General features: G+C 41.5%; 10 protein-coding genes and 2 non-coding genes across 18 annotated transcripts; 5 read left to right on the top strand and 7 right to left on the bottom strand.

Annotated features, from left to right (window-relative positions):
- Positions 1 to 13,483: 13,483 nt before the first annotated feature.
- On the bottom strand, positions 13,484 to 17,425 carry rpl3 (ribosomal protein L3). The gene is made up of 9 exons (XM_006803061.3): positions 17,364 to 17,425; positions 16,641 to 16,833; positions 15,710 to 15,878; positions 15,217 to 15,352; positions 14,826 to 15,012; positions 14,477 to 14,739; positions 14,300 to 14,395; positions 14,046 to 14,165; positions 13,484 to 13,621 (listed from the first exon to the last, which is right to left on the bottom strand). Exons 1-9 carry the CDS (start codon positions 17,364 to 17,366, stop codon positions 13,577 to 13,579), a joined length of 1,212 nt encoding a protein of 403 aa, XP_006803124.1. The 5' UTR covers positions 17,367 to 17,425; the 3' UTR covers positions 13,484 to 13,576.
- Positions 13,693 to 13,825, bottom strand: LOC118455126 (small nucleolar RNA SNORA54). Its single transcript, XR_004844030.1, has one exon. It is a non-coding gene; the product is annotated as a small nucleolar RNA SNORA54 (small nucleolar RNA).
- On the bottom strand, positions 15,085 to 15,176 carry LOC118455128 (small nucleolar RNA U83B). Its single transcript, XR_004844032.1, has one exon. It is a non-coding gene; the product is annotated as a small nucleolar RNA U83B (small nucleolar RNA).
- A 1,124-nt stretch (positions 17,426 to 18,549) lies between the features above and the next one.
- On the bottom strand, positions 18,550 to 27,234 carry slc25a39 (solute carrier family 25 member 39). Of its 2 annotated transcripts, XM_006803059.3 has the most exons (12): positions 26,988 to 27,234; positions 24,864 to 24,969; positions 24,690 to 24,749; positions 24,510 to 24,560; positions 23,956 to 24,065; positions 23,799 to 23,866; positions 22,937 to 23,061; positions 22,667 to 22,840; positions 20,836 to 20,945; positions 20,018 to 20,099; positions 19,855 to 19,935; positions 18,550 to 19,774 (listed from the first exon to the last, which is right to left on the bottom strand). In XM_006803059.3, the coding sequence occupies exons 2-12, from the start codon at positions 24,958 to 24,960 to the stop codon at positions 19,656 to 19,658; spliced, it is 1,077 nt and encodes a 358-aa protein (XP_006803122.1). In that variant the 5' UTR covers positions 24,961 to 24,969; positions 26,988 to 27,234; the 3' UTR covers positions 18,550 to 19,655. The 2 variants fall into 2 exon arrangements, with proteins under 2 accessions (XP_006803122.1, XP_006803123.1); XM_006803060.3 differs by lacking the exon at positions 24,510 to 24,560.
- A 967-nt stretch (positions 27,235 to 28,201) lies between these two features.
- grna (granulin a) lies at positions 28,202 to 48,827 on the top strand. 2 transcript variants are annotated; one of them, XM_087840051.1, is made up of 24 exons: positions 28,202 to 28,280; positions 28,914 to 29,054; positions 29,902 to 30,039; positions 30,148 to 30,276; positions 32,302 to 32,383; positions 32,476 to 32,582; positions 32,715 to 32,868; positions 32,991 to 33,071; positions 35,751 to 35,848; positions 36,039 to 36,275; positions 36,529 to 36,765; positions 36,963 to 37,199; positions 37,398 to 37,634; positions 37,887 to 38,123; positions 39,294 to 39,530; positions 39,783 to 40,019; positions 41,207 to 41,443; positions 41,696 to 41,932; positions 43,472 to 43,708; positions 43,961 to 44,197; positions 44,991 to 45,296; positions 46,572 to 46,808; positions 46,912 to 47,169; positions 48,089 to 48,827. In XM_087840051.1, exons 2-24 carry the CDS (start codon positions 28,914 to 28,916, stop codon positions 48,230 to 48,232), a joined length of 4,482 nt encoding a protein of 1,493 aa, XP_087696177.1. In that variant the 5' UTR covers positions 28,202 to 28,280; the 3' UTR covers positions 48,233 to 48,827. The 2 variants fall into 2 exon arrangements, with proteins under 2 accessions (XP_087696177.1, XP_087696176.1); XM_087840050.1 differs by having other exon boundaries at positions 32,988 to 33,071.
- Positions 48,828 to 49,867: 1,040 nt separating this feature from the next.
- On the top strand, positions 49,868 to 56,040 carry rundc1 (RUN domain containing 1). Its single transcript, XM_087840049.1, has 5 exons — positions 49,868 to 50,398; positions 51,283 to 51,441; positions 52,652 to 52,850; positions 52,941 to 53,033; positions 53,175 to 56,040. The coding sequence occupies exons 1-5, from the start codon at positions 50,003 to 50,005 to the stop codon at positions 54,035 to 54,037; spliced, it is 1,710 nt and encodes a 569-aa protein (XP_087696175.1). The 5' UTR covers positions 49,868 to 50,002; the 3' UTR covers positions 54,038 to 56,040.
- A 2,454-nt stretch (positions 56,041 to 58,494) lies between these two features.
- Positions 58,495 to 62,122, top strand: rpl27 (ribosomal protein L27). Its single transcript, XM_087840048.1, has 5 exons — positions 58,495 to 58,576; positions 59,080 to 59,162; positions 60,064 to 60,233; positions 61,622 to 61,732; positions 62,037 to 62,122. The coding sequence occupies exons 2-5, from the start codon at positions 59,082 to 59,084 to the stop codon at positions 62,083 to 62,085; spliced, it is 411 nt and encodes a 136-aa protein (XP_087696174.1). The 5' UTR covers positions 58,495 to 58,576; positions 59,080 to 59,081; the 3' UTR covers positions 62,086 to 62,122.
- A 1,373-nt stretch (positions 62,123 to 63,495) lies between these two features.
- Positions 63,496 to 69,803, top strand: ifi35 (interferon-induced protein 35). Its single transcript, XM_087840369.1, has 10 exons — positions 63,496 to 63,610; positions 63,940 to 63,966; positions 64,146 to 64,220; positions 65,385 to 65,543; positions 66,689 to 66,805; positions 66,891 to 67,035; positions 68,273 to 68,382; positions 68,467 to 68,650; positions 68,831 to 68,937; positions 69,055 to 69,803. The coding sequence occupies exons 2-10, from the start codon at positions 63,952 to 63,954 to the stop codon at positions 69,265 to 69,267; spliced, it is 1,125 nt and encodes a 374-aa protein (XP_087696495.1). The 5' UTR covers positions 63,496 to 63,610; positions 63,940 to 63,951; the 3' UTR covers positions 69,268 to 69,803.
- Positions 69,804 to 77,904: 8,101 nt separating this feature from the next.
- On the bottom strand, positions 77,905 to 80,372 carry LOC148103018 (uncharacterized). The gene has a single exon (XM_087840368.1). The coding sequence runs from the start codon at positions 80,186 to 80,188 to the stop codon at positions 78,161 to 78,163; it is 2,028 nt and encodes a 675-aa protein (XP_087696494.1). The 5' UTR covers positions 80,189 to 80,372; the 3' UTR covers positions 77,905 to 78,160.
- A 6,852-nt stretch (positions 80,373 to 87,224) lies between these two features.
- bcat2 (branched chain amino acid transaminase 2) lies at positions 87,225 to 99,284 on the bottom strand. 2 transcript variants are annotated; one of them, XM_087840039.1, is made up of 11 exons: positions 99,156 to 99,284; positions 96,993 to 97,064; positions 96,350 to 96,550; positions 95,955 to 96,065; positions 93,629 to 93,748; positions 93,336 to 93,499; positions 90,444 to 90,586; positions 90,251 to 90,336; positions 89,725 to 89,865; positions 89,412 to 89,486; positions 87,225 to 88,501 (listed from the first exon to the last, which is right to left on the bottom strand). In XM_087840039.1, the coding sequence occupies exons 1-11, from the start codon at positions 99,171 to 99,173 to the stop codon at positions 88,460 to 88,462; spliced, it is 1,173 nt and encodes a 390-aa protein (XP_087696165.1). In that variant the 5' UTR covers positions 99,174 to 99,284; the 3' UTR covers positions 87,225 to 88,459. The 2 variants fall into 2 exon arrangements, with proteins under 2 accessions (XP_087696165.1, XP_087696166.1); XM_087840040.1 differs by having other exon boundaries at positions 96,350 to 96,759; positions 99,156 to 99,192.
- A 526-nt stretch (positions 99,285 to 99,810) lies between these two features.
- Positions 99,811 to 104,973, bottom strand: hsd17b14 (hydroxysteroid (17-beta) dehydrogenase 14). Of its 4 annotated transcripts, none has more exons than XM_087840041.1 (9): positions 104,749 to 104,973; positions 104,605 to 104,647; positions 104,385 to 104,514; positions 104,146 to 104,233; positions 103,958 to 104,049; positions 103,432 to 103,536; positions 103,284 to 103,351; positions 101,551 to 101,647; positions 99,811 to 99,957 (listed from the first exon to the last, which is right to left on the bottom strand). In XM_087840041.1, exons 1-9 carry the CDS (start codon positions 104,828 to 104,830, stop codon positions 99,811 to 99,813), a joined length of 852 nt encoding a protein of 283 aa, XP_087696167.1. In that variant the 5' UTR covers positions 104,831 to 104,973. The 4 variants fall into 4 exon arrangements, with proteins under 4 accessions (XP_087696167.1, XP_087696168.1, XP_087696169.1 ...); XM_087840042.1 differs by having other exon boundaries at positions 104,167 to 104,233; XM_087840043.1 differs by having other exon boundaries at positions 104,385 to 104,482; positions 104,609 to 104,647.
- Positions 104,974 to 107,796: 2,823 nt separating this feature from the next.
- kcna7 (potassium voltage-gated channel, shaker-related subfamily, member 7) lies at positions 107,797 to 114,352 on the top strand. Its single transcript, XM_006803055.3, has 2 exons — positions 107,797 to 108,521; positions 112,360 to 114,352. The coding sequence occupies exons 1-2, from the start codon at positions 107,850 to 107,852 to the stop codon at positions 113,284 to 113,286; spliced, it is 1,599 nt and encodes a 532-aa protein (XP_006803118.1). The 5' UTR covers positions 107,797 to 107,849; the 3' UTR covers positions 113,287 to 114,352.
- The last annotated feature ends 5,799 nt before the right edge of the window (positions 114,353 to 120,151 follow it).

Here is a 120,151-nt window from a genome sequence, read left to right as displayed (position 1 = left end):
CAGATAGTTGGTGTCGTAAACCACCGCCTCTGTTCAAAGATGGTCGCTCACAGTGGACATAGATGGCTTCTTTCACTCCTCTTTCAAACCATCTGTCCTCTCTGTCCAAAATGTGAACATTGGCATCCTCGAAAGAGTGACCTTTATCCTTAAGTTGCAAATGGACTGCTGAGTCTTGTCATGGGGTCCTTTTGTCCCTCTGTGGGTCAAATCTGGGAGGTTTAAATCTGGGACTCTCCACCATTTGACCTTAGAACTGAAGAAGCTTCTCGGATGAGAGGTGAAATGTCTTCAAGCAACTTAAAGAAGTCCAGACGCTTTTCTTTGCAAGCTCCTTTGACTCTACGAACTTCAAGTCTGCAGTCTTTTTGGGGAGAAAGATCTTGGATCTGGATTTACAGGAAGCCAATATTTAAGAAAAGAGACATATAATCACTCTGTGGTTGCTCACTGTGTTATTGGAGCCCAAGGTCTAATACTGATTAGACGTTATGATTCAGAGATTTTTAGGACAGCATATAATGATTTCAGTTTTGTCAGTATTTAGAATAGTTTAACTAATTTATTTGTGTTGTCTGGCTTCGTAGAGTACTACAAGTGCACATTTAATGTATGCAGTGGTTTTTGTTTTCTTTTGTTTGTTTGTTTTTTCAATAATATCAGCTAAAGCTTTAATATATATAACGAGAGAGGAATCAGTCCTTGTGCAGAACCCTGGTGAACTCTAACTCTGACTAACTTTTAGGGACTTTTGAAGAGTCCTGATTTATTGGAAGAAACTGGAATGTATCAGATTTATTATTATTATTTATTACTGTGGTGGACTGAAGTCTCTGTAGTAAAATGCTTCCAAGAAAAATGTCAAATAGGGGAGGACAAGCGCAGAGGTGAGTAACATCCACATAGTTATTTTCTCATATTTTTTTTATTTGAAGGTTTACTTATTTAAGAGTTTGGCAAATCCAGTATTTCACAAGGAAAGAGGAAAACTACAATAGATGCAGATGCTATAATTACAAAACAAGATTAGGTGAAATGTAAAAAATATTGTGAAATTATGGGGAATAATGTAGGCTACTCCTTTTCAACACGCAAGGCTGTAAAAAGAAGGCCATGTAGTAAAAGGTTGAAATCTGTTTTTTAAACCAATCAGCATTTACAAGATCTCACATCTGCCTGTAGCCAAAGACACAAACAGGTCCAGGATCAGAAATCCTGTCAAACTTGTGGTCTGAAGCTTGAGCTGTCAGAGAGAGATTATATTTGTCTGCATTTTTGGAAGGTACACTGAACAAACTATAAACTGTTTCTGTTTACTGTTAGCCATCAGATACACTGATGACGAAATTCAGAAAAAATGATTAAGTCCACTTTAAGCACCCACTGCTTACAACAAAAGTCACTCGGATTAAATAGGTAACTGGATCATTTCTGGAGTGATTAATGTGCTTAGGATGGCAACAGGATATTTAACACTTCTCAATCATGACTCCTATCTACCATACGCTAATCTCAGGTTTCTTCAGCTGATCGGGTCTCGCTTCAGCAGCGTTATGTGGTGAAAAAATTAGGTCACCTGACCACCTAGATATACTAAATGACCAGGCTTTTCCATCAATCGATTTTTTTTTTTCTTCCCTGATGGCACAGGCGTATTCTAAGATGGCAATGCCAGGATTCATCAGGCTCAAATTGGGACCGTGTGGTTCAGGGAGCATGGGGCATCATTTTTCACACAAGGATCGGCCACCACAGAGTGTAGACCGTAAGTCCAATGAGAATATTGAAAATCTAGCATCAATACAAGATTTTGGTAAATAAATAAATAAAGCAACATTGGACAGAAATAAATGTTTTAACTCGGTATACAGACATTTTTCCCATCTTTTCTTTACAGAACCATTTTGGTGTTAACCTTATATAGTATATGGAATAAAGAAATGCCAGGAGTTTGATAGAGGGCTATTTTTCAGACACTGAATATCTATACAAAATATTTGCTATTTGGCATCTTCCTTCTAAAAAATATTGGCATCAGCCTTCATACACCCATAAAAATAAAAGCTGAGCTGTCAGACATAAAACCTTGTGTGCTCTGCTAAAATCAGGGCCTCAGCCTGCTGTTGTAAAATTGTGATAACACGCTGTAATCGACCACTGGGAGCCGCAATCCAAAAAATATCACCATCGGCCATCAAATGTCTGACTTTACCGCGTTTAAAGCATATCAATATCTCTGTTTAACAAAAAGCAGCTCGAACCATAAATTTACAAAACAGGCTGTCTGGGAGTTTTATCTCTTGTGCTTTACAAACACAGCTCTTTTATACAGTAGTGAGCACATTTGTTCCTTTCTTTCTAAAAAGCTTCAGAGAAGCCAGCATGTTCGACGCAAACAGCAGCGGCATCTTTCTGCATCGAGGCATCCCCAAGAAAGAAACACGGGTTTGCAATAACACAGTTCTACCAGAGGTTTGCCTGCAAAAAGAACATCCAAAACCTTTCTACACCACCTGCCTAAAAGCATTGCTTTCAGAGCCTAAAACACTGCTGCAAGTGTGTATAAGCATGTGAAGTGCTAACTGTACGCTGTTGAAGCAGGTGTACAAAACAAATCTATTTGTGAGACAAAAGGCAGATTGTTCTTCAGCATGTGTTTCTTGTGCAGAGACAAGTCAAACCACTGAAATAAATATAAATCAAAGGATTTGCAGACTTCTCTGTGAAATTATGCTCTTAGATATTCTCTAAGCTCTGGACACTTTCAGATTCATCAAATAAGAGGGCAGAGAAAAGTTTCTCTTTAAAAATGTGCTGAGATCCTAATAAGCCATTATCTGAGTTCATGGACACGAGCTGCTCCCCATAAATTTGAGGGGGAAATATGTCAACGTAGCAGTCTAAATGAATAGGGCTTCTTTATGTATAGCCTCCTTTATTCAGAATTCATAAGCAGAAGCCATTTTACAAGCCTGGATTACATTAAAGAGAAAGTAAGTGTGTGTGTGTGTGTGTGTGTGTGTGTGTGTGTGTGTGTGTGTGTGTGTGTGTGTGTGTGTGTGTGTGTGTGTGTGTGTGTGCGTCCTGGGGAGGAGGTACAGCTTCCTCACAAAGCAGCACCTGGCCTCGGTGCAGCTGTCTGAATGTCACATTTTTAATATGTTTTAGGAATGAATAAGTCTTTTCTTTTTTTTTACTTTCCCCTCTCAGCTTTGCCCGAGTATATCATCTTCATTTTGTCGTGCTGTCTTCTCTGACTTCTTTCTCATAACTTTTTCCAAATCAGTGTCTTGGCTTGTCACGCTATGCAGTGATTTGGACCTGCCAGACAGTAGGCAGACACAGGGCCATAAATGTCCATGAAACAATACATCAACTGTGGCATCGCAGATTGGAAGGGCAAGGACAAGTTCAGCCCTTATTTCTAATTTGGAGAGAGTTTAAGTTGTCACCTTTTAAATCATTGTTATTCAGGAAAGGTGTCCTCAGGCTTCGCTCTTGGTTTCAGTCTTATTTTACACAAATGCTGGCAGTCCCTGCTAGTTCTAATACATAAATTGCGGTTGGAAACCAAAGACTGTTAACACTCATTGGCCACGTTATTAGGTAAACTTCTTCAGCTACTTGTTAAAGCAAATAATAATCAATCACAAGTGAGCAAGATAGCAGGATGATGTTCATGGCATGGTTAGTAGACACGCCGGAGGAGTTTTGTCAGAGAAAAATGGTCCGACTGCTTTAAGCTGACAGGAACTCAAATAACCACTTGTTACAACTAAAGTATGCAGAAGAGCATTTCTGAATGCATAAAACGGTCTTGAAGCAGCAGAAGACTACGCCAAGTGGAAAAGACCACATTCACCAGATCTCAGTCCAACAGAGCACCGTCAGGATGTGGTGCAACAGGAGATTCACATCCTCTGTAGCTCACGGATCTGTAGCAGCTGTGTGATGCTATCGTGTCAACATGGACAACAGTGCCCTTGCCCATAGACAACCCATATAGAAGCAAGAATTCCCAGAGTCCATGTAGGATAAACATAACTTTGCCCCATCCACATAGCTCCACAGTTCACCTACAGCTACACGCTGTGGGCCCACAGAGGCAATTTTATTCATATAGCGCCATAATCTCAACAACAGTTGCCTCAAGGCGCTGTATATTGTAAGGTTAAGACCATACAATGATACAAAGAAAATCCCAACAATCATATGACTCCCTATGTGCAAGTGCTTTGGTGACAGTGGAAAGGAAAAACTCACTTTTAACAGGAAGAAACCTCCAGTAGAACCAGGCTCAATTCTGGATTTTACAGGTCCAACGAAAAGAAATCAATATAGGAGAAATCTGCTCTCTATTTCTAGTCCCTGTAAGTACTCTTGCTGCAGCATTTTGGATTAACTGAAGGTTTTTTTGGACATATTGTGTAGTTCTACATATTTAATAAATACGCATTGGAGGACATATCCTGATCAAAAATTACTTCAAGATTCCTCACAGTGTTACTAGAGGCCAGTGTAAAGACGAAACATCTGGCTAGACCCTGCATTTCTAAGATTTTTAGGACCAAGTACAATAACCTCAGTTTTATCTGAATTTAGAAGCAGAACATTAGATGTCATTCAGGTCTTTATGTCTTTAAAGCATTCCTGCAGTTTAACTAATAGGTGTGTGTTATCTGGCTCCATGGATAGATAGAGTTGGGTGTCATCTGCATAGCAGTGGAAATGTATGCTATGCCTTCTAATTATAGTGCCTAAGGGAAGCATGTATAATGTAAACAGAATTGGTCCTAGCACTGAACCCTGTGGAACTCCATAATTAACCTTTGTGTTTGAAGAGGACTCTCCATTTACATGAACAAACTGGAGTCTGTTACATAGATATGATTCAAACCACTGCAGCGCAATACCTTTAATACCTACTGCATACTCTAAATGCTGCAATAAAATGTGTTACTAGTATCGAATGCTACAGTATCTAAAGTTGTACGCACTGAAGAAGTAAAGATCTTAACAAGATATTCACATCTGTAGGAGTAGCAGTTCTGCTCTGTGTTGGTGGTGAAGATGATAACAGCGGGTGAATTATATTGTTAAACTTAGTTACATCACTTTCAGAAAGACATCTACTGTGATGAAATCCATTTCAATGCTGTGTAATCCATTATTGTAAATTAAAATTTTATTAGGAAATGATCAGACGAAAAAGTGTTTTCAGCAAATACTGTTAAATGTTCAGTTTCTATGCTATTGGTCAGAACAAGCTGTAGAGTGTGATTAAAGTGGTGGGCGGGTTCTTTTACATCTTGAAAGAAGCCACTTGAGTCTAATAATAAATTAAATGCCGTGTTGAGGCTGTCGTTTTTAGCGTCTACACGGATGTTAAAGTCACCCACAATAATTATTTTATTTAAAAGAACAATCCTGAGATTCAGGCAGAAGCTCTGAGTAAGACCCAGGTGGACAACAGAACAACAACAAATAAAACTTTTGGGGCGGGGGAGTTTTCTGGCTAGGGTGGTCAAAGCTAAGCATTGGGCTTTCAAATGAATTAAAACTCTGTCTGGGTCTTTAGTTGATTAACAAGCTAAACAAATCACTGCTGGTACAGCTGGGGAGGGAACCAGAGAAAAGAGTCTGACATTGTTTAGGTAAAGTTACACAACGACTCAGTATTAATTTTAGTGACCTCCAATTGACGTAACCGGCTGTCATTACTGCCAACGTGAATTATAATTTTATGGAATTTATGTTTACTCTTAGCCAGCAGTTTTAAATTTCCCTCAGTGTCGCCTGTTCTGGCCCCTGGACAACAGTTGACTATTAGAGGAAGTGCAGTTTTCCACTTGCTGAATGACAACTGTAAAGTAGAACAATTGGGAAGACTTTCAATGTTTACATATTTGTTAAAACGTCCTCCTCTTTTCTTCAGTTTCATACAGAGAGTAACTAGATGAGTACACAGTTTTGTTTTCTTTGTATAGCAGGAGTTATGCAGAGGGCCTGTATTGAGCGCTTTAGCACCAAAACTAATGACAGCTTCACCCTGCAGATGCACTAAATCATCACTAAAGTTTGTCCATGCTTTAACAATTAAGACAGAGAGTACAGTCTGTGTCTAAGAAAGCAAATAAATAATCCTGAAAGTCAGTGAAAAGTCCTCAGATTTGACATCCAGGTAAACTGGAGTGCAAATTAGTTGACATCGCCAGGGTCCCCTGCATTTAACCCTCTGCTCTCCTTCATTTTCCCCTAAGCTTCCTCTTCTCCCCTCCCTCTCTTTCTTTTGTTCCTGCTGTGGCGATCAAAGTGTCTCTGCGGAGCTGCACGATCAAAGACGTGGAGGGAGGGTCTCCGGAGGAGGTGAAGAGGCCTCACCCTGCCTGGGTTGGCAATATTAACATCGAACACACTGGTTTTGTCTTTTTGCCAGAGCTTGGCTCTATGTCTCTGGCAAGTTGCAAGGTTACCTAACCATCAAACCCACTGGTGACCTTTGTGTGACTTTACTGGACAATATTCTGGACCTGAGGAGCAAGCTCCCACTGGAGCTGTTCCTCCCAAGACGCCACCAACGTTATACTGCTGAGAAGCTCACAGTAGAAGTCCCACATTTACTCTCTGAGAATTAAATGTGTGTGCAGATATCCATGCATGGGAATGTTTGTATTTTTTTCCCATTTCATGCAAACAGTGGATCTGCACGAGCAAGCATGTGCGCGGGTACATGTGTGTGTTGTTTGTTGTGCTGACCATGGAGGAGTTGCTGACAGCGCTCACCTCGGGTTATTTTTGGGTCATGTAGAGTTGAATAGCAATGGAGAGCTTTAAGCAACCAGCTGAAAAGAAAAAAAAAATCAGTGGAGCAAACATAGTCTGAAATGACACATTCACATCACCCCCACTGCTGATACGTACAAGCAGCAAGAAGCTTCATCATATGGACCAAAGAGCAGTCTAGGCTGTGTCACTGCTGTCTCACCAACCATCTAACGCTTTTAAATCCAACTCTGAATAGAGGAAATTTTTTTTTTTAAAGAGGGGGATATAAAGAGGAAGAACCTAAGTAGGCTACAGCACACAAAGTGCTCTGGGACGCGTGAAGAAAATGCAGTGTTATGCTCTGCCCTCTGGTGGTACAATGGGAGAAGGAGTGCAGAGCTGCTGCCTGCTCCATCAGCTCAGGGAACGCCGTGTCCATGAACGGGCCTGGAATACTGATGCCACAGTGCAGGGGTGCAGGAGCTGCAGTCTGGCAGGCCCCAGAGAAGCACTCAGATTCATTGTCCTCTACAGAGACACAGACAAAAGAAGACCACTGACTTGTCTGTGAGGCCTTATGGTCCTAATCAACGCTGAACGCGATATGGTTGAAGAGTTTTAAGTGTCAAAAAAGCCAAAAATGTCTACATCATTTGATGCCTCGGAGGAAGAAGAGAAAATGCTCTCTGCTTGTTTATGCCTTTTTTTCACACTTTGAATTTAGGCTGAAGGACCCCCCAAAAATACTGTAAAATAAACTTCATAACAGTAAAATAAAAGTCCCAACAGCTGTGACGAGGCTCACAGTTAAACTGTAACACTGTAGCAGCACACTTGTCTGACGTCTGCATACCAGTTCAACTGACTGGAGGAATAAATACTGGAAAAATAAAGACATCACCTCATATTGTCTAATATCATATAACCTTACAAAATAGAGGTCCCTCCACATTGTATGTTAAGGTAGGAGAAAGATGCTAAGACACATTCGGGCACGTCAAGGAGGGAACGATATTGAAAAAAATACTTTAAGGTTTTTCATAACTCAAATAATAAAGTAACTGAACATTGTCACTGATGAACAATGTGTGGGGATGTCTTTGATTTCATTGGGATTGTCCTGTGGTTTCTTCTAGCTGGTTGGATGGGGTACTGAAGATGATCAATTATCAGTTACAGGTTTATTTTGATTTTAGTCTTATTTATTTGGAGCATGAACTGAAGACAGCCACTTATAGCCTTCAACTAAGAAGGCTTCAGACACATAAAAACACTCTAGTTAATACTAGTTAATTACTAGTTAATCTGTGAAATGGAGCAACCGACCTTCTCCCTGAAACTTGGTTTGGAACGCACTGGGAAAAAAGGAAATTCTACCAGACTGTGAAATAAATCATTTGAAAGTTTTGCCTGTTTGTTGTGTCAACCATTACCTTCTTATGCTTTTGAGGAACTGGGTCTTTGGTTATGAGTGAATATCAAGTTGCTCCACTTTCTGGAGAGGCCGTCCCACATATGTGACTCATGAGGACCTTTTGAGTATAAAAAAAAACAACGAGCACAAATGAACTGCGGACCTTTTTGCATAATGATGTGATCCATTTCTTAACTGTTTTTCTTTTTTGGTTTCTGATGGCAGATGAATTTTGTAGTGTGACTCGTGTCCTGCCTGTTGCTGTGTGATGGTTCAGATGTTCATAACACAATGAAGTTAAAAAGTGTAAAATGTGATTGAGAGCATCAGGATAATCGCATACTGATGATAATACAGAATGATTTATCGATACCGTGTCAAAATTGAAATAACTGCTTTATCACAACTGTGCTACATCCATGCATGTGCATTTTAATGTAAGTTTTACCACACAAGAAATGGAAAAGATGAGGTCCTGACTGATTCTGTGTCTGTGTCAGAAATAATTAGGAGTTGGGGTTTAGGGTTCTTAGTGAATATACAGTATATCTGGGCTTTGGAGTTCAGGATGTCCTCCTGCAACCGACAGCTTGATCCTCACCCTTTATCTCCACACACTGTGACATTACTGCTGTTTGTCACATGCCAGGAGAGGAGCCACAAAAACACATCCTTAGGCCCTGTGAAAGCTACACAGCCAAGGAACATGCTGCTACAAAATACTCTTTTTATTTATTTGTGTTGTATTTTTGATTGGAGGTTAAAAAACATTGGAAAAGGCTCTCAATAACTTTATAATGGAGAGATAAAAAACATAAAAGTATAAAAGCAAAAACTGGAAATTTTAAATGTTCGGTCATTTTGGTGATAATTCTTTAGAAGTTTAAACATTAATAGTCAAAAGTAGAGTTTGGTAGAGAGAATTTGTTTTGTAAAAGTGCTTCGTGGCTTTATTTAGATTTGATCATTACTGATGAAACAATCTACATGGCGTCCATCAGGTTAGCTTTCACACATTACAAAATCCTGATCACTGAAGTGAGATGCATCGCCTTTACCTTTCATCTGTATGCAGATACAACAAAACAAATGCAGAAAGCCCTGATTAAGATGATTAAGATTTTCCAAAGTTGGCAAAAAATATTTGTGTAGGAGCTGAAAGTAAGAAAAGGACGAACGTAACAGGTTTTAAAGGCTTTCACGAGATTAATAAATACAAAAAACTGTTGATCATGTATCTGTTGAAAAGGGGTCTTAGAGGGGTAAAGCAGTGTGAGAGTCACTGTTGGACCAGTTGTTGCCTGTGGCCTCCTCCGTGTGTAATAATGGTCCTGAGCGTGTGGTCGTCCCCTCCGACAGTCTGTCCTCCTGTCAGACGCCACGCCACGGCGCCACCCAGCCACTTCCCCGACGCTGCAGGACGGCCTGCCTCTGACTCTCTGCCAGCCGGACGTTGACGATGCCAGCAGGCACAACAACACACAGTTGCACACACCTACTTATATGTGCAAGCAACTGCGCACACTCTCACACACTCACATAAATCAAATGCTTGGCCCTCCTCTCCGCTGTCCCAGCATGCACCCTGGTTACCTGGCTGCTGTCCCACTAAGAACAGCTGCTACCACAAGACTGGACTGGAGGTTCCACTGCATGGTAGCTCACACACACATGCATACACACAAAGAATCACATAAAAGTACTGGCTTCATTCATCCCCAGCTCTGATGCAAGCTCATTTCAGGTGATGGAAGACTAAACCAGAAGGTAATAACTTTTTATGGGAAGATAATCAACAAAAACAGCCACAACAAACAAACATAAGCAGAAAAAGATGATTATACAGATACAAAAAACCAACAACAAAAAAAAAAGCAAAAAACAACAAACAGAGGAAAAAGAGACAGAAATTGATACAAAATAACCAGATTTTTTATGATAATAATGTATGCAGAATGAATGTAAAAGACACAAAACACACACAATTGCTAAAACATTGATACAGAGTGTCCACATAGGCAATAAAATGACAATGAAATAACATAAAATTACTGAGACACAAACAGGCACAGATGTATAATTACCATTAAAGGATGCAAAGCAATCAAAGACCGCACAGATAGAAAATAAACCCAGCTTGATGCAAAACGACTAAGAAGAGATACAAAAATTACCACAAAACACACACAGTTATAACAAATAGGCAAAAATCACCACAGAGATGCAAAACAGAGGCCAACTGATTCCAATAGCGAGTAAAAAGTGAAACAGAATAACAATATGATAGAACCTGGAAACAAAACGAGAAAGTGGTGCAAAGTAACCAAAAACTGATCCCAAATTATAAGGAAAATATGCCTTTTTTTTTGCAAAGGACCGAATCATAACCATAACATTTTGCAAGACAACTGAGACATAAAGTAAGAGAGAAGAAGAACAAGCACAAACTAACAAACATGGCACAAAAGCAACGTCCATAATGTGACCTGACCACAAACAACTGCAAGTACGACAAATATGTGTTTATTTCTTTCAGTCTGCTGTGTTGCTCGTCTGTAGGAGGGTCGAGGCCTTTTCCGTGTCACAGTGCAGCCGTGTCTGCTTTCTTAAATCCTTTCCTACCTGCTTTCTTCATCCTCAGCTCTAAAGAGAGCTCGTTTGAGATGATGTAGGACTGGACTAATAGAGTGAAATGGTGCAGGGAGGGCTTTATGAAAAGTGCACAGAGATGCTGTTTGAGCAGATGCACGGGGTCATAAAGTTAGTGCCTGCTGGGACACCTGGACTCATCTGAATGGGATACAGGGAGCAATTAACGGCATTATAATTCTGGCCCTTTCAGCGTCACATTTAGCGGGGAGGCTGTGGGGGGGGGGCGGGGTTACGTAAAGCCGAGCTCCGGCACTGCTTTGATCTGCAGCTCTGCTTGTGCTGCAGCAGGGCAGAGGTCAGAGCCCCTGGAGGTGATTATGTAAGAGCGGGCCCATCTCCATGACTGTCCTCTGGCCACAGTGACACGGGGCTTCACCATGCTTCCTCCTCCTGCTGCTTCTACATCTACATCAGAAACACTTCGTCACAAGTGTCCTTTGGAGGATGTGGAACTGCTTTGGTAGAGAAAATGTCAAATTCTTGAAATGCGGCTGAACAGAGAACGATCGTACGTCAACTCTTTGGGCTTTCAGGTTAATAGGACATGGGAGGGACCTTGAAAGTCTTCACAGTAGATCCACATTTTTGCTAAAAGTGCATAATATTATGCAGGGATGTCTCAGAGAGGCGTTTTCCGTCTAAATGGCCTGTAGAACCCTCTCAGGGTCTTCCTCATTACCTGCCGAAGAGGTTTTTTCCGTTTTTTGGCAGTGGTGAGTCGGACTGGATGATGCCGGGGCTTAATTACCGTACAGCGACTGCTCGAGTTCTGATGTCAGCTGAATGCAAGCATTACAGCTCAAGGACACATATAGCCTGTTAAAACATGCTATGTTAGCGAAACTGTGTCTTTCCGTCCATCAGTTCTGCATAGGTGGCTGCTCTCATCACAGCTGACGCCGACCTTTTCAGCTGCAGAGACGGGACGCACTTAACAAGCTCAGCGGGCACATTAAACTGTACGTAACTCACTGTATGTGTATTCACTCATTCCCTGCAGTGTAATCATGTATACTCTGTTCATTTTCATTCTGCTTTATGAGAATTTTTGCACTTTCAGGCTTCTTCACCTTGAAGTTAAGAGGTTTTTTTGTTTGCTTTGCTTTGAATAAGGTCTATTCCTAACACAAGCTTTAGAAATGTTCACGTTTTGTTCTACAACACGAGGTGTGGAAGTAAATACTTCACCTGTGAATTGTGAAACTATTCCAAAGCTGTGCCAGAGAAGGAGTTTCATAACAAGACAATGACACTAAAAAAGTTTTCAGGGACATTCAGCGTCATCACACCATGGAGATGGTGACCTTGAAGTCAGCGATCATTGTGTCGTTTATTTCTAACCCTAGTTTATCATTTTTCTTCTTGCCATTGCATTTATGTGTCAAAAAAAATCATATTATCAGATTATCTTGTTGAATAAAATAAGTATCATAACATCTTTTTTCCTCACTGCTTATTTTTGTGATCAGCTTGTGTAGTGATGGAACCAGAGCTACACTAATGTCTGTGTTGGCCTTGCAGTACTCTCTCTGTACCCACCAAACTACTGAGTCTGGTGAATATTTGTACACATCATTATTAGTGGGGATGCCAGTGTTCTTTTTCCTGTTCATCACTGTGTCAGGCTGCTTTAATCCTTCACTCACTGGCCACTTTATTAGGTTCAACTGCTCATTAATGCAATTAATGTGTTTTATTGACCAATCACATGGCAGTAACTTGGTGCATTTAGACATGAACACATGGTCAAGATCACCTGCTCAAGTTCAAATCAAGTGTGGGGAAGAAAGGTGATTTAAATGTGGCACAGTTGTTGGTGCCAGACTGCCTGCTCTGATTTAGAAACTGCAAATCTTCTGGGATTTTCTTGCACAACCATCTCCAGGGTTTACAGAGAATGGTCTGAAAACCAGAACATATGTGGGTGAATATACTTTGTTAATGTCAGCGCTCAAAGATGACATCTCATACACCTCGTATAAGCAGTTCAGGCTGCTGCTGGATTGATGTTGGGTGCATTTTCAGCCCTTAGTAGCAACTGAACATCACAGGCTGCTTTTAGGTCAGTGTACCTCATGTTCCAGTAGTTTCCAAAATGATTTCTTGGACCTGAAAATGAGTTCACTGCACTGTTATGGCCTCCAGTCGCCACATCTCAATCCAATGGGAGGTGGTGCAACATGAGATTTGCATCCTGAATCTGCAGTAAGTGATATCTTATCAGGACCATCTCATTTCTTTGTTCCAATTATTTTAAAGCACTTCTGATAGAAAATGCACAACTCAGTACAAGTATACTCAAAGTGACCAGTTAGTAAATGTGCAAGGTCAACTTCATTCACCTGCACATCTCAACCATCATTTGAATTTAAATTGAGGCAACTTGCTGCGAGATGCAGCCCGTTTAGTTTTCCTTAAGCCTTTGACATAACACCTGTTAGCTGAACCCTGTCAGCTCTTCCTTCATGTCAAAAAAAGGCAGGTCTGGCTGCAAACGTGGCAACTGATAAAGTGCAAATTTCAGGCCTCGAAATAGAATTTCAGCACCAGTTGATATCAAAATAGCAACATAATAGTTGAATAAAGAGTTCCTACTTGTAATACAAGCTCTTTTTGTAGCTTAATGTTTGTTAATTAAAAAAGACAAGACTGTTATTTGATCTTTTGTTTTTATTGAACAACTCTGCAGAACAGTGAAGATGGTGACAGTCAAAGTAGCAGAGACATTGTTTGTAGTCCGGGACTTTAAGCAGTCTCTTCCTTGGCAATGCGGTCTTTCTTGAGGGGTCCCTGTGGAAGAGAGAAACAGAACCATCAATCATGTGACAATACTTAGTGGTCTTCCTGTTGGCTCGAAGCAGACGTGTTCCCAGAGAGTGAACAGGGAGCCAGCACAGAGAGGCACTGCTCCCCTGCCTCACTGGAGCTCACTGTGGCACTGGAATGGAACCCAGAGTTCATACTGAAGACTGAACCAGGTTACGAACAGTGCAGGACAACTCAAAACTAATAACTGCCGTGTTACGAAGCTTTTACTTTCAGGGGTCACAGCCTTTAAAGGGGAACTTATTGGGCTCATTTCCAGCTTCACTACTTTATTCATAATTCTAGAGTAGCTTTGCATGGCTCAGATCAAAATCATCCTCACGTCTTATCCTGGGCCTGTCGTCTGCTTAACCCGTCTGAAACTAGCCATTTTAGAACAAAGTCTTACCATGAAAATTTTCTTTTCCTCCATGGTCTGGAAGCGACCATGACCGAACTTGGAGGTGGTGTCGATAAACTTGAGGTCGATCTTCTCCAGGGCACGACGGCTTGTCTGCACCAGCAGAGACTGGAGGGAGAGAGAACAAGAATCAAGTCTTTATATCCCAGATGTTGCTTACCTGACTTTGTCTAAGAAAAGAAAAATCATTCCAGTATGAAACTGGCCAATTACCACAACTAATTGCTTCACTTTAGTCTCACCTTGCGCAGAGTCAGCACCCTCTTCTTGGTCCCCACAACGCAGCCCTTCAACATGACAAAGTCATTCCTCACTTCTCCGTAATGGACAAATCCACCCTGTAATTAAAACACAAGGTCAATCACAGCTTCCAGGCTGGAGTGCTGACACACAAAGTACAGATGTGTCAAAGATCCTACCATGGGGTTGATGCTCTTGTTGGACAGATCGTACTCTGTGGAGGCGTTGTTCTTCACCACCTTTCCGTCCTTCTGGTGGTAGCCCTGACCAATCTTGTAGATCTTCTTGTTGATCTCTGTGCGGTGGTGGTAGCCCTTCTGACCAGCACGGGCCACGGAGAAGGCCACACGGGCAGGATGCCAGGCACCGATACAGGCCACCTTACGTAGACCACGATGGGTTTTGCGAGGCAGCTTCTTTGTGTGCCAACGGCTGGTGACACCTAAGAGTCGAGACATTCAGTCAGAGTCACGATAAATTCAGGTTCAACCAGCAGCTGATGCTGTGAAAGACGCTCGAGTATCTTACCCTTGTATCCGTGACCCTTAGTGACACCAATGATGTCGATCATCTCGTCCTGGGTGAAGACTGTGTTGACAACCACAGCCTGCTCCAGCTTCTCACGGGCCCAGTCCACCTTATCAGAGATGGTGCCTCCGTTCACCTGCACCTCCATGAGATGAGCTTTCTTCTGCCTCAGGGGCAGCATACGCATCTGCAAAGAACAAAGCCTGGTTAGGACAGAAAATATCGGTGTGCTTTTTGAGCACTGCATAATTTTAGCTATGTAGTCTCAGAAGGAAGGCAGCATGGAAGATATCCTCATAGGTTTCGGGCGCCATGCCTGACGCGAGTTCCGTGGTCTCTTCACTGACAGACATTCAAGAAAATCAACTGAAAATCGAGGGAACAAACCAACCTGTGTGTGGCAAATGACACGGATGACCTGGCAGTATTTCTTCATGGCAGCAAAGTCTTTCTCCAGCTGCTTCTTGCCCTCCTCATCCTGCCATTTCTTGCAGTATTTAGTGAAAGCCTTCTTCTTGGACTTGTACCTGAGAGCATGAAGCAACACATAGGTTGGCACAGGTCCTTCATAACCCCAATGAGGGGCAGCGGAAGAACGCAGTGCATAGCTGCTTGCCCTCCCTCCGTGTGGACAGAAGGGCTGTATCAGCTAGTGAGGATTTCGGCTCATGGCGCAGTTTCTAAGAAGCACTTTCCACTGGCCAGAGGAGCCCGGAGCTCATCAGGGCACGGGGCACCTGAGCGGAGCTGCCACAGAGGGCCACCGTGATGTTAGACTCGCTCAGTGAAAATGCAGTTCCTAACATTTCCACCAGCAACTAACATCTGCTTCAAGCACTTTTTCATTGCAACGGGATGAGTTTCATTTTGTCCCCAAGACTCACCAGTTCTTGTAGAAGCGACGCTTGCACTCATCACTCATGTGCTCAGCGAAGACTGTCTTGAAGGAGCGCAGACCACGGGGTGTGTTGACGTAGCCCACGACACCAACCACGATCATGGGAGGAGTCTCCACAATGGTCACTGCCTCAACCACTTCCTTCTTGTTCACCTCTGTAAGAGAAAGCGTCGATTAATTTTGACTAATAATTGATATAACCAGTAACTTCAACTCATTAGATTTGTTTACTCATGGTAGAAACTGCGCTCAGTGCTCGACATTCAGCAAGGGGCTATAGACCCATTCTGTCCGCCCGTCGAGGGACTCATCACAGGCAGAACACCATAACCCTAGACCTTTTTCACTGCAGACGAGGCTTGTTTTACAAAAAAATAAAAATTAAATTAAAATGAGAATGACGGCCGAATAAACTTATTCAGGCTTTTAGTTTGAAAGTCATCTGTATATTGCAAGATCCCCTAGAAAGGTATTAAATACTCACTTCCCCATAGATATAAATGACCATCTACGCAATTACTATCATTGACTACATTTTCTTTGTTAAAAGTATTATTACAGTGACATTTCAACAGAACCTGCCAAATAGTGCTTACTCTGCCATTAATTGCAGTCACTTATTTTTTTTCTCTGGCTGTCAAACTTTCAGGAAATAATTAAAATCTGTGTTTTTCTTTTTAATTCCAAACTTTAACACTAATGCTGAAAAAGTAGGCAATTGGTAGCTTTCATTAACTTTACCACCATCAGCAACAATGATCAAGTTAAGATGCATCGTCATGCATTTATTACACTTGCTTCTCTTGCAGACAGAAGCTAAAGTTGCTGCTGTGAAAAAGGTCCGATCACCAACTATGACTTCTCTTTTTAAAATCGAGGATTTTGCTGTATTAAATTTACAGTCCAGTTGCACTTACTTGAGCCAGGTCTGTCCACCTCCCGGACGATGTGAGTCATGCCGGCTTTGTAGCCCAGGAAGGCAGTCAGGTGAACGGGCTTGCTGGGGTCATCCTTAGGGAAGCTCTTGACCTTACCGCGGTGACGACGGCTCCTCTTGCGGGGCAGAAAGCCCAGGGATCCGTGTCGCGGAGCCGAAAACTTACGGTGGGACTGCCAAGAGTGAAGGAGAAAAAAAAATTAATCTTGTGTATCCAAGAAGTGTCTGTTATACACACGGTTCCTAGCACCTGTAAGATAAATTTTCCACCTAAACCAGCGTGGACTCTCATTTACCACGCTAGATTCGACGTGCTAGCTTAGCTAACCGCCTTTAGCACTTCGCAGCGTGCGGCTGTCAAAACTGAGTCCACACAATAGGAACCCTAGCTTTAAGACAATCCATTTTATCCACAACTTTAATAAAATAGGTTACTGGAGACTGAGGCGGTAATAGGCAAAATAAGTACTTTAAAACGTGGAGAGCGGCCTAATTAACGCAGCCATTTTGGCCCCAGAGTCGCTCAACACGCATACCGAAATCCTATATTTGGGATGAAAATAGCAGTGAAATCTACACAAGACTGTCATAAAATATACACTAAAATCAAACTGCGTTTCTTATACATGTCAAATAGGTGTGATTCATCAGATAGAAAATGGATTGGTGCTCAGAGTACAAGCAGCAAAAGAGGATTGCTCACCATTTCGTCTCCGATCCGATTGAAAGAGGCCCGGTGACGGGCAAAACGCCTCTATATAGCAGAGCAAATATCGCGAGAGTCAGCGTGAAAATCCTCCAAGAAGCTCCACCCCTGATTGGTAACGAGTATCTGTAGTAAAATAAATAAACCACTAGATGCCGCTGTTTGCTTTCACAAATTTTGCGTTACGCTCATACACAGTATGAACAATCTTTTATGTTATACTGGTCATTATTCCGCTATTTACCAGCATTAGGACTTATTAATATTTATACAAGTAGAAATAAGCATTTAGTCCTTATGTTTGCTGCTAATGTGGTGAGGTAAAATTTGTGATTTAATGAGGAAGTACAAGTAAATATTCTAAGGCGGATAGTAAAATGCAGAAAGTAAACAGGAGTACTGGGAGGCTAGTTGCATACAAATAGAGAGAGGCGGCAGAGGAAAAAGCTAGTTGGATGTGAGGGTGGAAACTAAGGAAGATTAAAAGGACTTCTACTGACTGGCTAAGAGAAAACAGGAAGGTGGACAGGAAAGCTCAAGTTGGGAAAGCTGCACGGCAGCATAGGCTAAGGAGATGGAAATGCACTAAAAAGTGAGGAGTGTCTTGAAAGATGGAAAGAGTATTTTGGAGGAGCTGATGAATGAAGAAAATGAGAGAAAGAAGACAGACGGAGGTGCCTGAGGAATGGAGATGAATGGTACCATTGCTGGAGTGGGTGGAGCAGTCAAACAAAAGTGTAAGCAAAGGTTTACTAGATGGTTGTGAGAGCTTCTGTGATGGTTTGGAGATGGTGGCACTAATAAAATGTCAGGCAGCAGAGCAGAAGACTTTATGATTTTCATCAGCAGTGACCAGAATGAAGATTAGAAACGAGTACATCAGAGGGAAAGCTCAGGTCAAATGGTTTGAGGTGCTTTGGACATTTACAGAGGAGGGATAGTAGATACTGGACAAAGGATCCTGAAAATGGAGCTGCCAGGAAAAGAGCAAAACCTTGGAGGTTCATGGAAATATGAGGACATGCAGAGGACTGGTGTAACAGATGCTAGGGACAGGACGAGAGCATCCAGATAATCAGCCAAAGATTTCAAACTTTCTGTTTGGTGATTTAAAAGGAAAATTACTTTTATCCCAAATCAATGTGTGTGCCCATTGGGTAATCTAATAAATAGTGAGCCAACATAACTTAACGCATAAGTGAAATTTTATTAAATAGTAGTCATTTACCACTAGTCATAGGAAATAAGTCACTCATTGCATAAAGATGAAGCCACCTTCAGATTTCGCACATACAAAAAAGAAAACGCACAAAGGACACACAATCACATTTAGCTTGCAATTTAAGGCAGAAATATTTTGTTTCATGACCCAGTGTTTTTGCTCGTTGCAGATAAGAAGTCCAAAACTTTTATGACCAGAAGAGATTTTCTCCTTTTTGTTATTGCTTTTTGTAACAAGTCTCCCAACATTTCTTGGAGACATCTGTGACTTTTGAAAAGTTTGCTGCAGTGGTTTTCACAGAAGATTGTGTCACGTAATTGGAATAATTGTATTATTTATTCCAATAAGGCTTGCTTCAATCTAGCCAAACTAATGTAAGGTTATCCTTGAGAACTCAAAGTATGGCTTTCCTCATTTACAAACATTTTTTTTTAAAAAGCTTAAGTTGCTTTTTTTATGATTTCATTTCACAGCACTTGTTTTGCAAACGTAAGAGTGCTCCGAATCTATCCAGCATACGAACCATATCATTTACTCATCTACACAGCAGATAAATGTCAAAATTGTCATGCTTTACATTGACAGGAAGTCTTCAGGCCTGGAGACACCATGCAGTCTGTCACACAATCCAAAGTGCAGGAAAAGGAATATTTTTCTTTCACCCGATAATGATGCAGTTAATAAGGTTTCCCTCCCCCACTGTCCTGGATAGCAGGTGAGCAGGTTCAGGGTCTTCACTGAGATTTACTCCCCATTTCCTTCGTTTCATTGGAAAAATGAGAGCACAATAAAACTACAATGATTTGGTGCATGTTCCTTTACATAACCACTAAACAACATTTCTATCTTTAAACTTTACTCCATTAATCACACAAAGTTTGTGGTCCCAGAAAATCTCTGCCTGGGATTCAGGCTCCTTATTGTGTCCAGGGATGCGGGGTAAGTGGTGAGGTGGGTGGATCTGCGAAAAAAGAAATCTCCACAAATGGGCTGACTCTTCAAACCTGTCCTGGATTATTCTCTGCATGTTTTGCTGTGACAAACAACCAGCGGCACAGTGACAGCCTTCACAATGCCAGCTGCTCTCGATCAAGGTTCATCTTTTGGAAGAAGGCCTTTCCAAACTCATAGCTGCTTATCATAATAGCGCAGGCTGGGGCCACTTTGATCACCCTGGGCATGAAACCTGGGGAAAATAAACATGTTATTTTTAAGCAAAGCACACATTGTACGTTTCAATTGGCATACAATCGGATAAATATGTACCTGCAAAAAGGCCCCTGTAGCCCAACTTGGCCCGTATTTCCTTCATGATGTGCCAGGTGGATGACGTTCTCTTCACAGAAACTAGAGGGCATAAGAAGAACATCAGTATGTAAATTTCACACAACATAAGTGCCTACATCATGAATGTATGTCATGCGCAGACCTCCCAAAGTGTCCATCTCTCCCAACTGGATCTGTCTGCGAGTCTTCACAACATCGAAGGGCAGCGTCAGGATTGCAGCGATCTAAACACAGCAGACGGAAAGAGTCATAAACTGTGCTATATGCAATATGACTAAGTGCCAGTTTAGTTCAGGGCTACACAGGAAACATGTACTCAGCAATGATTGGTTTACTGGGCAGTAAGAGCCATCACAAAAGGAGTTATTGAAGTTAGATACACATCTGCATGAATGTTTTACAGGCAGCAAAGTTCGACTTTTAGTTTTATTCCCTTAAACAATGGATCTGTAGAGTTTCAGACTCTTAATGTTTCTGCACAAAGATCAGTCCATAAAGAAAAAACAACAGTGCAGTATTGCAGACATTAGTGTATGTTACGTGGATTTCCACCATGATTAAAAGTTCTTTTTTCATGAATTGCAGTAGATGTTAGCTGCACTTGAAAGGAAACTATTTACATCACAAGTTGGGTAATTATTGCTCGAGTAACATCATGGTGTGAATGTGTGACCGACACTGGCCTGATTCCCCCAAGTTATCCAATGCAGTCTCTCAGACTTTGGTATCAGGTGCTTTAGTGTTATAAAGTCATTCACATACATTTATGAGCACGGTAATCGCAGTAGGCGAGCAAAAGAAAGCACTGTTTTCCATAGCGGCACATTTTTTAGAGTTTATTATCATTTGGGTTCAAGCAGAAACTAACTCTGCTTCAGTGATATCAGTACAGGTGTCAGATATCCTAACATTTAACATGCTTAACAACTGTAACAAAGGGCAGGTGTGCAGAGTACTCACTGCTCCAGAAACAGCTCCTGCAGTAAAGCTGATAGAGAAGTTGGCCTGAGGAACTTCAGACTGTTCACAAAGCCGGGCCTTCACCATTTCATAGTTAAACCAGTACAAAGCTGCAAACACAGAGATTGGTAATTTGTTACTTTGGTCCACATTAGAGTCAAACTACTGTCTTTTCAGCTGCTCTTCTGTGGATTTATACATTTAGCAATTCTCTGAAATTAACCAACACTTAACTTTGACCAGTACGAGCTCCTCTTGGCTGCAAACTCAAAAGAAAGAACTCCAAACATCAGCAGCAAGCTAGAGAATTTATGGGAGACAATCGCTCTCCGTGTCCCAATTACCAGGACAAAGAGCAGCATAAATTGACGTTTTACTTCCTCCTTATCAAAATAGTTAAATGAAGTGGAAATGGAAGCCTTACAGTCAATAAATACAGGTAAAGATCAAATCTATTCTGCAACTCAAATGCAGTGCAGTAAAAATTAAGCACAATGCTACACCTATTTTGTTACCAGGGGGCCTCGATAAGATTTTCAAGGCGAAAAGGGTCAGAGGTTATTATGGGAGACTAACTAAATCGAGCGTCTAGGATAAATTTTGTCCTTGTCAAATCCGTGGAGCTAATTTATGATTTATGGCAGTGAGCTTCATAAGCTTATGGTTATGAGGCTTCTGGAAGAGTTTCGTGGATGACAACAAGGAAAGAGTCCTATTTTAACAAAAAGACGTCTGTTTAGAACAGACGGAAGGTATCAAATAACAATGCTGCAGGAGTGGTTAGACAAATTTCTGTGGCGCACTGGTAGGGATGGGTACCGAAAACCAGTTCTTGTTGAGAACCGGTTCCCATTGTTTCAATACCTTGGAATTGTTTGCCATTTTGGCAAACGATTCCCTCATCGATTCCAGTCGCCCTGAATGACGTCACCACGTTGCGGAGCGTCATTTACCTGGCAGGAAACATGGCGGCTCAAACGCTCAAAAGTTTGGTCATACTTTACGAGAACGGATGACAACAGGGCAACTTGCAATACTTGCAAAGTAGATATTTCATTTAAGGGAGGAAACACTACGAATATGCAAAAGCATTTGCTCACAAAACACACGATGACCTTAAACGAATGTCGTGTTTTTAATTCCGCTCCGGACTCGTGAATCTCAACCCAGCAGCAGCGGTAACAGGTAAGGTAGCAGGTAAATAATCAACTAACAGTGCATATTATGTTAGCGCGACCTGCCATTACTGTGCATTTAGGTGACCGTGATGAGAGAGTCAGACTTAGTCTGGCTCAGATGCTGGCAGTTCTCGCTGCAGTCTACCGGTAGCGTCTCCTTTCAGGCCAGGACAGACGAATGTCACCGAGCAGTGACTTAGTTTGTGGTCCAAGGCTTGCACTCATTTGCCACAGCAGATGCCCCCGATTTTCGGTAAGTGAATGTGTTTAATTGTAGGCAGGGACATTACTGGATATTCTTGTGTAATTGCTACAGAATAATTGATGTTATACTTTGTTATTGCTACAGAAGAATATTTATTTTACATTTACAATTTTTTTCCTGGGGACCCTGTGACACCCCATTGAAGAGCTGTAGGCTGTGGATCTCTTAAGATCTCACTGTTGGGTTTGTAAGACCATGTTACTCCTAAATTTCTATCTTGTTCAAAGAGAAGATATAAAACAAAGTTCTAAGCTAATCGACCTTAGTGTTCTCCTTTTTAAAAAAGAATCAATAAGAGAATCGATAAAGAATCGGAATCGTGAAAATCTTATCAATACCCATCTCTACGCACTGGCATGATAAGTGTAATCAACATGATGTGTCTCACCTGAAAAGGGTACATCTCTGAGAACAGTGGGTCCCCAGCCCCTCCACAGGGACAGAAGTCCATTCTGGGCCACAGCAGAGCGGATACATGTCCGCAGCTCGCTGTAGGACAGCTGACGGGACTGCATCTTGGTCCTGACCAGTTCCAGTGGGCAAATCACTGTCACGGCTCCCACTGCAAAACAGACACAAAGGTTTCACTTAAAGACCACTGTCAGTACTTTGCTGTGATATCTGTGTGGGGAGTTTTTGTTTTATTCCATGCACTTACATCTGGCAAGACCCCCAGCAACAAGAGGGACATGACTGCCCTGAAGACCCACACCGAATCTCAGGAAGTCCCGCAACTGGTCGTAGCAGGTGAAGTAAATGACAGTGGCAGGTACTGCCATCACCCTGTTAACATAAACAAACAAAGGTTTCAAACAGAGGAACTGTACAATTTGTGCCATATCAATGGAAAGTTCTCATAATTGGGGGCGACCGTGGCTCAGGGGGCTGGGAAGCGCATCTGTAACCGGAAGGTCGCCGGTTCGATCCCCGGGCTCTCTGTCCTGGTCGTTGTGTCCCTGGGCAAGACACTTTACCCTACTGCCAGAGGGGCCGATGGCGCAATATGGCAGCCTCGCTTCTGTCAGTCTGCCCCAGGGCAGCTGTGGCTACAACCGTAGCTGCCTCCACCAGTGTGTGAATGCGAGAGTGAATGAATAGTGGAATTGTAAAGCGCTTTGGGTGCCCTGAAAAGCGCTATATAAATCCAATCCATTATTATTATAAGATTATAATAATATGCAAATTTTTTACTAGAATGAGACTGATGTGTCAGAGGTACTAAAATGCAGCTTTGGCGCAAGGAAGTACTTTATTAGACCAAGTTCTGCTATTTATTTTTTGTTTTTTAATTTCTTCTCTTTTCTCCAAGACACTCCCGGTTTCCTTTTCTCTAAAACTCAGTGATATTTAATTCAGTTGAAGCTATGCACATTCAGTGCAATGCTCCAAATACTACACTCTTTCAAAATAAAACTGTACTTACTTAAAGTTTAAGAAATTTAATTCTGAATTTAGGTCTCCTTACACTTCAGTTCTGTGTCTATTCTACGAGTACTGAAACTTTACCAGATGTTACTCACAAAGTTGGTGGTAGCCCGCTCCACAGAGAGCGAAGACCTTCATGGCGAGTGATTTTCACAAATGCATCCTGTCGCACAAACAAAAAAGAGAGCTTATATGATGTTAATTGTAAACCAATTGTAGGAAAATCAAAGCCACTAATGCATGACTACTCACAAGAGTCCCGCTGAACTGAGTCGGCTTTTTGTACCAGCTGGTGCAACTGGTTCTATTCTGACAGACATAGATGTGATCCATCAGCCCATTACAATACAGGAAACACTTCCCTGTGAGGAGGAACATGAGGTGGTCAGAGGAAGAGAAAACCACACTCAGATTATTAGCTATTAAAAAGACAAACAAACAAAAAACAACTATGATTAAAAAACAAAATTAGCACATCTCACAATAGCAATGTGAAGCTACAAGTGTTTCCTAAACTGAGTCACACAAGCCTTCACACAGGAGAGAAATGTCATTAATAATACAGGCAAGAGCAATGACCGCACAGCTGCTCTGTAAACAACATAGTCCGGTCCTTGCCTCTGCCTGTTTATTTAGTGCCGATTACCGAGAAACCTTTCAAATAAAGTCTAAAAGAAAAACATGAATGTATTTACAAGGGGAACTTTCTGTTTTCACTACCAGAAGACATTTGTTTTTAAAGCACAAAACCAGGTATGCTAAGCTACATCCGATCGAGTGTTAGCAACGGCGGGGCAAATACTTACACTTGGAATGACGTGAGACACCGTCCCACGGAGCAGAAAAAGACGCTGAAGCTATGAAACGAAGGACAGAGCACACACACAGGAGGTCAGGTTTAGTGGGGTTAATGTTAAGAGCAAAGCATCACAGTAAAACATGTTAAAAGCAAACTCAGTAAACCACAAAAGAACAAGAGGTCCTACCTTGGTGGAACGGTGTCTGCTGAGCCTGCAGCCTGATCTTCACAACGTCTAGTGGCGTGACTGCAAACACAAGAATGAATTTAGTTATCACAACCACACAAGAGCTGATAAACAATTAACTGAGTGCCAATGCTAAGACACAGAGAACAACTCCAGCCTTTGTTTCTTTCTCACCAAACAGAGATGTGATGAGGGCTCCAGTGCCAGAGGCCAGCATCTGCTGCACTGGAGAGATCGCAGCCACGGGGCCACTGACGCCTCGCTCGCCCATCCTGCCAACCTGTCAAGACCAAGAGAAACAGCGTGTCACACCAAGGTTTCAATCACATTAATATTTAAAACCATAGCTTTAAAAAAAATGCTCTCCACCCTTAAAAAATTTGTAGTGGTTCAAACATGGTCTTGCACTCAAACTAATTGATCAATTATCAGCAGCAGTTTGAGATTAATTTAATAGTTGTTATTCAATAACCTGTCTAATCCTTGCAGTTCTGGAGTCAAGAATAGTGTAGTTATGTTGTAATACCCATCTTGAAAAATAAACTACAACTAAAAGTTTTCAAACAATAAAAACTTGGGTCAAAAAGCTAAAAAAGCAAATCTAAATGTGAAATTTAAAAGTATAATTACACATGTGTGAGAATGTAAACTGAGATAACACGAGGTGTATATTAACTAAACTTGACAGAGCTGCCTTACCATTTTACACAACACTATCTCCCTGTTATGTAAAACTGTAAGGAAGGAGTGTCAGTGACTCAAAGGATCAGTAACCACACAATGAGTTTGCAGTTGGATCAGTATCCGGTTAGATCACAATTCCTATTGTGTGACTCCTGCTCCTGAGAGCCTTCAAATTAGTGTCACTAAAACCCTTTTTAAAAGTCTTTTCAAGTTTTACATGGGGCGATCGTGGCTCAAGAGTTGGGAGTTCGAGCCCCGACTCGGACAGTCTCGGTCGTTGTGACCGAGCCCCGACTCGGACAGTCTCGGTCGTTGTGTCCTTGGGCAAGACACTTCACCTACCGCCTACTGGTGTTGGCCAGGAGGGCCGATGGCGCAATATGGCAGCCTCGCTTCTGTCAGTCTGCCCCAGGGCAGCTGTGGCTACAACTGTAGCTTGCCTCCACCAGTGTGTGAATGTGAGAGTGAATGGGTAGATGACTGGACGTGTAAAGCGCTTTGGGGTCCCTAGGCGGGACTAGTAAAAGCGCTATACAAATACAGGCCATTTACCATTTACCATTTACCATTTACAGAATTTGTATTCGTCTTCATGCATTGCAAAGAGTTAAACTGTCATAAAATGCTCAGAATTCACTCTGAGAAGCTTGAATTTAAGGAAATTAAGAAATATAAACCAGACAAAACTGGAAGCCAGGTTTTTTTTTTTTGGCTTATTTATATGATGATAAAAAGAAACAACTTAAAGGAAGTGGAACATCTGGAGGAGGAAAAGCACTATTATTGACAGTATTTCAGTTCATTGTTAAGACCCAGTTCATCATTTCTATTTGACACACATTTAAGTGCAAAAAGAGTAGGAAGGGTGAGTCTACAGTAGGTGGAGTTGTTAAAGCATTATGATAACTTATCTATAACACGCATGCCTCGCCTTCTTGCCCACTCCTAAATGATGGAGCATGTTGCAGAAAAAAAAAAAACCCAGACAACTTTGTTTAAACAAAATAAAGTTAAAGAAAACATGCACTGCATTGTGAAAACTTCCTTACTGTGTAGTTGACCTCTGCTTCCTTGGCTGAACTTTATTATAGTTTAGAGTGACAAGAATAGCCCTCAGTCTTGGTCTTCCCAATAAGCTTCTTTGTCTGGCCAAGTCTCCTTCCACCAAGTGTCCACAACACACATGCAGCTCAACAGCTCCTTCTCCCTCTTTAATCTCTCTTACACAATGCTGCATGTATAATTCTCACGTCTGACGCCAGATAAACATTTCACATGTGCTGACAGAACATGAGAAACTGCAGATTACATGCTTCTCTGCAAACAAAACAAAACAAAAAAAACTGCTGCACAACACAGCGGATGCACGAAGACATCGCGTGCTGGGACATTGTGTTCTTTTCCTCACTTAAGTTAGCTGACTTTGGTTGTAATAAAATTAAAACATCTGAAGTCCAGATAGATAAGAGGAGGAACAGCTGCCTTTCATGATGATTAAATGTGATCACATTCACTGAAGCAAACCTTTCTGAAATGTGCTGTCAGCCACCTGCGTTTCACTGCACATTATCTGAGTCACTAGCTAGCTAGCTGTTTACAAGCGACGTTTCTCACCTCTGCTTTAGCTATGAGCGTTGCCGGGAAACACACAGGTGTCTTCACCCATATCAGTTAAGAGCTACACCATTCTGCCGTGCTTCCTCTGATTATTCGGGTGCTCCGCCGTGGATAACCCGTAAACATCTTATTGGAGGCAGCTTAGCTCGCTTTAGAGTGCAGGTTACAAGCTGTGCACGTCGACTTCATAATCATGAACGCGCAGTCATGGGCGTATCATAACCGCAGGAGGCTTGTGCGCATGATTTGTAGATCCAGACTGATCAGGAATGGACTCGCTTGGCCCCGCCCCCCACTGTCGCTACCGTTGCTTTGGCGCCACCTGGAGGACCCATTGCACTTCGCTGACACATGGAAACCGGTTTTTCCGGTAGTCGGGCGTATCCTGAACAACGAAGCATCACACTTTACACAAGAAAAACAGGGACATCCATTCATTACACTGTAATTAAAGTGCCGCGTTTAAATCCTCCGAGACGTTTACATTGATAAATAAACTGTAGTCAACATGATTTATGAAAGGGTTACAAAATAAAGACATGATCTATTTAGCATGACTTTGCTTTATTGTGTCTCCATTCTAATTAACCCGCTACTTTTTCTTCAGTTACAATATCTTGATAGAAGTGTTATGTTATAAGTTATGTTGTGTGCCTGCTGCCCTCTTGGCCAAATGTCTCTTGAAAAGTAGACAGACAGACAGACAGATAGATAGATAGATAGATAGATAGATAGATAGATAGATAGATAGACAGATAGATAGATAGATAGATAGATAGATAGATAGATAGATAGACTAAGAGTCACTTTTGCAAAAACCGAAATTGCAAATATTATTTTTGTTATTATTATTTTTGACAGATTATAGACAAAAAACTCTTGCACAACAGTCTGAATATGGCCGATCATTTTCGGGCAAATACCGGAAACTTTTTAGCAGCCAAACACTGTACCACACAAACAGCGTGATATCGTTAGCAATCCGTATTTTCTTATTAGTCACAGGCTCCTATTGCATTTTTAATGGCTGCAAATCCTTAGTAAATAAATATGCTTCTTTGAAATTCTCAACTGTGCCTGTACTACGTTGTTTTATAAATATTAAAAAACGGATTCATTGAAGAGACAGCGCTGGCGTTAAAAGGTGTACAGCAACATTAAGGCACCTCCTCTCCCTCCTCTTTCGGGGTGTGTTCAAGACTGCAGGCTATCACTTGTGTCATTTTGTGGCGAGACTCTTGTGAAACACCTGCTCACAACAGCCCTTCTGTTCATTTTTTTTCAATAAAGGTAAGAGCATCAAAAACTTTATTTCGTCTATCATTGCATTTATGCATGTATCGGTGCGGACCTTTTTAAAAGCTGTTTTAAGTTTCAGAGTCTGTGTATTTATCTTAGTGCAATATAAAGAGTTCAAATGTGTCGCTCAGAATTTTCCCTGAGAGGCTCGATTTTTAGGATATTTAAGGAATATAAACCAGACGAAAGTGAAAGTGAATTTATTTCATTTTAGACTGTGCATTTGTTTTGCTTATTCATATGACGATAAAAGAAACATCTTCAATAAAGTTGAACATCTGGAGGAAGATGGAAACCACTGTTTTGTCAGAGACAACATTTGAGCTCAGTGTTTAGACCCGGTTCATCACTTTTATTTGACATTTTCCCTTTAAAACTCGAACCGAGCTGACCAGATAGCCGAGATTCAGTTTTTTGGAGACAGACATAAGGAATATAACGAGACACCACTGGCATGACTGCCCGAGCATGGTTATCAAACTCTTTGTGACCTGATAAGATCAAGAATGTGTGCAGAATTTTAACGTACAAATATAATTTATCGTGGTGGTCAGTGAAAGAGAAAGCCCCCCCTTCCGCCAGTTTCACTTTCCATTTGTGTGCCTTTTGCTTTTCCCCCTCCAGATGCAGAAGTGGGTTGTGATCTGCTGGGCCGTCCTGGCTGTGGCTGGTGCTGATGTGTGTCCAGATGGAGGGCTATGTAAAGAAGGGGAAACCTGCTGCAACAGCCCAGCAAACGGTTACGGGTGTTGCCGATATGAAAACGTAAGGCCAGCTGTTATTATACCATCATGCAACTTGAGTGTTCACGACAATGTTATTACATTTATTGTACTTGTTTTAATTGGCTTCCTTTTTGCAGTAAGAGTGGGGGGGGGGGGGGGGGACCCAACAGATATCCATTTGGGTTTATGTTCTGCTAGTAACTCATTTAAACCAAGTTTTGATCTATGGAAATCTCACAATCTCTAAAAACAAAACAAAAAAACAAATGTATAGAAACGTTTCTGAGAGACGCCAGACATCTACAATTATAATCAGAAGAAATGATTGCTGTTATTGATAAGTTGGTTTACTTAAAACCAGAATCAGACCTGTTGTAAATTATTTTGCTATACGACATTTGTTTAAATCAATAAAAATCTATTAGCTTTATATATTAGTATGAACCGTTTCATTCACACCAACTAAATGCATTCCTATAGACTAAAAACAGCTCAGCTTATTAGCCATCAAGTGTGTAAATATTAAAGAGTAAAGTGTGTTGTGTTCACGTCTTCATGGTAACTGGACAAAATCTTCTATAGATTTCTGTTTTAAAATAACTCCAAAAGTGCAAAAGGGAGGAATTCCATCCTAACCTAATGAGCAAAGCTGCAGTACGTCACCTTCAGTGTAGGTAAATTGTCCCTTTGTCTATAGTTAAATGTACATGTGAGATAACCCTTCACTTATACTTTAAAGTAAATATAATTATGCAGCGATACTATTCACCCTCAGCTGTGTTTTACTACTTTGAAATCCAGATAGAAGAACGTGCCGCTTTCCCTCAATGTGATAGCTGTTTCAAACTTTGGTAGTCAAAGTGTTTCTACTACTGCTGTCTCCTCAGGCTGAGTGCTGTGATGATCACATCCACTGCTGTCCAGCAGGCACAGTCTGTAATAAAGCCTTATCTGGCTGTATTAATACCACCCTGACCATCCCCTGGGTGAAAAGAACCCCTGCTGATCAGCCCAAAGTCTCTAAAGTAAGCGTCGTCACACGTTAGTTGTTTTCTGTCACAAAGTCAGATTAAATAATCCTGGTGGATTAAAAGAAGTAATACTGTCCCTTTTCCCACCGTCTGACCACTCAGTCCTTCAGGATGATCAAGACATACGAGAGTCAGGAAGACGACAACATCTGCCCCGACCTGTCACGATGCCCTGCTGAGTATTGCTGTCTGAAGGGTTTGACGAAGTTTGGCTGCTGTCCTCTAACTCAGGTAAGCTAACCACCGCAAATAAGACGCGCTTCACATACCTAAGTAGCACTGAGTGGAAAAACAAAGCGAGTGATCACACTGATCTTTTATTTGTGGTTCATTCCTGTGAAGGAATCTTGAATCTAGGAGGGGATTTCCATACATACACACGATCAACCACATGATTAAAACTCGTTATTCTAATATTGTGCAGCCAAAAGAGCTCTGATCAGAAGGGGTACTCACTCGGGGGTCTCTGAAAGTTTTCACTACCAGGAAATTGGTGGCAGAGTTAGTCTGCAAATTTTGGGGTGACTGGTACATATCAGATTAACTTGTATATGATTACCAAGTACATGGTAACAAGGTGGTCGTCTATTCACTTCACCTGTCAGTAGCTTTGTTGTTTTGGATAACAGGTTCACGTATTTTGTCCCCTTGTCATATTTAGTTATTGTCATATTCGGTGGCATATTTATTTCCAGCATCATCTCACTTCCTTTAAAGCTCCCTGGTTGTTACTGTACTTTGGGTACGGCATGTTTAAACATCTTTCACTTCTGTTTTGCATCTTGAATCACACCACTATAACATAGTACAGTTTGGTAAAACTACACCTGCCTTCTCTTTGCTTTTCTAAAGAGTCACTCTAAATAAATCTTAACTTTTTTTCCCTACACTTTACAAACTGCATTTAAGCTGTTAACAACTCCACCTGCTGTTACAGAACATCCATTAGGAAAGCTATGGATATTTCCCTTGCCCACCCCACAGGCTCTCGTGGGAAAAAGTAAAAAGATGTCTTCATGTCACTGGGTTACAGTAGGAAGTTGAATCTATTTAAACAACATGCACTTTAGAAGACTTTTGTTTATCATCTTGGGTCTTCTGTTTAAAGGGAAAGCTCTAACAGAAATTGGCTCAGATCTACAAATCCTTTTCTTATGTATGACCAATACTTCAGCACCAACGCAACAATTATTTATGTCTCGTCTCACTGTTTTTTTTCTGCTTGTATTTTATTTTAATTTCAATTTGGGCCTTTATCTTTTTTAATTTCCAAATTTATAGCTAACGGTCTTTCAAGTGATAAACAGCAAAGTCCCTAACCATTTAATCGATGCCGTGAAAAAGACACTTGCACAGTGATAGAGCTTACTTCCTCTCAAAAGAGGATCTTTCTTTGATGCTTTGTTTGCATAGCTGGTTGACCCACTAAGCTTCTACACTTTACCGAGGACATTCGGTGTCTTGGAATAGATTTTTGCTCTTGTTACAAGTTTAATGTAAACTTACCTGCCACTTAATTAGCTACACCTTCTAGCTTGGTCAAGCCCCTCATTTCAAAAAGTCAAACCTCCATGGCGCATAACATGCTTGTTGTATAATTGCAGTCTCCGCATATAACAAGCACCTTTAGTTACTAAATAAATATCTTTTTGCATCTTGAACTTTGCAAAGAGATGTTTCTCAGAGATTCTGGTACATTGACATGATAACATCAGATTGAGGTCCATGATGTGAACCTCCTGTTCCACCATATTCAAAAAGTGTTCTGTTGGACCCAGATTTATGACTGTGGAGATCTTTTGAGTGCATTGACCTCATTGTCATGTCAAGAAACTACGCTGAGCTTGTCTGAGCTTTGTGGTGTGGTGCATTAACCGGCTGGAGGCAGCCATCAGAAGTTAGGTATACTGCAGCCATACAAGGATGGACACGGTCAGCACACAGGCTGTGGAATTTAAAAGATATTCAGTTAGTACTAAATGCACCACGAAAACATCCTCCAAACATCACACCACCACCAGCTTGAACCGTTAATATATTAGTAGGATGGCAGCTGAAAAAGTGTCCCTAATAAACTGGCTGGAGATTGTAAAAGCGGTCTCTGCTTGCACTAAAACAGCAGCTGGTCGTTTGTTGCTCTTTATTTAACACTGAACCTTTTTTCCTCTTTGAAATCTTTCATTTACTGCATGAATAGATAAACGGTTCCAATGCTTTTGTTTAATTCATAATTCTTGATTTCCTCACTGCTATCAGGGAATCTCCTGCCCCGATGGCAAACACTGCTGCCCTGAGGGCCACGACTGCAGCTCAGACAGCCGCGCCTGCATCAAAAAAGGTTCAACTTCCCCGCCAAAGTATCATAATTCAGTCGTATCACTATTCCTTTTCCCTGTTTTGAATTTTGATGTTCATGTGATATTGTTGCAGAGCTCGTGGTTACAGTTCTATGCAGCGATGGCATTTCAGAGTGCCCAGATGGTACCACCTGCTGTGAAACAAATGAAGGGAAATGGGCATGCTGTCCACTATCAAAGGTACAAAATGCTACTCCATACCATGAGTGAGATCATGAATGACAAAAAAAGTCAAATTATGGATTTGCATGTCCTGCAGTGACGTCCAGTTATCGTGACTTAATGGTGTTTTATTATTTTCCATGTGAACAGGCCGTGTGCTGCGCTGACAAGATACACTGCTGCTCTGAAGGGACCACATGTGATGTCGAGCATTCCAAATGCATTGACTCTTCTACCAAGAAAGAGATGCCAATGTGGGCAAAGCTCCCTGCCAGAGTGAGAGCAGCTTGGGAAAACCAGAAAGGTCAGAAATTTTTCATTGACTGTTTTTCTGTGAACGTTAAGCTTAGTTCCTTGTTCTCACTAAGTATTTGAATGTGTGTGTGTGTGTTTATCTTGATCTTTGTGTTTTTCTGTTCCCAGAAGAAGTGCCAGTTGAAGCAGTGAATAACACGGGAACAGAAAACGCCCCCAAAGTCACCAGAGCCAATCTGCTTCCTCCATCTGGTAAGACAGTAAATGTGTCATCAGTTGCTAAGGCAGCTGCAGGTGAGACTATCCCCATGTAACAAATAATGTAGAACAATGAGAAATGAAAAAGCACATGATTTATCACAAGACACATAAAGGTGATTCCATCTCAAGTTTCAACATCTGAAATGACTGCTGAGAATTTTTAGCTTCGTATTCAAACGCTTTCCAAGATATTATTTTTTAAAAGTTGGTCCACTGAATCACTTTCGGGCCATTTTTTTGGCATTGTCGGTTTTAAGGTGTGCCAGTGCGTGCATGATTAATGGTTCAGATAAAAAAAGAAAATTCTCTTACCAGTTTCATTATTTCCTGGTAATGACAAGACAAATCTGGTGCTGATAGGCAGGTCTGTTCAGCTATAATTAAATGTTGCAACACCCCGTCTTCAAAGAATGTTTTTGATTGGTGGCAGTTTTTCCCTTACCAAGCCTGCTAACTATTACAACATATTTATAATGCTTGTTCAGAAACATCACTGTAACTCATGAAAAACATGTCAAAATATTACAATGCAGGCAGCCCAGTTTTAACTTTTAATATGATATTAAAGGTAAAAGGGGGAGCCGCCGCAACTTCAGACCCACTCTGAAATCAGTGGAAGCATTTTGGTGGGACAAGCCGGAATGCTAAGAACGCACAGATGCCTGCTAAGTAACATGCGAATAGAATTTTACACTTTTTGGATGCGCTGTTACTACAAATAACCACACAGAAAGCCACATTTTTTTATTTTTATGCGTCAATTACTGTGTGTATTAAAAGAAGAAAAACAACTTTGTATGGCAAGTATGGTCAAGAGGTCCAGTTCTGTGAATCAACAGTTTAGCAGTCCTGTCTGCATTCACCAGTCACTCAAATCAGCCACAGCCTAACTTTAAGTTTCAATAAACAATAAATAATCGAAACTCTTACCAGAAGAGCTGAAGCTGTTATAGCTGCAGATAGTGGGCCGACATCATATTAAACCCTTTGGGTTAAGAACAGGATGTCACTGAAGTTCATATGCGTGTGAAGAGAGATGAGTGAATACTTTTGGCAATATACATCATTGGTTCTGCCGTTAGTCCAATATGCATTTTCAATTCAAATATATATTTTTAATGTGATGATTTTTGTTGCAATGTCATGGAACAAAAAAACACAGAGGCTGAAGGGCAGAAACCTGATGCACCACATGGTTTGTTTGACAGAACAAACTTGACAGTCAACCTTTTAAAGTACTTGGAAAAAGAAGAAGTTTTGTTTTTAAAGAATGGCTTTTGTAGCGTGACATCTAAATTGTTCCAGTAACTGTGACTGTATTGGTAAATACTTCCTCATATAACACAGACTGCTCCAAACTGACTCTGATTTGGCTACAAGAGAAAGGAATAGTGGTGAATGCAGCTGTCTTAATACAACAGTGCTTTTGCCTGCATTACTTCTGACCAAAACAGCTCTGTTCCTCCTCAATTCCTGCCAACTATAAATGAGTTATATCTTTATTTAGACAGGAATTATTTATCTTTCCTCCGTGAGCCAATCAAATGTGTTTTGTGCAGCGAGCACGGCAGGACACACATCTCTGATTAGCTTTAACTATGGTGCATCCTCTTCATTCTCATATTTCCACTATTTGGTTTGAATTCAATGTCATCATTACATCTCTATCATGGTACAACACAAATGACCGTATTGGAGTCATTTGGACAGTTGCCCCTTGTGACTTAAAGCAGGCTTCTTTAGACCAAGGCAGTTATTCAATTCAGTTAAAGTTTTAGTGCAGTTTTATTTATATAGCACCGATTCAAAACAAAAGTCGCCTCACTGTTAGTGAGAAAACTCCAGTTATCAGACAATCCCCTGTGAGGAGCAGAAGAGCCACCTGAACCAGCTCGAACTATAAGCTTTATTAAAAGAAATGTTTTAACAGTAAATACGATGTCTGTCCCCTCAATCCAAACTGGGAGCCAGAATTTGCTGGTTCCCAGTCTACTTTGAAAAACTCTACGAACCACAAGTAAACCTGCAGTCCGAAAGTGAAATGCACTATTGGGATAATATGATTTTATGAGGTGTGGATAACATATGACAGGCCCTGATCATTCAGGACTTTGTATTTCAGGAGAAACGTTTTATATTTAATTTGCAGTCGTGTAATTGTTTTAGTCTTTTATTTAAAGAAAATTAAAATGTTTGCAGTTTCGAGTTTATGAATTCTTAGTCACAGAATGGATGTCTTTACTGACAGTTATTTAAGTAAAACAAAACTATTTAAAGACGTGTCCCTGGTCTGTGGTAAATTATACTGGGTTTTATGGTATATTCATTTTTTACAGTCGCAACTCAGAAATAATATTTAATTGATTGGAACGTCTTCATTTTCTTTAATTTTATTTGTGTTCAAACTCACTGACAACTGACATTGCTCCATAACACTGCGAGTGGACAAAGAATGCACCGGGTAATTTTAGTAATTATAACATGGAACTGTTATTGTCGTCAATTCCAAATTTGACAAAATCTCATGATTATCTCGTTGGTTGTTCTTATCACTTATCAAATGGTTCATGAGGATGATTATTACATTCAGTCAGTGGAAATGAGGGCTCACAACGATGGCAGTCATGAAACATTAGTGGATTAATTTTTTTCTCAATGTCTTTTCTCCAGCAAACGATGTTCCATGTGACGATACATCAGCCTGTCCTGATGGCACCACCTGCTGTAAAACCAAAGAAGGTAGCTGGGCCTGCTGTCCAATGCCAGAGGTACAGTATTACCATCTATACATCCATATTCTTAGCTGGCTTCCTTTGTTGGGAGAGGAGATTGGTGAGGGGATGGCAGGGCACAAGCATCAAAGCCTTGACTGCCATTTATTTAACAGTTTCTGTTTAACATTTCAGGTGTTTTTAGTATATTGACACCTTTCTGTCTGTGCTGTCATTTCATTTCCAGGCTGTTTGTTGTGAAGACTTCATACACTGTTGTCCCAAAGGGAAGAAATGTAACTTGGAGGCTCAAACCTGTGAAGACGGCCTGATCTCTGTGCCCTGGGCCAAGAAGGTTCCTGCAATCATAAAGCAGAAGGTAGAGGTGAAGGATGTTCCATGTGACGATACATCAGCCTGTCCTGATGGCACCACCTGCTGTAAAACCAAAGAAGGTGGCTGGGCCTGCTGTCCAATGCCAGAGGTACAGTATTACCATCTATACATCCATATTCTTAAACACTTGTCCACTTCATGGATGAGGGAATGGCTTGAACCTATCCTGGCTCTCATGGGATGGGATAAGGGGCAGATTACACCTTGGATAGGTCTCCTGTCTATTGCAGGGCTAACACATACCACACAGCCTCGTCTCACATGTATTTCAAAGTTCCTATTTATATGTGTAACTACTTGTAGTTTAAGGTGTTTTTTTTATCCTGTAATTTCATTTCCAGGCTGTTTGTTGTGAAGACTTCATACACTGTTGTCCCAAAGGGAAGAAATGTAACTTGGAGGCTCAAACCTGTGAAGACGGCCTGATCTCTGTGCCCTGGGCCAAGAAGGTTCCTGCAATCATAAAGCAGAAGGTAGAGGTGAAGGATGTTCCATGTGACGATACATCAGCCTGTCCTGATGGCACCACCTGCTGTAAAACTAAAGAAGGTGGCTGGGCCTGCTGTCCAATGCCAGAGGTACAGTATTACCATCTATCCGTCCATTTTCTTAACTGGCTTTCTTTGTCAGGCTTGGAGGGGCGAGGGGAGGACAGGGCAGGGCACAAGCAAACATCAAAGCCTCGCCTGATATTTATTTAACAGTTTCTATTTAACATTTCAGGTATTTTTAGTATATTGACACCTTTCTGTCTGTGCTGTCATTTTGTTCCCAGGCTGTTTGTTGTGAAGACTTCATACACTGTTGTCCAAAGGGGAAGAAATGTAACTTGGAGGCTCAAACCTGTGAAGACGGCCTGATCTCTGTGCCCTGGGCCAAGAAGGTTCCTGCAATCATAAAGCAGAAGGTAGAGGTAAAGGATGTTCCATGTGACGATACATCAGCCTGTCCTGATGGCACCACCTGCTGTAAAACCCAAGAAGGTGGCTGGGCCTGCTGTCCAATGCCAGAGGTACAGTATTACCATCTATACATCCATTTTCTTAAATGCTTGTCAATTTCAGGGTTGGCGGGGAGAGGGGAGGGCAGGATGAACACATTACACAACTCTGTCTGCCATTTATTTAGACATTTCTGTTTAAATGTATAATTACTTGCAGTTTAAGGTCATTTTAGTATATTTATGGTGTTCTGTTTGCCCTAATTCCAGGCTGTTTGTTGTGAAGACTTCATACACTGTTGTCCCAAAGGGAAGAAATGTAACTTGGAGGCTCAAACCTGTGAAGACGGCCTGATGTCTTTGCCCTGGGCCAAGAAGGTTCCTGCAATCATAAAGCAAAAGGTAGAGGTGAAGGATGTTCCATGTGACGATACATCAGCCTGTCCTGATGGCACCACCTGCTGTAAAACCAAAGAAGGTGGCTGGGCCTGCTGTCCATTGCCAGAGGTACAGTATTACCATCTATCCATCCATAGTCTTAAACACTTGTCCACTTCATGGATGAGGGAATGGCTTGAACCTATCCTGGCTCTCATGGGATGGGATAAGGGGCAGATTACACCTTGGATAGGTCTCCTGTCTATTGCAGGGCTAACACATACCACACAGCCTCGTCTCATATGTATTTCAAAGTTCCTATTTATATGTGTAACTACTTGTAGTTTAAGGTGTTTTTTTATCCTGTAATTTCATTTCCAGGCTGTTTGTTGTGAAGACTTCATACACTGTTGTCCCAAAGGGAAGAAATGTAACTTGGAGGCTCAAACCTGTGAAGACGGCCTGATCTCTGTGCCCTGGGCCAAGAAGGTTCCTGCAATCATGAAGCAAAAGGTAGAGGTGAAGGATGTTCCATGTGACGATACATCAGCCTGTCCTGACGGCACCACCTGCTGTAAAACCCAAGAAGGTGGCTGGGCCTGCTGTCCAATGCCAGAGGTACAGTATTACCATCTATTAATTTGTCTTGATGCATGCCTAATCATGCAGGTACCGTCAAGTGGTCTTAAAGGTACACCCTGTTGATGTATCTTCGGTACACTATACAGACTTGGTGTAGGTTCCCCGGGCATAGCCTGTGGCATGAGGTCCGATCAATAGTATTGCCTTGTTGTGACTGCTTCAGACAATCTATCACCCTCATAATGGGAAGGGGGCTAAGGAAAGCTCCAGCCAATCCAGGAGAGAAGGACAACTGGTTGCCTAAGCGAAAATCCTTAGTGATACCTTATGTGTCAGGAGGATTGTAACAGTTGAAACAAATTTTTTCTAAACGCCGCGTCTCTGTGGCTTTAAAACCCCAAAACACAGTGGACCAAAAATTGGCCCACCCCAAGGATCAGGTCCCCCGACACAAACAGAATACTTTAGTGTACGCTGTTAGGTGACAGGGGGATTGTCATGATTTATACCATGGGGGAACCCAAACAACCTATGGCGAAACCGATGGCACAACACAGAAGCGCTAACTCGTTAGGCCAGGACTCCGCAGTCTATTTACACCTATAGGTCAATGGACACTCTTTCAATGAGGAGGATGTACACATCCTGGACAGTGAGGAACACTCGTTTAAGCGGGGATTCAAGGAGGCTATTTGGGTGAAAAGGGAAAGACCATCTCTGAATCGAGGGGGAGGTCTAAGGGTACATCTTTCACCATCGTACAATGCTGTGATTACAGCCTTCCCCAACTCTCTGTGACTGGAGGGGTTGTTAATCAATAGTCATGACAATTCGTATAGTAATGATCAAGGAACTGACCTTAGAGCCCATTGTTCATTCAGTGGGCTAGTTTCAGACATTGTGCAAATGTACTGTTTATAAGGTTGGGGAAACCTGCAGTCAGCTGAGACCGATGAAGTCACTTGGATGAGTGACGAAATGTTTCTCCTACTGAAAACGCTACGTCCAGATGAGCAGAATCAAACTTTTGGGGCATCTATTAATTCATTTCCCAAACTGCTTTACTTTGTCAGGCTTGAAGGGGAAAAGGCAGAGGAGGCGAGGACAGGGCATAAGCATACACCACATTTATTTAACAGTTTCTGTTTAACATTTCAGGTGTTTTTAGTATATTGACACCTTTCTGTGCTGTCATTTTTTTTCCAGGCTGTTTGTTGTGAAGACTTCATACACTGTTGTCCCAAAGGGAAGAAATGTAACTTGGAGGCTCAAACCTGTGAAGACGGCCTGATCTCTGTGCCCTGGGCCAAGAAGGTTCCTGCAATCATAAAGCAGAAGGTAGAGGTAAAGGATGTTCCATGTGACGATACATCAGCCTGTCCTGATGGCACCACCTGCTGTAAAACCAAAGAAGGTGGCTGGGCCTGCTGTCCAATGCCAGAGGTACAGTATTACCATCTATACGTCCATATTCGTAAACACTTGTCCACTTCATGGATGAAGGAATGGCTTGAACCTATCCTGGCTCTCATGGGATGGGATAAGGGGCAGATTACACCTTGGATAGGTCTCCTGTCTATTGCAGGGCTAACACATACCACACAGCCTCGTCTCACATGTATTTCAAAGTTCCTATTTATAGGTGTAACTACTTGTAGTTTAAGGTGTTTTTTTATCCTGTAATTTCATTTCCAGGCTGTTTGTTGTGACGACTTCATACACTGTTGTCCCAAAGGGAAGAAATGTAACTTGGAGGCTCAAACCTGTGAAGATGGCCTGATGTCTGTGCCCTGGGCCAAGAAGGTTCCTGCAATCATAAAGCAAAAGGTAGAGGTGAAGGATGTTCCATGTGACGATACATCAGCCTGTCCTGATGGCACCACCTGCTGTAAAACCCAGGAAGGTGGCTGGGCCTGCTGTCCAATGCCAGAGGTACAATATTACCATCTATTAATTTGTCTTGATGCATGCCTAATCATGCAGGTACCGTCAAGTGGTCTTAAAGGTACACCCTGTTGATGTATCTTCGGTACACTATACAGACTTGGTGTAGGTTCCCCGGGCATAGCCTGTGGCATGAGGTCTGATCAATAGTATTGCCTTGTTGTGACTGCTTCAGACAATCTATCACCCTCGTAATGGGAAGGGGGCTAAGGAAAGCTCCAGCCAATCCAGGAGAGAAGGACAACTGGTTGCCTAAGCGAAAATCCTTAGTGATCCCTTATGTGTCAGGAGGATTGTAACAGTTGAAACAAATTTTTTCTAAATGCCGCGTCTCTGTGGCTTTAAAACTCCAAAACACGGTGGACCAAAAATTGGCCCACCCCAAGGATCAGGTCCGCCGACACAAACAGAATAATTTAGTGTACGCTGTTAGGTGACAGGGGGATTGTCATGATTTATACCATGGGGGAACCCAAACAACCTATGGCGAAACCAATGGCACAACACAGAAGCGCTAACTCGTTAGGCCAGGACTCTGCAGTCTATTTAATCCTATAGGTCAATGGACACTCTTTCAATGATGAGAATGTACACATCCTGGACAGTGAGGAACACTCGTTCAAGCGGGGATTCAAGGAGGCTATTTGGGTGAAAAGGGAAAGACCATCTCTGAATCAAGGGCGAGGTCTAAGGGTACATCTTTCACCATCGTACAATGCTGTGATTACAGCCTTCCCCAACTCTCTGTGACTGGAGGGGTTGTTAATCAATAGTCATGACAATTTGTATAGTAACAATCAAGGAACTGACCTTAGAGCCCATTGTTCATTCAGTGGGCTAGTTTCAGACATTGTGCAAATGTACTGTTTATAAGGTTGGGGAAACCTGCAGTCAGCTGAGGCCGAAGAAGTCACTTGGATGAGTGATGAAATGTTTCTCCCACTGAAAACGCTACGTCCAGATGAGCAGAATCAAACTTTTGGGGCATCTATTAATTCATTTGCCAAACTGCTTTACTTTGTCAGGCTTGAAGGGGAAAAGGCAGAGGAGGCGAGGACAGGGCATAAGCATACACCACAGCCTCGTCTGATATTTATTTAACAGTTTCTGTTTAACATTTCAGGTGTTTTTGGTATATTGACACCTTTCTGTCTGTGCTGTCATTTTGTTTCCAGGCTGTTTGTTGTGAAGACTTCATACACTGTTGTCCAAAGGGGAAGAAATGTAACTTGGAGGCTCAAACCTGTGAAGACGGCCTAATCTCTGTGCCCTGGGCCAAGAAGGTTCCTGCAATCATAAAGCAGAAGGTAGAGGTAAAGGATGTTCCATGTGACGATACATCAGCCTGTCCTGATGGCACCACCTGCTGTAAAACCAAAGAAGGTGGCTGGGCCTGCTGTCCAATGCCAGAGGTACAGTATTACCATCTATACGTCCATATTCGTAAACACTTGTCCACTTCATGGATGAAGGAATGGCTTGAACCTATCCTGGCTCTCATGGGATGGGATAAGGGGCAGATTACACCTTGGATAGGTCTCCTGTCTATTGCAGGGCTAACACATACCACACAGCCTCGTCTCACATGTATTTCAAAGTTCCTATTTATATGTGTAACTACTTGTAGTTTAAGGTGTTTTTTTATCCTGTAATTTCATTTCCAGGCTGTTTGTTGTGAAGACTTCATACACTGTTGTCCCAAAGGGAAGAAATGTAACTTGGAGGCTCAAACCTGTGAAGACGGCCTGATCTCTGTGCCCTGGGCCAAGAAGGTTCCTGCAATCATAAAGCAAAAGGTAGAGGTGAAGGATGTTCCATGTGACGATACATCAGCCTGTCCTGATGGCACCACCTGCTGTAAAACCCAGGAAGGTGGCTGGGCCTGCTGTCCATTGCCAGAGGTACAGTATTACCATCTATTAATTTGTCTTGATGCATGCCTAATCATGCAGGTACCGTCAAGTGGTCTTAAAGGTACACCCTGTTGATGTATCTTCGGTACACTATACAGACTTGGTGTAGGTTCCCCGGGCATAGCCTGTGGCATGAGGTCTGATCAATAGTATTGCCTTGTTGTGACTGCTTCAGACAATCTATCACCCTCGTAATGGGAAGGGGGCTAAGGAAAGCTCCAGCCAATCCAGGAGAGAAGGACAACTGGTTGCCTAAGAGAAAATCCTTAGTGATCCCTTATGTGTCAGGAGGATTGTAACAGTTGAAACAAATTTTTTCTAAATGCCGCGTCTCTGTGGCTTTAAAACTCCAAAACACAGTGGACCAAAAATTGGCCCACCCCAAGAATCAGGTCCGCCGACACAAACAGAATAATTTAGTGTACGCTGTTAGGTGACAGGGGGATTGTCATGATTTATACCATGGGGGAACCCAAACAACCTATGGCGAAACCAATGGCACAACACAGAAGAGCTAACTCGTTAGGCCAGGACTCCGCAGTCTATTTACACCTATAGGTCAATGGACACTCTTTCAATGAGGAGGATGTACACATCCTGGACAGTGAGGAACACTCGTTTAAGCGGGAATTCAAGGAGGCTATTTGGGTGAAAAGGGAAAGACCATCTCTGAATCGAGGGGGAGGTCTAAGGGTACATCTTTCACCATCGTACAATGCTGTGATTACAGCCTTCCCCAACTCTCTGTGACCGGAGTGGTTGTTAATCAATAGTCATGACAATTTGCATAGTAATAATCAAGGAACTGACCTCACAGCCCATTGTTCATTCAGTGGGCTAGTTTCAGACATTGTGCAAATGGTAAATGGTAAATGGCCTGTATTTGTATAGCGCTTTTACTAGTCCTGCCTAGGGACCCCAAAGCGCTTTACACGTCCAGTCATCCACCCATTCACTCTCACATTCACACACTGGTGGAGGTAAGCTACAGTTGTAGCCACAGCTGCCCTGGGGCAGACTGACAGAAGCGAGGCTGCCATATCGCGCCATCGGCCCTTCTGGCCAACACCAGTAGGCGGTAGGTGAAGTGTCTTGCCCAAGGACACAACGACCGAGACTGTCCGAGCTGGGGCTCGAACTGGCAACCTTCCGATTACAAGGCGAACTCCCAACTCTTGAGCCACGATCGCCCGTACTGTACTGTACTGTACGTAATGTACTGTTTATAAGGTTGGGGAAACCTGCAGTCAGCTGAGACCGAAGAAGTCACTTGGATGAGTGATGAAATGTTTCTCCCACTGAAAACGCTACGTCCAGATGAGCAGAATCAAACTTTTGGGGCATCTATTAATTCATTTGCCAAACTGCTTTACTTTGTCAGGCTTGAAGGGGAAAAGGCAGAGGAGGTGAGGACAGGGCATAAGCATACACCACAGCCTCGTCTGATATTTATTTGACAGTTTCTGTTTAACATTTCAGGTGTTTTTACTATATTGACACCTTTCTGTGCTGTCATTTTGTTTCCAGGCTGTTTGTTGTGAAGACTTCATACACTGTTGTCCCAAAGGGAAAAAATGTAACTTGGAGGCTCAAACCTGTGAAGACGGCCTGATCTCTGTGCCCTGGGCCAAGAAGGTTCCTGCAATCATAAAGCAGAAGGTAGAGGTAAAGGATGTTCCATGTGACGATACATCAGCCTGTCCTGATGGCACCACCTGCTGTAAAACCAAAGAAGGTAGCTGGGCCTGCTGTCCAATGCCAGAGGTACAGTATTACCATCTATACGTCCATATTCGTAAACACTTGTCCACTTCATGGATGAGGGAATGGCTTGAACCTATCCTGGCTCTCATGGGATGGGATAAGGGGCAGATTACACCTTGGATAGGTCTCCTGTCTATTGCAGGGCTAACACATACCACACAGCCTCGTCTCATATGTATTTCAAAGTTCCTATTTATATATGTAACTACTTGTAGTTTAAGGGGTTTTTTTATCCTGTAATTTCATTTCCAGGCTGTTTGCTGTGAAGACTTCATACACTGTTGTCCTAAAGGGAAGAAATGTAACTTGGAGGCTCAAACCTGTGAAGATGGCCTGATCTCTGTGCCCTGGGCCAAGAAGGTTCCTGCAATCATAAAGCAAAAGGCGGAGGAGAAGAAAGTTCCTTGTGATCACACAGCAGCCTGTCCTGATAACACCACCTGCTGTAAAACCAAAGAAGGTCGCTGGGCCTGCTGTCCAATGCCAGAGGTTAGCATTGGACTGAAATCGGTTTTTAGACCACATTTCTCAAAAGTACTTTATTAACACACACAGAATGTCAAATTTACACCAAACAGAAAACTGTTGGTAACCTAAAGTTCCCTCACCCTGGATGGCTGCATGCAGCTATCACCAGGAACCTGTTAGGAGCTTAAACTGCTGTACGTGCTGTATGTCCTGCATCTTTTACAAAAACTGGAGACCACTTAAGTATCATATTGATGAGGTAAAAGTTGACTTACAGTGACAAAGCTACCAATACATGCCTAAGCATGTTGCTAGCTAAGTTACAGCTATCTGGCTAACTGTTCCTGTATTGAGTATTCTTTACACCACCACGGTGACACAGTGGTTTCGTGGTTAACATTGTTGTCTCACAGCAAGAAGTGTACAGAAAATAAAGAGTCTGTGGTTAAAAATGTGACTTGTTAAGAGTGTAAAATTACTCTGAGGTCAGTAAGACTGGACAAGTGCATTGTAACGGTGCGTGTGTTACATAATTTACTGCTGCACCCACTTTACTTAAAAACAAAAGAAAGTTCTGTGACTGCACTAACCCTTGTAATTGCTAGCCTCTGCACAGACACAGTCAGTTTGTTTGTGTAGTGCCTGACAAAACATAAAAGCAGGTTGTTGTATTTCTAGAAATATCAAATAATATCTTTAATCTACATTGCATTTAACCTGTTTTATTTTTGTCAACATTGCTTTGCCAAGCATTGTCAGGCTTCTGTTTGTATTTGTCTTTGACTGACTGCACTTTTGTCTTTTTGCATAAAAGGCGGTCTGCTGCGACGATCACGAACACTGCTGCCCGAGCGGCACCACCTGTGACCCGACCTCCGTGTCTTGCAATGGCCCATCAGGCTCAACTCCCATGCTACAGAAGGTACCTGCGTTCACTACTGAAGCACCTACTACTGTGCAGCCTACAACTGAGAGTCCAGCAACAAGCTCTAAAGCAGAGGAGGAGGACAAAGAAGAAGAAGGCATGATTAACTGTGATGCCCACACCAGCTGCCCTCAGTCGACCACCTGCTGCTACATGAAGAATTTTGAAAAGTGGGGCTGCTGTCCGCTGCCTGAGGTGAGCTCTGCTTTTTCACAGCATCACTGACCTCCAGTGTCTCCTCCATCTGCTATTAAACATCAATATGCAGCAGCCCAGCGCATATTTGTCACAGTTTAATTTTATAATGACAGGAGGACAATCTTATCTTAATAAGGTCTTGTTCTCGTCCATCTTTTCTAAAATGGTTGCTTCTATTGGCAGCCATTGGAAAAGTCAAAGTTACACGTATGTGTCACATCTATGAGTCATACTCCCACTCCTGATATAAACGGCGGTTTTGGAAGAGAATGGAAATTTGTAATTTTTTTCACACAACACAATTGAGGCAGTTGATGTTTACTATGATTACCAGCCAGTCCACAAACACCAATCAAGCATATTGCTTGAATAAGTTGTGCAGTACAGCACAGTTTCATTTGCAAAGCTGTTGTCATTTAATCCTCCAATATGTAAAGAAATGCTGATCTTCAGTAACTCTACACTAACACACTGTCAGTTATTACACACCTTGGGCCGTCAGTAACATCTCCCATGTTTTGAAAAAAGCTTATTTTTACACCACAGTGGTTTTGTCTTTTGTGTAGCTGAAGATTATTTGTCCTTCTACAATACAAGAAAGAGAAAAATCCAGTACAAGAAAATAAGATAAGTTTAGATCATTTTAAAAGCCAACCTCTTTTAGGACCTGGCAAGATTCAAAACATCCTGAAGAAGTCGCAAGAGATCTTAAAAGAGGATTAGATCATTTATTTTAGACCATGTGGTGTGAGATATGTGTGTGAGTGTGTGTGTGGAGGGCGGGGGAACCACACAGATCACCAAGCAGTTTTTAGGCCGGCTGAGTTTTTTCATTTCTAAAACTTCCTTTGAAGCTTATGAAAGAAAAACCTGCCGCCCACACTGCAGTCACGGGAGATGTTAACTGTGACTGAATGTCACCTGTTCATCAAGCCCCAAAAAAGCACAACTAGATATCATCTTTAGCCCTAATTTGCATGGTGATATCATGTTTTTCTGTTTCACATCTTTTCTCATATTCTTGTTGAGAACTGCCGACTTTACCAGCTTACAGGCCACAGTCACTCCAATGAAGTCGAATGAACTTTCTTTTGGTTGCCACTCTGAATTTATAATAGTCATTTATAAACTGATGTGTCTTTAGGTTTCTAGAATAGAATTTCAGCATCTTCTTCAAACTCTCTATAACCTTATATATATCAATGAAAAAAGAAGTGAAACAGCAGAATTGATGAAGTGAAAGCCACCGCTCATGCTTTCACTTCTCCCCAGGCGGTGTGCTGTGAGGATGGGAGTCACTGCTGTCCTAACCAGTATAAATGTGACAATAGCCACACGTCCTGCATAAAAGGGGAAGTGGTGATTCCATGGTACACCAAGATTCCAGCCATTACCAGCGACGAGGCCGAGCCCTACTCTGTCCAGTGCGAAGGTGCAAGCCAGTGTCCTGAACAAACCAGCTGCTGCAAGCTGTTCACAGGCGAGTGGGGCTGCTGTCCACTCAAAAATGTGAGTGCATGAAAATATCATATACTCTGGTAGGCGTCTCATCAGGTCAGGCTTTGCCTATGCAAACTGGGGAGTATAATTTGCACCAACTATGTGTCTGCAGGCTGTTTGCTGTCCGGATAAGGAGCACTGTTGCCCGCAGGGTTACACCTGTGACATCTTATCCAGATCCTGCCAGAAGCTCATCATGATGCAGCTGGAGAGAGTCCCACTGACACCGGTGTATCTACTTGAGCCTCAACCCCAGCTCAGCCCAACAAAGCACAAAGACATCGAGTGCGATGAACAGACCAATTGCGGGCATGATGAAACTTGCTGCAGGACTTCTGCCACTTCCTGGGGCTGCTGTCCATCTTCTAACGTATGATTTACAGAAATTAGTCCTGCTTCCTTCCTCCTGCTTTATGTTAACTGTCAGGGAGAGCTGAGAACTGTCAGTAAGCCAAGGGCTCCAAATTTTTTCATATGCTTATCTCAGAAAAGGGAGGCTGCGCCTCTTGACTGCCTTCAGGCTCAGTGCTATTTTGAGATCACTCCTGGAAAGTCCCGTTTTAGGTCAGCAGATGAAAGTAATTTTATTTTACAGCCACAGTAGTATTTCCTCATTTTGTACTATATACAGCAGGAGTAGGCAACTCCAGGCCTCGAGTGCCAGTGTCCTGCAGGTTTTAGATTGCACCCTGGGTTAACACACCTGAAATGCTGAGGAGTCATTTAACCCTTTAAATCAGCTGGGATGGATCATGGACACATCTAAAACCTCCAGGACACCAGCACTCGAGGCCAGGAGTTGCCTACCCCTGATATACAGTAATTCCCCAGATTTCAGTTCCATCCTTCAGTGAAATTATAACTCTTTACACAGCTAGGTTAACTTTTACCAGACTGCAAACTCGACCATTTTACCCTCTAATTAGTTTGTAAACATATATTCCACTGCTCGAGATTCAACATGAGCTCCATTGTAAACAAATTAGTAGGTTAAACCACTGTTGACATGAATAGGTTTTAAACTAATATGTTGTATAAATATGTAGGCCTCTAAACAGCCATAAGGAGAACTTTGCTACTTAAAAAATTAGTGGTATTACTGTTGTGTTTTCATGTAATAATAAAAGGCAAATCTGTACTTACATTGCAGCATCTTTTTAAAAAAAATGCCTTATAAAGCATCACAACATCTGAATTGTGAGGTTTTGTGCCAATAAAAAGGGAGTATGTATGAGTTAAGTAAACCATTCAGTTTTTTACAGACTTTCCTCCCTCTGTCCTCCCTCTAGGCGGTGTGCTGCAGCAACATGAAGCACTGCTGCCCGACCGGGTACACCTGTACGGAAGAAGGCTCCTGCATCCAGAACTCCAAGCTTTACTGGCCCAACTGGCACGTGTTCCTCGCCAACAAAAAAAGAGCCCTAATTGTGTGAAAACACCACCTCTAAACTGTTATTTGTTTTAGTTTTTGCATATAACGCACTAATGGAGAAAGAATTCAACATTAATTTCAAAATGCTTTGTTTTTAAATGACACTTTGAAAAACGATTTGAACCTCAGTTGCTAAGATGTTTGCAATCTTGAAGTTGAACATTTTGGTCTGAATGCACCTAATTATATAGATGACCGTGTGACTAATGTATTTAAGGAGTTATCTTTGTTATTCCAAGCACACTCAGTTTGTCACTTGAAACTCTACTCCATCCACAATAGAAGACAATCGAAACACTCCACTTGTCAGTCATCTGTTTCTTTAAGACTTGCTGCAGCTGCCTTCTGTTGAAAAGTTTATTTCTTTATCAATAATAGTCAATCAGTCAAAACCTGATTCAATATCTTTCATCATTCTGAACATTCAGTCTGATCATTTAATGATTTTGTGGTGTAATTACTCATTAAATCTTGGGTTCATAATTTTGTGCATTGGATTAGTAATCTGTGTTAATGAGGCAAAGGTGAAGAAATTCATGCTTGGGTCATCTTACCCTGTCAAAGTGTCACATTATCCATTAAATCAATAAAAAAGAAGTGACATTATTAAAGGTTGTCCAGTCACTTATTGTGGTTTATTAGAAAGGGCTGTGAAAAAAGAAAATGCATTTTATGAATGCTGTTATATTTGGTTTTATATTTATTTTACAGTGCCGATGTCTGCTATAAATAACATTATAATATATATTTTTGTTCTTTAGTATAAGTAGAAATAATTGTTCTCCTTTGTCACATTTCAAAAAGGCCATGCAAATGATAAAAAGAAAACAGGTGTTACAATAAGGAAGTCCACTACAATTTCACGTAAAAGATTACCTGGCCTGTTTTCCCTTATCCTTACTTCCGGCACAGAATTTCACTTTTTAGGCTGACGTCGTACTGCTGGAGATTTTACCATTATTTTTTTCATTTTTAAAACCGTGATTTCAGGTTTTATGTGGGCTCGTGCTGCCACCTGTCTACCAGCAGTAAAAATTACAGCTTAAGTGGATTTCCAAACATCCGATTCTACGTTTCAAAATAATAGTCTAACCCGGAGAAGTAAGTTTCTTGATTAAATATCAAAACTGATTTTTTTAAAGAGTTAAAACAACAAATAAAAATAAAATATTAAAAAATAAATGATAAAATACGACACTTCAAATGAACTGTGAAATTATTTATTACATTAATCGAAAGCTTAAAGTTACATGTTGGCAGTAATGGTGTGTTTTATACATTGTATAAATATATAGAGGGACGTTAAAATGGGATTTGGCCGGTGGGGTAATTAATGAAAAGTAAGTCACAGAATTATTTCGTTTGTGAGGTCCAGTAGATTTTCCTTTGAGTGCAGAATGTGATCAGCTGATCTGCTCCTCCGGTACTCAGTGCAATTAAATTCAAGATATAATTAAATGTTTCATTTCCAACAGGGTCCCTTTAGCTCATTTAGCTCATCTTATGCATTTATGTATTTCTGATATTAAGTTAAACGTTTATTTAAGCTTTTATTTTGAAGACATGCGAGCCCAGTTTCCGGCAATTGACTCCGTTTACTTGACGTGCCTGCGTTTTGACGTATGAATCATCCTTCCTCCTAAGATGGCGTTGCACCTGTTCCGTCTGTGTTGATTCTACTTGTTTTCGGCTCAGCATTAGAAAATAAACGATCTTCCAAGCGTCGACATTAAAGCGGACACGGTTCCGAAGCGAGGTCGGCTGTTTAAAGATGTCCACAGACGAGCTGTCAGCCTCGGATAGCGAGGCTGTGCTAGCCGGAGCAGGGGAGCGGTGGGCTCCGGTGGGCGCTGTGGCTAGCCCCGAGGATGAGAGCGGGAGCTGCGGCAGCAGCGCTCATTCGAGGCAGAGATGCTCGACGTCGGCCAGCGAGGAGGAAATGACCTCCCGGCTGAGGAGGCTCGAGGAGGAGCAGGACTTACTAAACTCCTCTCTCCTCGCGCTCACCTCTCACTTCGCTCAGGTCCAGTTCAGACTGAAGCAGATCGTTCACGCACAGAGCGAGGAGAAGGAGAGGATGCTGGCAGACCTGGAGGAGTTCGCCTTCAGGGGATGCCCGCATGTGGTGGGCTGCAGGGCTCAGGACACCAAGCAGCTGGAGAACTCGGTGAGGACTCTGATTTTATACTTCCTCCAAACAGTGCGCAGACGAGAAGTGTCATAATTTTAAAATAAATATTTCCTTGTGTTGCTCTGTAATTGATCCCTATTATTACTCACATTCACTCCATATATTAGGATTGCTGTATATTATTGGTATTCTGTACCAAATGGCTGAAAAGCTGTGTCTATGTCAGCATTAAACATGCACACATTTACTCTCTAGCAGCCAGTTATTCTTAAAGTGTCTTTATTGCGTCACAGGATTGGCTGCTGCGCCCACCTGTGTGTTCCTGCAGAACTCTTATCTCTCATGGAAAAAATGTCTCCTTTTGTCTTTTGTCACAGGCGTGTGAGTCACAGCGGCGCAGGCTCAATAAAAATGCCTCGAGCAGATCTCAATCTGTTTAATAAAGGCTTGTGTTTGCACAGGGATATTGAAGCCACCTGCTTTGTTCCTTTTCTTCTTCTTTTTAACCCCTCTTCGGCCACAGCCTTGTGTCCTCATTAGCTGCTGTATGTGTGACTATAGATTTTCCTCATGTGTTTGACCTAAAAGCCCTTTTTCTTTGTCTCCCCTGTTGCATGCTTTGCTTGCAGGGCGATCTGGTGAGTATGAAGCGATACCCGATGTCTCGTTGAGAGTTTGGTTTGTGTAAAAGTCCTGTTCAGTGTTTGTCAGACCTTGAAGTGGCCCAAATATTCTGTTTTTTTGTGTGTTTTCATCTTAACTGGAAAATGCTGGGAACAAACTTTCCGTTTATTGATGCTGGCAAAGCGTCCGCACTGGTGTCTGTTTGTTACATGCTGTTTCAGTGTTGTGATGCTCACACTGTCAGCTCCTCCTGTCTGTAAAATCTAGAGTGACTGTTTGTGTTTTTCTCCTGTCAGAGTGAGAGGGAGAAGAGGGAACGTCTGGAAGCGCAGAGGGAAAAACAGAAGGATCTCATTTTTCAGCTGAAGACGCAGCTGGATGATCTTGAGCGCTTCGCCTACCAGGAGGGAAGCTACGACTCGCTGCCGCAGTCCGTCGTCATGGAGAGACAGAAGGTGGGTTTGTGTCAATGCAAACATCACAGCACTTAAAGGCTGTTTACAGGTTTTCCTGACAGCCTTCAATCCTTGTTTCTCTTTTAATCTTTACAACCACCAAAGTGAAAATAAAAACTTCAAACTTCCACCGTCTGAAGTGTCCTCGGGTACTTTCATAAACATTACATTATGCTGAGCAATATAATGTGATGTTTGCATGTTTTAGCTCAGGTGGAACAAGTCAAATATCTGACCTCAGCGTGCCCCGGGTTTTGTAAGGATATAGCTGTTTCTCTCACATACCTATTAATACTTATGTCTTTTAAAAAGTACAGAGGTTATCCTGTAATCGCAAAGCTGTGATGGTAGTTATATTTATATTTGAGTTATTTTTGTGCCATTTCTTTGTTAGCATATCTGAAGGTTATATAACAGGAAATCAAAGTTGGTTTGATCTGGAAGGGTGAGGAACTTGAGACTAAAGCGAAAGATTTCGCTGTCAGGAAGATGGCTCTTTTATCTAGGGGAGATCACTGTTAGATAACCTGCTCGAGATCACGTTATGTTCAGACGGGGGTTTTTTTAAAGTACAACATTTCCACAGATTCATTCGCGACTATAAGCTCTAAGAGCAAAATAGTTTCTCAGCTAAGCCAATCCATTATTCATTAGACTTTTGAACTGTGTGTTAGTGATGCCACTGAATGAAGCCATGCAAACATGAGAAAGTCGAAGTGATCTCCATGATGTCATCGGCCAAATTTGGAGCATTCGTGGCTCAAGAGTTGGGAGTTCGCCTTGTAATCGGAAGGTTGCTGGTTTGAGCCCCGGCTTGGACAGTCTCGGTCGTTGTGTCCTTGGGCAAGACACTTCACCCGTTGCCTACTGGTGGTGGTCAGAGGGCCCGGTGGCGCCAGTGTCCGGCAGCCTCGCCTCTGTCAGTGCGCCCCAGACTGGCTGTGGCTACAATGTAGCTGCCATCACCAGTGTGTGAATGTGTGTGTGAAAGGGTGGATGACTGGATGTGTAAAGCGCTTTGGGGTCCTTAGGGACTAGAAAAGCGCTATACAGGCCGTTTATCTGTTGGGTGTGCAAATAAGCAACTTTCAACAGCAACATATTTACACAGCCATCAAGTTTAAATTTAAGAATGCCCTTAACATTCAAAAGCTCCTTCTCCCTCTTGGAGGCAGTGACATTACGCAAAAGCCTGTCTTGTGCTTTCCAGGTCATCATTGACGAGTTGATCAAAAAGTTGGATGTAAACCTGAACGAGGACATCGGGAACTTGTCACCTGAGGAGCTGAGGCAGAGAGTGGACGCTGCCATCGCTCAGATAGTGAACCCAGCCAGAGTCAAAGAGCAGCTGGTGGAGCAGCTCAAAACGCAAATCAGGGATCTGGAGATGTTCATCAACTTCATCCAGGGTACACAGCCTTCTGAGCCGTGGTTTTACTAGCAATGCGATTCATTTTTAATTTCATTCACATGATAACTTTGACATTTTCTTCCACAAGATGAGGTGGGGAACCCTCTTTTGTCAGATGGACGCAGCCAGCAGCCACGCGCAGCAGGGACCAATACCAGATCTCCAGGAGCAAAGAAGAAAGGTCGGACACTCTGTTTGTTGTATACAGAGATTTCTTAACTGTAGCTTTGATAACACAGGGTACAGTTTTTTTGCTTTGTAGCGTCTGTAAAATAAAGTCTTTAAAATGTGTGCGTTCCTAATATGGTTCTTCCTGCTGCAGTGGACCCAGAGCAGGCCCAGAAGATGCGAGAGACCGGCCTGCAGCTGATCCAGAAGGCCCTGGCCGTGCTGCAAATCTTCGCTGCCAGCCAATTTGGCTGCGCGACCGGACACGTCCCCCAGAGCATGTGGCCTCAGGATCCGTGCGGGCAGGACTACGGACCCCTGCTGCAGCGTCTGGAGGCAGCTGTGGAGAAGGTGCGAGTTCTGGGATCGCATAGGCACCCATCTGTGGAACACGTGGTCAATTACACCAGCAGCTCCACACTGGGGGCCCGAGACGAGCTGACGACGTCTGTGAGGAAGGAGCTGGCCTTTGCTCTGAAAGACTTGTTGGCTCACGGCCTCTTTTCACCCTCTCAGACCATGAGCGTAGTGCTGGCACCCATCTCCTGCCTTCTGCCTCACAGACCAGTCGCACAAACCATGCACCCATGGGAACTCTTTGTGAAGTACTACCACTCCAAAAACGGGAAGGCCTTCGTAGAGTCACCGGCCCGCCAGCTCTCTCAGTCCTTCGGCCTGCACGTTGGGAGCGGCCCGGTAACCGTCACGCCTAAGCAGTCTCTGCTGTGGGCCATTCACACTGTGCTGAAGGAGCATGGACGTTACAAGCGAGGACCGGACTCGGAGTTCAAAGCTCTGGTGTGCATGGCTCTGAACGAGCAGCGGCTCGTATCGTGGCTCAACCTGCTGTGCAAGTCGGGCACTCTGATACACCCGCACTATCACGCCTGGAGTTACATGGCGCAGACCGGCTTCGAAGGAGCCCTGCGCATCCTGGGTCGCATCAGCCACCTCAGGTTCAACCTCCCTGTGGATCTGGCTGTTCGACAGCTGAAGAACATTAAAGATGCTTTCTGAGGATGAGAGTGTTTGTTTTATCAGCTGAACTAAACTGCTCTTACCAAACATTCAGGACCAAAAGCATGACTTTGCTTTAAGTATGTAGCCTTTTAGAGGTTATCTAAGCAGCAACCCTTCTAAAGTTAAGTGCAAGTATGTGATGTCTACACAACATGCATGGGTGATAATGTCGTGTTAGTCTGCATTCCTGCTATATTAAAATATCAAAGACTCAGCTGCTTGTACTGTAAAAATGCCTTATTGTGGAGATGGAGATTACCTCATCTTTAGCCTTCCTGACCTTAGCGACCTGTGCTGCTCATCATACTGTATCATTCCCCTGTCGTACCTGTTAGTGGCCTGAGCTATGCAGCAAACATTGTGTGAGAGTTTTACAGTAATCACTACTGTAATTTCCAGTCTGACAATCCAGGAAGTAAATGAATGAGCGGGAAGTTTGCTCTACCGTGGCCTCTCCATGGTAAACAAGAGCTGTCACGGGTGCTTGTTCTTAGTGGAAAGTGCAGTGGCTTCTGTTTGCGAATGAATAATTCAGCTGGTAAATCATGTGTAGCAAACTGGCTAAACGGCAGCACTTAGGTCAGCCCGTAAAGGGAAACGTGCGTTACGGTTTCCTCCGCTGAGGAAAACCCAGATGTGGGTGGTGTTATGTAAGAAATATGCAGCTGTAGCAGATGAAGCTGGTGTCACTTCTGGTGTTTCAGGTTTGAAAAAGCATTTTGACCCTGTATAAACTGCTGCTTTCCTCCTCCTTTCAGGTGTAGTTCAATCCAGCTCATATAGATGAGAATATCCCAAAACTGACATAATTGTAGGATGTAAACTTTTGTTTTTTTCCATCATCCTGAGACCAGCTCAGTTGCACGTCCTATATAACTGAATGTATAAACCGTAGATGCTATTAAGTCAGAGTTCACCCCAAAATTGAGTTTCTATATGCTATCGTTTGGCTGTTAGTGCTGCTTGTTATGATTTGAAGCCAAAACATCGTGAGATTCATTGGGAATTCCCCCACCCTGTGACCCTGTGACATGCTAACTTCAAGAGGAGGGCCAGACTGCACAGTTCCTGCACCCACCTCCTGCCTGGTAGTTAGCACAGATGGTAAAAAAGATGGACGTAGCCACAGTGACCCGTTGGTTTGTGCAGTGTTGTCATAAAGCCTCGAGCACCATCTTCATCTCCGTCTTTTGGAACTGGGAATTGACTGTCAATCACAGGTTAAATGCATTACCGCCACCTTCTGGCGTTTTGCTGATTAAAGATATTTTACCAAGAATTTTTGGCAAGAACTAGTTTAGTGGAAGGTAAAAGGTTCCTACACAAAGGATAAATAGTAGGGAAGGTCATGATCTTCAAACATTTGAATAGTAATTCATATATATTGTAAAAATCCATTTATGGGACCAACTGTGTCATTTAGTTTCTATTCAACATAAGCAGATATTTCTACAGCTGAGCAGGGATCTCTGTTAAACCGCTGCAAACCAAAACCACTTAGAAGGACAAATCGCACTAAACACCAGAGGACTGTTGTGTAAATTTGATTTTGGGGTGAACTGCACCTGCAAACTGAGTGTAGTTTAAGTCTTGTTTCCAGGACTAAAGCTTCAGTGTTCCTGTGACCACATGTATGTATCAAACCTCTGAGTTTGTTTCCTGCACGAGACCATGTGTGCACCATGTGTTACGTGAATAGCAAAGTGTGTTTGGGATAGGTTTGTTATGTTTTTCTCATTCTTTCCCCTGTTTTTGCTTTTTGTTCAGCTTTTGTGTTATTTATTTATTCAATAGCTTAGCTCAACAGTTGAAGGGTTAAAGTAGCAGCTGTACTGTAACTGTAGCAGTTCAGTCTGGTAACAGTAGAAACACTGCGTCATCTGTTTATGTTTTATTATATATTGGGATATGAACGATGTTTATCTTTTAGTTTTTAATCTTATTTAATGCAACCTTGTCTGTAAATGAATTAAATGTAATAAATAAACTGCTGAGCTTCTCACGAGGCTTTATCTCCTCTGTTACTAAAAGCCTAATGGTAATGCCTGTTGGGAGATGGCTTAATCTGGGTTATTTATTTATAGCTACAGTCTATAGATTAGACTCTAATGCCAATGTTTTGAAGAGAGACTGGCTATGAGAATGCATCCAATCTTTATGTCCTGCTGTGCACAACAGATCGAGCAGACTGTGGGTTGCAGCTGTCTGAAAACAGCTCATCCAAATGAGAGTGACTGAAGAAGAGGAAAAAGTAAGCCGAATAAAAACAGTTTCAGTTTCAAGCCACCAGAGTGCGTACATTTAAGACTTAAAATTGTGATCGTGAATGCATTAATATGAGTGAAAGGTATTCAAAGACAGGAGGGAGCAGTCACTCTAGTGGACACTGTGATAGCAGGATACCTTTAAACCAAAGGACTGCACTCACACAGGTACCCATCAGCAATGCAGAGCAGTGGATTGGTTGAACAGTTGGGTTAGGTTTCTGATTCACTGAATTAACAGATTTTACTGAAATTACTTTAAGAATTTCGAGATAAATTAAATCAGATCTACAGCTTCATGTGTCTGTGCAGTTAATGGTACAGTTTCCCTTCAAACTCCTACAATAAACCACCATGGATGCATTCAGTTCTGCCTACTGATTGAGGATTTCTTCACCAGTAAGTGAAACTGCATCCAAACTGAACGCAGTCTCACCCAAACTGAGGCTGAATATGGTTTGGGTAACCAGCCAGCAGAGTTGGTTAGGTTTATTTGGTTTGTTTGCTTGTTTTTACCCTTGTGTAGTGTGCAGGTTTGTTGGACCGGTTTTCAATGTTTGCCCAAAGAGAGATTATGCAGCTCAATATTTCCACCTCAGACTCTGTTTTGCATCATTTTCTGTGAAGAAAATATCAAATAACACATTTTCAATGACTTCACATTGTAGCCCTTCCCCCCATATGTTTATATCACACACGGTGTTTGGATCCACTCGACTTGGGGATCATATACAATGAGTGTGGAGGTGTTGTGCCCCTTCCCCCTGTCCTCCTCATATGTGGCTTCCTGTTTCAGTGTGTGCGTGCTTTGCCTCTCTGCTCCTGTTTTTTTTTTCCACACTACGTTCAAACAAAGTGACATTTCAAGCAACTGTCACAGGAAAAAGAAAACACAAATATTTTGGAAAACTATCAAAAACTTTAAAACTGATGTTCTTGTTTATGAGGAAAATAGACTAATTGTATGTTTTTATACACAAATTTGAACCAAGTATGAATGGAAGAGGATTAGGGCCAGTGGGGGAAAAAGTGAGGACTTCTTTTTTTTTTTTTTCCCCAGAATTCTAAGAAAAAAAGTCAAAATTCTTGCTATTTCCTTCTTTTTTTGTAAAGCAGTAAATTTCAAAATTCATGGATAACAACAATAATTGTAATGCACATTTTACCCCTCTGTCTTATGGAAAGGATCTATAGCAGGGGTCCCCAATCCCAGTCCACAAGGGCGGGTGTCCCTGCAGGTTTTAGATCTCACCCTGGTTCAACACACCTGAATCACACGATTAATTCATTACCAGGCCTCTGGAGAACTTCAAGACATGTTGAGAAGGTAATCTATCCATTTAAATCAGCTGTGATGGATCAAGGACACATCTGCAGGGACACCGGCCCTCATGGACTGGGATTGGGGACCCCTGATCTATAGTTTCTCATACGGTCCCAGCTGCAAATCAAGGGTGATGCACAACCTAAGATTGTCTGCTCAGAGAGCTTCAGTGACTTTACAAGGCAATATGATGAAGTTTTTAGAACATGGTTGCTTTCATCTTTATTAGATAAGACAGATAAGAAAGAAAACGAAATAGTTCTCTTCATAAAAGGAGAGAAGTAAACACCAAATAATAACCATGTATGTGATCTGTATTGCTTGGAATTGGAATAAGTACAAATCTGTTAGGTATTTGTACATAAATTGCTATGGGTGGATTGATTTAATAGCTCAGCAATGTCTTGGGTCCACCAGACCCACCAACATTATCTGAGGAACAAACATTTGAACACTACAAAAGGTTTAATGGAGCAAAGCATGTGGATGACTGTCGGGGGACTGAATGCTGCTGCAGATGGTGCAAATAATAAAATAATAATAAATCTACCTGATTTTTCTTGTTACCCTAATTACACTAATTTCTTTCATTTAGATTTCATAACTGAGTCTCTATGCCACCGACTGAAACGTTTCTGTGTCCCACGTCTTTTTTTTTACTCTGAAATAACTTGAAAATTGTTCAATACGATGAAAATCTAAAGAAACGTAATAATCCGCCTCTGGTGTCTTTTTTTTTAGGTTCCTATTTTTTTTTAAAGTGCTAAAATAATAACTTTTATTTAATGATCGAGTTCTGTTGAATTTTTGTTTAATAAAAATTAATAAACAAAAAAAACATTCGCTTGCTGATACTTACGGATGTGACGTAGTCAGACCGATGGGTCAAAGTTCAGCTAAACCTTGCGGACTTCCTTTCCTGTTAGCGGTGGCCATAGAACAGCATCAGTGAGTGCGATTTCCCTTCAAACAATCTTCATCCATCGCTCCAAATGCGCCTAATTTTATTATTTTTTTCATGATACATAGACGGCACCGACTCTGTTAGTTCAGATGTGGCCGTTAGTTTGTAGATTTTGTTTGCTAAAGAAAGAAAATTAGCAGATTTATCGCAGCGCTTCGTCCCCAGCTGTGCTCTTTTCAACATGGCAGCTTCCTTGATGTGTAGCTGCTCAGAGTCCCATTGAACCACTTGTGAAATAAGACTGTTTATGTGTGTAGGCATCTTATTGAGCTGTATTAGTTTTGCTATAAGTAAAGGGGCTTATGCGGTGCACTTAATGTGTCTGAGCAAAATAATTAATATGAAAACAGCTTGAAAGTTGTTAGCCTAGCTGAAAGCTAATGCTAATGTAGCATAAACGAGAGGCCGACTTGGAGACGTGTTGGCGGATTGACGGGTTTGATTTGATATTGAGACTGAGTTCAAATGTGCCCTCTCTTTCTGGCAGAAATGGGCAAGTTCATGAAGCCTGGGAAGGTGGTGATGGTCCTAGCTGGACGCTACGCTGGGCGCAAAGCTGTCATCGTCAAGGTAAGACCGAAGAGCTTCTGGGAGTTTTTTTTGTAAGGCGGTTAAAAGAGTTTGCTGATTGTATGGCACATGTGCCTGAATATGTACACACCAAGCTCTTACCAGAGTTGTCCATCTGAAAGCCAAATTGCCATTTGTCTGCATGTTGAATTTCCAAGAATACAGTTTTCAGGCCATGTGATGAGGGATAGAAAATAAGTCCTATTACAGTCCGTGTATTCAGTGTCTCCCATGTGTTTCAGTAAGACAGCCTACAAACGTTTTGTTATAACTACAGTTGGGCTTTGTGCTCAGAGCTCATCACTTCATGTATTTATATTGGATGTAAAACTAGAAAGTGGTGAGTAAATATCTCTGTGGAGCCTACAGGTGGATGCTGGGGAGCATGTTACCTGTTGAGCACAGCTCAAGCTCCTTGCTTAAACGAACTTTGCTTTAGTAGTGTTTGGAACTGTACACACCGGTGTGTGCTGTGTGAAAGGAGGCATCTCTTTTTCAGAAGATATTCTAAGACGGTCAAGTTGGCAGAAGTCCATAGTTAAGGTGGCTGAATGATAACTGGAATGCTACGACATACCTGACCAGCTGGAAGGGAAAACATGAGATGGGAAGAAACTGAGTTTACATAATTTCCTTTGGGATTAAAAAAGTATAGAGACTCTGATAACAATACCAGATGGTGTCATTCCCTCAGGTGGAAAGAAAAATAAAAGGCTGGGTAACTCACCCGAAATAACTGTCTTTACTTGGGTGGGCAGCACATTAAAGGAAAACTGATACGTGGGGAAACACTGATACATTTCTTTGCCTTCAAATACATACTGCAGTGGTAATTCAGCTTTTCGTCTTGTAAGTGTTTCGTGTCTCTGATGTCACATCCTCCTGCTAATGTCTGCTGCAGAACATTGATGATGGCACCGCTGACCGTCCCTACAGCCACGCTCTGGTCGCCGGCATCGACCGCTATCCCCGTAAGGTGACCACATCCATGGGCAAGAAGAAGATCGCCAAAAGGTCCAAGATCAAGGCCTTCGTTAAGGTGTTCAACTACAACCACCTCATGCCCACCAGGTCAGTGTCTAATCTACATTGACATAATTAAGTTTTCCTGTAAAGAAAATAAAGTGGTGGTGACAGAAGAAGTCTTTTGGAATGTCTTATAAAAAGTGTCCAACAGCTGTAACATGATTGGATACCATATTATTAATGTTAAATCAAGAAAGGCTGTCATTTTTAAAAACATCTGGTTGATTAAATGTTTTGAGTTTAATTGAGGAGGCTGGTTATTCTTCTTTCAAAAATCCAATCACATCTATGGGCTGAAATCTGACACGGTGTTCTTCCCATTATTATTTATGTGTCTGCGAAGACATTTACAGATAATCAATATTGTGAAACTTGTGTAATGACACAGTTTGAGTCTCATAATCATAAATCGACCCATCAAACTCGGTGAGGTGCAAATAAATACAGTGCGTGTCTGAATCTGAACTGCATTCATTAGAAGTTTAAATATTATATTGCTTGCAGTTATTTAAGCAGAGAGCTGGGATGTGTGGTGTCTTCAGATCAAAGTTTTATTACTGGAGATGTTTTGGTTGCTTTTTGTCCTTTCCAGCTGTTAACAGCTGTTCTTTGCTTCTTCTTTTTTTGGATCCACTTGTTTTAAACGACCAACACGCTTGACTTGCCTTATGTGTTTGATCTGAATAATTGTTACTACTTCAGGGTGAACGAGCCACTTAAGCAAAAAGTAGTCTGTTTTTTTTAGGACAGCTGTTTTGCTCTGTAAAATGACTGATCCCTTTAAGTGCATAAATAGGTCTGTTAAACGCTGCCGTCACTTTATCTGAACAGATGCTCTTCAGACATCTTTGGTGCCCAAAACCTATAAAAACTATAGAACTTTATCTTGATGACGAAAAGAGATTTTGCTTAATTTTTTTATTTATTTATTTCTTAACTGGGGCCTGGTTTTCAGAATGTGGGCCAGTTATATTTTGTTCCAGTGACTTTCATTTTTAGACTGAGGTATAAAGAGGTCTGACAGTCATCCTGCTGCTGCTCTGATGCAGGAATATGTGATGTTCAGCTGTTGATCGAAGATGTGATCAAACTGTAATTTGTAGAACAATGTTGAACAAGAGGAGTCATTTTTATCAAACAGCAGTTAGTTGCTGGTTGACATCAGTGGCTTTTCACCCACACAGGCTGCCTTAAGTGCTTGATGTGTCTGATTCAGTGTAACGTTGAACAAACTTGATGCAACGCTGAGGGAGAACGTCGACTTGAACATTGAGCAGGTTTATGGTCCATTTGTAATTTATGAATCTGGAAGCTAGTAAAGCGATACTGATTGTTCATATCTTACAGGTATGAAGGTGCTCAGCAGAGCGAGCTGCAGTCAGCCATTGGTGTCAATAAAAAAAAAAGTCTTTAACATGTTTTTACTCCTTCAGATACTCTGTGGATATTCCTCTGGACAAAACTGTTGTGAACAAGGACGTCTTCAGGGATCCAGCTCTCAAACGCAAAGCCAGGCGGGAGGCCAAGGTCAAGTTTGAGGAGAGGTGAGTCTCCCTGATTTCCTTTTGATTTAACATCAGAGGATTTATGTACATCAGGGTTACATTTTTCATGATTTCAAAATGAGTATGTGTTCTAAAGTAGAGTTAAGTGGACAAAAAGTCCGGCGGCAGCACAATCATGGGAAAAAAGATCCCGTTATGATCAAAATAAACCCGTTCTTTGATACATTTAATTTCCTCTTAGCAAGCAGTTGGTGTGTGCACGTCCAGATTGTAATCAGTGATGTTTGCTCTGTTTGACTGTTTAATCAGAGAAAATGACTTCACCTCCTGTTTGTTGTTTCAGGTACAAGACGGGCAAGAACAAGTGGTTCTTCCAGAAGCTCAGATTCTAAATTCACTCGGTTTCACAAATAAATGTTTAAAAACTGATTTTCACTCTTGACTCATCGTGTTTGTGTGGGGTGGGGTGTGTTTTCTCATACTGAAAATTCATGAAATATTCTTAAGGATTCCATCTGGAAAACTGTGGAAAAATAGACTTGTAATATTCACCAGCTGCTGGAAAAGTAATCGGAGTTATTCTTGGTTACGAGGACGTAGTCGCACCAAATTACCCTGGAACGTAGTGCAGATGTCTGACCTTGGCACTAAATCATCACTCGCCTTTTTTTAATCTTTGAAACAGGTTGTATGATATCTTACTGCCTGCTTTTAACAGTTGGTTGGAACTAAACAGCACCAATAATGTGAACATTTACAAGACTGATACTGGAAACAGACACGAGTTCACATTTTCTGCTGAAAAATCATTCGCTGCTGCTTCTGTGTGAATTTGATCAGCTGGAACAGCTAAATACAAATTTAAAGGTTGAACAAAATGTAAGTCTGACTAATTATTCAATGAACATTTTTAGCAGGAGAGATTCTCAGGAACTTTAAGAGGAGTGTGGCTCGAATACTTGAACATTCAATGAGGGTGTTATGAATGGCAGTGAGATGTGGTTGCTTTTTCATTTTAATTTTTTTTAAACATCTAAATTAAAGGCAGACTAATAGAAAATCTTCACTCGGCAGTTGGTACGTTGTATTGTGATCAGAGCTCATCAGACAATTTGTGTTGTGTTTAGCAGTTTCAGGAAAATCTCATTTTGATTTAAAGAAACTTAACTGCACATGAGAAACCTTAAATATTGAATATTTGTTCAACATTTTAATGTTGAAGTAACTGATCACTGGTTACAGGTGTAAACATGATTGATGTGGGGATGAACTTTAAACAAGTGAAAAACAATATTTTAAGTTTTTGAAAAACATGAAAATGGCTGAAAAAATATTCCTACAAAGATAAAAATATACAGGAAATATCCGGATTTGTCAGCAATCATCAGATCAGACTGGTGTGTTCTTTGACCCTAACATAATGTGTCTGCACTGCAATACCTGTTCTCAAGTTCCTAGATTTGCCCCTAACAAATACCATCCACATTATTATATTTAAAAATATATTTGTCTTTGGTCTGTAAAATTTAAAAAAAAAAATTAATTTAATAATTAATTTTAAAAAAACACGCTGGCATACATATACGGACTGATCATCACTGCTAAAACATAAAAGAAAAGGAAATATGACGTAATTTATATATGTATTTGTATCAGAAGTTAAATGAATCTGAAACTTGAAGATGTTCCAAAAACAGAACAATTTTTTCCTCTCATGAAGTGCTTCGCAGCTTATGTGATGTAAGGTTCCGTATTTCCCACAGGAATTAAATGCAGCATTTTGTTTATTTTGGATGCAGCTCCCCCTGCTGGTGGGAAGCGGCATTAATTATACGTAAAGACGCAGGGGATCCTCCTGCGGGGAAAGAGAAACTGAAAGAATGAGTGTGAGTTCAGAGCCGTGATCGTCGGGAGGAGGTAGGTTCACTGCGGCTGCTTTTTTAAAATAAGAAATAAACCTTGATAAAAAAAACACGCAAATTCATATCTAATGTGGGAGTTTTCATCAGAGGCTTGATTTAGGTGATTTATTTCCAGGTTCAGAGTAATTTAACTTACTGAGATGTAATCTGTGTGTGGTTTAAAGCAGGCCTGCGGTACATTTTGTTGTTGTGAAGTTTACTTGAGCTGTGTTTTAGCTGTTTGACTCTCAGTCTGTGTCGATCCTCTGTTAAAAACCTCATTTGGCTCTTCAACTGAGTGACAGTGTGTCACATCTGTAATATTTTGTAAACTTTTTTTTCCAGGTTACTTTCACTATGTCGTCAGACGAGGTGAGAGCTCGTTTTGCTTCTTCCTGTTGTTGTTGTCGTTATTATTAAAGCGTTTTAAACCACACGCGTACATTTATTAAGTGTGTTAAAGATATCTATTTAACCCACTGTGTTACACAGCCTGCGTGTAAGGCGTTTACTTACCCTCTGGCATTCCGTGTCTCCATGTTGTGTTTCAGGACTTCTCTCTGGTTCCGGATCCACAATCCGAGGACACCTTGGAGGGGATTAAGGCTGCAATCAAAAACTACAAGGTGCAATGAGAATTTAAGAGTGCGGCTTCATTACACTTAGACAGTTTACCTCCAGTTACACGCAGGGCTCCAAAACTATTCATATGTCTCTAAATATGTCCCTTTTTTATTTTGAGACAGGCATTCTAAACGTACACAAGTTTCATGTTTTTATCTTCTGCTTTAAGCACGTTGACTTACTAAAACTCTCTGTTGGGTCCAGTTCTCGACCTCGTGATTTCTACCTCCACTAAAGAGGCTGTGTGATTAATTCTGTTTAGTATGGAGCACTATTACCCAAGAGGTTGCATGAACATTTTACCACAGGGGTGGTGTCGCCAAACGTAGAAGTGGTTAAAGTTCTGGAGTCAATCCTGATCTGCATCCTGGACATTTTGGGAATATTATTTACTGTTACGACAAAGATCAGGAGTGCACATTTTGCATAATATGATCACAAACGTATATCAAACTTCTCAAAAAACTGCAAGTTAGCATTCTGAATCCAAGTTCTCGTTCATCCACGCTGAGGAGGGAACACGCTTTTATCACGAAGTCATACAATTTAATTAAACCTTCACGGCTTAATGGGTCAAAAATGGAAGAGTATAATAATGTCGACATAATGTAAAGGAGACTTTAACGTATGTTGCACTACAGTGTAGTAATGTCCCCGATGAGATGAGCAGCAATTGTGTTTCTGGTGTTTTAACACAAAACAGGAGAAATGTTTACAATAACCAGCAGGCGCTCGGGTGAAAAGAAAAGTGAGTGTGCAGGTGTGTGAGGTCCACTGCATGTCTCTGTCCAGGTCCTGCCTTTGACCACAGGTTCAGCTTTAAAATCAGAAACACTTCCACTAAAGGTGTGTGTTGTTCTGTAAACACTGCAGAGTGAGCTGCTGTCTATCTTAGCTGAATGCTCACACACAGATTCAGTTTTGGTTAAATAAAGGCTGAAATACATAAACACAGCATAAGCATGCTGTATTTATTAGGAGCAGAAGAGATTATGTGTTATTAAAATAACTGTTTTAACATTTATTAAACTCTGAGAAGAGTTGTTCTGTTGTTCTGCACAAAATACAACCACAAAAGTTCGTGTTTAAAGAGATGTTACATGTCGTGCTGATTAGACATCAATAATAACAACAGCCTGGACTCAGCTCTCCCTCTGTGTCCACAGAAAAAGTATGACCAGCTGATGGAGGAGACAAAGGAGCTGACTAAAACTATACAAGACCGGCGAGATCTGAAGCAGCAGTTCAAACACCGCACTGACAAACTGACCCAGGATCTGGAAGATGACAAACGCTCCTACGGAGACCAGCTAGCCAATGAAAAGGTAAAGCATGTGTGACATAAACATGCTTATTTCTCAGTGTTACTCTGAGCTTTTCCACCACCATTTAAAGCACTGCAAATAAGTATAGCGTAAAACGCAAGGAATTTTCTCACTGCACTTCCCCTCAAAGGAAAAATGTTGGTAAGATGGCAGATGTTCAATAACAGGAAGGAAACAAGGAGGACAGATGATAGTTATTCCATGAATTTTAAGGTAGCGCCTTTGAAAACAAGGTGGGAGTTAAATATGAAACGGAAAATTTTAAGTGACAATAACTCATAAAAATATATATTAACAATAGGAAAAGCAACACAATGGCATTAAACAACAATTAACAAAATAGTACATGTTATTTCTGTGAAGGTTCTCAGTCATCCAGGTCATCGTAGTCAAAGGAGCTTGCAAAGAAAAGCGTCTGGACTTCTTTAAGTTACTTAAAGACGTTTCACCTCTCAACCGAGAAGCTTCTTCAGTTCTAAGGTCAAATGGTGGAGAGTCCCAGATATAAACCTAGTGGGAGTGTCCCCCCACAGAGGGACAAAAGGACCCCCTGATGATCCTCTAATCGCCTGAGCCAAGGTGTGAAACTGGGTGTGGGTCCCAATCAGCCAGAGTTTCGGGTGAGCTCATTGTGAAACCTGGCCCCACCTTATCATGCGAATTCCTGAGGTCAGATGGCCCAGGATGTGAGTGGGCGTTAAGGCGTCTGGGAAGGGATCTCAAAACTGGATTATAGATGGCAGAGAGTTGGTGTCGTAAACCACCGCCTCTGTTCAAAGATGGTCACTCACAGTGGACATAGATGGCTTCTTTCACTCCTCTTTCAAACCATCTGTCCTCTGGACCTCTAGAGGACAGATGGTTTGAAAGAGGAGTGAAAGAAGGTTTATATCTGGGACTCTCCACCATTTGACCTTAGAACTGAAGAAGCTTCTCGGTTGAGAGGTGAAACGTCTTCAAGTAACTTAAAGAAGTCCAGACGCTTTTCTTTGCAAGCTCCTTTGAGTACATGTTATTGTTAATATTGAATGAATGTAAATACTTGTAATTGCTTTCCTAACAGTGTAAATTAACTGAATCACTAGAAAACAGCACATTAGAATCCCACAAAACTTCAAATGCTTTTTGATTTCTGTGTCTTCTAGTCGAAGCTGGATCTGCTAAAGCAGGAGGAGCTCAAACTGGTGGCGGAGATCAAGGAAACGAATGCTGCTATTAAGGGTGAAGAGGCCAACAAGAAGCACCTGATGCAACAGGCCGACGTACGTTAACCTGACGGGACACACCCCCCTCTGCAGCCCGACACGCCGTGACCTCACCCCGTTAACCTGTATCTGCTGATTTCAGGTGTTCACCTCTGTACCAGAGAGGGACGTGGTCTTCAAGGGAGCGACTGGAAATGCAAACAACAAGCAAGAGTTTGAGATGAAGCCACATATCGTTTACCCGATGGATGGCGGGACGGCGCTGATTACCTTCGAGGAGGAAGTCGGTGAGTATTTGCCAGCACTGGCGTTGTTTAGTTTTATCTGCGTTTGTTAAAGGAAGCAGGTGATTATATCTTATTTTTAACAGAAACATTAAAACGTGTGCATAAAGTATTAAAATGCTAATTTCCATATTTTTATTCATGCACTGTACCGCAGGAGCTTTGCGTGATTTGCTGTTCAAAATAATCTATATTTTTCTTACTTTGGGGATTGGTGCAGGACTTCTAAATTAAACAAGCTGCTTTAGCTCCTCCCCCTTTAACCTTCTGTAGGTGGCTTAAACAGCAGGTAGATGGATCGCACTCACCCTGTGAGCTGCATATCTGAGGTATTAGGAATATCTGCTCATTCTGGGATCAAACACAACCAAGAAGAGAAAAAACGATTGCTCAGAGCAGTCCATACACTGACCTCATTATTTGGTAAACATAGGCATAAATTATTGTAGTAGTATAAATATAATAGAAGGACCGTATTTTATTTTATTAGTCATATGACTAAGAATTTTAGGTCAATCATAGGAAATAAAAACAAAGTTTGTGGCCTAAAACATTCAAAGTAAAGCTGTTCTTTGGATCTTAACTAGCGCAGTGAAACAAAATAACATATCTGAAGAGGTTTTGGCTTAACGATAGCAATCAGAATATTCATAATATGTAATTGGAAGACTGTGAATTGAATTTAGTTTTATCTTTCTGCAAAAAAGGGAATTTCTTATTTAAGACAAAGTCAGGTCAAATAAATTCTGATTTCACAAAATAAAAACAAGTAAATAATAAATAGATGAATGGATAAGGGGAAGAAGATGGACAGATGACTAATAAGTAAATGCCGCTTTAAAAGACATACGTTTTCGTGCCACATTCAACAGAAATGTATCTACCTTCAGCTGCAGGGCAAAACTGAGCCACTAGGGGGCCTAATGTCGCTTTGCACATCCAGCTTTCATACAGCTACTGAGCTGCAAGCAGGAAGATGCTTCTTGCATCTTATTTGGCTTTAAACTGGAGCCAAATAAAATTATTAGTTCTTTATTATTAGATTATTAGGGCTCCAAAATGAAAGAAATAATCTGAAAGATGAATCTTCAGGCTCTCATCATTTTGGCTGCATGTATTTGGAGCAGATTCCAAACTTCTGACAGCTGCAGGAACAGAAAATAATGTCTTTCGGCTATTTTCAAAAATATAAATTAAATTTAAAATTTTAAATTCCAGATCTCTCTGTTTCATTTTCCAGTGGCAAGGAAGATTCTGGAACTGAAGAAGCATCAGGTGGATCTGGGAGGAGAGTGCAGCATCACAGTGGAGGCCAGGCCGGTTCATCTGATGCTGCCCAAGCTGGTGGAGGTAAAACAAACGACCACAGCGAATCGAAGACAGCGTCGGCCCAGGTTTAGCTGATCTGCTCACGTGTCCCGTCTGTTCCCGCAGATCGACTCTGAGGTTTCTTCTCAGCGTATTTTAGTCTCCAACCTGCCCAGAATGGAGACCGACACTCTGCTGGACAAGCTGGAGATCCATTTCTCCAAATCTAAAAATGGAGGCGGTGAGGTGGCGGAATGTGAATACCTGTCTGACTCTGAGACGGTGGTCCTCACGTTTGCGGAGAACAACAGTGAGCATTGAATATTTTACCCTCATGTCACAGGGCACAGTTTGTTTAAATGAAACTTCATCATCGAGACAAGAATAACTCTGTGTTTGGTGGATTATGATGTTCTGAGCTGTGCATATAAAGAGTAATCAGGATTGTTGTTGTTGACCACCAGCTGATGGACTGTTTCTTTTGTATTAGTTGCCAAACGTGTGGTACAAAATGAGTTCCATGACTTGAATCTCCAAAAGAAGAAGCACACAGTGAGAGTGACGCCTTTCATCAACGGGAAAATTTCAAACCTGAAGGTAAGAGCATTTATCAGATTATCTGTATCTGCTCTTATTCTATTCTAATAAAATATATTTTAATAAATTTGAGTGTTTTGTGTGTTTTGCGTGTGTGTGTGGTGGATCGTCCATCAGTCCAAGATGACGCAGTGTCCTCGGGCGGTAATGCTGACAGGAATACCCGACATCATGGAGCGGGAAACTCTGCAGGACCTGCTAGAAATCCACTTCCAGAAAAACACCAACGGCGGGGGAGAAATCGAAGCTTTCCTCTACAACCCGCTGGGTCAGCACACCTCAGCTGTGTTTGGAGGCGTCACACCAGACTCTGAGGATGAGGAACAGTAGATCCACCACTGCTGCTTCGACAAAGGTTCAGGGTTAATATCATCTACCAGAAATGAAGACCGGAAGTTGTTTTTGTCCCTTGCATGAGGGAAGTCAGCATAAATTTATAAAAGTTATTATTCAAAGGGGATTTTTGGCGTCAGAAAAAGTGGGTGGTAATTTTTCTATGATTGTAGAGATTCAAGTGAAAGTGTATCTATAAAGTATTTAACCTGGGTAAATACTGTGGTATCATAGTCATGCAATACTTGATTATATTGCATTTACATAATTACCCAATGTAAAATATTAAACTGTATGAAATGAAGTTTTTTTCCTGCTAAAATAGAAAAAAAGAAGTTTAGTAGTTGTGCCATATCTCATTTTTTTCTTTCTGTGAAAAAGGTGGCGGCGTCCATCTTTAGTTACTGGAGAAGCGTCTGGATTTCTGTATGCAAAGCAACTGAATTACTTATTTTTAACAAGATTGCCTTGTTGAATGTCGTGGGCTCCATTTTATTGTATTCATAAAAGAATAAAAGTTAATTGTGAGAAAATCCTCTTTGGACATTTGGTGCTTTTTGATAGGCTTGTATTTGATAGTGGACAGATAACCCTGACCAATTAAATTATTCAAAGATAAAAAGGCAACTTATAAAGCCAGTTTCACACCGTGTCTTTTTGGCACTTTGGCTACGTTCACACTGCAGGCGAAAGCGCATCAAATCTGATTTTTTTGACCTTATGCGACCCATATCCGATCATGCTATGACAGTGTGAACGGCACAAATCTGATATTTTCAAATCCGACCTGGGTCACTTTCGTATGTGGTACTGAATCCGATACATATCCGATGTTTTAGAAAGCGACTGCTGTGTGAACGGTCAAGTCGCATTAAATCCGTCTTTTACGTCACTGACACAAGACAGACGCCAATTATCAGCACCGGAGAAGACATCGCGAACGCTTCCTGGCCATCAGGTGAAACTGCTGGGAAGACAACGTTGGAGAAACGTGAACATTTTGACAGAAATTCTGACAGAAATCTGCAACTATCCTTTGAAGCACCGCTCCTCACTAAAACAGGAATAAGGATCATTATTAGGTTATTTACATTATTATGTAAACAACAAAATAACTTAAAGCAAAAATTGGGAAACGTGAAGTCCGAAGTCTTTGTATTAAGGACCATCAGTCAAACAATACTGTTTGCTCTGGGTCTAAACAGAGCGCGTTGTGTGTGACGTCTTCTTTTGCGTGTCTTGAGCGCGTTTGCTGTCGCATTTTATTTGTAGTGTGAACGAGCAGACAAGAAAATCGGAATTGAGCATTAAGACCTGCAGTGTGAACGTAGCCTTTGTTACTAGCAGCCTGTCACATAAGCAGTAATTTGTTCCCACTTTTTCAGATCAACCACAAAAGATGCCAAAGATAACTCTGACAAGTAATGTAATTGTAATTTTGCACCAACAAGGATTTCCCAGAGTTTTTAGCTGAAAACATGGTGTGCATGCAGTCTGTCCTTATAATTACAAACAAAAAACAAAACCCTGACAGCAGATGCCATGTTTTAAGGGAAAAAGACAATCCAGCAAAGGCAGAAGACCTGAGAGATCGGGACCTTCAGCCGGTCCATCTACTGCTCACTGAAGCCTCGACACGAACGCTCTTGTAGATGAGCAGCTGTGAAGAGGCTCTTCTTAAGGAAAGTGGGCAAAAAGTCAGAGATATTCCAAATTACACAAGAACTGGACTTAAAATCTGTGGCAAAAGATCTGATGGAGTGAAGAATCCAAATTTTAAATATTTGGTTTAATCTTTGTCAGTATTTGCAAACGAGGCACAATAGACGTACAACAGCGTCTACAGCCATCTGTAAACACAATGGAGCCTCTGTCGTGGTTTCAGCCTGTGGTCTTGGAGATTTTGTCAAAATTGATGGAATTACAAACACAGAAAAGTACCACGTTTTGATCCATCTGGAAAGCATCAGGGTTTGACCTCCTCAGAGTCTGGACCTCAACAGTATTGAAGAAGTATGAGATCATCTTGACAGGATGGAACGACTTGCAGAGGTCTGAATGTCCTTCCACAAGCCTTAAGAATTAATTCTGAAGACTACTTAAAGAAATCACAAGAAAGCGCACCTACGACAGTTCAGGATGTGTTGAGGAATAAAGACGGTCACAGCAAACATTGACTTTCAAGCCTGTTAGAATTGTTCCAACTCTCTGTTTTTGTCTTACAGAACACAAAGGTTTTGCACAATAACATGACAGACATTCACCAGCCACTTTATCAGGTGCACACATTCAACTGCGTGTTAAGGCTGCTGATGGTGCTGTAAGTGTGAGGGATTGCATCTCTGGCTGTATCCCCAATTCAGGGTCTGCAGCCTTAAAGGCCGCATTTTAAGGCCGATTACGTCACAGCGACGCGACGAAGGCTGTCCCAATTCAAAGGCTGCTCGAAATGCGGCCCTCAAATGCATCCTTCATAACAGAGAAAGAGAATACGTAGTTTATTCCAAGAAGATATCGTCTCTCTCCCATATATAATATCTTATTGGAACCGATATGTTCCAGATATCAAGTGGAAGACAGTCTGGATGATCCCCCATAAATATTTGATTGTAAATAAGGTGAAAGAAGTCTCATTTAAAATTCTACATAAATGTTATCCAGCCAGTCACTACATGGTAAAATTTAAAAGGGACATAAATACTAATTGTACTTTCTGTGGGGATCATCCAGAAACTGTGACACATCTTTTTTGGTACTGTTCTTTTACACAGAGATTCTGGAAGGAATTTAGCAGGTTTGTTATTGTCCATATTTTAAGGGAGTTTTCTTTACGATGGGAAAATGTTTTATTCTGTTTCTTTAAGTTCCCCAAGAAGTATGATAAATGTTTTTTTATGATAAATTTGTTAATACTTTTAGCTAAATTTTTTATCCATAAATGTAAGTTTACTAACAAAACACCATATTTCTGTCATTTTTTTAAGGATGTGGAAATGTACATTCAATCAATATCAGACTCCACCAACAAAAAGGCTCTCAAAACAATATATGTATGTGAATTTTTGCGTGTATTCTTATAATTGTTACCTTTTTCTTTTACCCCTGGCTTTTTGTGTTCATGTTCTGTTGTTTTGTATACTTCATCTGTTCGTATGTTGTATAGTCATTGTTTGTTAAATAAAGTTTCGAGTTCGAAAAAAACAAAAAAACAAAAAAAACCCAAAAAAAAAACCTAGCTACCCGAAGCTACAGCTAGCTGCCGAGGCTACAGATGTGGAAAACTATTGTTGAGGAGTAGCAGGTGGTTGGTGTACTTTGGTAAACGGTCACTGCTCTGATGCAATAAAAAATGTGACTGTTAAAAAAAAAAAAAAAGAAAAAGAAAAAAAAAAATCGGGTCTACCCGATCCGTACCGCGCATGTGCAGATGTTTTCTTCTTCTTCTGTTAGTTTAATGGCAGTTTACTCCCCAGTGTATGAGGATACTGCCACCTGCTGACCGAGCGAATGAACCCTATTGTAAACTGAATTGGCGTCATTACAAACGTGTGTTAAATTTGATTTAGTGATAGTCGAGTGTGTTTATGCTTGTTTGTGTGGAGAGGATTGACTGGAATAGTGATGATGATGTCCACTATCACTGTCAATTGTCAGTAAACACTTAATCTGGCTGATGAATCTTCACGTGACACATTGCTAAATCAATATTATTAAGTCTGTAATAAGGCGCCATTCTTCTTATTTTACGGCGCTGTTGTTCAATCGGGGAACACTCTCTGTTGAGGAGAAAAGCATGAATTTGTTTGTATACGGATTATCCATTGTTTAAATGTCCCGGGCAGTCGAAAAGGAGGCAGAGCTGTTGAGAAATGCTAGGAGCTAACTGGGCGCTAACCGTATCATTCAAATATATTGAATGTCGCAATGTTGGCAAAGAGAGGAAGTGACGTAAGATTTGCGCATGCGGGGTACCGATCGGGTTTCCGGTACGCATTGGGTAGTGACAAATACAACACTATGGCTGTGTCCCAATTCAGGGTCTGCAGCCTTAAAGGCCGCATTTTAAGGCCGATTACGTCACAGTGACGCGACAAAGGCTGTCCCAATTCAAAGGCTGCTCTAAATGCGGCCCTCAAATGCGTCCTTCATTTCCCTGAATTTTAAGGATGTGGCGGTGTAGACTTCATTGCCCAACATATCCCAGAATGCGGTGGGTGTGGATAATTTTGCCGGGAAAAAAACGGCGAATGAGGGGCGCCCGAAGAGTAAACTTTTAAAAGTAAGTACTGAATATTATGTTACTTATTTATGTGCAAATGTTTAATAACGAAGAACATGAAAACATTACTGTTGGCCACATGTCGGCAAAGTTATGTGACATTAGTGACGTTTGTACTAACTTGGTTTTAAAGCCTTTACTTTAAAATATACGCCGTTCAATAGCTGACCTTAATCTTACAGAGAATGATCAAAGCTCATGTAGAAACAAACAAACGAACAAAAGATTTTCTCCTTTACTTCTGTCAAACAAAGCTGTATGAAACGTTTCCAGCTGTTAGTATCATGGTTGCTAGGCAACCTGGGCAGCGCAACGGAGGCTAGACCGTCCCATTTCACAAGCCTCGCACTTCCGGCCTTAGCGGTCTTTGAGTACGGTCTTTGAGTACACGGCCCTTGAGGATCGTTGAGGCTGCGTACATTAAGGATGCAGACCCTGAATTGGAATACAGCCTATGTGTCGGTTACTTACGGTGGCCCTGAGAGGCCAAACGGACTGCAACTTCAGAAAACACTTGCAAAAAGAAAAATGCTGCAAAAAGAAAAGTGCTGCAAAAAGAAAAACACTTGCAAAAAGAAAAATGCTGCAAAAAGTAAAACACTTGCAAAAAGAAAAATGCTGCAAAAAGAAAAATGCTGCAAAAAGAAAAGTGCTGCAAAAGCACACAAAGCACAACGGAAATAGGAAAAAAGACAACGGAAATGTTTCTGGGGAGACAATAACCGGACGGACCCGTTGCACAAACCAAAACATGTATGTATGGCTGTATCCCAATTCAGGGACTGTTTCCCAATTCTGGGGCTGTGTCCCGATTCAGGGTCTGCACGCTTGAAGTACGGGCACTAATATAAGTACGAGAAGTGCGGAAGTGAGAGGCTTGTGAAATGGGACGGTCTAGCCCTTCGTTGCGCTGTTCAGGTTGCCTAGCAACCATGATACTAACCGCGAGAAACGTTACATACAGCTTTGTTTGACAGAAATGAAGGAGAAAAATGTTTTGTGATGACATCACTTTGATTAGTTGAGTATCTGAGGCTGAGGCCACGGGACTGTAAGACATGATTGTTGGGCTTCATTTCTGTACTGAACAGTCATTTAAGATTAGTTAGTAAATAACAATTAGCTAATGTTGTTCATGAGACTAAAATCATCTCACTGTGGTAAATATAATATGGCCAATAGTATATTATTGTCAGATTATTATTATTATTATGATATATATATATATATATATATATATATATATATATGCTTTAAAACCAAGTTAACGCTGTAAGTACAAACATCACTAATGTTTTAATGTTCTTCAGGACTGCAAACCGAGCAGCATCACTGACTTTCAGCTTGTTGTGTTTGTGGATATATGACTGACTTTAATTATCCACAAAATCATCAGATTCTCTGTAAGATTAAGGTCGACTATCGAACGGCATATATTTTAAAGTAAAGGCTTTAAAACAAAGTAAATGCTGAAAGTACAAACATCGTTAATGTCACATAACTTTGCTGACATGTGGCCAACAGTAATGTTTTAATGTTCTTCATTATTAAACATTTGCACATAAATAAGTGACATAATATTCAGAACTTACTTTTGAAAGTTTACTCTTTGGCCACTCCGCTTCCACTTCTTTGAAGTGTCACCCAGTCCCAGTGCACTTGTTAGCATGTTTTGGTTCGTGCAACTGGTCCGTCTGGTTATTGTCTCCCCAGAAACATTTCCGTTGTGTTGTGTGTGCTTTTGCAGCGTTTTTCTTTTTGCAGCGTTTTTCTTTTTACAAGTGTTTTCTGAAGTTGCAGTCCGTTTGGCCTCTCAGGGCCACCGTAGTTACTAATTGTGGCCTTCTTTATTTATTTAGGTAAAGCGGGCCATGCTTTACAGCATCGTTACCCTGCCTCTAACTTAGGAGTGTGCAGTCAAAATGTGGAAAGTGTTCAGTGTTATAAATATCTCCCTTTTGCTGAATTTCAAAGCAAACACTGAAGCTGTGTGCAGAAAGTGGCACCAGCGGCTCCTGTGTTTAAGAAGGCTTTTTTGTTTCCGCGTTGATAAAACCATGATGGTTTTATTTCACCGTGCTTTTAATGAATCTGTTTTGTCCTTTTCCTTGGTGTTGTGGTTTGGATAGTTATCTGAAAAGAGCAGAAACTCTCTCAGATTGTTAAGTGGTCTAAAAGGCTGATTGGAGAACCACAGCTGAAATTTTCTGTACACCAGACAGTTACAGCGGTCAGCTGGTTTAATTTTTCTTGATGATCCTTCACACAGTGAGAATCGTTTTCTTCCTCCCGGACAAAGGTTTCTGGTCCCAAACTGTAAAAACGACAAGATTTAAAAAGTCACATTTGTGGATTATATGATGGCCAAAATTAGTGTTAAGTTTTGTTGTCAGTATTTTTTGCTGTACTTTTTTGTTTTCTGTTGTTTCTTCAATTCATGAGAACAAATCTAACTACAGTTACATATTAAATACCTGAACCTTAAAATGTTCAAATCAAGGATTCCCAGCACTGTAGTTCCGAACCCAGCGTCCACATAGAAGTAATTGGCAAATTGAAAAAGAAGGTTGGTTGCAAAGTGGTTTGCAGAAGAAACGGCTTAAAACACACAGATGATATGAACTTTCTTTGAAATCGTTTATTATATATCTGGCATTAGAGAGCCAGGAAGTGTGTTTCCCAGGGTTCAGAGCTGGACGGCTCCCCTGTTGCCTGTCTCAGCGGGGATCAGTCCAGTCTGGGCCTGCTGCAGGCCATGTTGGGTCAGGTGGAGCTGGATTTGGTTGCACTGAGCCCTGTTACAGCACCAACATCTGCACAGAGTCCCAAAAAGCACAGGACACAAAGTCTCACTGGATTTTCTTTGGCCTTGGTCTCTACACTGGGACGTTTGGTGCACATCCTTAAAAAGGTACTGCCGGATATCAAAAAAGGTTTTGTCACACAAGCTTTTGGAAATTATTATTCAAACTAAAGATAATCCATGCAGGCTTTACTCACATAAACAAAAAATAAGACTGTGTTACCATTGTCACTGCATCTTTTAGCTTGTAGGATATAGGATACACTCATTTCTTATTAAATGTTGGTTTGAAATCTTTAGATAGCAGCAAAAGCACATTTCAGAAATGCTTGATCTGTAAAATGTTTGTTACTATTACTGATTTAGCATCACTAATGCTGAAAGTCTCATGTAAATATGCTGAAGCACAGTTCTTATCTTTTTCAGGGGTCTTCACATTTGTAAATAAATAGAATCAGTTTTTAAATTTTAGCGCAGGTTTGCTTTGATGCAAATATTTGCAGTCTGCTATATGTGTTTAAATCACGGTCTGCCTGTAATGTGTTAGAGGGAAGATGAAGCTCAGAAGGAGGCACAGGAGAGGAGAAAACTGGAGGAGGAGCTGAAAGAGCAGCAGAGGCTCATTGATGCTCTCACTGCTGAAACCATGACTCTGAGAGAGGAGGCTACAGCCCTGCAGGTGGGACTGGGCTTAGGTTATTGTTAGTCCAGCTGTGCTGATAAATCATGAGTTGGTGACGATGTGCCTCTCAGGCAGGGTTACAGCAGCGGACGGCAGAGCTAAAACAGGGAGCTAAGAACTTCACTACTGTATGTTTTCAATGTTTTTGTCACTTTTTAGGGAATCAAACTCAAAGTAATGCATGGTCGTACTCTCTCCTGCACTCCATATTATCCTTTGTTGATCTACACACGTCTGTTGCTGCCACGGACGTCGCACGCTCGTACGTCATTGTCATGAGACACTGTCATGAAGAAAATGACGAGGATTAGTAACGCAGTAATGTAGCCTGCTCACGGGAAAGTAACAGTAATCTAATGACCTTTTTTGCAATAGTAATCCCTTACTTTACTCGTTACTTGAAAAAAGAAATCAGACTATGCGGTGTTGCCCATCTCTGGTCCACATACAGAAAGTATCATAGAAAGATTTAAGGTATCGTGCCACATTTGACCTCTGAACTCTTGTTCATGGTTAGGAAATTAAGAGTCAAAGTGAAAGACAAATTTGAAACTTTGTTACTTATTACCGTTGTTTGGAATAGATAGGAATATAGGGAATTATATATTTTTATTTAAAGACAGGACTCACATGTTTTCATTTCTAGTCTTTAAAACCTGTCTCTATCCATCTAGTATGAATTCTTTCTGGGAAACAAGTATGTATATTATGCATACACACAAACACACATGCAGCTATTACCTATTTCTTGTTTTTATACCTAAGATGAATTATTGTTGAATGAAGACATTTTTCAAACACATGTAAAATGTGGGCAATTGTGTTTATTGGGTAAAGGAAAAGGCAGAAGGGGGGGGGGGGGGGGGGGGGGAGGGGGGATAGAAAGAAGGAAAGAGAGAGAGGAGAGAAAACCCCAACAATCACCTCTGAGCAAGCACCAGGCGACAGTGGATAGGAAAAACTCCTTTTAAAGTGAAAGAAACGTAAAGGAGAAACCTATGGCAGAACCAGGCTCAGGAGGGGGCAGTCAACTGCCGGGACTGGTCGGGGGGTGAAAAAGGAAAAAGGAGGGAGGGGAAGGGGAAGGGGGGAAATGAAGATGGAATAGAGGTGGAGGAAGACGAGGTTACATCAGGTGAGAAGCAGCAGCGCCCCTCCTCCAGAACCAGTGGAAGCGTTTTTTCTTCATTTTCAGATACTCTTCCACGAGCACTTTTTTCTCAATGATGAGGGTTTTCAGCTCATCCATTGTTTCTGCGTTTTCTTTCTCAAGTTTGTTGCATCTTTTCACCATGTCTTCTAGTTGTTCTTGTTTTTCTTTAAGCTTGTCTTTTAGTTCTTTAACTGTTGCCTCCTCTATTCGCTTTGCCTTGTGCACATCTGTGTGCATGTCTTCCAGCTGCTGGTTTCTCTTCTGGATTTTTTGAAGTCTACCCTGCAGGTCTTTGTGTGTTTTCTGTTGTTCTTGCTTTTGCGCCTGAATTTCAGTGTTTTTGTGCTTCAAGGTCTTAGAAAGTTCCTCAAGTTCGGTGGTTTTTCTCAGCATCTCATTGATGCTACTCTGCATCGCTGAGCATTGATTTTCCAGTTTCTTCTTTTCTCCTTCCAGTACAGTTGTTTTGTACTTTGTTTCGTTGTACAATTCTTGGAGTGCTTGATTTTTCCTCTGGAGATGAAGTTTTTCTTCTTCCTGTTGTATTTTCTGTTGGTCTTTTTCTTGAAGCAGCTCTTTATTTCCGTGCGCTTTTTTATCAAGCCTGATTTGGAGCGATCTGTGTTTTTCCTCCATCTCGTCAAGCTTGGAGTCCATTTCCTTCTGTTTCATTTCCATTTTCTTCTTGTCTTGAAGCAACTGTTGACTTTTGTGCAGAGTTTTTTCATGCTTCACCTGCAGAGCTTTGTATTTTTCCTCCATGGCTTGGAGTTTGCTCTGCAGGTCTCTCTGCTCTATGGGCTCTTGTTTCTTGTCTTGGTGGATCTCCTTATTTCTCTCCAGAGCTTCATCGAGTATTACTTGCAAGCCTTCATTTTGTTTCTCGATGTTCCTCAGCTTGCAATCCATTTCTTCCTGTTGTATTTTCTGTTGGTCTTTCTTGTGAAGAAACTTTTTATTTCTCTCCAGAGCTTCATCAAGCATTACTTGCAAGCCTTCATTTTGTTTCTCGATGTTCCTCAGCTTGCAATCCATTTCTTCCTGATGTATTTTCTTTTGGTCTTTCTCGTGAAGCATCTCTTTATTTTTGAGCAGTGTTTCCTCAAGAGTTATTTGCATCATTTTCAGTTTTTCCTCCAAGACTTCAAGCTTGGATTCTTTTTCTTTCTCGAGCATTTCTTGTTGCTCTCTCTCTTGAATGATTTCTTTATTTCTGTGCACTTTTTTATCAAGCCTGATTTGGAGCAATCTGTGTTTTTCCTCCATCTCGTCAAGCTTGGAGTCCATTTCTTTCTGTTTAATTTCCATTTGCTTCTTGTCTTGAAGCAACTGTTGACTTTTGTGCAGAGTTTTATCATGTTTCACCTGCAGTGCTTTGTATTTTTCCTCCATGGCTTGGAGTTTGCTCTGCATGTCTCTCTGCTGTGTGGACTGTTGCTTCTCTTCTTGGTGGGTTTCTTTCAGTTTTTCGAGAGCATCGTCAAGCTTCTCTTGGAGCTCCTGATTCTTCTTGACTATGTTTTCCTGTTTTATGCTCTCTTTTTTCTCCTTTTGGAGCAGATCTTTAATTTTTTCCAGCGCTCCATCAAGCTTTTCTTGGAGCTCCTGATTTTTCTTGAGCATTTTATCCCCTTTAATGCTCTCTTTTTTCTCATTTTGGAGCAGATCTTTAATTTTTTCCAGAGCTTCATCAAGCTTTTCTTGGAGCTCGTGATTCTTCTTATCTTGGAGAGCACATTGTTTCTCCTCAATAATACCTTCCCTTTCCTGAAGCTGGTAGGATAATTTTACTAATTCAGCGCTCTTTCTCTCATTTTCTTCTGTCAGGATCTTAATCTTTTCTCTGTTCATGAGATTTTCATTCTCCATTTCTTCCAATCGCTTTTCCTCTAATTCTACCTGTTCATCCCAAGGAAGAGAGCTGATATAAGGGTCTAGGGACTCATACCATGGAATAGAGCTGGGGTCAGCTTCTTGTCTTTCTTGCTCTTTCTGAGACATGTTGGAGTCTGTATACCGTGAGTACGAAAAGGATCCAAATGTTTGGAAATGCTTTACTGGTGAACGTTTGAATGCTGCTAACACAAGTGCTGCAAATAACGGACTAAAAGTTGTTCATCCTCACCCCTACTTAAGGATTCATGAGGATCAAAGCTTCAAAGGATCAAAGCTTTAGAAGCCTGTGACATCAGAATTCCATAAGCCAATGAGGTTGTCACATGACATTTTTGAATGAGGTCATGTTTTTGTATGAATTTTTTAAATAACAACAACATTCCGTAAGCCAATGAGGTTCTTACATGACTTTTGAATGAGGATAATTCTTTTGTGTTAAAAAAGTGTAAAAAGTGTTATTGCAATAACATAAAAAGTGAGTAAAGAAAGTAAATAAAAGTACAGTTTTATTTATATAGCACCTTTCAAGACAAATTCATTGTGTCCGAGTTGTATTGGTAACTCGTTGAAGTGTTACTGGGTATCATAACTAGACAGTTTGCGCATACAGTGAGTGAAAGCATTGGGTGGACTGAATCAGGTTAAATTAAATCAATAGAACTGAGTGGAGTTCTATCGATTGTATTGATAAGAGAGTTAGAACAACAACTAAAGGAAACTTTGATTAATCTGAAAGGAACTAATATAGGTTAACGGGTAGCTGATACAAATCAGGATTTAAAACCATTTTTGGTTTGTTTGTTTTTCTGTTTGACTCCTTGTTTTATTCAATATTGCAGTTTATATGATCGTATTATGGGTTTGTTAAACTGTTCCATGTGAAAATGTTGGGAAATGAAATATCACAGGTGGAAATCAATGAAAGTGGAAATTCAGAAGAAATTCTGTGCTTTTCCTCATTAATGCACATCATAGATAACTATGTAATGTGTCTGTTGCACACTTTGTATGTCAGGAATAACCATAAATGTGTTGTCTTAGAAACGGCCGAATCAGGTCTTTGCATCCACAATAAACGAGGATAACAGAACTCCTGGAAAGCAAAAAAAATCTGGTTCTTGTTTTTAAGACAGTCGCCTTTAGTTTCACGCTGAGTGATGCTGGATTGTTGCAGACAAACCTGATTATGTTTCCCACTGGGTTTTATACTTCAGAGGCAACACAGAGTAAAGAGAAGCATTGTTATTTCAGTGTAACTTTAGTCTCAGTTTAGTTTTATCCCCTTGTAAATTTGATAAGAGCCAAATTGAGGAAACAAACTCAGTGTGTGGCCAGAAAATGCCATGGTGGCTTACAAACACATGTCAGAACAAAATATGAAGGATAAGACATCACACGTATAACGGAAAGAGACGCAGAAGAATTCCTCTCGGAAATTTCTCACTTTATTGAACTGGCATTTGCCCGAGACCACCGGAGTTGGTGGGATGGACACAAAGAAAATCAGAGGTAGACAAAAATCCGTCAGGAAGGATCAGGAGAGAACAACGGTCTGCCAAGCCATTCCCTGCTTCAGAGTTTTGTAATTTTGCACCTGCTGTCGCTTTAATATTAAACTAACGAGGTTGAAATAGACTCACAGTGGTTTCTGCTTCTTAATTAGACAGATTTATATCCCTTCATGTGCTTCTGTCTTCTGTGCTTCACTGTCTGTGATCATGCTCGAGCTCATCTTCAGTCAGTTATCTTTTGTTTGTTTCCTGCTTCCAAGGATCCCACCTTGACCTTGCCACCTGCCTGCGTGCCATGGACGCCCAGGTTTACAAATACAATAACTTGAAAACGAAGCAATGTTGTATTTTCAAATTGATACCATAGATACATCTAGTACAAGTCTCAAAAAAGTTTGCATCTTCGTGACCTTGACCTCGAAGTCTGATGCCAAGTCTTGTCACTTGAGACTGAGGTGATGCAGGATTTTGGAATTTATTCTATATGTGCAGCTACTAAGAGGCTGAAGGATAACACTGATATATTTATATTTTCATGGAGCTGCTCTCAAAGCTTTGTCATCTCACCTCGGTTCCTATAATTCAGTCCTGGTCCTGCATCACAGTGCGTGGTGTGGAATAAAACTGTGACAGTGTCAGAAATTTACGGTAGCTTGATCATCTGAGCGTAGCTGCTGCTGCTACTAGCCAGCAAACCGAAATGCAGCATGTAGTGATGCACTGACGCTGGCCCCTCTGTGAAAAACCGGCACACAACCAAACAAATTTGGACAGCAGAAGACGGTGATGTGTGCTCTAACTTCTGACTGAAGCAAGGAGAACACTGGATGGACAGACACAGCCAAAGATTTAGATTTCAGGTAGTAGGCATTTGGTACACTACATTCATAAAACCTGGTGTCCTTCCCATATTTATCAAATCCAGGTCTCACAGTGTATAATACTAAATAATAAATTCTGTAGAAAGTGAGTAGGCATTTAGGAAACAAATATAATTCAACTATTTGTGATGTTTAATAGCCATAAGGTGAGAACAGCGGACATTGAAGAGAACGTTTTCTAATTTATTACCTTTAATTGGACCCCAGCAGAGGGCTGAAACATCAGGATAATTCAGGTGTGTTTAAATGAGCTGCGTGTTATCTCAGCAGAACTCTCGTCGAGCAAATTATGTTTTAAAAAGTGGCAGCACATCCTGCTCTGCCTGAATATTCTCCAGCAGAGTAAATGTGTCTGTGTGAAGTGCGAAGGAGAAGCTCCATCACCGTTCCGAAATTAGCCACTCCACCTGCACCTGCTGGCTTGCACACCTCATCGCAATGCAGCGCTCAGGTTTGTTTGGTAGGCACTAAAAATATGTCACATCGTTCATTTATTCTCAACCTGTGCTGTGTTTGCGCTGCAGGTAATTAAGTCCTGGGTGTTTTATCACTGAGCCAAATTATCATACTGTTACACTCCTGTATCTTCTCCTGAGTGCTGGAGGGGAAAGCAAAACCTGACCATTACCATCTTTTGGGGAAACCTGCAGTCAGCTGAGACGGATGAGTGACGAAACGTTTCTCGCACTGAAAACGCTACGTCCAGATGAACAGAATTAACTTTTGGAGATTGACCATTACCAGTTTATCATATAGGCAGGAGACCTTTGGTCAAAGAAAATTATTAATCCATCTGAACTCATTAATATTTGTAGGTACAGCTGTGTTCTGGGATATCCTACACTTCCATGTGCAAACATGGATAGCCTGAGGTTAAGAAAGGAGCAAGAAGGTGGTCCCATGATAGTGCAGTTTTTGTTATGGCCTGCAGGGGGAGGCAATTTCCAGACAATTTCTTACTGAGTTTAATTTAATACTGTCTGTCGCTACCAATGACTGTAGAAAACATGGACGACGCGACAGCTCCCCAAAAATGAAGCCAAAACGTCTCTATCGCCCCCTGGTGTCTGGCTGCAGTATAGGTCATAAACCCCGCCTCCTCCATGTTAGCGGATGGGACTGGGGTCAGACTAAAATAAATTAATTCTCCTTAGATCATTTTTTTCCAAAGATTCTTTCTTTTGTTTTCAATAGTTCTCATCACGCTGATTGATGTTCAAGGGGTCTCCTTTCCCATAAGTTTGATTCTAATTCCTACCGCGGTGATGTTAAATTGGGGTGAAACGTCATCATAAGAGCTTTGACTGACAGCTGCAGTCACGGAGAAACTTGCGTATCTCTGCTCGCGAATAGCAAATAGAGCGTAGGCTCTGAGAGGACGCCTAGCGTTTACGCTACGAAAACACGACCGAGTGTTTTAACCTGACAGCCTGAGGTGTTCCTCAATAAACTGGACTACCCGACAGAGGCTACCCGAGGCCCCGCTGCACTTTTTCGGTAAGTTAAACGTGTTTGTAAGCTAATCCGTAACTACCGTCCTTAGCTAGCTAGCTCCTCAGACCTAGCTAGCTAAAATGAGCACTCGGCTGTCAGGATTCGTTTAGCTGTGCAGGTGAATGAATTTGCTAAAGAAATCAGCTTTATTTCAATATTGAGGGATAAAATTTATACCTGAGTTTGATGGTTCTGTTGTCTTTGTGATTACAGGAGCTGCCCTCAGATTCAGACCTCAGCCCCATCGAGTGACAGCAGACAGATCATCCAACATGTTCATATGTTAACTGCAAAATGAACTGATGAAAACAGTACAAAGGTTAAAGTACCACATGTGCTGTCAGTGAAAGCTGCAGCTGTTTTATTGATAAAGTTAAAAAAATCAATAGGATTAATCACTCATGTAACTGTGTCACTATATATCAGCATTAACAGGACCTCAGTTTGGTGTTTCAGAGAGCTGCTGATCTCAGACCTGCACAGCTTCCGTTTTAAACACTTGATGTACTCAGCTGCATGAAGAGCATATGAGATTTTCTCTAACACAATTAAACAAAACCTGATGAAGGTCAAAGGTCGTCACTTGTATGTTGAACTACAATCTTGTCATCTGGAATTTTTTCAGTTTTTTTACACATAGTGTGTTATTTACCATAAAGTGATTCAGAGTTATTCATACCAGAGTAACCAGAGAGGATCATATATTTTTTAATATATAACTTTCTACAGGACTGAATATAATATCTTTATGTAAAAGTCCGGAGCCTCTGGGGAGTATCTGAGTATTTATAACATTACACAAACCAAAGGTCTCATCACAGTGTTCATGAAATGCTGGGTTTCCATCTCCATCTCCGGGGGCGGGCCTACGGAGGAGTGCTGAAGATTTCCCTGTGAGGGAGTTGCTGGTGAAGATCATGAGTCCTGCTTGATCAATGCGATGAGCTTCAGTCTTCCTGGTGTTTCTTAAATGATGCCTCTTACAGCGGGTCAACAGAACTTATGGCACAGGACAGCTGTGATGAAAGAAAGGGAAGAAGTTTCTCCAAACCTCTGGACCCAGGAAACCCAGCTTGGTCCTGATGGTCTCCCTCACTAGTTTCTCTCCAGGGTGAATGTAGCTGTTGATATAATATGGACTCTATTATTAAATGAAAAGAACAAATTAGACTACACTACTGAAACGTTTTGCTGATGTTTTTAAAGTCTCCATGTTACCAGGCTGTAGAGGGCTCTGAAGATTTAAACAGTTTTAGATCCATTACACTCACAGTCTTATGTTAAAATCTCAAAGGACAGCATTATATTTTTGATATTAACAGTAACTCTGGGCCTCTGTAGGGTGGGCAGCTGATCTCATCGCTGTCTAAAAATGGATAAAAAAAACATAAGTGTTGAAGACTATTAAGAGTAGCAGGTGTGTAGCATCGCTAACTAGCTAGCAACAAGGCTCCAACACAGTGCATATGCTAGCGGCTAATCTAACTAACGAATTAACAACAGAGTGATTTTAGAACTATAAGATGATAAGCTGTGTGTCTTTTTTATAACAGTGACATGGTTGTATTTACCTTAATTAAACGAGTCGTCAGACCAGCAAAAAAAACTCGAGCAGCCGGGCTACGTAAAAAGTGTAGGGGGGCGTGTTTGCGGTCACGTCCAGCGGGTGTGTGGGCGGGAGCGTTACACAGTCGCTCCACCTCAAGTCACTACTGCGCAGACTCTGGCTCCAAATTTGCAAGATGGCAGCCTCCACAAGCGGGATATTTTGGCTTCATTTTTGCCGCACAGCAAGAAGGTCCTGAGTTCAATTCCAACATCAGGCCGGGGTCTTTCTGTGTGGAGTTTGCATGTTCTCCCCGTGTTTGCGTGGGTTCCCTCCGGGCACTCCGGCTTCCTCCCACCGTCCAAAGACATGCAGCTTGTGGGGATAGGTTAATTGGATAATCTAAATTGTCACTAGGTGTGAATGTGCGAATGAATGTGAGTGCGAATAGTTGTCTGTCTCTGTGTGTTGGCCCTGCGACAGACTGGCGACCTGTCCAGGGTGTACCCCGCCTCTCGCCCTATGACAACTGGGATAGGCTCCAGCGCCCCCCGCGACCCTGAAAAGGATAAGCGGAAGCGAATGGATGGATTTTGCACAATGGTAGGAGGCGGGGTCGCGTCGTCCATGTTTTCTACAGTTTGTTTTGTTTTGTTTTTTAATCACATTTTAGACATACAGTCGAGTAAAACAGGGATCACATAAAAGATGACATTGTGGTAGTACAATGAGGAACAGAGAGAGTGACAAGGACAGTGAGACAAAAGTGAGTACAAAAAATAAAATAAATTAAGGGGAACATAAATAAACAAAAGTTTGCAAGAGCCAAAATCAAGTTAGCAGTTTCAATCGGTTATAGATGTTAACAGTCTTGAGAGCCTTAGTGTTTTTTGATGAGGACCATGTTTTCTACAGTCAATGGTAGCGATAGTGACAGGCGGTGTAGACTTGGTGGCCCAACATATCCCAGAATGCATGGCGCGGCGGTGGGTGTAGATAATTTTGCCGAAAAAAAACGATGGATGAGGGGCACCCAAAGAGTAAACTTTAAGTAAGTACTGAATATTATGTCACTTATTTATGTGCAAATGTTTAATAACGAAGAACATTAAAACATAACTGTTGGCCACATGTCGGCAAAGTTATGTGACATTAGTGACGTTTGTACTAACTTGGTTTTAAAGCCTTTACTTTAAAATATACGCCGTTCAATAGCTGAGCTTAATCTTACTGAGAATGATCAAAGCTCATGTAGAAACAAACAAACAAATGAACAAAAGATTTTCTCCTTCATTTCTGTCAAACAAAGCTGTATGAAACGTTTCCAGCTGTTAGTATCATGGTTGCTAGGCAACCTGGGCAGCGCAACGGAGGCTAGACCGTCTCAGTTCACAAGCCTCGCACTTCCGGCCTTAGCGGTCTTTAAGTACGCGGCCCTTGAGGATCGTTGAGGCTGCGGACTTTAAGGCTGCAGACCCTGAATTGGGATACAGCCTCTGTTTGATCGCCACAGCCTGAGTATTGCTACTCACCACAGTGTACCCATCTTCTAATGGTTCCTTCAGTCACACAACAAGGCTTAAATCATAAATTCATCACCAAAACACTGATTAAATGATTATTATTAATATCATCTAGAAGAACTTTTAATCAAATGCTAAATTTAAATACAGATGATTTAAAACAAACAAACAAACAAAAGGACCCACTGAACTCAACCTGGCTTTATTGTAAAAACAAAAACAGCCAAATAAAGCTAACAACACATTTAAAAAACTAAACAGATATTGCTTTACATATCCAGCTACATCCCCTAAAGACAAAATCAGCAGCTTTAAATGGACAGATAAAGAAGCTGACAGACAGATCAGGCACTTGGACAGAGGAGACTTACGTACAAATACAGCAGAGAAAGTCACAGCTAAACACATGGTGACACAATCAAGTACTCTGGAAGACAGTCGTCCGAATTTCACATCACAACGAGGAGGAAAAAAATTATAATTTAAAACCCTCTAAAATATCAACAGTCTATTTGCTACCATTCAGTATTTTTCAGGAGTGCAGCATCTAACAGTCTCTCTCGTCTGCAGCGTGTCGGCGTTCAGCAGTCCTTCTGTTTGTGCGTGCTGCTGCTTGCTCAAATCTTTTTTTGTGCTGTCAAAGTCTTTACAAATAAAACCAACAAACATTAAAACCCACTCATGATTATTTTCTGAAAAGCCGAGTTGCACAGATGTTACAACTAAGCTCAGTGCAAACGCTGATGTCCAAGCGACGTGGCCCCATGAAAAATTACAGATCAGTTCGCCAAATACACGACAATAAGAAATAACACATCCTTACAAGGTTGGCTATTCCAGTTTTGGCTACTCACATGTAACAGTTAGAGGTTTTAGGTTAAATACCACGAGCTAATATCAACTGCTGTTGTGATATTCGCCTTAATTCATTTGTTGATGAGTAACAGTAACTACCAAAGTCTTAAACACCAAATACAAACCTGTAGCTTGTGACTACGACACCTGAAACATGTCAAACTTTGTGCCTGTTTGTTAATGCAGGGCTGATTAAAATTAAAGTACGAGCATCCGAGTGAAGTTTAGCCTGTATTAATGCTGTGAATCATGTTAATATTTAAAATCTATTTTTTTCCCCTCCAACAATTAAAATTTTCTTCGGACTTGATATCGGCAAACGTCGCCGTTAGTATTGCTGCATTCAAACCACCAACTGGTTTTCTGAGACAGTAACATCCGTGAAAGGCGTCCAAAAAGACAGGAAGAGAGAGGCGTCTGTGTCCCCGAGTGACGAAGCAGGAGTGCATTCATTAGATGAAAGGAGTGCGGTGGGGGCGGGGGGAGGGGATGGGTCACTGTTGGTTGTTCCAAACAAAAATTAGCGGATTAAATGTTGATACAACCGGCATGTGCAAAGTAGCTGTTTAAACAACCAGTGGAGCCCATTCACTTGGTGTGCATCCGTACTGCAGGAAACACAAGGAAGCAAAAGAAGAGAGGGAAACAAATAAATACAGAGGAAGGAAATTAATTCACATATAGAAAGTCACAGGATAAGCTAGGCCTGCAACAAGTGCTGTTATTCCAATAGCAGACTGTCATAAAACAAGTCATAAATAAATACTTTTTCAATATCATGTTTTACTGATTATTGATCTGAGAACGAAGAATATCTGTCGGACTGATCGACATCAAGGTCGGATGTGTTAAAGAAAAACAAAACATGCATGGGCGTGTTTTGTGTCTTTCCCCTCACAAACTAAATGGGCACAGCTCTGAGGCCTAAAGAGTGTAGCCAGTGCAGAAGAGCTTTAAGCCCGAGTTCTTTTTAATGGCCAGCAGGGGGCGACTTCTCCGGCTGCAAAGAGCAGCATCCTTGCTCGGTGATCTCAGTGACTTCATAGGCTCGGGTTCTAGTTAAATATTTAATAGAACCTGAAGTTTTTTGTAAACATTAGTCTTTCTACGACTAAAAGGAGAATTATCTATAATATGCTCACTGCTCAAATGCCACAGTGGCTACGTCCATCTTCTATTCTGTCTGTGGGTGAGAGAGTGTGCATAGACAATAGCTTCTTGTGACCCAGCATGCACACGTTTGGAGTTTTGGTTCTGTTTACATACACTAAATTTAATCTGATGCCTAATAATTCTGCACATCTGTGCGCATGCCTTGCTGAAGGAGAACTGTGTGCAGAAGAGGTCTAATGAAAATACTACACATTTCTGCCTTCGATACATTTTAGGAATCTGTATTTTTCAGTTCCCTCTTGCTGCCACTTGGAAGCAGCAGCATTCAAGTTCCCTTGATCACTTTAAAGATGCTCTAAGTGCCTAATATTTAGATTTGGGATATAAATGCGGTGACGCTCTTACCTGAATATCAGTAAGCTCTTTGTAGAACCTTTTGGCCAGATCTGGACCGTTCTGCATGGTGGGGATCTGGTACGTCTGAGAGAAAACAGAAGGAAATATTGACGTTATTGGTGATTTACATGGATTTCTCACACCGTCAAACATGAATATTTAAAAATGAACACATGATTATTTGTCCACAAATGTTGCCTGATGACTCAGCAAAGCAGAAAAATTAAATATTCCTGTTTGATAATGGGCCACAGGAAACCCAGCAACGTCACTATTACTCATGAAAAATAAGCAGCATCAGAACCAGGAGATGAACTCCCACCTTTCCTTTGTAGAGGAGGCTGCCGACGGGGCAGACGACGCAGGCCGTCCCTGCACCAAACACCTCCAGGACTCGCCCGGCATCCAGAGCTCCAAGCAGCTCCTTCATGACCATAGTCCGCTCCGTGACTTTAAACTCTCCCTAACAGAAACACATAAAGAAAGAATTTCTTTTATTTTTTATTGCTGCACTCTATTCAAAGGTAGAAGTTGGAAATCCCAATCGTAATCTTTCAGCTGGAATGTCTCATTAAATTCCCATCTGGCAACCCGGAGAAGCCCGACCAACCAAAATAATTTGTTCAAGACAATTTCTGAAACTAGGAAACGCTCGTCTGCAAAAAAATGACACCACTGAACATCATGCTGGGAAATGCTAGCAAGCACTGGGATGCTACAAAATAACTAAGACTCAGACTAAATGAGACTCCTGTTGTTCTATTTCTGCTTATCCTGCGTCTGTGCTGGACTTTCAGTGTGGGCGGGGCTCAGGCAGCTGTCTTGTTGACCTAACAGCGGTCACTTACCCAGGATCTTCCCAGGTCCAGCAGTGATTGTCTGGTCACTCCTGGGAGAATAATGCCATCCAGCGGCGGGGTCACCAGCTCTTTCTCTGCATCCACAGAGGAAAAATTCACAAGAGCAGTTTTAAACTGTGTGAACAATAAAAAGATGACTGGGGGAAAAAAAACAACCAAATATGAACTAAAAGAATCTGACCTCCTTTCTCATTGGTCCAGTAGATAAAGAGGTTCATGGTGCCGACCTCAGTGATCTCCTCATCTTGTCCATACAGCCAGAGGACCTGCTGACAGCCTCGCTTCACTGCCTCGTTCTGCACCGCTATTGTGGGGCCGTAGTTACTGGAAAGAAGTTAAATAAGACAGACTGCCTGATTTATTATATATGAACAGAGCGGCTTGGACTGAAAAACATAATATAAAGACACATTTCTTGTTTGCATTTGTTTTGGTGTAATGCATGTTTTGCACACCAGGTGGCAGTCAGTGGTAGTGGGGCCATACATCTATGAATGGGGCTACTCTGAGGATGACTCGTGCAGGTGTGTTGCATGGCAGGAGGCACGCAGGTAAGAAGATACAACATGCAAATAATAAATGAAAACTGCTGATGTCGACATCAGTGCCAACATGTAGCACCGGTGATTTACAAATAAACCTCCACAACATCCTCCACAGAGACTGAAATGAACACGAGAGTATTAGCACATTTTCTCTCCTCGTTTTTCATTTAAATAACATATTTAGTCATCAATTAAAAGCCTTCCACCGCCAAAATCACAACCTGTAACCAAAGTAACGTCACACAATCCAACAATAATTAATTTCAAGAAGTGAGGAAGACACAGTCCAAAGGTTTTCAGTCCAAAGAATGATGACAGAGCAACCGTTGTTGTGCACTGGCACCAGACCAGCACCCAAAGAAAAGGTGTTTGTGCTGACGAGGAAGCATCCTGTTAATATCACGACTGTTAGAAGGAACATCGTGAGAACCACAGAACTGCAATCATTTCTGGATTGACAACAATAAACAATGAACAATGGTGTTAAGAAGCCAGCCTTGAGTTGAGCTCTTTCTGAGCGTCACTAAGTTCAAGCTGCATTAGCTTCGAGTGAAGCATACAGAGACCCTGATGTACAGCCCTCTGTGATATTCTGCTTTAATGTCAGGAATGCAGAAATGCAGACCGGCTCGACTGACGTAGCAGAGCTGTAGTTCTCTGCTTTCAATATGTCTTCATGAGTTCAACACAGTGTATGGTGTGCAGTGCAGCGAGGACTCCCTCAGACATCTACACTGGAGAAACTAAACAGCCACTCCATAAATGCATGGCACAACATAGAAGAGCCACCTCGATGGGACGAGACTCAGCTGTACATATGCATCTAAAGGTCAAAGGTCACTCTTTCGGGGATGCAAACGTTCATATTTTGGACCAAGAACACAGATGGTTTGAAAGGAGAGTGAAAGAAGCCATCTATGCCCACTGTGAACAACCTTCTTGGAACAGAGGGGGAGGGCTGTCTGCCATCCTTATCTCCTCTTTATCTCAGTGGGTCACATGATAGGGTGAGGCAAGGTCTCACAACGGTTTCACCTGTAACCTCTGCTGATAATGACCCACAGCTTTTTTCACACCTCATGTGGTGATGCAAACAATCAATAGTGGGTCAACAACCCTTTTAAGTGAAAACTCCCTGAATTCTTCACCTTTCGTCTTAAAACTGAGGAAACATCTCGAACGAGAGGTGAAACGCCTTCAAGCAGCAGTGCAGACACGTTGTGATGAAAGCATGAATGAGACATTCACAAATTTTCAAAGATAAAATGGATTTGATTCTGGATAAATAGCTTTAATAAAGGATTTTATCTGCTTGTCTAGTATAAAAAAAAAAATCACAGTCCAGTTCCAACTACACTGCTCGACTGATGTGCTCTGGCTTTAGTGATCATATCTAAAACGTCAGCATCAATCAGGCTCTACTTTCTGTACCAGTAAATGCACAATAACATTTAAACAATCAGCTAAACAAGACTGCAAAGCTCTTAATCTACACAGACTAGAAACCTCCAGCCAGGCTGAAAATTCCCTTCAGACCATGCATGAAGTGAGTCCTGGGATCTAAAAGGAAACCTGGATCTGGATTAGTTTCTGATATTTTCTTCAGAGCACTGAGATGATATTTCACAATGTTTCCTTTTTCAGTTTGATATGAATATGTGAAGATATAAGTTAAATTTTGCCATATCTTGTACTAAAAAGTAACCAATAAAATAAACTCCTTAGCAGAGGTAACAAACAACGTAAGCCCACCGAACTACTCTCAGCTCCACAGGAGTCGTGTGGCTACTGCTGCTAAATCAGGCCCGACAGCTCAAGTGTTCACTCCACTTTGATGGAGGAGAGCAGATTTGTTGGCTTAGCGAATCGAGTGGGCGTTCAGCGGTGTTACGTAATCACGCCGGAGCCGAGCAGGTGCTGATGTAGGACAGCAGAGTCATGTGGAAGCAGGGCCGTGATTACAGGCTGCATGGAATCAGGGGATTATAGGAACGCCGATTTGTCTCCTCAGTCTCGTGATTATTTTTGACCTAACTGCAGATGTTTTCAAAAGCACAGGTGACGGTCCGGACCATTAATGTACCAGCTGAAGCCATTGTACGGTTAATGCTGAATATTTTAAGGCTGATTTTAATGCAAATACACCACCTAAAATATCACACAAGCTCTTTCTTTTTTGACACTCAGGCCGGCTTTCTCATCTCCACCAGATCCACTGCTGAATGAAAACACAGCTGTGGTGTGGAGCACCGCAGAAAGTCCACCTGAACATTACAGAGCTGTGAAGCTGGTAAACGACCTCAGATTTTTTTAAATACTTTTTAAAAATGTCTTTTATACTGTTTTTTTATACTTCTTTCTGCTTCTTTGGGTTCCAATCGTCAGTAAATTAGTTTCAACTTTGTTTACCAGTTTCTCTCAGACGTCCTTCAAACTCAATTGTGTTGAATTGTTCTTTTTATGCACAAAATCGACTCATAATCTCAGCAAGACAGACACCAAATGCACACTTAAGGGTAAAAACTTACCCTCCCATCTTGTAGGCCCCAACACCTCCTTTCCAAGCTCTCACAAACGCAGGGTCTGCCAGCAGGGACACTGGGTTGAAGGACCCCGTTGAAAAGTATGGCCCGACTGGGCCGATGATGACGAAGATCATAGCTTTTCCTGGACGAGACACGCCAAGAGACGGCTGGATGTGAGGTAAGAAAAGACAAGAGGAGACTGTTAATGAGGAGAAGGACATTTCAAGCAGCTCCTGATTTAATTAACCTGGCTGACGTGGAACCTGCACAGGCCTTTTAGTGAAATTAAAGCTCACCTCGGTTCCAATGTAAGTGGGTCTGATATAGAGGCTGGCATCCTGGGAGTAGGGGACCCACTCCTGGTCGATCTCCACCAGCTTCCTGATGCACTCCAGCAGTTCTCCTTTATCAAACAGCTGCACAGGGAAAAGACATTCAACAGTAAGCTTTCACCATTAATCTGGCTAATATCATATATAATATAATATCATCCAAATGACTCTGGCTGTGGTGGAGAGGAGATCGCTTACAAACTCTTATCCATCTACTCCCGCGCTCTCTGCACTACTTACTTTCTCCGGCAGACGGTTTCGTCTTGGCAGCCACGAGGACAGATACTGATCGCCGTCATCACCTCACACACTAACTTTATAAGCCATCTTATCTGTCTAGTAGAGAATTACTTGTTCTCTCATGTCATCATTCAGTGTATTTTCACCCTGCACTCTATCACACTGAGCTTCTTTAATGCTGACATTTGCTGGTGCTGGAATGACCAAATTTAAATGTAGATTAGATTAAATGTAATGATCCTTTATTATTTATCCTTTATGTAGTCAACATTTTACAAAGCATGTGACTGCATTTTATTTAGATTTTTATTTACTGAGAGTAAATTTTCTTATATTTTATTGCTGTATTCTACTTTATTATAAGCTGTACTTAATATTTTGGCTGCAGTAACACAATAATGTCCTATCTTTGGAGAAATATACATGGGGTAAAATCAACACAAAAACTAAACGAGTGTCACAAATTAACATTATAATTCTCTAGATTAATTTATTCATGACGTGTCAGTGATGGATTCTAGAGGGCATAAACATTTATTGTAAAAGAATAAAGCATAAATAGGAAAACAGCCGAGCCCACATGTTCAGTATCTACGATCCTCCCTGTTTATCTTTACTTCTAACAGCAGCCAGGCTCTCCTTTGGAGGCAGAACAGAAAGACAAACAGAAGTCTTGTTCTCCAGAAGGCTTTAGATAGCGTGGCACTTTCAAGACTCTGCCAAATACATCTATATTGCATACTCACAGTATCTTAGTTATACTCAAAGTTTGTTTCCCCTGTGAAACAGTTTCACAATAATGTTTTCTTGACATTTAAGCACATCTTATTTCGGTGTTTTCATTTTTTTGTGTGTTGCAGGATAATAGTTTGATTGAGGTTTGAACTCTGGTACCAGGACATCAGGAGGGTGTGTAAAAAGCCCGTTTATGAAACTGTAAAGATAACCTATTCCTGTGTGGTGGTGGAAAGCTTTAGTTCGTTTCCAGCGTAGACGCAAATCCCCTTTGGCGTTGCGTCAGGCGGGTTAAAACCCTGCCAGATCAAACATGCACATCTCCCTAGTGTAGTGAGTGTAAGGCAAGGGAGCAGCCAAATGTAGTTTTCTCTACAAGTATACTCAAGTTTGAGCTTTTTAGATCCTTGCTAAGGAATTAGCATCGACAGCACATTTAGACCAACAGCAGCACTGAGATAAAGCAACACAGGGTGAGGTTAAAGCTCATAAAGGGGATGAGACCCAAGTCCAGTTTGAATCATGGAGTTTTTCCACTCCAAAGAATGAATGACCAGCATTCTTCCTGCAAGAGAAATTTTTGGCACCTCCCTAATGAGGTTTAATCCAACCCCTCCCACAAATCTGTTGTAATATGTATTTTACCAGTTTCACTTCCTCAAGTGTAACTGCTCATCAATGCATGCCAGTGTGCCAGATTCGACGGGTTTTAAGAGTTGAGCAACAACACGGCTAAGGCATTAAGACTCAGGGACGTGACCACTACACATGATGCAACCTGATCTTTTATCTTGGGCAGAAATGTGGCTTTGCTTTGAGCAAACGTGACACATGACTTGCTGCCAGATGAAGGATTAAAAAAGTCTGGATCAACTTTTCTGCCAGACCACGCCGTGTGTTTTTGCCAGAGCCGTCCGTGTGCTCAGCAGCCTCACTGCGCTGACTGGCTTCAAAGAACGAGCAGCGCTTTGTCATGCTGTGCCTCAGTCTCTCTGAATAAGGCCTCAGTGTCTCATGATGGTCTAAAATCGCTTTTCTGAGGCGTTTCCACGCTGATTAAAATGATATACTGTGTGAAGGACAAACAAAATACTGATATCAATATATATTGCAAAGAGCAGCCTCCAGGGATAAAAAATAGAACCACCAAGAAAACAACCAGACACCTTAAATACCCACATTTACAGCAAAAGTTAGCATGTTCATAATCTATTGATCTGGAAAGAGTATCCTTAAAATCAATGGATGGTATCCATCTTTTATATACAGTCTATGATATATTAGGGTCAAGGTTTCTGATGGTGTTCAAACTCACAGGAAGGCTGCTCCTGTCTGCACTGCGATGCATCCTCTCCATGTTCAGCATAGGTCTGAACAGACGGATGTGGTTGTCGACGCCACGGTACGCCTTCATGCCTTCAAACAGCTGGAGAAGGTAGAAACAAATAACTTTTGTTAGTTACTATGTAGGTATAGATGAATGTGGCAGTGTTTCCCTTTTACTGAATGGTTATGGCGACTTTAAGCCCATTCTGGCACTGATATTCATCAAATTATCAGGTGAGAGGACAATATGTGTCAGCCATTGGCTGTTATTACAAGTTCCTGGTCTACTGGCTCACTTATATGTTACACTACAGCAGAGGGTGCTGCACCCAGTGAAAATATCATGCATGTTTTTGTATTGCACGTTGGCAGAGTGTTCTTTACCTCTATGGAGTAGTGCAGGGCAGAGCTAGCTGGATGCAGCGACAGATTCTGGAAAGGTTTGATCTGAGGAGATTCCCAGCCGCCCTTCTCCGACCAGTTGATAGTCAACATGTGGTCGGAGAATTGTTTGCCGAAGAGCAGCGTGGAGGGCTCGGGCTTCGGCTTGCATTCTGTGTTGCGTTCAATGGTGAGACCTGCTGCCTGAGATGGAGACGGACAGGCGAGCCGGACAAGGGTGGAGAAAAAAGAAGGAGACGGACAAGAGCAGAGCAGGCGACGAAAACAGTGATTGTTTTTTTTAAATTGCTGTTATTGACACGGCATGCTCAAAAGGACAATTGGTGGTGGTTAAACATAGTCAGGTAAGGGTTAACAGATCATTTGGACACAATTAAACCGGTTAAATTAAACTGAATTAAATAATTACAACAGACACAGTGAGGGGAACACAGAAAAGGAAAGAAACTGTAAATAAAAAGCAACTCGACCAAGCTAAAGAGACAAATCCCTCTAATGAAAGTTACTTTATTCTTTCTGTTACCATCATGTTCTCCATACCAAACCAGCCATTCACAGGCTCGCCAGACTGTAATTCAAGGTCTCACCTGGTGAAAAAAGAAAATGTTAACGTTTTCCTCATTACCTTAAAGGAGCTGGCGAACCGCAGCGAGCCAAAGGAAAAGGGGAAAGTCTGAAGAAGTCGTCCATGGAGTGCCTGCAAGGAAAGCATGATGAAACTCTTTGCGAGATGTGGCAGCTTTCTTTAAATACCCATTTAAAAAAGTTTCAAAATGTTAACAGATAACAGTTTAAGCTCTGATTTCCAGGTGACAATCATTGATCCTCGTTTGGGAACACACAAGAAGACTATGTGCAATATTGTTTTTTTTCTGAGGGGTGTGTGTGTGACTCAGCACCAATCATATTGTCTGCACATTACAGAAGGAGACAGTCGTAAGAGCTGTAAATAGAATTAGATCACATGTGCAGGGTGCTCTCTGCAGAATTATATTATTATATTATTATTACAAGGGCTTCAAAATAAGAAGAAAGCAACAGCCAACCATAAAAGCTTATTTCATAAAAACATATCATTAGTTTAGGTACATAAATGATCAGTGCCACTCCTTAACTGGCTTTGTAGATCTTGGCATTCATACTTGGAGTTCAGGCAAGGTAACATGAGAAATCTAAAGGTAATTCAGCCCTGGGGTAAGACAGGTTGGGATATTATACTTTTACTTATTTAACCCGTATTAAGATCAACTATCCTGGCAGTTTAATACTTATGGAAGCAATCTTCTAATTAATCTCTTGAAATTTCACATTTTACTTTACCTTTCTTAATATGGTGCTGGGTTTCCCATATTTTAACTGATTTTAATTTTGCCAACTAAACAGCATGGCGTCTTTCATATATAGTCATCACACAAATGCCCCTCTGTGGTATGAAGCAGCAATTTGGAGCCCTGAGTAATTGAACCACTGGGAGTACATCTACAGCTTCCATAGACTAAATGGAAATAATTAGCCTGACAAGTTCAGGAAATAAAGAAAACAGAAATTACAATTTGACTGCTAAATCACAACTAGGAAAAAGTTGACCAGTTAGTAAATTATTGCGTTTAAAGTTAACAAGTGTGTTGAAATAAATGATTAAATATCAGTTAAATATTGCGTACGTAATTAATATACACAACTAGATTCTTTCTAACAATAAAAACAATGTTAAACAGTAGAAACATTTAGAAAAGTTGTTAAATATTTAAAAAAGCAGAATGGATACAGGGCTAAAACATCCAGGTTGTGCTTCTAAATGGTTTTAACTTTACCAAACTAATAAGTACTGGCCTGTTAATTGTATGCATACAATTGAAACAACATTTAAAGTAGTTTAAAATCAAATTCCAATATTTGGTAGATGACAGCTGGCATTGATAAAGGGCCACAGGGCAGCTCACCTGACAGGCCAGTTCTGGCATGTTTGAAGGTCAAAGAGCTAAACCACTGACATTACAGACAGACAATATAATTATCACCTCGTGTCCATAATTTCTACACAATGGAGCCCAGGGAAGCATTTTGGCGGAAAGATGATGCAAGATTTGGTCTTTATTGCACAATGAGAGCTTAGCTATATTTTTTTCCCCGAGTTGATTTTTGCCACACACAAACCTGGTGAATTAAATATGTCTCTATTTCCCAAAGCAACATTTAGTTTCTTGCATTCACTTGTGGCATTTAATACAGCAGGAAAGTAACTTATTCTATTCATTCTACATGTAAAACACAAGAGTAATAACGTGGTAGCAATGTACACAGACACTTTGCATTTTCTGTAAATGTGCATCAACTAAAAGCCCTTTAATATTTAAGTCGACGCTCAAGACAGACTGACCAAAAACATGACGTCACGCATGAAAACCTCAAAGTTCCTAAGCAGAAACAAATGATCCCAAAAAACATACAATTTTTTCGTCTCTAAGTGAGCCGAATTTGTTAACCAGGTTTGAGATGAACAATTGCATCTTCTTAGTGTTTTTGGTGTGTTTTTATTTTGACCATAAGCAGAAGACATAAAATCTCCACATTTCTGCATTAAGTTGGGTCTTTTCCATGCTGTACAATTTTGCCACGCTCCGCGCTCGCGCGGAATTCTCCAGTAGCAGTGGGCCAGGATGGTTTACTGGCCTCTTATCTTCTTTAATGATTACCGGCCACCTTATCACCCATTAAGATTAATCATTTACCCACAACATCACAGCAACCTGGTGATAAACAGCACACAGACACTCAATCGACTCACCGTCCGGAGGGCTGCCATCTCCGCTACGCCAGTGATGATAAACAACTTTGTTAGTCCGTGTGGAAACAAACGCTCCACGTCAGCTTGCGTTCCGCTTTGAAATACAAGACCGTCTTGCTCTCCCTGAACCCAGAAGCGTCAGGACACGAGCAGCGTGTGCCGACTTTGAAATATTCAGGATCTTCTATTCAACCTTTCTACCAGTTTAATAATTCAGAAAAAATTACACGTCTCAGAATAATGACACAACGATGTTAGTGTGTTAAAAACAAAAACCAAATCAAGGTAATAATTAGCTCTGCAGTTGTAGTAACCGGTTTTATTGGCCAGCGGTCTCATTCAGGAAGTCCTTGGAAGCATGAGGGGAGAGAAAAAAAGAAAAAACAAACAAACCTCTGATTGGGGTAAGCGAAAGCAGGTTATTATAGGTCAGAGAGGCTAGTGCTGATTGGCTAATCATAGGGGAGTGGTTCAGGTCCAGTTACAAGGTTAGGATGCCAAAATTTTAAGCTTTAAATGTTCAACTTCAAGCACCAAACTAGTTGAAATCAATTAATATAATTGCTTTCCTTATATCCAAAATTATTTAGTATTCATTTTAGTCATGTAACCAGCACATTTGCACATATCTCCGCCACAAGGACAGTCAGGATTGTTAGGACTGGATCTGACTCTTGAAGCCGTAGTTCAGTTCAGCTCCTCCACTGAGCAGCAGGTCAATCCCGGTGCAGAAAGTGGCCTCGGCAGCGAGATATAAAGCAGCCAGTCCACACTCAGCCTCAGTCCCCATTCGACCCATGAGCTGTTGGAGAAGAAAGTGTGTCACTTCTCATTCCTAGACTGCATATTTGTGGGTGCACTGGGTAAATTCCTTTTGTTTTTGTGCTTCTACAGGCCTGCAGCTGTTCCAGCTGTTGGTGCCTAGCTCACAAGTATTTGCCAAGAAGGAGAAGCTTTTCAAAAAACTCCTGTACGACTTCCCATGCAACGCCTCCCTCCCCCCAAAAAACTGGAGATTTCATAATTTCAGCTTTCTCAACTTATGAACAGGGAAAACTACAAACTTCCTAATGCGACAGAGGCTTAACAGAGGGTCTCCTATCCTCCATTATTTAGATAACAGGTGTAATAAAAGTGTGAAAATGACAGATCCTAATTTAACAAAACATGTAAACAACAACAACACTTAAAGAACTGAAACAAATTTATCTTTCACTCTTTTTCTATAAATGCGGAACTAAAAGGAGGTGTCTGTCTAGTTTTTCCTCTTGTATTGCGTCAGCTTCAAACAGCTTTTCTTGCCTGAAACAAAGGAAACCTCTAATGGAAAAAAATGCAGCCTGTTACACAAACTCGTTCAGCTGCGAGCCAAGACTGAAGACTTCCTGACAGAGAGATTCCAGTGTGTGGCAGTTTAGTTTTGCTTTTTCCAGTATATCCAGTATTCCTCTTATGGGCATGTCCAAACCATCTCAGCCTTGCCTCTCAGACTTTGAGTTGTCCCTCTGATGTATTCATTTCTAATAATGTCCATCCTGGTAATTCCCGGTGAAAAATCTTAGCAACTTCCACTCTCTGTCCTGTTGCACTTTCGGCTTTCAAACTCAATCTTTCTGCCTAGCGAACCGATAAAAGTCTCCTTCCTTAGTGTCCTGCCTCACATACAACTCACTAAAAGCCTTTTCCTCCTTTGCCACCTGTGTTTGCTGTACACCTAGCCTCCAAGTACTCCTATCAGCTGTCTTCATCTTCTTGACTATCCCGCTTTTTCTTTGCCAAACTCTTTGAATACTTTCCAATACTATTCCTCTCCCAAGTGTCCTTGTTTGCATTCCCTCATCACTTCAGCTTTCCCCGTCATCTGGTAACTCCTCCCTACCAGCCAGAGCTGTCGACATTCCTCTCTGAATTCTTTACATTTTTCCTTCTTCAACTTCCACCATTTGATCCTCGTCTCTATCTCATGCTGCCTAGCTACAATCTCCCATGACACCACCTTGCAGACTCTCATCTCTGTCAGAAACTTGCTCTGAAAAATATCCGCCTTCCTTCTCTCCTTCATATCAGCTAGCTCCTCACATTAAGCCCCTATCTCTGACCTCCACACTCCTGCCTTTCCCTCACTCACGCTGCCTGCTAACACACCTTCCTCCTCTCCTCTTCCATTGTTTTCAGGCAACAGTAGCACAGTTTCCACCAGCAGCCTGCTGACCAACAGCACCAGAGGCGTTCGCTGCCCTGATCCAATGTGGAGATTCTTTGTGATTTGATGATGGCACGGATCATTTTTATTACATTTTAATAACTTTTCATTAATGACTTTGCATAACTCAACTCTTCACTACTAACCAGCCCCCATAATCTGCACGGCTTCTGAACACCTTCCTGAACGTACCTGAGCATTTTCCCCCATTTTAATGGTGGCAGCTGCGTCTGGTGTCTGTGCTGCTAGTTGCTCCCACAGAGGTGTCATCACGTTACCTGGTGAAATGCTGCAACAAAAGCCAGACACTCCGATTAGAAAAAGAAAGGCATTATTAGATTAAAGGAAATGAAATTCATGCATTATGGACCTTCCATGTGTATGGACATGTGCAGGTATATATGTATGTATATCTATACATATGTATATTTAGTGTGTACATGTCTATAAACAGGAATAGTAGTGGTACAATAGCTATATCAAGCTATATAGTTTATGTCTTCCATATTTCCAACCATATCCATAATCACATACTGTGTATGCTACCATTGTATATAGTGTATTATCTTACTTTTTTCATTGATTGTACTTATTGTATTTCCTTCTGATATCTGTACCTGAGCTGAGGTGACGGAAAAGTTTCCCCGTTGTGGGATCAATAAAGTCTTATCTTATCTTATCTTATCTCTTATCTTATCTTAAATACTTGTAGAATCTCTACAGTTTCTATATCACACCGGAATTCTTCTTTTTATTTATCAGAATCACATTTTTTATTTCACTGCGTAATTATAGTTATGAGAACAGAATGTGTAATTTTGAACTGTCTACTGTAGAAAAGCCTACAATGGCTACGAAATTAAGTTAAAAAAAAAAAGGGGGGGGGGGGGGCTGATATAAGAAAGTTGGGCTTTATGGTTTGTGGCAGTTATCACAGACAGCAGTGACTGAAGAGAAGTCCAAATAAGAAATACAGATTACGTTTTTCTGACTTCTGCTCCTATCAACCATCTCACGACCCCTCAGACTGATACTGGCACCATTTAAAGAGGCCAACCCTTAGTTTGGGAACCATTGGATGAGACTAGTTAGCTCTATATAAAGCACACAGAAGTAACTGTATTTTAATATGTCTGTGAAGGTTCTCAGTCATCCAGGTCATCGTAGTCAAAGGAGCTTACAAAGAAAAGCGTCTGGACTTCTTTAAGTTACTTGAAGACGTTTCACCTTCATCCGAGAAGCTTCTTCAGTTCTAAGGTCAAATGGTGGAGAGTCCCAGATATAAACCTGGTGGGAGTTTCCCCCCACAGAGGGACAAAAGGACCCCCTGATGATCCTCTAATCGCCTGAGCCAAGGTGTGGAACTGGGTGTGGGTCACAATCAGCCAGAGTTTCGGGTGAGCTCATTGTGAAACCTGGCCCCACCTTATCATGCGAATTCCTGAGGTCAGATGGCCCAGGATGTGAGTGGGCGTTAAGGCGTCTGGGAAGGGATCTCAAAACTGGATTATAGATGGCAGAGAGTTGGTGTCGTAAACCACCGCCTCTGTTCAAAGATGGTCGCTCACAGTGGACATAGATGCTTCTTTCACTCCTCTTTCAAACCATCTGTCCTCTCTGTCCAAAATGTGAACATTGGCATCCTCGAAAGAGTGTCCTTTATCCTTAAGATGCAGATGGACAGCTGAGTCTTGTCCTGTGGAGGTGGCTCTTCTGTGTTGTGCCATGCGCTTGTGAAGTGGCTGTATTTTAATATATTAGTCACAAGCTGCCCCCTGCGATTCATTAATAGCATAACACATTTTTATATCTTATCCTTGTGATTAAATTGAAATCCAATTAATTTAATCTGGAGATTGAAAATATATGTTCTCCCTAGAAACCTTTTTTTTTGGTGATTTTTTTCAGATGCCAGTTTGCCTCACCAGTTGACTCTCACATTGTAGCGACTCTCATCCACTGCCATTGCCTTTGTCATGGAAATGATCGCCCCCTTGTGGAGAAAACATCACATTACAGTACTATTCTTTTGGGCAGGGGGCTGAAATTTAGGAAACGAGGAAAGAAGCTCACCTTTGTGGCAACATACGGTGCAGCATCTTTCTGACCAATAGTTCCCACAAGACTGGAGATATTGATGATGTTTCCTTGGCGCTCTCGTAGGTAAGGTAACACATACTGCAGAGAGAGCGAGACTTTCAGGTTGTGCAAAGATCCTCTATACGTAATGTTTCGATTACTCCAAGAGCTCAAACAGAAATGAAAAGTGTGAAAGGTTTATGTGTTATTAGTTAGTCAGACTGGCTTTGGCTAAAATCAATCAGTCAATGCAAAAATCCTGGAAACTCAAAAGTGATATCACAGGTGGTCTGTAGACACAACGAAAGGGTAGATTCCATGTTAGGGGTATTCTTGTGTACTTTTAAGACCACTGAAAACATTTTTTCCTATATTGTTTTCCCGCCTGTCGTTTTAAAATAAAGTTATTTTTTATTTCATTCATTCATCAGTGTTTAAATGTGTCACTTTAATCCTTGAGGACTGTCTTTGTTACCACAGAAGACAGAAATTATTTGCACCCAAAGCTGTGAAAACGTACTTTAGACGCCAAAAAGTAGCTGACGAGGTTCAGATTCAACAAGTCTCTGAACTCCTCTGCTGTGGTGTCGTCAGTGGGTTTATGAGGAGGGTCTGAAGAGGAAGATTTCAAACACAAAAACAGAAAGTAAGCAACACAGCCTTGTTGTCATGCCTCCTTGGAAGTAAAAAACAAAAAACAACACACACACAAAAGCATGTGTGACTCACGCCAGCCTGCGTTGTTGACCAGGCAGTCGATGTGACCAAACTGCTCCACTGTGACTGCGATCAGCCTCTGCAGAGACAAGAGGAACCAACAAATAACAAATGGATCCGCAGTGAATGCAGGAGTCGCTCTCTGAGTTCAGTGAGGTCATCACGTGATCATCATGCGATCATGTGACTCTTTCCATTTCAGACCACACACCCACAAAGCTGCACTTCACCTTTATGTCTTCTTCCTTGGAGATGTCACTTCTGACAAACTTGCACGAGCCTGGTCCGGTCTTGTTAAGCTCCGCCTCTAAAGCTTCACCTGCTGCACCTACGAGACACGTCTGATCATGCCGCAAAACACTGCACCCTATTATTTTTCTTTTCATATATGCTGCCAAAAGTGAAATCGTGTAACTGTTTTACAAAGTAGCAGAATAAAAACAGCCTTACTAACTTTCTCTTCCACAAAACGCCACTTTGGCTCCGTTTTCCACTATAAAAGAACAACAAAAAACAAAAAGACGCAAAAATGTTCAGTGCGCCACTCCTCGCTGCACGCGCAAACTGCCAGCATAAATCAAGACATTTTCATACCAAACACTCTGACAATCCCTCTGCCAATCCCTTTGGATCCTCCTGTGACAACAGCCACTTTGTTGTAGTAGCGCAGGGACATTTTGTCTGCGGTTACGATGATAAATGTGACGCAAAGCGGCGCTGCTGTCAAACAGCGGACTAATAACGGTTAGTTCTTACAGCAGGACTCCACTGTGTCGTCGCCGCCAGCAGAAACGATCAGCCGCTGTCAGCATGTTTGTTTGCAAAGTTCAAAGTGCCACAAAATCATGCGGTTTGCTTTGCTGCATTCAGGTGGACAGGGATAGTAGGAAATCTATACATTCACAATAAAAACTAGCTCTAGAGAGGGTTCTTGAACTTTTATAATAATTTCCTTTTTACTTCAACTGTGTCTGGACATCTGTGCTTGGGTGCCACTAACTTAGCCGCCCTAAGCTGATGTCAGCTTCCTTAGAAATCATCAGTCTGGACATGATTACTTTCGTTCAGTGAAAGGAAGCTCTTCCTGCTCCCTGTTATCAAGCACTTGCAGGAATGGGATCGTCTGATTGTTGGGGATCTCTCTCCAATACTATAGTGTCTTTACCTAACAGTATAATGAACCTGCTTTCCACTAAACGTGCTGATGCTATTATTCTAACGGTTATAAAGCAGATCTCCCATCTTTATAACATTTTGAATCATTGCCGGAAGCTGATTTACTCTGCAATGCTCAGATGCCATTAAATATCTCAATGCTGCTTCAACTTAAAGATCAAGGAGACCTGGCCTTTTGTTAAAAGTATTTATTTTTGTATACTTAATATTAAACGTAATTATTTAATTTCTTCGGTATTTCACGCCTCACTGGTCAACGTATTCATGTGAAAGGGTGCTGGGTCGACTGGAGGTAAAAATCAGAGACACTAAACCAGGGGTGTCAAACTCCAGGCCTCGAGGGCCGGTGTCCTGCAGGTTTTAGATCTCACCCTGAGCCAACACACCTGAATCAAGTGATCAGTTCATTACCAGGCCTCTGGAGAACATCTAAAACCTGCAGGACACCGGCCCTCGAGGCCTGGAGTCCGACACCTGTGCACTAAACCTTTGAAGTTGGCTCAGGAAGGACACGTGACTTAAAACATGTGGATAAGGTAGAAGCTGAAATGAACTTTAATCTAATTTCCTCATTTTACATGGCAAAACATTTTGTGTTTTAAAAAACCCCATTTGGAAATCATTAAACTTCCTGATTTTTATTATTATTATTATTAATAATAATAATAATAATAATAATAATAATAATTTTAAGGAATATAGTGCTTTATTAACTTTTAAACTAACATTTGAGGCCATAAACTCACCAACTCACAATTTTTTTTAAAATTGGGCTTCTTTCTGCAACCTGTGGCGTCAGCCCCCTGCTGGCCATTACAAAGAATACAGTTTAAGACACACTGCTTCACATTTGCTTCACTTTTCAGACCTGGAAGCTACATCTATGTTTTTTTTATACAGAGCATAGCTTGCATGCTACCACACCCCTCACTATGCCAGTAAAGGATTCAGCACATCTCACACAGTTTAATAAAGTGAGCCAAAAATACCAGGATCTCTAAGCGCCTTCAGCTGCAGCTTGCAGTAAACAAGCCAGCAGGTTTTCCCACACATTCAGACCTACAATCCTCTGCACCAGCGACTCTTATTCAAAGTATCAAAATTTGATTCGGAGATTTGGAATGCAAAGAGCAAACTTTACAAACCCTCTGTGAAAATAAACACTTAAAAGCTGTAAATTACTTGAAGTATTTGAAGGCAACAGTACATTTCAGAAAAGTCTTCCCGCACACAGCGGAGATGTTTTGGTGTATAATTTAAGATGTGTCTAAAATAACCACAGAAACAAGTTTTATATTTAACATAAAGTGAGTAATGGTGTGGGCACATTTCATGACAGATTTATCTCTGCTCTGATCCAATTGGTGGATAATTCTGCACAAACCACAGTAACCTGCGAGTTTTAATTTATAGCTAAGCTGTAACAGCAAAAGAGGGAAAAAATAAATACCAACCAAATGTTTGTGGTATGATTCTAGAGTGTAAATCATGTTCATCAGTGCAAACACTGCTCCCTTATTTTATTTTTCATTCTCCTTTTTAAACTTCTTAGTTCAGGTACAGATCAGGTTACAAGTGTATGTAAGAATGCACAGCATGTTTAAGACAGACTGAGGGTCGTAAGAGGTTGAGTGAGGAGGCTTGTTGGAGTCAGAAAAAGTGGGCGAATAGGCAGCGTGCTCTTGGAAAAGGAGCAAGTCCAAGATTGAATTTCTGCCTAACAGCATTTCCCATGCTGAGAGCGAGAGACAAGGGTGCAAGTGCAGACAGTGAGTGAGCTAAAAACAAGCTTAACAATTTTAACTTTACCCAGGGTGGCAGATTAACACCACAGCAGCCCCTGAAGAAGCTCCCTCTATCTCCTCCCCTCACCTCCTAAATGTGACTCAAGGGAGAATCAGGAGGGGTTGCCTGGATGGTGTGATGATGGGTCAGCCCAGAAGGCACATGGAGGTGAAGGAACAGCAGGAGAGTCATGGTCACTCGCCTGCGGTTTGAAGCATTAGCCCGAAGCATTAGCTGCCAGTAGGGCAGGTGAAAGGAGGAGTTCAACTAAGGTGAGTTTACACTAACAGCATGTCTTGGAATTTGTGCATGCAGTATGAAATCAATCTAAACAAACGCACTGTATAGCATGTTTTAAGAAAAGTGGAGCTGACAGCAGTTTCTCTGACGGTCTATGGATTATGGACGGATGAAATCATCTTAAAATCCATTTTGATTTAACCTAGAAGTCAGTTCAGGGAAGGGTGTACAGGTGTAACATTTTCTGGTGTTACATTAAAGTCTAACAGTAGAAAAATATGTAAAAATGAAGACATTTGGTAAAAGAATCAACTCATAAATTTTTACTCTTTTACTTATTTTTTACAGTTATTAAGATGTTGTAACTAACTGTAAAGGTTGTTGGAAGTGAACTTGTCAGGGTAACTTACATTTTTCTTCTTGCAGAACAAAGAAGCAGCAAAAATTAAAATATATATATATATTTTTAAAAAGGAACTATTCCAGGCAGAGACATGGACAATCATAAGGGGGGAGGTACAGATAGAGGTGGAGGCGAGACGAAAGATAAACAAAAAGCTGAGGAGGTCAGTGATGAAGATAAGCAGGCCAAAAACAAGCAGAACAAGTTGGAGAAAGAGAGCAGCAAGGAGCCGAGAAGGGAGAACCGCCGGCGGTGTCAGTGGGCTCTGACGGAGCGTCTGGCCATCAACGTATCAGGGATGCGTTATGAGACCCAGCTGCGCACCCTCGCTCAGTTCCCAGACTCCCTGTTGGGTGACCCCCAGCGTCGAATTCGCTACTTCGACCCTCTTCGGAATGAAGTCTTCTTGGACAGAAACCGCATATGCTTTGACGCCATCCTCTACTTCTACCAGTCAGGTGGGAGGCTGCGGAGGCCCGCCAACATCCCCCTGGACATGTTCTTGGAGGAGCTGCGGTTCTACGAGCTCGGAGAGGAGATCATCGACCACTTCAAAGAGGATGAAGGCTTCGCCAAAGAGGAGGAAAGACCTCTACCTGAAAAAAAGTGGCAGCAGCAAATCTGGATGCTGTTTGAGTATCCGGAATCTTCCAGCGGAGCCCGGATCATCGCCATCATCAGTGTCATGGTCATTGTGGTCTCCATTCTCATCTTCTGCCTCGAGACCCTGCCCGAGTTCAGAAATGAAAAGGAGCGTAGGGAGGTGAGGATGCTCATATCTACAAAACCGGTATTCACAGGGCTGCACAAGGAAAGTTATGTCAGTTGCAATAACAGCATGAGTGAGGGAGTAGGCTGATGACAGGGTGCTTAGAGAACACAGCGTAGCACTGCAGGAAAGTGATGAGGTGAACAAATAAGCACAAGAAGTGCGGACAGATGTCACTTTGCAGCACAAGCTGAAAATGTTGTTATCTCCTGAAGCAACACTGAGTGAGAAATGGAGAGGAAAGCAAAGGCTGAGGAAAGAGAGAAAGTAAAGGAGACTTTCTGCTGAAATTTTTTTGGAGTTGCCACTTAATCTGATCCAGTTAGACCGAGAGGAAAGAAGTGCGAGATGAGGAAAGCAGTTAAACCACCAGTGGAAAAATATGAGGGATAAAAGAGCAGATAAAGCGGCTTGAGAGTTTTACTTAATAGTTGATTAATTTGTGGATGCTTTAAAAGTAGGAAGAAGCACTAGAGAGTGGAAGGACTTAGACGAAGAGAAGCCAGCATGAAAAGCAGGAAAGGAGATGAGCTTGTCTCAGGTTACTCCTCGGAGATCTAAAGGTGCTATATATAGAGGAAGGCCACCCCAAAGAGCCCATCAACACATAAACCAAAGCCCGTATTAATAAACACAGTGACTCATAGGCTACTCACTGAAAACGGCATGGAAAAGATGGAGACAGATCGGTTTTTCTGATGACTACGGCAAAATTAAATTTGTCTCGCATGTGCTCCGGCAGCCTGGAGACGAGATGGATTGTGGAGGTTCAGGTAGCAGATGCGCATGCTTCCAAAACACCACCACCGCTCCCTCGTTACTCCAGTAAACAGACATAGATATGTTGATGTATGGAGGACAAAAACTGCCAAAACAATTAACAAATAGAAAAATAAATGAATATCCGTGAAAGTTCTGAAGAATTTGGGCCCCTTTTCTTTACAGAGTTGCTTCACTTCATTGTGTGTCGTAAGAATTCATTTATGCACAGCTCTTTGAAGGTCTCGCCACAAGATTTTTAATTATGTTGACATCTGGACTTCGACTGGTCCATTGTAACATTTTGTTTCTTATATTTTCAGCCATTCTGTTTGCAGACCCAGATTATGTCCAGACTCCAGTGGTGGGTCTGTTATGTCTGGTATTCTATGGCAAATGCTAATCAGGCTCCACTGGTTGAGAAGTAGATGTCAGGCCCTCAGGCCATCTTCACAAAGTCTGTTACTGATTGTTTGGTCAGAGACATTTATACCAGTGGCCTGTTGGAGATTACTTTGTAGAGCTCTGGCAGCTTTCCTCCTGTTCCTCCTTGCACAAAGGAGCAGACACTGGTCCCACTGATGGGTTATGAACCTTCTTTTGCCCTGTCCAGCTCTCCAAAAGTAACTGCATGTCTCCTGGAATCTCCTCCATGATCTTGAGACTGTTCTGGGAGACAGCCAAATGCAAAACTAGTGAAAAGAAACGAGAAAAGATTAGAGGTGGAAAAGCTGTCAGTAGCCTCCACCACAGCTCCCAAACCATTCTTGTTTTGGGGGTTCTCTCATTGTTTCCCCTCTAGTGCACCTGTTGTTCATCCCATTACCACCAAAGCAGCTGAAACTGATTAACAACCTGCTCTGCTACTTAACCCTTTAAAACCGGTCAGAGCAGCACGCTCTGTTTTGCGTAACTACTTTTAAATCCCGGTAGCTCTGCAACCACGTGAGCTAGCGCAATAATTTTTTTTGCATATGAAACCAGAGGAGTTGTACTTACATCTTATGCCATCAGCTTGTCCTAAGTCACGGTTTCCTTCCACATATAGCTTTGCAAAAACTGCATAAAAAGCACTTGCAGCAACAAAAACATAATATTCCAGAAACACGCTTTGCCGATCCGATCAGCTGTTCATAACACTTCCTACGTTGGAATAGACGTCAGCGCGAACTTTCGCATGTCCGCCATTACCTGCCCGAAACAGGAAGTGACGTCATTTTTGCGGAAATGAAGTTTTTTACCATCAGGGCCTCATGGGCCTATACTGGTGTTTTTAAAAGTTATCTTTGACTTTATGACTTTCTGTGTCGTTTCTGGGATGCTTAGGACTCATATTGCACTGCTGGAAATAGTTTATTTTGATGCATATGCTGTTTTTTTGCAAATTTGCACTATAATATTTATTTTCGTTTTTCCTGTAGGATATAAAAATTGGTGTATTTCAAAAATAAAACTATGAAGACACTCAAAATTAATTTCCTGTGGTGGGAAACTATTTTGTGCAACTTTTTTGTATTTACAGTTTTGAGGGATAAGCCTCTTAAATTTCTCTAACTAGAAATATATGTTAAAAAAACAATTTTCAATTTTTTTTTGTAGTTTATTGCCCTTTTTTACAATTTATGTAATTACTATGCACTTAATGCATACATATTATTAAAATTTGGGCTATAATGGTTGTATTGATGTATAGCAACTTGAAATGCTCCCAAAAATGGCTCTACAGCATGTAAAAATATAATATAAGCTCTGGCGGACTTGGTTCTATGGTAGGTCTTAAAGGGTTAACTGACCAGCAGATTTGTCTTCCATACTAAAGTGATCAGAGCCTGCAATACTCTTGGATACAATGCAAGCCGACATAAAAATACATGCACAGCCATCTCCACGTTATCAGTCACTCACCAGATGGAAAATCTTACAAACAAAAATATCTCGATCCATGCATGTTGTTGGTTTTATGTGACATTTGAGCCTGGAACAAAGTGATGGACACTAACATCATTCAACCTGCCATTAGTATATTTCACCTTAATCTGAGCAGTGTCTGTTTAGAATTTGCTTTGCAAATGTCACAGGCAGTTCAAAGTATATATAAAGCAGCAAACACGAGGACACAAGAAACACATGCTGTTTCCAATTTATTAGGTCAACCTAGCTAAAGATAATGTAATTTAAGACGAGCAGACTGCAATAAATCCTCCCTTCGCGAAGGTTACAGTGTTTGGTTTGGGTTGATGTGGAATTAGGGAGATGCTGGTTGAGCTGAATGGTTATTTTAGTGGATAACCAAACATCTATCAGAATACAGTTCAAACCCACCACAAAGTAGAGCTGAATCAAAACCAAGCCTGAACATTGTGACCTTGACGGAAGCAGGATTTACTGCAGGCTTGTTATACCAGACGTTTTCAGCCAGGTGTATCTAATTAACAGGAAACAGGAAATAGAGTTGAGCACAGTATGTACTGCAAAGCCATCAAATGCTTAGAGTAACTTTAAATAAGTTGTTAAAAGACACTACTGTCCAGTTATTCCAAACGTGCACCTTGTTCCCAGAAAAAAAAAGCAGCTGGGTTAAATAAAGTGTCAGGAGGCTGTAATACAATCCTGAGTCACATGAACTTGATGTTTTATGTTTAAATATAGAGAAACTGGTTTATAAAAGTCTGTGAGAGAAAAAAAAAAACATTAAAACTAAGAGAGCGAAGATGGAGAGGAGAGAGGATTTAGCACCGTATCAGAGATCTCACAAGATCCTGGTGACAGATGTCATACTTCAAATGTGCTGAGGACAAACTTTGATAATAATCACTACTTCTCACTTTCCTCCTTATGTTTACTCTGTCCTTCTTGATTTCGCTCTGTTTACATTCATGCAAACATCATCTCCATGGAGCTGTTTACTACTGCCCTACCTTTCCTCTCTCTCTATTCTCCTATTTCGTCTTCCAAACCAACGAGCGTGTGAAAATAAGTTGAATCTTATGGGCAGTGCAGGTTATATGCTTTGATTTTTCTTTTAATCTAATGTTTGAGTTTAATCTCTTCTACTTCCTTATTTATCTTGCAGCAATACTCCATCGCTCCTCACCCCAACATATCAAACAAGACCATCTTGGTCTCACCTGGATTCACTGCCTTCCAGGACCCATTCTTCATAGTAGAGACAATCTGCATCTGCTGGTTCTCATTTGAACTCATCATGCGCTTCATTAGCGCTCCCAACAAGATGCACTTCTTTAAAGACATCATGAACATCATAGACTTCTTCGCCATCCTGCCTTATTTTGTCACGGTGGGCACGGAGCTAGCAAAGGACAAAGATACGCAGCCCTCCGTGTCTCTGGCTCTCATCAGAGTCATCAGGTTAGTGAGAGTCTTCAGGATCTTCAAGCTCTCTCGTCACTCCAAGGGCCTCCAGATCCTGGGCCAGACGCTGAAGGCCAGCCTGAGAGAGCTTGCGCTGCTCATCTTCTTCCTCTTCATCGGCGTCATACTCTTTTCTAGCGCCGTCTACTTCGCTGAGGTGGACAGTTCTGGAACAAACTTCAAAAGCATCCCCGAGGCTTTCTGGTGGGCAGTCGTGACCATGACTACAGTCGGGTACGGCGATATGTGCCCAGGGACAGTTGGGGGAAAGCTGGTGGGCTCCATGTGCGCCATTGCTGGCGTGCTCACCATCTCTTTGCCCGTGCCTGTCATTGTGTCCAACTTCAGCTACTTTTACCACAGAGGAATGGAGTGCGAGGACACCAGGGTGTACCAGCATGTCCCCACATCGCTCTGGGAAAAGGAAGGAGATGATGATGAAGACGAGGAGGACGAGGATGGAATGGATGAGTGGCCTGAATATATGAGGGATTACGCACCACTGTATGGGCAGAACAGGGCTATTTGCCCTCCGATCAATGGGCCTCTTTTGACAGGCCTTTGTGCAGGACGGGTAGATGGAGATCAGAGAGGCATGGGGTTCCTCTTTAAGGAATCTTGCGTCTGACAGACTGCAGAGTGCTAAACTCATGGCAACACATCAAGAAAACAGAGCCAAGATATAAAAAGATACTGCTGAAAGGACACACAGAGGGAGACATGAAAACCAAGAAGTGCAGTGACATGTGAACATAGTTTTATATGTGAAGCTTTTGCATGATTATACTCGACACGCAGCTACTCACGAAGCATCCGTTTTCCTCAGTAAATAAACAGAAAAAAGTTAAATGTTTCCAGATGCCTCAAAGCATTTTCTGTGCATCTCACATGAAAAATATTCCACCAGCTGCAAAATGATTGAAATTACAACCACCCCCTCTGGTTCTTTAACCAAACACAGATGACAGTTACTTACATGTTTTGGTCACAGGAAGAATGACTGTAATGAATGCACCTAGAATTTCCTTTAACCAGATAATTTCCAGAAAAAAAACTTTAACACTAAATTCTGCTTTTATTTGTACAGCTTTCCAGTCAGTATGTACGCTGTCATGTGTATAATATTACAATATCTTGTCTTAAATTATATGGAAACAGTATTCGACAGCTGTCTGAATTCAATCCCATTGACACAGGTGTATAAAATCAAGCAACTAGCCATGCAGTTTGTTTTTTACAAGCATTTGTGAAAGGAAGAGTTGCTTTAAAGAGTTCACCGAATCAGAAACACAAAACCTGTGCGCTGGGAGTTTTGTGGAATGGGTTTTCATGGGCAAACAGGGGTGGCCCAGTACTTTTGTCTATATACACGTTACATATTAAGCAATCAGCCAATCAGAATAAAGTATTCTGTACAGAGGATGAACTGAAAGGATGCACCATATAAAAAAACAATGACTATTTTAGTCTATGACCTGATGGGTTACAATGTTGCTGTCCTCCTGCTGCTGATAGTGCTGGAAGGCAGGGCTCTATTGCTTTGAGACTGTAGGTGTTAAAAAGTCCATAGGAGAGATGGTAGCTGATTAAACAAGTGCTATGAGATAATATTAAAATGCAAAGATTGGTGACAGTGCTTGAAATCATAAGGCAAGAATAAAAAAAACTGTGGGAAATAAACTCACTCTGACTCACTCTTCGCCTCTCTTCCTCCTTCCATCTCATTTCATCTATCACTCTCTACTTGCTGTCCATCTGAGAACTAGGCATAATTTGCTATTGCATTAATCTATTATTTAATTGTCCACACTTAACAAGTCTTGCACCGAGTCCATGACAAAGTAATGATAGAAAAATGTTATAGAACCAAAACATTGCAATTGTGTTTATTATAGTTGTTGTACTTGAATACCTCTGCAATGCAACACCTGGTACATGTGTCATTGTTACCTGTGTCCTTTTTAATCCATCTGTTGAGGGACAGACACGTGCAGTGACATTTTATACCTTCTCCAGAATTCTGTATTTACAGTACTATGGCCACAAGTTTTCATCATGGTGCTGATTCAGAATCCTTCTCTTATTATTTATTCCTAGTCTATAATAATAAAGTAATGAGAATAAAAAAGACATATATAAATATAAATCCATAATTATGTGGATATGCATGTTAGATCAGTTTTAGTGAAATGTAAGCCCTCCAGAAATGCAGGGAAAGCCCTGTAACTTAATTAAAGGTAAATATGTTCACTAAAACGGTGGACAGAGCTACAGACCCATCACACCCTTACCCAGTTAGCTGGCAGCTAATGACCAGACTACTTGTAAAGCTAATAAAAGGACAGGTAATGATTGTTGCACACACAGCACGCTCATTTGTGTCAATTCATCAGTTGCCACAACACAACTTACCAACGTGTACATAATGACCTACTACTCCTGTGTCGTACAGACTACAGTGTAAAGGCTGTACACCCTATTTACTGGTTTCCTTTGCATCAGCTTGTGTCTCTTAATTAGTTAGTGTTTCCCCTACAGCTCCACACCGCCCAGGTGGCAAAAAATGCACGTGCTCTTTCTGAGTTTGTTTCCGGCTCGTAACCAGCGCACTCTGCTGTCAAGGGTGAGCATTGGTAAATGGTGGTCATGTGACTGATGCAAGCCAGGTCCTTTTATTTAGCTAAATTATGACTAATAGTTAAATGATACTGTTGAGGAGCAAAGGCAGGACTCCACATGCACACACAAATTACAAAAAAATTAATTAATTAAAAATGCCTCAAGAAAAGGGCACTTGGGGCACTCATCAGGAAAGGGGCGGGTCTGAGGTCTAGTATAGACCTTTCCCTTTACTATATATATTAGTATAATATTATAGTAATAGTAGTAATGATAATGTATGTTAGTATTATTTTCTGACATTGCCATTCTTCTAATGTTATATTTTGCCAACTTGGAGTCAGGAGAGAATGAAAACTGTGCAGTATTGCTGATGTCAGAGGTGTCGTAGCCTAAATCATTAGAGATTATTAGCTAATTCTAGCTTTCTGAGCCACTAGTCTGCTGGTATTACCAGCAAATGAGCTGATGTACTTTATTATTTTAGTTTGTTAAAACATTTCTATTCCTGTCCTGTTGCTTGTTTACAGTACCGATCCTGATCCTGGTCAGTTCATGTTCAGTAGCACCCTGCTTTCAGTCTGAATATTGTTATAAATTGAAATGGAGCAGTTTATGCCTTTTATTCGTTTGTAAGTTGTGTTTCCTTGTTACATTTAACTTTTGGGTTACAGCACAAAGACTGAGAGAGGATAACAGTGTGGGTGAGAAAGGGAGAGAGCAGGATGAAGACAGCAGAGAGAGAGAGAGAAATAAACAGGTAGGAGTGGACGTGTATATTATAAAGGGAGTTTCTGTTTTACCCATATTCATGATGATGATTTCACATAACCAAGCTGTGTGCTATACTCATATCAAATATGGATTCCCAGCCTGCTCTTACAATAATTATCACCACATTATATTGTTATGTATAGCTGAATATAAAGTGTTTGTGTATGATTGTCAGTGCAAAGGAGGCGAGGACAGAGTGGTTGCACAAGAGCAGGAAGAACCAGCTGAGTAAATGTGCAGATAATGGTAAAAGGCCTGTATTTGTATAGCGCTTTACTAGTCCCTAAGGACCCCAAAGCGCTTTACATATCCAGTCATTCACCCATTCAAACACACATTCACACACTGGTGATGCCAGCTACATTGTAGCCACAGCCACCCTGGGGCGCACTGACAGAGGTGAGGCTGCCGGACACTGGCGCCACCGGGCCCTCTGACCACCACCAGTAGGCAACGGGTGAAGTGTCTTGCCCAAGGACACAACGACCGAGACTGTCCAAGCCGGAGCTTCCGATTACAAGGTGAACTCCCAACTCTTGAGCCACGATCGCCCCATAGATAATGAAGTTAGCTATAACAATATTTATTTTTCACCAAATCATTTTAAAATCTTCTCACATATTTTGCTTGCGCAGCCTTTCTGTGGAGTTGCATGTTCTCCCTGTATCTGGATGGGATCTCTCCAGGTACACTGACATCCTCCCACAATCTAAACTCCTAAATTCCCACTAACATGCAGTTAGTGGGGTTACTGTGGGTCAGTTGGCGATTCTAAATTGCTTATAGGTTAGACTACTTTGTCTTTTTAATAGAGCAATAGATGCAACAGCAGCACTTGCTGCATGTCCATTTGCTGCACATTTGTCTGAGTAAATCGGATATCCCATGAAGATAAAACTATTATAGAGCAGCTAAAAGTGGCGGGAGTGTTTAAGGTGTCGATGCCCTGCATTTGTCAGAGTTATGGCAGAAATGTGGCGCTGCAATCTTACGCTTACGAGGATAACAAAGAGCTTGCTCATCGGCTGGCAGCGGTGCAGACAGAGTTCATGTAGTTGGTCCGGAGCCAGTTTATGCGTTATGTGTAACCGATACAGGGCAGAGGGGGTGGGTGGCAGAAATGGTATTTGCTGGGGGCAGAACAGCTCTCTGTCACGGGGTGTTCTAGATGAAGTTGTTACCACAACATAATCCTTGTGTCACCGATTTTCTTTGATATACTGCGCTGCGCAACGTCAGTTTGTCTTTATAGTAAATCTAAAATCTGTTCTTTGTCTCAAACACTCTTCAGGACTGAAGGGTGGCTGGAATAAAGCTAAAAGCATGACGTGGGTACAGAAAGCAAGAAAGAGGCAGCTGTTTAATAATCAGTGATCATTCATAGACTGTTTACAGAGAATCTAATCCAATGATTGTGATGTTAACTGCAACCAAAAGAAGATCAAAAGAACATAAAAATATAATGGAAACATGAATCAGGTCATAAAATGTTACAAAGTTTATATTTCTGCCTCAACTTGCTTCTCAAGTATTTTTCCTTTCTTATTAATTCATGTTATTGATTAATTATTTATTTATGTTTTGCATTGTTCCAACTTTTTATTTTCCCCAAACTTTTACTACTTTTCCTACGACAGTTACATGAATACAGAAGCAAGTCATCTGGATAATGTTTTATTTATGATTTTAGCCGGTTATGTCTTCCATAGTTGCTCGGCTTCAGCTCATTATTAAGAACAAACTAATTGTATAGCACTTGTGACACGTGGGCTCGGGTCATAAGAGATCCCTCTCAGTCAGATAATTTATATGGTATTTTTAGGTTTTAGATTATTTTCCTTGTCTGTAATTTTCAGTTTATTCTTTTAACATAACTTTAAGATCGCAATAATAGAAAGTAACTAAAAATAAAAATAATACAATGAGGTATGGGTGAACCGGTTGATCCTACCACCGCCAATCTGCCATTATTATATATATATATATATATATATATATATATATATATGTATATGTATATATATATATATATATACATATATTATAAATAATATCATTATTCAGCCCCTGCTCAAACTGTATCGCAGGGGTTAGAAGTCCATGAGTCACGATGCAGGGCCTGATGCTCTGAGTGCTCACACTGTGCATCCATAAGATGAAGCTTATAACACAAAATCTGCACCTTGCTCTCCCTCTCTGTCTTTCACTCACACACACCATCAACTTTGCTAAATTGATAATGAAAAGCACTGACCAGGCAGCTGCAGTTGAGCAGCAGTGTCCATCCAACTCTTCACGGTTGTTGCGGTCGAGATGATTTTGTTAGGCCACATCGAAAAGGCTCGGATGAGCTTGCCAAAGTTCTAACACTGCGCTGCCATGCTACTCCATCTTTTTCACTTCCGTTTCCGTGTTTGCGCATGCGCAGTGTGAGAGGTTGCATTAATATCCTGACGAAGGGCGACAGGATTTCAAACAGGTTTGATTTTCTTGCGACCATACGATTGCTGATCGGGAGCTGGTCGTGAGGTGTTAATCGCTTCTCGTTACCCCACGTATACTACACGATGCACGACACATGATTAAGGCGAAACTCGGGCCGATCCCCAAAACAGTCGCACAACTGAAAAATCGCCCAAAATGGCCCAAAAACTGCACAGGTTATGCCCAGCTTTAGAGATAGGGTGAGAAGTTCGGCATCTGGGAGGGGCGAAGAGTAGAGCCACTGCTCCTCCACACTGAAAGGAGCCAGTTGAGGGTGTTCGGGCATGTCCCACTGGGAGGAGGCCCCGGGGCAGACCCAGGACACGCTGGAGGGATTATATCTCTCGGCTGGCCTGCCGGACAAGCTGGAGGAGGTGTCTGGTTAGAGGGAGGTCTGGGCTTTTCTGCTGAGGCTGCTGCCCCCACGACCCAGCCCCAGATAAGCAGAAGAAGATGGATAATACAATGCGAAAGTCATGAAAATGTCTGTTTTTTTAAATTATAGACTTTATATTTATAGACTTTTATTGTAATTTTACAAATCAAATCGGTGCATTGCAATGATGTGCAGTGAACCATGGTTAACACACCTAAACCTAAACCAGGAATCACCTAAATATTGAAGCATATGTGGTTTCACAACTGAGTAACCACACCAGACAGGCTGGTTGTCCACATCTGTACAATGTATTGTCCTCTTAGTACTGAGTGGATGAAGAGTTGGCAACTGTCAGAGGCAGATGCAGTTTCAGGAAATGCTCCCTCCCTAAACCAAGTATGGTATAAAGATCTGATTAGAACATTTTAGATGTAGCAAATTTAAAAAGGTACTCTCGTATGAGTTTAAAGAGGACATAAAAGGTCGTTTCAGCTGCTACACACTTAAGGCCAGCGTCGAATCTGAAAACCTTCAGTATTTACACAGACAAAGGCATTCCTTTCTATACGTCAGTCTCAGAAGACATTACGTAAGTGGCAGATCTCAAACAACAGACATGGCATGTTAACTATGCAAGGTCTTTCCTCTAAAATTAGTAAAGAGGAGCTCTGGAGGAGTCTCCAGACGCCAAGTCATTACATTCTTACAGTAAGGCACCAGTGAGCGACCTCTGAGGGTGCCCTCTTCAGAATGACTCCCTGTGATCCTGCGTTAGAAAAACAAAATTCCTTCAGAAGTATTTTTAGTGTAATCTATTGTGTGCTCGTGTGATGATATACAGTCGTACAGATTTCAGACTGTCTTCTGGCCAAACGATGTGGAAAACATATATTCAGAAATATTTCGTCTTAAACATCAATCTTAAGTATCAAGATGCCAAGATTACAGTGAGAGAAGAGAGATATGGGTCCTTGATTTTGTAATGAGTATTAGCTGAATAGAACAAGTAAGGAACATGAATCATTTCAGACTTTAAAAGCTGGTTTTGTAAGTAGGGATGCACCGATACCGATACTGGTATCGGGGCCGATACTGTAAAATGTGTGTGTACTCATACTCGTAAAAGTTAACCGATACCAAGAACCGATACCAACTTATTTCATTAATCAGAGGGTGGCTTGTCATTTCTGTTGTAGTTTTTTAGATTGGCCACTAGGGGGCCAATTATTATTTTATT

This window comes from Neolamprologus brichardi, chromosome 4 (assembly GCF_056152115.1).
Source record: "Neolamprologus brichardi isolate AB-2024 chromosome 4, ASM5615211v1, whole genome shotgun sequence".
In the NCBI taxonomy this organism is placed as follows: domain Eukaryota; kingdom Metazoa; phylum Chordata; class Actinopteri; order Cichliformes; family Cichlidae; genus Neolamprologus; species Neolamprologus brichardi.
Note: the sequence above shows the minus strand (reverse complement) of the source record. Positions and strands in the feature narration are given on the sequence as shown.

Coding starts and splice junctions, on each gene's coding strand:
- rundc1 (XM_087840049.1), top strand. CDS start 50,003: ATGTCCACAGACGAGCTGTCAGCCTCGGATAGCGAGGCTGTGCTAGCC. Junction 50,399..51,282: donor CCAAGCAGCTGGAGAACTCG/GTGAGGACTCTG, acceptor TTCTCCTGTCAG/AGTGAGAGGGAGAAGAGGGA. Junction 52,851..52,940: donor GTTCATCAACTTCATCCAGG/GTACACAGCCTT, acceptor TTCTTCCACAAG/ATGAGGTGGGGAACCCTCTT.
- LOC148103018 (XM_087840368.1), bottom strand. CDS start 80,188: ATGTCTCAGAAAGAGCAAGAAAGACAAGAAGCTGACCCCAGCTCTATT.
- rpl3 (XM_006803061.3), bottom strand. Junction 14,740..14,825: donor TAAGGGTCACGGATACAAGG/GTAAGATACTCG, acceptor CTCGACTCTTAG/GTGTCACCAGCCGTTGGCAC. Junction 14,166..14,299: donor GGGTGCTGACTCTGCGCAAG/GTGAGACTAAAG, acceptor CTCTCCCTCCAG/TCTCTGCTGGTGCAGACAAG.
- ifi35 (XM_087840369.1), top strand. Junction 64,221..65,384: donor CTGCAATCAAAAACTACAAG/GTGCAATGAGAA, acceptor CTGTGTCCACAG/AAAAAGTATGACCAGCTGAT. Junction 65,544..66,688: donor ACCAGCTAGCCAATGAAAAG/GTAAAGCATGTG, acceptor TGTGTCTTCTAG/TCGAAGCTGGATCTGCTAAA.
- rpl27 (XM_087840048.1), top strand. CDS start 59,082: ATGGGCAAGTTCATGAAGCCTGGGAAGGTGGTGATGGTCCTAGCTGGA. Junction 60,234..61,621: donor AACCACCTCATGCCCACCAG/GTCAGTGTCTAA, acceptor TTACTCCTTCAG/ATACTCTGTGGATATTCCTC. Junction 61,733..62,036: donor AAGGTCAAGTTTGAGGAGAG/GTGAGTCTCCCT, acceptor TTGTTGTTTCAG/GTACAAGACGGGCAAGAACA.
- hsd17b14 (XM_087840041.1), bottom strand. CDS start 104,830: ATGTCCCTGCGCTACTACAACAAAGTGGCTGTTGTCACAGGAGGATCC. Junction 104,515..104,604: donor TTTTGTGGAAGAGAAAGTTA/GTAAGGCTGTTT, acceptor AATAGGGTGCAG/TGTTTTGCGGCATGATCAGA. Junction 104,234..104,384: donor CCAAGGAAGAAGACATAAAG/GTGAAGTGCAGC, acceptor TTGTCTCTGCAG/AGGCTGATCGCAGTCACAGT.
- bcat2 (XM_087840039.1), bottom strand. Junction 90,337..90,443: donor CTGGACCAATGAGAAAGGAG/GTCAGATTCTTT, acceptor CTGTGGATGCAG/AGAAAGAGCTGGTGACCCCG. Junction 88,502..89,411: donor AAGAGCTTACTGATATTCAG/GTAAGAGCGTCA, acceptor TGTTTCCTGCAG/TACGGATGCACACCAAGTGA.
- kcna7 (XM_006803055.3), top strand. CDS start 107,850: ATGGACAATCATAAGGGGGGAGGTACAGATAGAGGTGGAGGCGAGACG. Junction 108,522..112,359: donor ATGAAAAGGAGCGTAGGGAG/GTGAGGATGCTC, acceptor TTTATCTTGCAG/CAATACTCCATCGCTCCTCA.
- slc25a39 (XM_006803059.3), bottom strand. CDS start 24,960: ATGGGCGAGCGAGGCGTCAGTGGCCCCGTGGCTGCGATCTCTCCAGTG. Junction 24,561..24,689: donor GCAGACACCGTTCCACCAAG/GTAGGACCTCTT, acceptor TTCGTTTCATAG/CTTCAGCGTCTTTTTCTGCT. Junction 22,841..22,936: donor TGCTGGGGGTCTTGCCAGAT/GTAAGTGCATGG, acceptor TCTGTTTTGCAG/TGGGAGCCGTGACAGTGATT.
- grna (XM_087840050.1), top strand. CDS start 28,914: ATGCAGAAGTGGGTTGTGATCTGCTGGGCCGTCCTGGCTGTGGCTGGT. Junction 36,276..36,528: donor CCTGCTGTCCAATGCCAGAG/GTACAGTATTAC, acceptor TTTCATTTCCAG/GCTGTTTGTTGTGAAGACTT. Junction 47,170..48,088: donor GCTGCTGTCCATCTTCTAAC/GTATGATTTACA, acceptor TCCTCCCTCTAG/GCGGTGTGCTGCAGCAACAT.